Source organism: Cibotium barometz, chromosome 29 (assembly GCF_041138505.1).
Source record: "Cibotium barometz isolate CiBa-2024 chromosome 29, ASM4113850v1, whole genome shotgun sequence".
NCBI classification, from domain to species: Eukaryota; Viridiplantae; Streptophyta; class Polypodiopsida; order Cyatheales; family Cibotiaceae; genus Cibotium; species Cibotium barometz.
The window spans coordinates 19536746-19680924 of record NC_141074.1 but is presented as its reverse complement, the minus strand read 5'-3'; the positions used below and the strand labels follow the sequence as shown (position 1 = coordinate 19680924).

Below are 144179 nucleotides of genomic sequence, written 5' to 3'. Positions count from 1 at the left end.
GGACTCATGGAAAAATGTCGAAGAAAGCGAAAAAAGGAGTCAAGGAAAGCAGTGTGAAGGAGCAAAGAAGAAAGCAGAAACAGAAGAAAGTAGAGGGAAGGAGACTGGTGAAGGAGAGCATGTAAACATGCCAATACTATTTATGTCAACTGGTTCTTTAATCATTGGCCTTCTAGGTACATCTCAGGATAGGGGGCCATGGCAAGTGAAAACCTCACCCATGGTACATACGGCCCATCACCTTGATTGCTAGTGATCAGAATACCACTAAGTCAAGCACTCCATCACCACCCAAAAAACAAACTGTGCAAGATGCGCATACACGTCACATCTATGCACGTATGTTCACATCTGCACATGTACGTATCCACATTTTGTGCATGCATGTTCACATCTCAGCATACACATTCAAAGTTTCGGATGCATGTACGTCGTTCTCTATATGCACATTTCTAAGAATGGTTTGCGAACGTACGTACCTACTACATACGTATCTTCCCAAATTAAATACTATAAAAGCAGAGGTGCCCCCTCTCATTTTCCAACTATTCCCTTTCCAGCTAGCCAAACTCTTGCCAGCTTTATCTAGCATTCTCCCTACCTTCCAACCCTCTGCACCCTCCACCATTCTCATGGGGCGACTACTGTTGGGCCTCAGAGACTTCTTCAGACACACTATGCTCCTTACACCCACCAAGAAGAGGAAGGCCACCAAAGTCACCAAACTCTTGGAATACCAAGTAGTTGTTGCGATTGACTTCGCCCCACTAGGAGTGGAGCTGCTCCATGAAGCTGCCAGCCACATGATCCATAGTCGCATCCACTCTAACAAGAAGGTGGAGCACAAGCTCACTTACCACAACGAGGAGTGCTACCAGATTGCTAGGAAACCAGAGGTCATGGAGCACCTCCATAGGACTTGGCACGTTGGCCGCTCTTCCCATTTGGGGTGGCCCGGCCTCATCATCTATTTTTTATTCATTTTATCTTATGATATCCACCTCAACACGAGCATCGTCATTCGTGATGCCACAAGTGTCGACTTGACCCTGGCCTTCACTATCGTCGACGTGGTCCCTAGGTGAGGCTTTGCACCTGCCCCGAGCTATAGAACTTTACTAGAAGCTCAATGGAGAACATGGCATAGTCCTAGACATTATTAGGGGCCCCATCAAAACAAGGATGGAGCCAAATGGGAGAATATTACTAGCCAAAACTTGTCCACCCCTGCCTGAATGCTCACCATGCTAACCAATCTCTGCTGGATAAACAGGTATAATAGATTCAACATCTTCTTCCTCGCCTGCCACCTCAAGCAAGGTCTACCATCAAACTGGGCTTACCACTTCCACCATGAGCTCGATAGATTTTGCACAAATCAGACTAGCAAGTTCGGGGCCGCCATGGTCCTCACCAAAGTCATCTACTATGCCATGGGCTTGGAAGAGCTTCCTAAACCATATAGCTAACAAAGCACGGCAATCGCGAGCAGGCCTTCTTTGCACCTAGCCCTAGTCCCTCCCTCCCCCGTGCCGACTCTCCAAACCATAAGAAGAAAAGGTTGGACCAAGAGGCCATCACAACTAAAACCTTTGCATATTTTTTGGAAACTAACCTGATGGATACGTGCACATGGTCGGCAGCCAGGCAGTGCCAGGTAGTACCAAGTGCCAAAGCCAAGACTGTGTAGAGCTAGCTCAATTTAGTGGTCCCTCCCACAACTCAATCCCTTTCGCCGAGAATGTACACCGGAAGTGCCAGGAGGTCAGTCCACTTAAAAAGCGGCCCCATTTTACTTCTTACGAGATGCAAAACATCACTAAGACCCACTGCTAGATATCAGAAGACCACCTCCTTTACAGAAAGCTTCTTTTAAGCTACCTTCCATTCATAGAGCAAGGATGCCTTTTGGACTTCTTGGGGCTACCTTTTCCTCACTTCTCCAAAACCTTGCCAGAAACATAACTTCCTACATGGCTTGCCAAAAGGAGTAGATGGATGTGTGCAGCACAGTAAGCTCTTCGCTTGGTGCACATCACTTGGTGCACATCACCCACAATTGGAGACCAAGAAGAATGCTACCATCACCCTCAATAATAGGTTACAGGTCTAGGCCCTTTGAAACTAACTCCACGATCGGTAGTCTGCAATGCGAGCTAGAGGTCCCTTACATAGAGTTGGATAGGCCAGCGCACAAACCCAGGAGGAGCTCACTTGAGCTACTGTAGCACTCTAAAGAACCAAGACAATGACACACCATTGTCAAGAGCTCATGGGGACAACCAAATGTCCAAGCATCGTAAAGACTTTCAGAGGGCCATCAGAGGGCCATCGATGTAAAGGATGATACGACCATCACTTAGCTCGAACAACACTTATCAGAGCTCAAAGTTGGACCTCAACCAGAGCAGGTCACCTCTGCTACCAAGAAAAAGGTGGATAGCTTGATGGATGTAGCCACTGACATCCCAAACCTTGGTATCCCTCCCTAACCACCCCTTAGCCTCCTCGAGCTGCTACAATATTGGACCCTCCAACTCAACCTTCTCCAACACAACATGCCGATAATGTACATTTAGCAAAGGACATTAACCTAATTGGGTCCCCAGACAAATCCATACATTAGCATGAATGGACTAAAACCAGTCGCATAATGTTTAGATGGAAGATACTCATCCCAATTGTTTTGCTTATGATTAACATATGGTCAAAGCATATCTTCTAGGACTTGATTAACCATTTTTGTGTGTCCATCACTTTGTGGATGTTCAGGCGTACTCATACTAAGTTTGGTGTCTAATTTTTTGAACACTTCTTTCCAAAAATGGCTTGTAAACTTTGTATCTCGGTTGCTTACTATATCTGCTGGCAATCCATACAATGTGTATAGATTATGGATAAACATTCTGCCAATTCTGGTGTTTTAACTTCTTTTTTAGTTGATATAAATTGTACCAACTTGGTTAACCTATCCACTACTACCCACATTTAATCATGCCCTCTACTTGTTTGAGGTAGGTCCACTATGAAATCCATAGAAATACTTTTCCATTTACCCTCAAGTATTTGAAGTGGTTGTAACATTCCACCTACTTTTAGGCGCTCAGCTTTATTGACTTGGCACTTGGGGCATTTTATAACATAATTCTGGACGTCTTTCTTTAAATTTGCCCAATAAAATTTTCTTTTAACAAGTACATAGGTCTTAGAAATTCGCGGGTGCCCTGCACGTGGATTGTCTCATGACATTCTAGTAAAATATTTTCAGGGATATTTTCTTCTTTGGGTACACAAATGTGACCTTTATATAATAAATACCCATTATCGATGGATAAAATTTTTGAACGATCTTTTTCAATTATTGACCCTTCTTTAAGTGATTCCTTTAAATCACTATCTTTTTTAAGTGACTATTTTATCACTAGAAATTGCATTTTCTTTACTCGCTATTTGACCCTTCTTTTTCACTTATTGACCCTTCTTTAAGTGATTCCTTTGAACCACTATCTTTTTTAAGTGATACCTTTGAATCACTATCTTTTATCACTAGCAGCTGCATTTTCTTTACTCTCTATTTAAGAGTTACATTTTTTAATCAAGTAATTTCACACTACTTGATAGCTAGGGTCATTAGCACATTTTCCTTTTAAGTGATCCAGCAGCTCACTTTCTTGTTGAGTAAAACTCAAATGGGTGCTCGACTTAGAGCATCTTCCCCACGACATTAAATTTTCCTTTTCTATATCTGATTTGAAAATTAAACTCTTGTAGGATTTCAGTCCATCTAGCCTTCTGACCTTTTAACTCATTTTGAGTACTTAACCATTTACTTTCGTGGTCATACAATACTTCAAAATTAGCACCATATAAATAATGATGCCACTTTTTAAGAGCACATACAATTGCAAATAGTTCTTTTTTATAAGTTGAATAGTTACTTTGAGCTTTGTCCAACTTTTTACTTTCAAACGCAACTAGCCTTCCCTTTTGCAATAATACTACTTCTACAACAAAATTACTAGCATCTGTTTCCAATACAAATGGTTCATTTGGATTAGCTATTTGCAAAATAGGAGCAGTAGTTATTGTTGCTTTCAATTTTTTTAAACTAGTTTGTTGATCATGAGTCCAACTAAATTGTTTTTCTTTTCCTTTAAGCTAATTTGTCATTGGGACAGCTATCTCTTAGCATAATTCCTTATAAACTTTCAATAGAATACTACAAATCCTAAAAAGGTTTGTAACTCATCTATATTAGATGTGGGCCTTCTATCTCAATATAGATTCAACTTTATCAAGATCCATACAAATCCCTTCCTCGGACACTATGTGTCCAAGATAGTGCATTTCTTTTTTGAAGAAATCATATTTAGACCATTTTGACTAAAGACTAGTATATCATCAATAAAAACCACCACAAATTTCCCTAAATAAGGATGAAGTATAGTGTTCATCATGGTCTTAAAAGTAGTGGGAGCATTAACTAGACCAAAGACATAACTAAAAACTCATAGTGCCCAAAAGATGTTCTAAATGTTGTTTTTGGGCACATCTTCAATAATAATTCTTACTTGATGATATCCAGACCTTAAATCTGTTGAGAGAATGTGGTGCTCATGCTAGATTCAAACATGTGGAGGAGAGAGACCCCAAAAATACAAGAAGAGATCTTGCTTATTAAGTTGTTTAGACATACAACTTGGCCTTTGCACCATACCAAATGCCTTCTAGCTTTGCCTTTAAATAGGTGAGCCAGCGGACCATAAGTCCATTCACACACACACCCTTCTCCTACCCTTTTACATGACCTTAGTCTTTTAATACCCCCCTCTCAATACCAACTATGAAAGAATTGGAATAGGTGGTATTGGACATAGGTTGCCTTTATAACATTAGGCGTACAAGGTTAGGAATATAGGTGTTCTTACATTGAGATTTAAAACAAGTGCTCAGTGGAGTTAGAGGCTGATACAAAGTTAGCCTCTGACTCTTTGTTAGGATATTTAGAAGTGATATGTCCCGTTTGTTTACACTTGTTACATTTCATCTTGTTGGGATATTTGATCCAACAATTATTTGCCAAATGACCCACCTTTTTGCAATGGACACATCTTACTTTGATCACTTGATGTGACAAAGCTTGTTCGATATTCGATGAAGTTGTTGCACTTGAAGATTCAGCTCCTCCCTTTGGCCTCTTTTCTTCATCAAGACAAGATTGAATGACTCCTTCAAGGGTGGGATTAGGTATGTTCTTCAGGGTGGTGACTAAGGTGGGGTACACCTTCTTGACTGCTTTTAACAAAATACCTACTGCATCATCTTCATCCATTCTCGCATTCACTGATGCAAGTTGAGCCGTAAGGCCCTTCAAATGAGAGATAAAGGCTCCAATGCCCTCTCCCTCTTTGAGCTCCAAGCTGAAAAATTTAATTTTAAGAGAGATCTTGGAATTCTTACCACGAGCTCCATAGAGCTTGTCGAGCTCATCCCATTTCTCCTTTGCAGTCGAAAGCTAGTCCACATGATGAATAAGAGCCTCATCCTCAAGATGGAGCATGATGATGGCTTGTGCCCTCTCGTCATCTTCAATATCTTCAACCTTAGTTCGATCAATAACGTGAGTGTCGGAAATGAATGGCCAAAAACCTTTGGACATCATCTTATACTTGACAAGAACTTGCCAAAAGCGTGGAAGCCCTCTCCTGAGAACGTCTTAATTTGGGTGTTTTCCTTTGACATTGGTTATTGAAGGGACATTACAAGAGTGTTAATGGGTTGATTTATGAAGAAGAAAACCAAATTTTTTTTGAGATTTTGGCTTAAGTAGAAAAGGAATGGCTTATGAGAGTGCACCAACCCTTAATCAAGTCAAGGATGTTATATAAAAGATGATTATGTTGGTGAAGCTTATGGTGTAGCACTTATGGTGTGTGCCCATCCTCAAATTCTGATGAAGATGTGCTTCATTAGTGTCAAAGAACACTTTCTCTGGTGATTATGATCACCATTAGTGTTTAAGAAACACTATTAGTGCTTAAGAGCACCTTTTTTTAGTGTCAAATGACACTTTCATTGGTGATTAGGCACACCATTAGTGTTTAAGAACACTCTTAGTGCTTAGAAGAACTTCGTAATGTCAAGAGGCTCCCCTTTGCTAATGGCTATGCCCACCAGTGGTGTTTAGCAACACCTTTAGTGCTTATAAGCACACTTTGGAACCTTGTACACTTGATGAAGCTTGATGACAATGAGGCTTATGAACACCTCATGGTGTATGCCCACTGCTTCAAACTCAAAAGAAGATCTAGAACAAGCCCTCACAAGAGCACTTAAGATATTTATAGCCAAGAAGAGAAGATTAGTGCTAAAAAACACTTAATTTTGAAGCTTTAATGGAAGCTTCAATGGCTACCACATGGAGTGCAAGCTAGCCTGTAGTTCACGGCTGATAGTCAACTTGAAGATGTCTCCTCATCCCGACCTAAGACCTGCCACATTGCCTCATACCTGCTATGCTATGCCCATACCAAGGTCTTTGAGTAGAAGGTCCCTTGCTGCTCTGCTGCTTACAGATCTTCGAGCAGCACGATGTGTACGTCCTACCACCTCGATGAGATACAGCCGCTTAACTTCACCCACTCAGGAAGAAGGCTCAGAAGATGCGACTCAAAAAGAAAAAAGATTTGACTCACATCGAATAAGACTAGTCAGGGTTTAATGCACCCTTCTATCAAATGAGCTCCACCTCTTAGATTTGCTCAGCTCTGCTCCTTCACGAGACCAAGTGCTAAACCTTTCAGTTGAGGTGACAAAAGCCATGCTTGGAGACGGTGCTGTTGTAGGCGATGTTGGCTGGGGACTTAGGTGCATGACAACAAGCAAGTTCATAGGTAGTTGGCATCCAGCGTGAATGCTTGTTGGCAAGCAGAACAACACACGCATCTAAGCATAGCTTGCAAAGTAGTGCTTATGTGCTGGGCCAACAACAAGGCAAGGGGTTCAAATCCACAAAAAATGAGATGTAGGATAACCTAGTCTACACCACAAAAAGTGTGACCTAATCTACCCAAGCTCTAGATACCATGTTGAGAGAACGTGGTGCTCATGCTAGATTCAAACATGTGGAGGAGAGAGACCCCAAAAATACAAGAAGAGATCTTGCTTATTAAGTTGTTTAGACATACAACTTGGCCTTTGCACCATACCAAATGTCTTTTAGCTTTGCCTTTAAATAGGTGAGCTAGTGGACCATAAGTCCATTCACACACACACACACACACACACACACACACACACACACACACACACACACCCTTCTCCTACCCTTTTACATGACCTTAGTCTTTCAATAAAATCTATCTTACTAAAATATTTATCACCTTTGAGTTGATCAAACAACTCATCTATCCTGATTTATTTTTTATTGTGATTGAATTCAATCCACGATAATCTATGTAAGCACATAGATCCATGTTTTTTCTTCACCAATAATATTAGTGAAGCCTAGGGAGACTTACTTGGCCTAATAAAGCGCATAGATCCATGTTTTTTCTTCACCAATAATATTAGTGAAACCCAGGGAGACTTACTTGGCCTAATAAAGCCTTGTTTTTCAACTTCTTGTCTTTTACACAAACTTACTCTATAAGGTGGCTTACTAATTGGCTTTGAATCCTTTAAAACTTCTATGGGATGATTTATCCCTCTATCCGGAGGTAGATCTTTTGAGAATGTTTTTGGAAAAACATATTTGAATTCTTCTAATAAATTGTTCAATGAAGAATTAACTACTTCACAAATACTTGAATCAAGCTTTTCACAATGGGTTTTAAATTGAGGCATTACATATAATAGAAAAATATTTGTTCTATTTCATTATCTTGATGAAGCTTTTGGACCTCAATATTACAGATCAAAGGAGAAGATGGTACATTGTGCTCTCCTTACAATGTAATAATTTTTTCCTTTATGCTCAATTGTTAGTGTATTATGCAAATAGCTTCTTGAAAGTGTTTCCCTAAATGAAAATAACTGTTCTCTCCCAAGAATTACATCTACGGGGTCGACAGACATATCACTTGAAAATCTAAAAGTGCTTCATACGCTTGAATTTTTATCCCAACTTGGTTTACCATAGTATCCCACTTATCTTTATCATAGCCATTGGCTAATGATACTATATATTTATGAGAACTTCGGACTTGAGGCAACTTAAGTTTCTTAACCAAGTTGTAATTTAAAAAGTTATGTGTGGCCGTATTATTTATGAGGATTTTAACTTTTTTTATCTTTAATATTTTCATGTACTCGAATTAAATCATGTGGTCCAAATGATGGCTCCCACATAGATTTTTCCACCATACAACAATACTTTTCATCAGACGTCAGAGGAAGTAGAGTTAGATCTGTTGAAATATACAAGTGAATAGGGTGTGTGCGGGAACAAGCCCTTGGTCAGAGGCTGTAAAAGAGAATGTGTAAATGTGAAAGAACCTGTGAAAAGGTGAGAAGAATCTACTGGGCGAGAATAAAGGGTAGCATGAGAAGATTTAGGAAGTGTGGAGATATTCTGGGAAATGTGAAGAGGTGGAGAGAATCAAGCAAAAGAGGTGGAGATATTCTGGGAGAGGTGGAGTGAATCAAGGAGAAATCAGTGGGATTAGATGCTTTGATGTAAACTCTATAAATTGAGACATTGGCCTAATGAGAATTTTTTGGTTTTTGATTATCCATGCCTACATTAAGCTATTTGCTAATTACTCACTAATTACATCTTAATTATTTATTAATCACTTTGTTAATGATGTTGATTCTAGTGTTTGATCCACCATAGCTCATCACATTGCTCTAATTTCAACATGGTATCAGAGCCATGCCTAGAATCCATCAGGTTTATGAGCCCATTATCTAATTAATCAAGATTAGTAGATAATTAAAAATTAATCAATTTTTTTTAGTTATTTTTCAACTCACTTCTGTACCCCCAACTGGTGGAGGAGCTCTAGCTCCTTGCACACTCAACATTAGGCCAAACCCTTTTAACCCTAGCTAGCCATAACCCTTATGCTCCAGCCATACAAAACAACACAGCAAACCGCCGTCGGACGAAGGAGAAATTGCCATTTTAGCTAGCGCACTTTTTTCTAAGGAAATTATAGATCTTGTCTTCATCCAATCAAATTTCTCTAATTCCTCTTAGCCCCAAGTGTTTTCAAGCATGCTCTACAAGCTGGTGAAGTCAGAATTTAATTTGATCAAGTCTACAGTGAGATCCAAGCTCTTTATCAAATCTACATGTGACTTTGGTCAAACAGAGATTAAGCTTTCAATATTTGGTCAAATCTTGTGTTTATTGGCTTAATCCTCTACTAGACTCATTGCTATTGATGGCTTTGAAAGCATTTGAGCTTATTTGAAGTCTAAGGCACCAAATCTGGACTCCCCACATACTCTGTTTTTTGCACACACTTTCCAACAGATTAAGTGAAAGCCCTACGCTAGATAAATAGGTTCTTGGGCAACTTTATTCTAGAGAAGACTAGGCTAGCGACTGTGTCTTGCATGGATGAGGAAAAAAGCGTTGCCTCTAGAAATCAAGTCTAGTAGTTGCCCAATTTATGATCAATTACCCTATGGGTGATTCGATTTTTAGAAGATCACGCTCCCCCTGCGAGATAGGACTAGGTCTTACCTATGAATCGTATCCTTGGATCTCTACATGGTCAAGGTGTCAATAAATAGGAGATTTTCTCCAAGTTAAGACTTAGTGGACTATCTTAAGTGTTTCCCCTATTTTAGAAGGGGGAACCTTACATGTGAACCCCCGCCCCACCATCCAGGATAGCCAGTGCCTGGTACCCGTTATGATTGTAGCATTTATGTCATCACTTTCGTAATAACGTCCCAATTGATTAACTGGTGTCTTGACAACTCTGGTTTCCCTTGTGTGTTTTAGGGTTCTTTCTGCCAGAGGTGGCAGAACATCCTCTGTAGTGTCGGAGCCACCTTCTACCCATTCCTTTATGTGTGTCCATAGTGTTGGTGATTTGCGTACCAGTTGCCCCAACGTATTTGCACAGACGTGGGCAGTATAGCCACAAGGCTTCCTATGTCTCTGGGTTCTCTGGCAATTGAGGGTTTCCTCCATGTGTGTGTCTCGTATCCATTCCTAGGGGAGGAATGGATGGACTCACCCTACGCATTTTCCTCAAACATCCTAGACATTGTGTTTGCTTGAGATCCCTCTTCCATTTCTTCTAGAATTGGAGTAGGTACGTCCAATTCTCTTTTCCTTGTTGGCTCGTTTCTTGGATACATTGTATCCCTGACCTGGTTAGCCCTTAGCTTGGCTTCATGAAGCCGTTGACATTCTTCTACTAAGGTCATGGCATCTTCGAGCTTCCTTATCTCCTCCTCGGTATTTGGGTACTCATTGACTCCTTTAGGGGTTGATGGTCTTTCCCTTTGTTCCTTTAGGTCAAGCTCTTTTTGGTTGATCGTTTGATCCCCTTCTTCTCTTGATGATTGGGTGGATCCGGTGTGTCAATTGTATCTTCTTCGGATCTATCTTGGATATTGAAACCAAGTATTGATTGAAGAGCCTTGGTAGAACAGGTGGTGGTAGAGGTGAAGTGTCCTGTACTACACAACTCCGAATTACAATCTGAAGTTATAGGAATCTATATCAGATACATAATGGTTAATTTAAACCCTCAATTGTACCAAAATATAGTGATTAGCATTGATTAATCATTGGTTAGCTGATTAATCTTTGGAGCTGCATCGGGAGCATCTTCCCTAATCTCGTTGTTGTGCGCTCCTCTCGAGGCAATATTCTAGTAAGATCTCAATTTTGAGATCGTTTGCTCACCGCATGAGCAAAAGACCACAGCGTATGAACCCTCTCTTAAGGCTAAAACCTCTTATTAAAGTCCACGCAAATGGGGGGGATTGTGAGATGTCCTTAACACAAAAACGTTTTGCTGAAGGGGAGAAGGCTAATGTAAGTCTCTTCACAAGGGGGGAGAAGAGTTAAGGACACTGCCTCTTAGCAAGAAGGGGATAGAGGGAAATTGCCTTATTTGAAAAGTGGCAAATGAGGGGGTGTGGAGAGGGGTGGTTGTAAGAGGCGGCTGTACTATAGCAAGTACACTGCACAGGGATAGATGGCGGTACGGACGGTGGCACAGCAGAGCATAAGCTACGCAAAAATGTGTGTTGCCCATGGAGCACCCCTGGGGTTTATATAACTGTGGGGTTCGAGTACGGGCGGTGCGCAAAGCAAGGACAAAAGGATGGTGTACCAGAGTGGCCTGCATGGCTATGGGGGAAAGGTACGGTGTCGATTAACAGGGAAAGGAGTGGTACGCATGTACCTTATCTGGTCAGGGGTAGCATGGGTGTCCACGTAGCGGTACATGTGGGACCACATAGTGGGTGACCGTCCTTTGGTTCTTGTGCGGCCATTGTGTATACGGTCCAAATTTTGGGGGCAAGAAGAGTTGACACTGCCTCCTAGTAGCAAGAGGGGGATAGAGAAAAATTACCTTTTTATCTGAAAAGTGGCAAATGAGGGGGGTGTGGAGAGGGGTGGTTGTAAGGGGGCGGCTGTACTATAGCAAGTACACTGCACAGGGATAGACGGCGATACAGACAGCGGCACAGCAGAGTATAAGCTACGTAGAAATGCGTGTTGCCTCCATGGAGCACCTCGCGGGGGTTTATATAACTGCGGGGTACGAGTACGGGCGTTGCGCAAAGCAAGGACGAAAGGACGGTGTACCAACAAAGGTTGTAGATCAGTGGCCTGCATGGCTATGGGGGAAAGGTACGGTGTCGGTTAACAGGGAAAGGAGTGGTACGCATGTACCTTATCAGGTCAGGGACAGCATGGGTGTCCACGTAGCGGTATGTGTGGGACCACACAGTGGGTGACCATCCTTTGGTTCTTGTGCGGCCATCGTATGAGCACCCTGGTAAGTGTGTACGGTCTAAATTTTGGGCGGGGTCCCCAAATTTGGGACACCGACCTCGATTTGCGTGCTGGACCACCCCAAGGGGTGATTTTTTTTTTCGAGATGTTCTCCTGATCGTTGGGGTGCAGGCTGTTCGTCAATTGGACGCCTGGTCGTGCATTTATTAAGGTTTAAAGGTTGTCCCTTTTTAACTAAAAATGAATGAAATTTGCGTATAAGCTTAATTCGGTGTCCGTTTTGGATGCTATAAAATCCTATATTAGGGTAAAATTGCACGCAGATTCTAAATTTGGGCTCAAAATTTGAAGATTCTAAGTAAAAATGACTCATTTAATAAAATCATTGATTTTTATACCATAAAAACTCATAAATTTATCTATTACATGGACATTTCTTTATTAGTGAAGATGGGTATGTTACATCCTTCCCCCCTTAAAGAAATCAAGATGTCCTCATCTCATTATGAATTGGGGATAATCCTTTAAGAGTGTGGCTTCATCTTCCCAAGTTGCATCCTGTTCAGGGTAATCTTTCCATTGTACTAGATGTTCTACAAGAGTTCTATTTCGGAGTTGCCTTTCCCTAGAATCTATGATCCTACTGGGCTGTAATTCAAGGACTCCTTGAGTAGGGATTACAACTTGTTCATTATCAAGAATATGATCGAGCATGGGTACATAAGGTTTTAATAAACTTACATGAAATACATTGTGGACTTTGATATGGACTAGGAGTTGGAGTTTATAGGTACTTTTACCTAGACACTTGGGAACTGTATAGGGACCACAATACCTAGGGCTGAGCTTCTTATATTTCCCAAGTGATAGAGAACTTCGTTTGGGTCGCACTCGAAGAACTTTGTCTCCTTCCTTGAAGATCCTTTCAGACCTCTTGGTGTCAGCATAATGCTTTTGTCTATCTTGGGCAGCTTTAATATCTTTTTGGATTGCCTTGGTTTGTTCCTCCATCTCTTCGAGCATTTTCCTGGATGCCTCAACTCTTATGGTCGGATCGGAGAAATTTAGAGGAGACAAGCATTCTTGCCCATAGAGTGCTTTGAATGGTGACATTCCTATGCTCTGATGAGATGCATTGTAGGCAAATTCTACCAGAGGAAGGTATTGAATCCACCTTCTTGGTTCCCATCTACAATATGCTCTGAGAATGTCTTCAATTACTTGGTTGGCTCTCTCAGTCTGGCCATTGGTTTCTGGATGATAAGCTGTTCTAAAGCAAAGTTGAGTTCCCAGGGCGGCTTGAAATAAGGACTGCTAGAACTTTGAAGTGAAGTCAGAATCCCGGTCACGTACTATCCTTTTTGGGAGACCATGAAGTTTGAGGACTTCCTTGATGAATATTCGAGCAACATCAGAAGCTTTGAAGGTCTTCTTTGCTGGTATAAGGTGAGCTACTTTGGTAAGTAAGTACACTACTACCAAAATGGAGTCATATCCTCCTTGAACAGTGGGGAGACTTGTGACAAAATCCATACTAATGCACTCCCACTTCATTTGGGGAATATCCAAGGGTTGAAGTTTCCCAGGCATCTTGACCCTTTCAGCTTTGATCCTTTGGCATTAGAGAAATTTCTTCAAGTATCGAAGGACATCATTTTTCAAGCCTGCCCAATGAAAGCTCCTTCTTACGGCATTTAATGTTTTTGCATAGCCTGGGTGTCTTGCAGCAGGACTATCATGAGCTTCATGGAGGATTAGTTTCTTTAAAGCAGGATCCTTAGGGATACATAGCCTGTGATTGAAGTAGAGGCTTCCTTCATGAGTGGAGTATCCCTTGATTAGATTCTTCTCTTTCTCTAAATTTCCCCCTTCTTCTACTAACTTCATCATCCTCTGATAATATGGATCATGAGATGAGACTTCTTCCACCTTGACCAGTATGGGATTATTTGGCATTGAAATTACACTCAAGAAAGATTTGCAGCTAAGTGCATCTGCTACCACATTATCTTTCCCAAGGTGGAATTTAATGTTAGAGTAATATTCTTGTAGAATTTCAATCCATCTCCTTTGCCGCATGTTGAGGTTAGGCTAGGTGAAGATCCACTTCAGACTTTTGTGTGGTCAGTTACAAGCTGGAATTTGCCCCCAAGAGATAATGTCTCCATAATTTGAGGCAATGAACAACTGTTAAGAGATCCAAATCATGGGTGGCATAATTTGCTTCAGCTTGCGGGAAGCATAAACGACTGGTCTTTCTTGGCCTAAGACACCACCAAGTGCTAGACTACTAGCATCAGTAATAACCACTTCAAATTCCTTGGTAAAAACAGGAAGTTTCAGGACTAGGGCAAAAGTAATAATGACCTTGAGCTGATCAAAAGTGTTTTGATGGATTGGCAGCCACACTATTTTGCAATCCTTCTTAAGAAGATCCGTCAAAGGTGCAGCTACCAAGGCATAATCTTTGATAAAAATCCTATACCATCCCGTGATTCCCAAAAACCCACGAACTTCATGAACTGATTTAGGGGGTGGCCACTCCAGAATATCTTTGACCTTGGCGGGGTCTACTGAAATGCCATCTTTGGAGACGATGAACCCAAGATACTCAATTTGATGAGTAAAGAAGGTACATTTGCTCTTCTTTACATAGAGTGTCTGCATAATAATTGCAGAACTCTACGCACATGCTCCTCGTGCTCTTCCATTGATTTGGAGTAGATTAAGATGTCATAAAAAAAACAAGCACAAATTCATCCAAGTAAGGATGGAATATATCTTGCATTAGGTGGTTAAAGGTTGCAGGAGCATTGGTTAACCCGAATGACATTACAGTAAACTCATAGTGGCCATAACGAGTATTGAAGGTTGTCTTGGGTATATCCGCTTCCTTGACTTTGATCTGATAGTAACCAGACCTCAAATCTATTTTTGAGAAGACTTTGGCCCCATGAAGCCTGTCAAGAAGTTCGTCGATGCGAGGGATAGGATAGTTATTCTTGACAGTGTGACTTGATTTAGTCCTCGATAATCTATGCAGAGGCAGAGAGTTTCGTTCTTCTTTTTTTGGAAAAGAACAGGTGCCCCCCAAGGAGAGCTACTGGGGCGTATGAATCCTTGCTCAATGAGTTGGGTAAGTTGCACTTTAAGTTCAATGGCTTTAGGAAGGGACATTTTATAGGGCGTTTTTGAGATGGGTTGAGCTCCAGGGATCACCTCGATTTCATGATCAACTTCTCGAGGAGAGGCGGTAGCCCTGTAAGCTCATCAGGGAAGATGTTAGAGAATTCTTGGAGCCAAGAGGGTTCTGTCTCCTTACTAGGTTCAATGGTTTTGTTAAGTTTGACTAAGAAAACTTGATGACCCTTACGTGTTTCCTTGAGAAGATGTTTTGCCTTGACTACCCTAGATTTAGGTTTTTCTATTATCCCCTGAACGGATATTACTTGGCCAATGCTCATTTTCAAAAGTGATACTCCCCTGGTTACAATGAGTGCTAGCTCTGTTTGCAATTAACCAATCCATCCCAAGGATTCCATCATAAATTCCTAATGGCAAGACTCTAAAGTGGCCATGAGTTTGCTCATTACCCAGTTCAAAATCAAGGTTTCCTATAGAGTGGTTAGATACTACTTCTTTTCCACTGGCTACCTCTACAGTCATTCTTCTAGCTATTTTTTGACCCAAGTTTAATTTTTGCAAACACCTAGGAGAAAGAAATGAATGGGTACTGCCACAATCAATCAAAAGCTGGAATGGCTTACCATGATGAGTGGCTGGGGTTTGGATTACACCAAATTATTTATTCGGACCTTGGTGTTCTACTGCTACATGGACGGTGGCGCGCTCTTCTTCAGCCATTTCCAAGGTCGGTTCTTCACTTATAATACAGGCGGTCTTATAGGAACTGCTCCTCTGCGGCCTTTGCCATGCCCGCTGCCTCTTGCACCTTGGTGGATAGGGGTTCCACGGCCTTGATTTCCTCTGCCACCTTGGGGAAATGATGTTGCCATCTTGGGATAGTTGGCCCTAAAGTGTCCCGGCTCATTGCACTCAAAACACACAGGGCCTTCTTTGGAAGAAGCAGCATACGAGCGGGGGACAAAAGAGTTGCTTTGTCGCCCTCTGTTATAGTAGGGGAAATTTTGCTAGGTTTCTTGCAGGGTTGATCTTTAGGATTTGCCTCAGGGGGGTAAGATCTCTTTTGAGGCTTAGGTTTGTTAGTCCTCATTTCTTTCACAAGGGGCTTTGCTCGTATGAGAGCATCCTGTAATGTGCTTGGCCTCATTGCTTCAAGGCAAGAATCTAAGGGTTCATTTAACCCTTGGCATAAATGAGCCACTTGCTGCTGGGAAGTAGTCATAGCTGGGGCATACTTTCGAAGAGTGATAAATTTGGAATAGTAGTCCTCAAGAGTTAAGCTGCACTGCCTAAGACTAAAAAACTCATTCATCTTTATGGATTCATGGGAAGATATCTTTCCTTCACGGCCTGCTTGATGTCTTCCCACGTTTGAGAATGCTCGATGACTCCCTTGTCACGGCACCACTGTTTCCACCAGAGTTTAGCATCTCCGATGAGAGGGTGATCGTCCTAGCCATCATTGTAAAAACAATTTTAAGATTAAAAGATTCACACTTGCACAACACTTATTTTGGAGAGTAAAACATTGAATTTATTTTATGGTTACAATTATCTTGACAGTGGTGTTTCTATGTCAAACTCTCCATGAAACTCACAACATCAACCCGCTTAGCAAGATAATATGCTTCATTAGCATGAGTAGAGAGATAGCCATAACCCTAGCACTACACCCAATTGGTAATCTCCCAATAATATATCAGCTTGATGTAGTGCATATGTATATCACTATTAGAATAATCATACAAATACACGGTGCTTAAATGGGTGGTTTCGGTTAGGTGTATTTTTGGGGTGAGTGTGTGCGTGTGTGTATGAAAGTTCTATAGAAATTCACATATCAAGCTTTCATAACCTAGTGTCATGTCTTTGCTTTAGGTCGGTGGTAAGGTTCCCAATTCGATCTGCTCGGATGAAGAAATATCTCGGACCATGAATCTAGAAATCTCTACCCCATCCTCTTTCAATACGAGAGAAATGAGGGAGGGACATCTTCTCTAGTATCTGCACCATGGTGTTACGAAACTCGAAATTTGAGGAGTGACTAGCAGTCTCGAAGATGCATTGGAAAACTAGAAACTTCAAGCAGGCCTCTTTCTCTTCCTACAATCATTCAAACATCAATTCAACTTGTTTTTTTAGTAGGATGTTTTTATTAAATAGCATTATGTTAGGTAAAACATTCATTGCAAAATAATCCTTAAATGGCAATTCCTAGGAGCTAAGATCGGCTCTGATACCCAATTGTAAGGTTCCCCCCTTCTAAAATAGGGGAAACACTTAAGATAGTCCACTAAGTCTTAACTTGGAGAAAATCTCCTATTTATTGATACCTTGACCATGTAGAGATTCAAAGATACGATTCATAGGTAAGACCTAGTCCTATCCTGCAGCAGCAGGGGGAGCGTGATCTTCTAAAAATCAAATCACCCATATGGTAATTGATCATAAATTGGGCAACTACTAGACTTGATTTCTAGAGGCAACGCTTTTTTCCTCATCTATGCAAGGCACAGCCCCGCTGGCCTAGTCTTCTAGAATAGAGTTGCCCAAGAACCTATTTATCTAGCGTAGGGTTTTCACTTAATCTGTTGGAAAGCTACCCGACTAATCGGGTCCACCCGTCCGTAGGATGGTGCCGTCGGGGCATTCCATCCTCCCACTTTCCACCCTACTCACGCATCAATTTGTTTTCTAATTAATCCTACCACACTGTTTGAAATAAATAAACATGTTCCTTAATCAAGGCCCTTTTCACAAGGTTTGTTAAAACTATCTTTTTCCACAATACAATAATGCCAAAGACAAGATATATATAAAAAAATTATACATGAATCAATTCCATACAAGCCAAACCGGCTCCCTTATTCTTTTCCTTTATACTACCGATGATCTAGAATTCGCCCTTCTAGCCTCTACATGCTAGGCAAAACCCTACAGGACCATACACCTCATCGTCGGCCGGCTGGCGAGGACTCAAGCCGGCCTGTCGCCCTCTCAGGCTCCATCGCTCGATCCTCCCGTCCCTCAGAGGGATGTCTGCACACTAGGGTGATCACCGCACTAGCATGGGCCCTCAGAACTAGGCAGCTTCATAATCTCTCGCCTCAATCGGCGAACCTTATTCTCCCAATGGTATGAGGAATACCTTGGGCTATTCTCGGGCTTTGCTAACGACGTCGCTCGGCTGCACAAGCATGAAACAGAGTTAGCGTACGGAGTTAGCGTCGAAGCCAGGAAAAACTTACTCTTTAAAGATAACAATTTTAATGCAATTCATTGAATACATCATCACTCAATTCGTAACTTCATACAATTTTATGTCATTATTTTAAAAGAAAAATATACACATTTATTAACACTAATATTATTAAAAAAAACTCTTTTTCAAAAGACGACCAAGCTAACCTGGCCCATTTCCTTGAGGGGCTTGTAAAGGGAGGATTGGAGCCACATCGGGAGCATCTTCCCTAATCTTGTTATTGCGCGCTCCTCCCGAGGTGATATTCTGACGTTTTCGGGAAGGGGCCATCTTGGACGTCGTCTTGTAGGGCTCGCTATCGCGGTCGAAACGCTCCAGTAAGATCTCAATTCTGAGATCATTTGCTCACCATATGAGCAAAAGACCACAGCGTATGAACCCTCTCTTAAGGCAAAAACCTCTTATTAAAGTCCATGCAAATGGGGGGAAGGGGGGGATTGTGAGATGTCCTTAACACAAAAACGTTTTGCTGAAGGGGAGAAGGCTGATGTAAGTCTCTTCACACGTTGGGGAGGGGAGGAGGGGGAGAAGAGTTAAGGACACTGCCTCCTAGCAAGAGGGGGATAGAGGAAAATTGCCTTATCTAAAAAGTGGCAAATGAGGGGGTCCCCAAATTTGGGGCGCCGACCTTGATTTGCGTGCCGGACCGCCCCGGGAGGTGAATTTTTTTTTTTGGTCCGGGATGTTCTCCTAGTCGTTGGGGTGCAGACCGTTCCTCAATCGGACGCCCGGTCTGCATTTATTAAGGTTTAAAGGTCGTCGCTTTATAACTAAAAATGACTGAAATTTGCATATAAGCTTAATCCGGTGTTCGTTTTGGATGCTGTAAAATCCTATATTAGGGTAAAATCGTACGCAAATTCTAAATTTGGGCTCAGAATTTGAAGATTTTAAGTAGAAATGACTCATTTAATAAAATCATTGATTTTTATACTGTAAAAACTCATAAATTTATCTATTACATGGACATTTCTTTATTGGTGAAGATGGGTATGTTACATCACATCATCACAAAACCTTGCTGGAAAAATTGGGAAAAACTTGATATAAAAAGAGCAGATCTAATCATTAAAATGGCAGACGAAACATCTTCAAGACCCATTGGTGGGCTTTTGGAGAATGTGAAACTCAAACTCTTTACGTTTCGCTACCATCATACATTTGTGGTAATGGACTTACTAATGGACTTACTACGGCAACCAGACTCATATGACATAATATTAGGGAGACCCTTTATGAGGGAATCCAAAATGGTGCAAGAGCATGTGTATGTGCGTAGGGATTCACAAATTTTAAAGATAGATCTGAGAACATGGAGAGCACACCCCATGGAAGAGCAACTATTCAGTAATTATTCGGTCACAACTGAGCGGACCACATCCATACAAATATACCAACCCATAGTGGAAATTTCCAAAGAAGAAGAGGAAACGAAAATGTATGCATCACTTCCTCCTCCGGATTTTAGTGAAAACTATATGCATGTGCTAGCTACCATAGATGTGATGCAACCCAGAGGGACCCAATATGTGGAATAATCTGGAACTGTTCTCATGACCTCTGTCTGTATGCTTAATTGGCAAACCATTGATGAAGAATCAAAAGAGGAGGCCTCTAGCATAGAAGGGACTAGATCACAAGGCCGTACAAACACTCAACGCCTCAAAAGATGGTGAAAATAGAAACGATATATTACCCGACGAAATGCCCTATTATTACAAAGAAAACCCACAGATGCCCAGTGACTGAGATACCTCAAAGCCACTAAGATACCTGATGAGTTTTCTAAGGATTAGGGTGAGGAATTGAGTAAGATATCACTGGAGGGGAAACACAAGGAGAAAGTCATCCTTCAAGAGCCAGAAACACCTAAGTTTATGAAAGCTGGGCGTCTCAAACAGAATAAAGCTCTGGCAGAAGCCGAGCGAGAGACCAAAAAATTCATGACTAAAACAAAAAGTGAGAATGAGGAACCAAACTTGCTTTCAGTACCAGACCACTTCAAAACCGACACTGTTGAAACGATCGAAAAGTGGTCCGATTGACGACAAAAAGGGTTAAGGAAGATGGGCTATCCACATCATATGATAGCCCGACTGAAGTCAAGGAAGTTGATATTGTGGGACCAAGGGAGGAAGCCAAACCCATATGTATTGCTAAGGACTTGACTTCAGCTGAAGAAAATGAGCTCGTTACCCTCCTTAAGGAATTTAAGGATTGTTTCGCCTAGAATTACAAGGAGATGAAGAGTGTATCACATGAGGTGGTGCAACATATGATCCCAATCATGGAAGGATCAAGACCAACTAGGCAGAAACCATACTAGATGAATCCTAAGTATGCAAAAATTGTAAAGGAGGAAATAGATAAACTCATTGCTACGGATTTCATCTATGAGATAGAACATACACATTGGTTGTCAGCAAACGTAATAGTGCCAAAAAAGAATGGGAAACTTAGGGTATGTGTCGATATTAAAAAGGTCAATGTAGCTACTAGGAAAGACCATTATCCATTGCCCTATACAGAACACGTTTTGGAGAGAGTGGTTGGTGAAGAAGCTTACAACTTCTTGGATAGATTTTCAGGCTACAATCAGGTGTCGATAGCACCAGAGGACCAGCATAAGACAACTTTCAATACAATGTGGGGGACGTTTGCAGACAAAGTCATGCCCTTCGGGTTCACCAATGCCCCAGCAACATTCCAATGATTGATGTGAATAGTCTTCAAAGACTACTTGCAGAAGTGGTTGGAGGTATTCATTGATGATTTGTGTACACACTCTCGATGGGCAGACCATCTAGCTTGCTTAAGGAAGGTGTTTGAGCAATGTCGATTATATCGTATATCCCTAAACCCTTTAAAGTATAAATTTTGGGTCAAACACAGTGTGATATTGGGACACATTATCTCAAAGAATGGTATATCTATGGATGAGAGTAAGGTCAAGTTGATCTTGGAGCTACCACCACACCTACTAATTACAAAGGTGTGCAAAGATTTATGGGCCACGTTGGGTATTACTATCACTTCATAATCTTCTATGTTGAATCGCTAGGCCATTGTACAAGCTACTCAGTGTCTTTGAATGGACTGAGGAACGCCAAGAAGCATATGATCGATTAAAGCAGGCATTAGCTAGCACACCAATTCTACGACCCCCCAATTGGGATCTCATATTTCATGTGCATATTGATGCATCGAACTTTGCTATTGGATGCGTACTAGCACAGACCGACGAATTCAAATTAGACTATCCAGTCTGTTTTGCTAGTCGTCACTTGAATGATGCAGAGGTAAATTACACCACCATAGAACGAGAAGGGTTGGCCATGGTTTACGCTGTTAAGAAGCATCGACATTACCTATTGGCCAACAAATTTGTATTCGTCATGGATCATCAAGCCTTATTATACTTGGTGAACAAGCCTTGCACCACGGGAAGAATCACACGCTGGTTGCTATTACTATTGGAATTCAACTTCACAATTACGGTAAGAAAAGGGCACAGCATGTGTTAGCAGACCATATGTCAAGAATTCCAAATGGGGAACCAGCAAACTGGTGTTGATGATGACCTCCCTGATGCTTGTTTGTTCAAACTAAACATGGTACCTAAATGGAGCAAGGAGATATCGGATTATCTAGCTTATGGTTTTCTACAAGAAACACCCTTGAACAAAGATAAAATGTGGTGGCTTATCAAGTTTGCTGCACCTTAAAAAATTGCAGGAGAACTATATAAGCTAGGTAAAGACAATGTTCCAAGAAGATGTGTGAGAGAAGATGAGTTCGTCTACGATATTGGAGGAGGCTCATTCAGGGATAGCCGGCAGAGGGCATTTTGCTGGAGAGATTACGGCTTGCAAGGTACTTCAAGCAGGATTATGGTGGCCTACATTGTTCGAGGAGGCCATAGAATTGATCAAAAGGTGCGAGGAATGTCCCCGATTTGCTATCCCACAACAAAGGGACAAGATGCCGCTCACCCCTATTATTGTAAAACAACCCTTCAAGAAATGGGGGATAGATTTTGTTGGACCTATTAGTCCAGCGGCACATCAATCACAAGCCTGATATGTGATGTGGCCATGGACTATTTCACCAAATGGACAGAACCAAATCCTCAAAGCGAGTTGATGCACGAACAACAGCATAATTCTTATATGAGCAAATTATCTCGAGATTCAGCTATCCATTAAAATTAGTTAGTGATCGCGGCTCACATTTCATTAATGAGATGATTGATCATTTACTTGTTGGATTCTTAGTAGTCCATCGGAAATCATCACCTTATTATCCACAGGCTAATGGTCAAGTAGAGAGTACAAATAGAATTTTGTGTACTATCTTGACAAAAACCTTGGAAGCAAGTCGAACGGACTAGGAGCATAAGCTGATAACAGCCCTATGGGCATACGGAATATCATAAAAGGTAGCGATGGGATACACTCCCTTCGGTCTAACTTATAGTGTTGAGGCAGTAATGCTTATGGAATACCTAGTTTCGAGCTTAAGGATTGTAGTGCAAGAACGTTTGATGGAGAATGCATTAGCTGAAAGGCTAATTGATTTAGAGAAACTTGATGAGACCAAACTAATTGCATCGCATGGACACATGGTTGAGAAACTACGCAGAAAGCATTGGTTTGACAAAAACTTGAAACCATATCTCTACCCTTATGGAGACTGACAAACATAGGAAAGCAGGCCATGATTGAGGAGATAGCAACACCAAGCACGGTGACATCAACTCATGAAAAGCAAAAAAGGTAGCAATTCCGCAATCCCTACGCAAAAAGCATCCTAAGTCATAGGGTACACAACAATGGGTGCCCAAAGTTCAACTTAGAATCCATCCCCACAAGGAGGAGAAGGCGGTTCATAAGGAAACAATAAGAAGGGTTCAAAAGGGAGTCAAAAATAAAAAATGGCAGTACGCCAAACAAATCGACACTCCACAAGGCATTCACAAAGAAATGGGTCCAAAAAGATTTACTACTGGCACAAGGATACTACCAAGGCAATATGATAGTGTGGATGCCCAAACCCCACCCTATGGTGGCCGCCACTGCAAACACCTCCAAATACAAAGGAAGGGGAAGTAAAAGCATGCGAAACCAACTCCCAACTAAAACCAATGCTCAAACTGCACAAACATTGGTATGGAGGAAGAAGACAACTCAACAAGATGGGTTGAATATTGCCAAAATAATACAAATAACCACTTCGATCAAGGAGATGGACAAGGACCTTGAAGGGAGGAAAAAAAAGAAGTTCATCAAATAGACACAGATGAAAGCCCCAATCCATAGGACTCAGTAGTACAACTATTCAGCTGGGTGGAGGGAAGGATCAAACACTCCCACACATAACTAAAATGCCTGCGACAACACCTCCCTACTAGAAGTGCCAAGGTGTCACCATGGTTCCCATGGCAATAAAAGATGAAGGTATCCATTAGTCACAAAATGAATACAAGGTAAAATTGGGTATCATTCACTCCTTTATACGCATGTTTGAATGACTGAGCATGAAGAGAAATAGAAGGTATCAATCTTGCACACTCATGATCTGAAAAAGTTCACGTCGTGAGAACGGATACAAAAAGGTTCATGCCGTGAACCAATCTTAAAGGGTTCACACCGTGAACTAATCCAAAACAATTCACGCCATGCAACGGTCACTTCTCATCACGGGCTAATCGCAAGATGCCATGTGGCATTCTTCATTAAGGCAACCGCCCAATTTGATAACTGCGCCATAAATTCAAAAATCTTTCCTTTTTTTGGTCATTTTGCATCGTGTGCTCAACGCAATCAGTCTTCCATCGTGTGCTCAATGCAATCAGTCTTGCATCGCATCCCTCCATGTTTCTTTGAACTCTAATCGACATTCACGCATTGAGGTGGGAGCTTGGGCCCTTCTTTGTTTTTCTTTTCTTTTTTATCTTTTCAAACTTTGACCATGATCAATTGAATGTCTCGGGCACACAAAATCTTGCACATTAAACAATTGTCTGCATTTTCATATTAAACAATTTCTTGTGTTTTTCTCTGAGTTCACTCTAAACTCCGCTAGTAGGCGGTCTCATCGCACAACATGCACTAATTAAATCTTTGAGAAAAAACAAAACATAAATACGTAACTATCAAAACCTATAGGTTCATGGAACTACCCAAAACCTGCAATTTCACGGAACTGCTAAAACCTGCAGTTTCACTCTATTAAAACTCACGGATTTTCATCTCATGGAAATCCTTCTCACGCTTTTAACTTTCAAGCCTTTAACTTTCACGGAAATCCTTCTCATGGATTTCCCTCTCACGAAAATCCTTCTCATGCTTTTAACTTTCACATCTTTAACTTTCACGGAAATCCTTCTCACGGATTTTTGTCTCATGGAAATCCTTCTCACACTTTCAACTTTCACGGCGTCTCACAGAAATCCTGCTCACGCTTTCAACTTTCACAGAAATCCTTCTCACGCTTTCAACTTTCATGAAAATCCTTCTCCTGGATTTCTCCCCGACTCACGAGATTAGTCCTCATGACCTACACTTTCACGGTTTGAGCACTTGCACCTTCATGCTACATAATTGACCTCTTCCACTAACACACCTTATGTATTGCTCACACCACTAATACCCTTCTCATCTCTCGATTAACCTTCTTGCCATTCATTAAAAAAAAGGGAGTGGTACCTATCCCACCAGTCTAGAGACTGATCTTCTTTAAATGTACAGATGTTGACCTCAAACCCCGAAGCCGTAGAGACCCCCATGGTAACATAGGCCGGTGCTATGGGCTCCCCGGTTCGTCAAAAAAAAAAGAGAAAAGGCCAACACGGGGACCAAAGATGAATTACCTAGGCCGATATGCCCAAGCCTTCCTTCAACAAAAGGAGATCCATATGGCACATGGAAAGGTGACACTGCAGTACCACAGCTCGGAATGCCTGCAAATCTTAGAAGAGGCAGAAGTAAAGGACAAACTGGAGAAGGTGGGCCTCGGTAGAATGGCATAGATTCTTCCCAAGAATATCAACATTGGAGCTTTGTCGAGCACATCAAAACATATGACAAAGCTACCAAGCGGGGTACAGTAACGAAGGCGGATGGCACAACAGAGCAGGTCCTATCATGGAAGATCTAATCCATGAAGCTCTGTAGCTCCCACCACCAGTCTAGATACATGCCCATGCCTTTGACAAGATGCCCTTGGATGTTATGCTAAACAAGATCTCCTATAATTCCAATGGAGCTGAATATGAGAACATCAGAGATGAGGCCACAGAGAAGGCATGCAGGGCAATGTCTTTAATCATGCAGGTGAAGCTAGTGGACCACTACAACAGGGTACCGCTAAACATAATTGCGAAAGTCCATGAAGAGAAGGAGGACTGGGCATCCTACATACACTAGGAAATGGAGAACTACCTCAAAGCCCATCAATCCAAGATATGCAACCCATACCTCCTGACACAAGTCCTAAACCATGTGGCAAAGAGGACCCTTCCAGAAATTGAACTAGTAGAGCAGATGCAATTGTTGGCACTCCTTCCAGAGCAACCAGTGCTATGACAGCTGCTGGATGCAAGAAGGGCTAGCTTTCCTCATGGAAACACAAGCCATAATGAAGGAAATCAAGAAAGGGAGGAAAAAGAAGACGAAAAGAAAGATGAGGGGCATCATTCCAGACGTGGCTGAGGAAACACAACGGATTGAGGCTGAGCTCACACAAGAGATTAAATCATATCAGGAAGTACTGGAACTGCAAGAAGCCACTATCAATGAGGCCACACAAGAACAAACACAGCAGATGACTCCTCTTCAGAGCCCAACTCAGCTTATATTCAAAAACCTATCTCCGCTCAAGGATTCTACTATGACAGACACACCTATGGGGAAATGGAGCCTGAGACAGCCAGAGAAGCAGTGCCGCGGTTGAAGAATCACGAGAGCTTGAAACAGTAACATCAATCCCCGTGCAAGATAAGTGGATGGCCAATATCTCATAATGTACAACTTTTATAGTGCTATTTCTCATCATGACACTTATTAATGTCCTCAATTGGAGGATCATGTCTGTTAATCCAAAATGGGATTAACATCCCCCCCTTCCTAATGTCGGTACTATCTGCCGCACAGAACCTGTTTTACTGAGGTCTAAAGACCTGGTCACTGAACTCATGTCTCTTTCAATATTTTGTTTAATTAGGGTTAGTTCTCCTAGGCCTATATCTTTAGATAGATTTATGTTTAATTAGGGTTAGTTCTCCTAGGCCTATATCTTTAGATAGATTTATGTTATACTGAAGTAAAGAGAGTGTTAGTGTAGAAAAAAACAAGGTGAGAGTTTGAGGAGGGGCTCGAGGAGTTACTGGCAACAACTGATCCAAATCGAAGGCACGCTCAAGGAGGAGGTGGAGATCATCGTTAGGCTCTGGGTGCTGAATTATATCTTGGATCGCCAGCCAATGCTCTAACTCTTGTAAGCGAGAGTCAGTGTTGCTGATGAGGAGGTTTGAAATTGCAGTTTCCCAAACCATCCTTACAGCATCTAGCTCCTCAAATCTTCTGGTTGCATCCTCTTGGGCATGCCTAGCCGTTGCTTCTCTTTCTTGAGCTTTGGTGATTTGTTGGAGCCTTTGGGTAGCCAGCCTCTGAATGTCGTGTAGTTGTTGTGTAAGATGTGCCATTGCCTCTTGCTGGGCAAACTCTTTCCTTTGTACTTTGACCTGGCTTGCACTTATTGTGTCGTTAAGTGTTCTAATCTTTTCTGCATGGGCCTTGTTTGTTTGTTTCCTCTCTTGCTGTAAAAAGTGAGTTGCCCTCTCCTCCGCTACGGTTAGCTACTATGAGGTTAGCTACTGCTGGATTTGGATTTGCAATTCTTCTTCTTTTTCCCTGGCATTGGTTTGGAGCTCCTGTACTTGGTGGGCATGAAGTGTAGTGATCTCATTGGTGTGGGGGTGACCTCTTTCTAAAGTTGCTCCTTAGCTTGTTCTAATTTTTCCTTGAGGTCCACATTTTCCTTAATCTTTGAACAATTGTTTGGCTGAGGACCATGTTATTACTTTCAAGGGCTTTACAGTGTTCTCTTGCTCCTCCATGGCCTTCAAGCTCTTCATGATTACATCCTTATGGATAGCTTCACCTGCTGCCACAAGTGGTCTTTTAATGTTTGCACTTCTGTGCATGCATCATTAACCTGCTTCCAACAAAGAGCGACGTTACGGTCATGGAGCATGTGCATTGTGAGGAGGTGGCACCGCCAGACCTTTTGTTCTTGCTCCCATATTACACTTATGCTTGCATCTTCTTCAAGCCCAGCTTGAAGAAGACGCAAGCATGTGCATTGTGAGGAGGTGGCACTGCCAGACCTTTTGTTCTTGCTCCCATATTACACTTATGCTTGCGTCTTCTTCAAGCCCAGCTTGTGGTTGGTTTAGCAACTCATCTAGCCCTTCCATGGTCTCTTGCAAGAATTGTTGATAGTCCATTTTCTGCTCGATTCTTTCTTCATTTTCCAACCGCCTTCTTTTGCTTGGACTGGATGGTTCTGCACTTCTTTGTCTTTTGCTTGCTTCATTTGGGGCCTCTGTTTCTTGTACTTGAGCTATGGCTGCCTCAATGCCTTGTTTTTCCTCAGCTTGTACTAGTGCTTCTTGTTCAGACGTTGTCTCTATTGGAGTGTCTGCCCCAGGGCTGATTCTTTAAGTGGGGATAGATCCGTGAATATCAGTTGAGTCGGGCTTGTCAGAGGAGTAACTTGTTGTTGCAGAGGCTCCTATGTGGCTTGGCTGATAGTGGTCTCTTGTAATGCCTCTTGGTATGTTCAGATTTCCTGGGCCACTTCCGCCTCTAATCTTTGCGATTCGGCAGCTATATCTGGAATTACTCCCCTCATCTTCTTATTTGTCTTCTTCTTTCTCCCCTTCTTGATTTCCTTCATTATTTCCTGGGTCTCCATCAAGACAGCCTACCCCTCTTGCATATCTTCACCTGGTTAGTGTTGGTTGTTTTGGCAGCAGTGCTACCCCTGCAAGTGCTCCGCTCGTTCGGGCTCTAGGAGAGGCCTTTTTGCTACGTGATTAAGAACTTGTGTGAGTAGGTATGGGTTACAAATCTTGGATTGGTAGGCCTTCAAGTAGTTCTCCATCTCTCTATGGGCATAGTAGGCCTATTCCTCCTCTTTCTCCTCATGTACCTTTGCAATTCTGTTCAAGGGCACCCTGTTATATCTGTCCATGGGCTTCACATCAATAATAACATGGCCCTACAAGCTTTTTCCATAGCCTCATTATGGATGTTTTCGTACTCGGCCCCATTTGAGTTGTAAGAACTTTTCTCTTAAGCATTCAATCTAGAGGCATTTTGTTGATTGCATGGGCGTGGACCTTGACTGTAGGTGGGACCTGCAAAGCATCCTGTATAAGCTCTTCTGTGATGAGGAGTTGCTCTGTAGTGCCATCAGCCTTGGTGATAGTTCCCCTTTTGGTGCCCTTGTCGTAGGTCTTGAGGTATTCGGTGGCACGCAGAGTTCTGTGTCGATACTTCTTGTTGGGAGTATTTGTGCCATTTTCCCCAAGCCAACCTTGTCCAGACTTCGGCCTCTTCCAAGAATTTGGAGGCATTTTGGGCTGTGGTAATGTAGGGCTACCTTTCCATGGGCCATGAGTGAGCGCTTCTTGTTGCTCTGATGATGGCCCCATGAAAGGCTTGGGCATAAGGGCCCAAAAAATTAAACTTCTAGGCCCACACTAGCCTTTTTTTCTGACTTTCTCTGGGGATCCAGTGGTGCTGGCTTGAGTTACAGTTGGGGTCTCGAGAGCTTCCGACTCTAAGGTCGACATCTGTACATGAACAGCACATTAGTCTTTCGACTGGTGGGGTTGATTCCATCTTTTCTTTTCTTTTATTTTTTTTGATTAATGGGTAATTCATTAGTTGAATTGATTAGTGTGTTAGTGTAGGAGTAATCATAGGGTGTGTTAATAGACAGGTGAAGGCTGTGGCATGAAGGTGCAAGGTCAAAGTGGTTTTGTGAACCTACAGGCCATGAAGTTAGGTTCTGTGATGCAGTGAGGTTCTGTGATCTGGTTAGGTTTCGTGAAATAATGAGGTTCTGTGAACTGGTTAGGTTTTGTGAAACACTGAGGTTCCGTGAAGTAGTTAGGTTTTGTGAAACGGTGAGGTTCTATGAAACGGTGAGGTTCCGTGAACCGTTGAGGTTTCGTGAAGTGGTTAGGTTATGTGAAACACTAAGGTTCCATGAAACAGTGAGGTTTCGTGAACCATTAAGGTTTCGTGAAGTGGTTAGGTTTCGTGAAACACTAAGGTTCCGTGTGTGAAACACTGAGGTTCCATGAAGTGGTTAGGTTTCGTGAAACACTGAGGTTCCATGAAGTGGTTAGGTTTTGTGAAACACTGAAGTTCTGTGAAACAGTGAGGTTCTGTGAAGTGGTTAGGTTTCGTGAAACACTGAAGTTCTGTGAAACAGTGAGGTTGCGTGAAGTGGTTAGGTTTCGTGAAACACTGAGGTTCCGTGAAATAGTGAGGTTTCGTGAAGTGGTTAGGTTTCGTGAAACATTGAGGTTCCGTGAAGTGGTTAGGTTTCGTGAAACATTGAGGTTCCATGAAGTGGTTAGGTTTCGTGAAACATTGAGGTTCCATGAAGTGGTTAGGTTCCATGAAACAGTGAGGTTCCGTGAAGTGGTTAGGTTTCGTGAAACACTGAGGTTCAATGAACCGATTAGGTTTCGTGAAACAGTAAGGTTCCGTGAACTGGTTAGGTTTCATGAAAACACTGAGGTTCTGTGAAACAATGAGGTTTTGTAAAGTGGTTAGGTTTCGTAAAACACTGAGGTTTTGTGAAACGGTGAGGTTCTGTGAAACCGGTTAGATTTCGTAAAACCACAAAGGGTGATAATATCATGAATCTTTAGTGAAGGTGCCGTTTGTTTATGAGGGTTTTCATTTTTGCTTTCGTTGTCAAGATGTCGACTATGCTTAATGCATGTGAGGTGCCGTTTGTTTATGAGGGTTTTCATTTTTGCTTTCGTTGTCAAGACGTCGACTATGCTTAATGCATGTGAGGACACCATGAAGAAATTTTTAGAATAATTATGATGTATGTACAATAAGCATTGTCGATAAGATATTGATCAATCATGAAGATCAAAAAATACAAGAAGAAAAAGAAAACAAAAAGGGAAAGGATCAAGCTCCCACCTCAAAAGGAGACAGTCGATTATAGCCCAAAATCCGAGATGGAAGATGCACAGTGATTAGTTAGCGAAAGCGACGCGCAATCGAAAAGCAAAGGTCACACGATGCAAAATGACGGAAGAGGAAAGAAATTTGATTTTACAATGCAACCATCGAATAGGGCAGTTGCCTTAATGAAGAAAACCACGTGGCGTTGCTTGATTGGCCCATGAGAAATGACCATTTCACGGTGTGACAATTTTTTTGAATTGGTTCACGGTGTGAACCTTTGCGAATTAGTTCATGGCATGAACGTTTTTGGATTGGTTCAAAGCGTGAACCTTTTTGAATTGGTTCACAGTGTGAACCTTTTTGAAATTGGTTCATAGCGTGAACCTTTTTAAATCATGAATGCATAAGATCGATACCTTTTTGGTTTTCTTTTTTCATGCTCAAGTAGTTAAACATGCACATAATGAGTGAATGATACCCTGCTTACCTTGTACCCATTGTGCAACCATTGGACACTTTTCTGTTTTACTACCCACGAGAACCAAGGGGTCATCTGGGCACTTTTGGGTATTTGTTGATGTAGTCCTTTTAGGTCTATGTGGGAGTTTTTCATTGCTCCTTCCACCCAACTAAATAATGTTGTTATTGTGTCTTGTGGTGGAGGGCTTCTATCTATGTCCCTTTGATGAACTTCTTTGTTTTTACCTTTAGGTTCCTCCTTGTTTAGTTCTGTGATTGGAGTGGCTGTTGTCATTGCTTTGGCAATTCCCAACCCATTTTGCTGAGTTGTCTTATTCCTCCACACAAAGGTTGGCGAGGTTCCTGCTTGGGTTGGGAGTTGATGCTGTATGCTTTTACTACTCTCTTTTTTATGACTTGAATTGCTTGTGGTGTTGGTCACTGAGTGGGGTTTGTTGAAATATACAAGTGAATAGGGTGTGTGTGGGAACAAGCCCTTGGTTAGAGGCTGTAAAAGAGAATGTGTAAATGTGAAAGAACCTGTGAAAAGGTGAGAAGAATATACTGGGAGAGAATAAAGGGTAGCATGAGAAGATTTAGGAAGTGTGGAGATATTCTGGGAGAAGTGAAGAGGTGGAGAGAATCAAGCAAAAGAGGTGGAGATATTTTGGGAGAGGTGGAGTGAATCAAGGAGAAATCGGTGGGATTTGATGCTTGGATGTAAACTCTATAAATTGAGGCATTAGCTAATGAGAATTTACTGGTTTTTTATTATCCATGCCTACATTAAGCTATTTGTTAATTACTCACTAATCACATCTTAATTATTTGCTAATCACTTTGTTAATGATGTTGATTCTAGTATTTGATCACCATAGCTCATCACATTGCTATAATTTCAACATGGTATCAGAGCCATGCCTAGAATCCATCAGGTTTATAAGCCCATTATCTAAATAATTAGGATTAGTAGATAATTAGAAATTCATCAAATTTTTAGTTATTTTTCAACTCACCTCTATACCCCCAGCCAGTGGTGGAGGAGCTCCCTCTCCTTGCACACTCAACCATTGCCCAAACCCTTCTAGCCCAAGATAGCTAACCCATAGGAGCTCCAGCGAAGCCAATCACAAGCTCAAACCGCCGCGGCGCATCTAGAAGGATTTACGTTTTTTTCCAGCGCAAGTTTTTCTGAGAAAAATTGAGATCTTCACTTCATCAAATCAAATCAACATAATTCCTCTTAGCCCCCCACTAGGGGTTTTCAAGCATGCTCTACAAGCTGGTGAAGTCAGAATTGAATTTGATCAAGTCTAGAGTGAGATCCAAGCTCTTCATCAAATCTGCAGGTGACTTTGGTAAAACAGAGATTAAGCATTCAATATTTGGTCAAATCTTGTGTTTATTGACTTAATCCTCTACTAGACTCATTGCTATTGATGGCCTTGAAAGCATTTGAGCTCATTTGAAGTCTAAGACATCAGATCTGGACTCCCTGCATACTCTGTTTTTTACACACAAAACAATGGATTAATTTGCTAATCAATGATTAATCAGAGCTAATCACTATATTTTGGTGCAATTGAGGGTTCAAATTAACTAGTATCTGATACAAATCCCTATAACTTTTGATTGCAATTCGGAGTTGGTTTGATACTCTAACCATTCCGTACAAATTGGTTACCCTTGATTTAATGCAATTTTTGGTAAAATTATGCTGATAAAATTGTGATAATCATCATTTTACATTTAACCTTTGGTTAATGCCTATAAATCTCACTCAAATTCAAGATTATTCACAGCCAGAGTTGCATTTGGGAATGTGCATAAGAATGAATGCTATATGCATTATGTATTGGGCACATTACATCAGTGTAAATATGGGATCAGACACTGCCCTTGTCCAGAATAAGGCAAGAGGTAAGACCTCCCGCATGGATTTGGGTTTACATTGCATAATGATACAAGATAAACATCAAAAGCCTAAAAGAACTCTCAACAAAATGTTTAAACATGTTGCTCACATGGAGCAAGAAGACCTGACGGACAAGCTCATGGCCCCAGCCATGAAAGAAGAAGAACATCTCCTTCCAAAAGGAAGATCCACACCAAGAAGAAAAGCTAAAGGAAGACATGGACACGAGAAGAGAAGCTGCCCCAAGAAGACTGAAAGAAGAGACAGACGCGTGAAGAGAAGAGACGGACTGAAAGAAGAGACGGATGCGTGAAGAGAAGCTGCCATGACAAGAAGACTAAAGACAAGAGAAGATGTGAGGCTCCAAAGAGTGAGGAGCCATCTGAAAATCTTTGAGAGAGAGAGAGAGAGAGATGCCACAACCCAATGTTACCTACCCCAACAAAGTAAAACCACCTCTGAGCCACCGATGATGTAGGCCACGTGGTAGATGTATGTGTGAGCACTTTAGTCAAGGTCGCGGGCACTAATAGTAAGCCTTGGACACATAGAGAGAGAGAGTGTGTCAAGGACTATGAGATTAGGGACTTGAGGCACTAGTTGCGGGCTATCAAGTAAGAGAGAAACTTGGTACAGGGTCCAGGTGTGCTAAGTTAACTTGAGGGGAGGTGTGCTAGGCACTAGTCGCAGAGTATAAAGTAAGAGAGAAACTTGGTATAGGGTCTAGGTGTTCTAGGAGTATTCACTTGAGGGGAGGTGTTGAAATATACAAGTGAATAGGGTGTGTGCGGGGGAACAAGCCCTTGGTTAGAGGCTATAAAAGAGAATGTGTAAATGTGAAAGAACCTGTGAAAAGGTGAGAAGAATCTACTGGGAGAGAATAAAGGGTAGCATGAGAAGATTTAGGAAGTGTGGAGATATTATGGAAGATATTCTGGGAAAAGTGAAGAGGTGGAGAGAATCAAGCAAAAGAGGTGGAGATATTTTGGGAGAGGTGGAGTGAATCAAGGAGAAATCTGTGGGATTTGATGCTTGGATATAAACTCTATAAATTGAGGCATTAGCCTAATGAGAATTTGCTGGTTTTTGATTATCCATGCCTACATTAAGCTATTTGTTAATTACTCACTAATCACATCTTAATTATTTACTAATCACTTTGTTAATGATGTTGATTCTAGTATTTGATCCACCATAACTCATCACATTGCTGTAATTTCAACAGGGTTTGGGTACACATATTGCCGTATTGCCGTATTGCCTTGGTGCTCGCAGTAAGTCTTTTCGGACCCATTTCTTATGGAACCCTTGAGGTCTCTTGGGATGCTTGGAGTCCTGCCCATCTGTTTGTGCAGCAAGGTCTGACTTTTGATTTTTTTGCAGATTCTTCTTGTGGTCCCATATTATTCATGGTGTCCTTTTTGTCAGGTTGATTTTTAAGTTGAATCTTGGGCACCCACTTCTGTGTACCCTTAGATTTTTGTGGGTACGGTTTGTGTGAGTTTCGTGTAGGACTAATGCTTGTTCTATTTTATGAGGTGTTGCCACTGTATTCGGTGTTGTTTGTTCATCATTTATGATCTGTTTCCCTTTGTTTGTCAAGCTCCATAAGGGTATGGACATGACCTTGTCGCTCACGCTCAACGCTCAACAACGTTGTCCTCTTCCCATTGGATATTGCATTTTTACTAGTGGCAGATCTAGGATCGTCTTAGAATCATTTCCTCTTCCATGGAACCTGCAAGTATGACAAACGAATTATTTCTTATGAAAATGTTAACATCTAAAAATCCCTCAGCTCTCATAGTTATCAAGTGAACACTACGTACTTGCGCATCAGTGGGTTCGAGGCGTTGTCTATCTAATGCTACCCAGGTTTCATACAAGAGCAAGTTATGACTTGACCCCATATCTATTAATGTAATTCTCATTGCATGGCTTTTAGTTGTAGTAAGTCCCACCTTGAGTCGTGCTATCTCAATGTTTAGTTCCTCTTCATCCCAAGAGAGTCACGAAAGCCATGTTGACATGTATTAGTCTCTTCTACAGTAATTGTTTAGCTTTGGCCTCCCTGGCCTTAGCTTCTTCTTGAGCTTGCTGGATTTTTTCCTTTGCGAGCTATTTCTATTGTTTTAAGAGATGTTATTGCAAGAGCATCTCTTGGGTCAGTGGTCCAAAATATTTTTTTAATTTACTTCCATTGATGTAACCCTCCATCTGTATGTCATCAATTGTCTCAATTCGAATAGACCCTTGAGGCGTGATCTTAGATACTCGGAATGGTCCCAGGTCTCGGTATTGAGTTTCTTTTTCCAAGTGCTTCCTACACCATACATGAGGACGAGGTCCCCCGTTTCCAATTCCTTTTATTTTAGATTTTTGTCAAACCATTGTTTCTTGTGTAGTTTTTTGACCATGAGTCCATGTGATGCTATTAGCCTGGTCTCATCAAGCTTCTCTAAGTCAATTAGCCTTTTAGCTAATGCATTCTCCGTCAGACGTTCTTGTAATGCAATCCTTAAGCTTGGGACTAGGTATTCCATAGGCATAACTACTTCAACACCATAAGCTAAATGGAAGGGAGTGTACCCTGTCTCGCTACCTTATATGATGTTCGATATGTCCATAGGGCTGTGTTCAGCTTATGTTCCCAGTCTGTTCAACTTGCTTCCAAGGTTTTTGTCAAGATAGTACACAAAATTTTGTTTGTACTCTCTGGTTGACCATTAGCCCCTGTGGATAATAAGGTGATGATTTCTGATGGACCACTAAGAATCCCGCAAGCAAATGATCAATCACCTCATTAATAAAATGTGAGCCGCGTACTAACTAATTCTAATGGGCAGCCGAACCTCGAGATAATTTGCTTGTATAAGAATTTTGCCGTTGTTTGTGCATCAGCTCTCTTTGAGGCTTTGGCTTCTGCCCATTTTGTGACATAGTTTGTGGTGGCCACGATCACGTATCAGGCTTGGGATTGATGTGCCACTGGACTAATAGGTCCAACAAAACCTACTCCCCATTTCTCGAATGGTTGTCTTACAATAATAGGGGTGAGCAGCATCTTGTCCTTTTGTTGTGGGATAGCAAAACACTGACATTCTTCGCACTTTTTGATAAATTCTATGGTGTCTCCGAATAACGTAGGCCACCATAGTCATGCTTGAAGAACTTTTTGAGCTGTGATCTCTCCAGCAAAATGCCTGCCTGCTATCCCTGAATGAGCTTCATCTAATATTGCGACAAACTCATCTTCTCTAATGCATCTTCTTATCACATTATCTTTTCCTAGCTTATATAGTTCTCCCACAATCAGTTGATAAGGTGCAGCAAGTTTGATAAGCCGCTGCATTTTATCTTTGTTCAAAGGTATTTCCTACGGAAAACCATGAGCTAGATAATCTGAGATTTCCTCGCTCCATTCGGATACCATGTCCAATTTGAACAAACAAGCATCAGGGAGATCATCATTAACACCAATTGCTGGTTTCCCATTTAGAATTCTTGACATATGATCGGCTAACACATGATGTGTTTCTTTTCTTATCGTGACTGTAAAGTCGAATTCCAACAATAATAGCAACCATCGTGTGATTCTCCCCGTGGTGCAAGGCTTATTCACCAAGTATAATAAGGCTTGATGGTCCACGAAGAATACGAATTTGTTGGCCAAGAGGTAATGTCGATATGACGACGTAAACCATGGCCAATCCTTCTCTTTATGGTGTAGTTCACGTCTGCATCGTTTAACTAACGACTAGCGAAGCGCAGACTGGATAGTCCAATTTGAACTCTTGACCTTGCTATCATCCGTGGATGTCCCATTCTTTGAGACAATGTATCCTAATATCACACCATGTTTGACCCAAAACTGACACTTTAAAGGGTTTAGGGATATACGATATAATCGACATCACTCGAACACTTTCCTCAAGCAGGCCAGATGGTCTGCCCATCGAGAGTGTGCACACAGATCATCAATGAATACCTCCAATCACTTTTGTAAGTAGTCCTTGAAGGCTGTGCACATCAATTGAAATGTTGCTGGGACATTGCTGAAATCGAAGGGCATAACCTTATATGCAAATGTCCCCCACATTGTATTGAAAGTTGTCTTATGCTGATCCTCTAGTGCTATGGACACTTGATTGTAATCGGAGAATCCATCCAAGAAGCTGTAAGCTTCTTCCCCAGCCATTCTTTCCAAAACATGTTTCGTATATAGGGTAGTGGATAATGGTCTTTCCTAGTAGCTGCGTTGACCTTTTTCAGATCAACATATATCCTAAGTTTTCCATTCTTTTTTGGCACTATTATGATTGGTGACAACCAATCCGTGTGTTCGATTTCATAGATGAAATCCGCAACAATGAGCTTGTCTATTTCCTCCTTTACAATTGCCACATAATTATTTTAGGATTGATCTAGTATGGTTTCTGCCTGGTTGGCCTTGACCCTTCTATGATTGGAATCGTATGTTGTACCACCTCCGGCGGTACCCCCTTCATCTCCTTGTAATTCCTAGCGAAATAGTCCTTAAATTCCTTAAGGAGAGCGACGAGCTCATCTTCAGCTGAAGTCAAGTCCTTAGCAATGTATACACGTTGAGCTTCCTCCACCCTGGTCCCGTAATATCCACTTTCTTGACTTTCGGTCGCGGGCCATTATATGATGTGGACAACCCATCCTCCTTAACCCTTGTTTGTTGCTGTCAGTCAGACCACTTTTCGTTCATCTCAACAGTATAGGTTTTGAAGTGGTCAGTGTTGCTTGCAAATGAAGATCAATACCAGGATGCAACAAAAACGATACTTAGGGCTCTTGAAAAGAGTTCCACTTTGTAGATGAATGTGGGAGAGGGTTTGATAATAATCCCACATGGGGACTTATGGGAGTCCTAGAATTTTTGTATAAAAGGTGGCTCATTTGAGAGCTTAGACACACTTTTGGGCTTAGTTCATGCAAGAGCTCCTTTGAGAGACCTACTCTCCCTCTTCTCCATAGAGGTGAAGACTCTTCTCTCACCCCATCTACATCATTGTATGAGGTTAATCTCTTCATTGAATCATTAGCAATGTCATGAGTCTTTCTCATCCTCTTCTCTAATCATTTTACTCTTATGCATGCTTTTAGTATTTCATTTTTGAGTACATGGATTGATTTGAAGCTTTCATGGAAGCTTGATGCTTGAATGTATGCATGCTTGTAGGAAGATAGGAGTGGAGTGAGGTCTTTCTCTTTGCTTGAGTGCATAGTGATTGTATTCCTCTTGCTTGTATTTGTGAATGAATGGGTGTGTAGGAATGAGGACAAGTTGAGCTTGTGTGTATGCTTAGTCTAGTGTCAAGTGATGGTAGCCATGAGCATTCTCTCCATTTGTGGATAAGCTCTTGTGCACCGGTACGGGTCGAATCCCTAGCTCCGAAAGGGATGCAAATCCCATTGGATTGAGCTACACGTGGATCGTACTCCTCTTACTACAAGAGAGAGGGTTTTTCGTCTCTCCATTGGCGCCGCTGCCGGGGAGAAGACTCAAAACCGGTTGAGAAGCTTGCATTACTACCACTATTTCTTTTTATTTTGAGGTTTAGGGCATTGAGTGTGTGATCTCAAAGGCGCCTTGTGTGTTTTTATTTTTTTTATGAGAAGCAAGAAAAAATTTTTAACCCCATTGCGGTAGAGAAATCCCGCCATTATTCAGATTTAAGTACTTTCAGTTTTTTCATCTTTGACGAGGTTTGCGAGAGGTTGGTAGAAAGTAGTGAAGCGGCTGTTTTTCCTTTATCGTTTTGTTGTTTTGTAGTTTTGTGGGGAGTCTTCGCAACAAAGAAAAATAAATAAATAAATAGACATATATACATATATATATATCTATTTAGATACATATATATATGTATGTGTGCGCCGCTGCTGATTAGCCGGTTGAAGGAAGAGCAAAGGCCGTTTTAAGAGTATATATATATATATATATATATATATATATATATATATATATTCTTTGCATTGATGTGGGCCGCTGTTAATGGGCAGAGGCAAAAAAAACGAAGAGTAGGCGGCCAAAATAGTTTATATATATATATATATATATATATATATATATATATATATAACATTTACGCAGAAGGCTTGCAGCAGGGGGCGTAGCCTGCAAACGATTTTTTTTAACAAAAACAAAAAAACAAAAAAAAAACATTATTGTATATATAAGTGTTTTTTTTTTAAACGATTTGTGTGGCTGTCGGCGGCTGCGGCTGGCTACGCAAGCAGTGGGCGGCTGGCTCTGCAGCTAAAGAGCAGACGTTGCAGCAGAGGCGGTGACTTGACAGTCGTCAAGGCAGTTTAAAGAGTATATATATATATATATATATATATATATATATATTCTATGCAAAGAGGTGGCCGAAGGCTGGGCTGCAAGGAGTGTTCACAGTCGAAGTGGCGAAGAGAAGAGGGCTGCAAAGGACTGTGACTGGCAAGGAGGTGACTGAAGCAGCAAAAGGCATAAAGCGCAGTGCACAGCTGGCTGCAAGGAGGTGAAAGCATCGCTGGCTAGCAAGGAGCGAAGGCGCAAGCAGCGGCTGGCGAGAGGCGCTGGCGAGAGGCGAAGGTGGTGGCCGTCGGCACTGCGCACAGCCGAAGAGAAGCAGCAAACGCGAAGGCTGTGGTGGAGGAAGCGAGTAGCAGAGCAGAGAGGTGGCTGAGGCGAAGCGGACGTGAAGGTGTCGGCAGAGCAGTAGGAGTGGAGTAGCAGGCGAGAGGCGGCCGGCGGCCTTGGCATAGGCGGGCGCTGCAGAGCAGACGACAGCAAAGCGGTGGTGAAGGAAAGGAAGATGAGCAGAGCGCAAGGTGGTGAAGTGGTTGCAGCAAGGCTGGTGCGAAGCAGTGGTGGTCGGCTCTACAGCTGTGAAGGACTGCTGGCTGTAGGCGGCAGCAGTGCAGGCGAGGAGATGAAGGTGCATTGAGGTGGCCACGTGAAGCCAGCGTCGAATCCGGGAGCGGTGCGGCGAGCGGCGTGCGAGCGAAAGGATAAGGTAGGTGGAAAATTTTCTTTTTTTTTATTTTTTTTATTTTTTTTATTTTTTATTTATTTTTTAAGTTTTTTTTTGTATTTTTAAATACAAAAACAAAAAAAAAAGAAAAAGAAAAAGGCATTAAAAAAAAAGGACAAAAAAAAAAAGAAAAGAGATTAAAAAAGAAAAGAAAAGAATTTAAAAAAAAGAGAATAGTGGAAAATCTTTTATAAAAAAAAATAGAGAGAAGAAAGAAAGAAATTAAAAAAATAATAATAAATAAAATAAAATAAAATAAAAATTCTTTTTATTTGTTTTTAGGAGTCCATATTGTGTGCATATTTTTTATTTTTTCATTTCTGTAATTTTTAGCATATTTAGTGTAATTTGCATTGTTTTAAATTTTTGTAATATATTTAAAATATATATATATATATATATATATATATATATATATATATATATATATATATATATATATATATATATATAACAAAAACCAACAAAAGGAAAAAAAAAAGAAAAAGAAAAAGAAGAAAAAAACAATTTTTTGAATCCATTGTTCATTATTTGTGTACAAAATTTTGCATAATTTATGTAGCTTGCATTTTTTATTTTTGTAATTACGTGCATAATTAGTAGATTTATAATTTTTAGATTTGGCACGAAATTCATTCATTTTATTAAATTAAAAAAAAACAAACAAACAAACAAACAATAAAAACCAACAAAAGAAGGAAAAAACAAACAAAAGAAAATTTTTGATTTTTTTTAGGAGTCTATTATTTTTTGCATATTTTGTAGTTCTTCATTTTTTTAATTTTTTGCATAATTAGTGTAACCTGCATTTTTTCATTTTTGTAACTTTGTGCATAGTTAGTATTCATAATTTTGTGTATATTATTAAAAGAGAAAAAAAGTAAAAAAAAATTATAAAATCATTAAAAAATATATATATATATAATAATAAAAAACAATAAAAAACTTAGGATAGATAGTTACACCATACATATTCTTTTAAGTTGCCTTTAGTGATTAGGTAGGGAAAAATATATATATATATATACATATATATATATATTTTTATCAAAAAAACAAAACACAAAAACCAAAACCAAGACAAAACAAAAACACATAAAAAAACCAAAAAAATTTGACCTTATGCACTTACGGTCGGGACGTCGTGTAGATTCTGCCATAGGACCTAGGGCACCTTCTAGAGTACCTACTCAGGAAAGTGGGACCCAATCGGTAGGCAATTTGGCAGATATTGCTGAAACCCTTTCTGAATCCCAATCCAATACCCATTCCTCTAGAACAACTAGTTCATTGTCCATGGACAATCTAGAGCCGACAAATAGTCATCCCGTAGCCCAAAATAGGACACCCACACGATCCTTTAATCCATTTGAAGCGGATACCATGGGGTTAACATTCAATGTGCGACTCCAATATGTCTACACTAATGCTCAAGGAGCTGAGATCTTTAGGGATCCACAACAACGGTATCTTGTTAAGATAGCCGACATATTCTCAGAACTTGATAGAGCACCTCTAGTCAATGACCAGGGTAACATGTACATGGGTGGAGATGGTGTTCGCTATGAAGTCACCTACCATCCGGAAAAGGTAGACAAATTAGGGGAGCTCTCTAAAACTGAGTTGTTAGACTATTCACAACTTTCCAGAGCAAAAGAGTCTAGAGATGACTGGCTTATCGAGCCGGACATGCCTGGACCATCCAATGCCCAATCCTCAAAGCCATCCACCAGAGATGATTTACTTCTTGTAGATCTCAATTTGGACAAGGATAGGAAAGGCAAGTGCAAATTGGATCAGGGGGCTGAAAGTCAATGGGAGTTTGTACGACAAATTCCTGTGACAAAGGTTTTACAGGATGACCAACTTCACGAGGTCTATAAGGATTCGTTAGAGGGATACTATGCCACAACAAAATCGCCAGAGCTGGATCTTCCTCTAGCTTATGTAGTGGTAGTTGAGAAGTGTGCAGGACACATGAACAGAATAGTTGATAAACGGGCCAATGAATACCGAACGTTAGATTGGAAAGAGATTAGGGAACTCACGTGGAAAGGACAACCATTATTCATGGAAGTGTTCTCAACACATACAGCCAAACCAGGAGAGACAGCCTTTCTTGGAGAAACTGTTGCTCCTCCCCTACGAGAGTTCACTAGAGAGGGACCTTCAACATCTCAGTGGACCACTGCTAGTAGCCCAACTCTAGCACCACGATATCGTCCTACACCAAATGTGCGACCACAGGTCACACCACCACAACAACATCTTTCCCACTATGACAATCGGATGAGAAGAGAGCCAACTCGGCCTCCTATAAGTGCACCTCCTGAAATGAGGGTGACAAGATCTTTGGAGGGGTTTGGTGAGGCTGGTAATAGGGTACCCACACCAATTTTGGAAACATGTGGACCATCTCTCCAAAGGGAGGAACAATTCCCACTAAGGGTAAGAGGCCGTAGACCCTATGATGAGTATTCACGACAAGTAAGACCATCAACTCTTCAGAAATTGGTAAAGAAATATGAAGGGTCGGGAGATCCATACGACCATGTAGCAGCTTTTAGGCAAGCAGTTCGAGCTGAGCAAGTTGCTGATAAGCATACTCAAATAGAAGGGTTTGGACTCACTCTTGAAGGAAAAGCCCTTGCTTGGTTTCAGGCATTAGAGGCTTCAGACAAAACTTCTTTACGAGTTTTGGAAGAGAGATTCATTGCAGCTTTTTCCTTGATGGGAATTCAACATGACACGGTAGCACACATCTACTCTTTCAAGCAGGGTGAGAATGAGAGTGTTAGAGACTGTGTAAATAGAATGAAGCAGTACATTAATCGTTGCCCAGAAGATGAGAAGCCCGCCCAAAGTCGATTAATTTCTCTCTTCTTAAAAGGCCTCAAAAATTCGACACTGCATACACATCTCTATGCAAAGAAGCATACAAGTTTCAATGAGTGTTGCCATGATGCTATGGATTTCACCGATAACTTCAAGTTCCAAGATGGTTCTGGCCCTGAGGTGAAACCTAGAAATCAGTGGGGTGATGACCAAAGTTCAGGGTCTAGCGCGCTAGTAAATCCAGATCAGATAGCTAACCTAGTACTACGGAGATTGGGACAGACCTATCGTTCACCCATGCAGCCACAACAACAGCAGCAGTGAATGAGGAGTATACCTCCTACAGGTCCTCATCTTTGTGGAGCATGTGGCGGTGACCATAAAACAGAGGACTGTAATACCTTTTCTCCTCTAGTCACAAACCAACCCACAAAAAAGTGGTGCCAAGCCTGTGCTTGGAACTTTACTCATACCACACAGGAATGTACTCGCATTGCGAGAATGAGACAGGAACGTGAGCAACCGAGGGGTGGAGTGGCTCCACAAATGTATCAACAATATACAAATTTTGAACGTAAGCCACCGATGGCACAAGAACAAGCACGACCTGTTCTTGGTGCTCAACCTCCTGCTCCAGGGACTGCTCCTGTGAGGGTTGTCGACTATGACAATTCAAATATGTGTAGAGAATTGGTAAACCCAGGCTATGTGGAGGAAGAATATGTATCATATTCATCCAAGGATAATATCTTTGAAAGTCCCACATACCCAAACCAAGCACTGGTGGAGATTCAACCAGGGGAACAAAACTCTTTAATGTTGCTAGGCGGCTACCAACCTAGGACTCCAGGCCCCTCAGGTCAATGGCAGCCAAGGAAAGTAGAGGCCAAACCAATGGGCCCCTGTTATGAGTGTGGAGAACCCCATTGGGCTCGTGATTGTCCACATCGCTCAAGGCAAGCATCTAGGTCCAATACAACAGTGCAACAGTTTCCACCAATAGAAAGATATTGTCTGGGGTGTTGTGTCGAACATTTCCCGAAGGATTGTCTGTTGAAACCACATGAGGAAGGCACCTCTCAACCAAAGGTTTCACTCAACCTTGTAGGTACAGTTCCATCCCCACCTTCATCTGAGAATGAGGATGTCGTGCCACTTAGAGTCATGACTCGATCACAGACACGAAACGCTGAAATACAAACTGATGAGACACCTCGAACTAGGGATGCAAAGACAAATCTAGTGGACAAGACCCTACAGTCCAGTAGAAAAAAAACCACTAGGAGAAAGAAGAACCGAAACAAACAAACTAAAAGTGCATCCACTTCTAGTTCTCAGGAGAACTCTAAACAAAACATACGGGATAAAACTTTTACATCCCAAGAAGTGCATGAGGAACATCAACCTCAACCTGAGCCTAGTGCTAAACAAAATGAGGCTAGTACGACTGAGGATAGTTCTGGGGATTCTGTCTTTGTGGATAAAGTGAATGAGACTCTAGAGGCCATCATTGATGCTCATAGAAGTCGCATTGCAGCTTTATCTGAGCTACCCAAAAAGCTTCAAGAATACCCAAACCCTCGTGAGGAGAAGATCAATCTAGCTGTACATCAGCAAATCATTAGGGAAGCTCAGTCAATACTTGAGGGACCACCACCACCTATTCCTCGTGGCCCAACCTCTCTTAAGCCAACATTAGAAACTATACCGGAAGTGTCATCAAGTAGGGAAATGAAAAGTGAGTTCATTTCACAAGCTCAAAGCGAAAGATCGACACCAATTGACACTCCATTGAAAGACGAAAATCTGCCACCACCCAGCCTTGTCTTCCCATGCAATGATGAAATTATTGATGCTAATGAGGACATGGCAAATGACATGTGGGCCCAGTAAATGAGAAAATTAATGAGAACATGTCTTCTGTTAGTTCGCCTCCATTCTCTGAGGTGGATTTTACCAAAGATTCGGAAAACAATTTTGGACGCCCAAGCATCCAGGAGGAAGGTCAAACAATGGTTTCTCCTAGAAGTAAGCATACAATGAAAACCTTACCATCATATCTGGGAGAATATGAGAACTGTTCTCAAACCTTGAGGATACCCTCAATGCATAAAAGGTTGACAAAGGAAAAAGATATGAGTATGGTGCAAGCTATTTTGTCTGCACCAGTGGCTTGTAACTTACCTTTGCTTGAATTGATAAAGCTTAAACCTGAGTTGTGGAATGATATTGCCACATGTTTGTCAGAGCAGGTATTGCTATAAAAAGGTCACCATGAGTGTACTATACACCCTGAGACAAAGCATGTAATGCCAGTTCCTATCAACAAAGTGGGAAAATTTTGTGAAGACGATCAGGGAAATGCTACCCTCCCATTGGAAGTGCGAAAAGTATCTTCAACTGCAATACTTGATAGTGGTGCAGGAGTGGGCATTGTGACAAGGTCCATTTGGGAGAAATGGGGCAAACCAGCTATTAGGAGTACCAGGATGCGCTTGCAGCTAGCAGATGGAAGCTTAGAACATCCCCTTGGGCTGCTTGAGAACATATTGGTCACCACATGTGGGATTGAATATGAGCATACCTTTGCAGTGGTGGATTTTGGAAAGCATCCAAACTATGAAGTAATATTGGGTAGACCATTCATGCGACAATTTCAAATGATTCAAGATTGGGGATACAACTACTTGTACCTCAGACATGATTCTGTCATCACAAGGGTCAACCTAAGGAATCACTCGTATCTTGATGTAACAAGGTCTCCAATAGATGAGTTTGATTCTGCTTCATCTGAGGGCTCAAAAATTACATTGTCAGATGGGCGGGAAGATCTATGGATGTGTGGAGCCTCCTGTAGGGATTTCAACACTGAGAGACTTAAGGGTAATCGAAGTGTATCAGACGAGGCATACATTCCACAACCCTTCCCTGAGCATTTAATTGATCCATTAGAATGGAGTCATGTCCTTGCAACATTATCAACATGTGCTCTACCAAAGCCAATTCAATTCTGTGACTCAGATGGATATGACATTATACCTATACGAATGGTACAACCACATAACCTTCGAGATGATTTGTACTATAGGAATGCATCCACAACAGCTATGCATGTCGAGGAAGTCTCAGTTGAGAATTTAACACTCAAATCTGTTAATGATGCTGATAAGAAAGAGACACAATCTCCAAAACAAATGATGTGGATAATTGATGAGTACTCAAGTGAGGGCCATGGCTGGTATGTTCCAACTACTCTAGTTGCTGCTCAAAGAAGGCCAGGCAAGAAGGATTCATCAATGTGGCTACCCAAAGCTGCGTACAAACTGGTACCATCTAGTCCAGTTGCTAAGACTCTTAAGAAGCACATCATTTCCAAGCCCAAACCTCGGATTGTTAATCGATGGGTCCCAAAACATGTGCTCAAAGCACAAGGCTATTATGAGGGTGCAACAGCAATTTGGCTTCCAAAATGCCATGCCTTGCTAGGGGTAAAAGAGTGTGTCGGAAAGAATCCAAAAGCCACCCTGGATTTTCCATATCAGTGGGTGCAAAAGAATTCAATACAAACTCTTCAAGAAAGGAAAGGTGGCTGTGATAGCACCTACAAAACAACTTGTGTTGATCTTCCTAAAACATGTATTGAAACACCGGTTGTCCCTATTTCTCCTTGTTTCACAATTCAACCATCAACTGGTGTACCTAAGACAAGTCCAAAGGAGTCTCATTTGAGCATAGATTCTGGTGCTTCACTGCCTAAATCCTCTTATCTTGCTCAAATTCCAAGACAATTGCTAAAGTCTACACCTCTTAAAAAGGATATACCAAAAGCTAAAGATAAGGCGTTAACACTACAAATGAAGCTCTTTGGTAGATCAATGTTTGAATAGTGTGGTGCCTTACGCCTTTAGAGAATTATGTTCTTTTTGAGATGATCTCCACCACCAGCGCAAGAGTAACTCAGTGACTCCACAATAAGAACGACAAGCCAGGGCACTTTTCTCCCATTGGGTTTTTTCCCCTCGGCTATATTTGGTGATTGGCACCACTAAACAATTTTATTCTTTTGTTTCTTTGTTTGTTAATAAAACTTTGTGCAGAGATCTCAGCTTAAGAAGAGTATCAGATACGCCCCTACAGTCCACCTATCGTGCACACAAATTAGGAAGGGGGGAGACATGCTACGCCTACAAAGATCAAGGAGGAGCAATCTGCACCAAAATTAGCAATTAATCAAGGCAAACGAACAACATCAACAGGGCACTACAACAGGTGTATGCAAATCTTAATCTTTATTTCTTTAAGTGCTCTTATCTTTCGAATATATGGTTTGCATGTACACAATATTGGCTGGTTTGAGTTTTTGATTTGTAGTTAAAATAGGGTGAGTGCATTCTAGACTCTTAGAAGACTTAGTAAAAGATATGTCTATCCAAAGACAGTGTAGGATATATACCAAGGGAGTATGCCAAGTACTTATGTCTTCAAGGTATATTAGTTATCCCTAGTGGTAGTTATCTCTTAGATATGAGCTAGGTGCTACGAGTAATAAAAATTTATGAAAATATACCCTACAAAAATATATATATACAAAGTGAATTGCGACATGAAGTGTCTACCGCCATGCGAAGTGCTTGGTAGGACCTGGGGATGTCTCAGCATCTTGGGGCCGATGCCTTGGTTTCCATGGGGTGAACACTGATGTCTAAAAACTTCAGAAGAAGAACTTTGAGGAATCTATCGCCTTGATAGATGTTGGTAGGACTCGGGGGTACACTATGGGCCCTCAAGACCGATGCCCTCATCTTCAAGGGGTACTCCTTAGGTCATAAAAGAAAGAAAAAGGGTCTGTCGCCCTTGAGATACTTAGCGGTCTTTAGATTCTCTTGGCGGAGGTCTCTTGGCCATTGCTCGGGTCTCATGGGGATAGAAACTTAATCTTTATCACCTTCTACATACATATCAAAAAAGAAAAAAAAAAAAAACCAAGAGAAAGCTCCAATCACCTTTGCTCATATTTAGGAGTAGGTATGCCACTTAGGAGTCACTTATATACTGGTAGGACATTGAGACTGCGGTCATAACCGGAGGTGTACAAAGACACTTGCCTTTGCATAGCATTATCTACTACCTAAGTCTCACTTTGACTAGTTTTTACTCACCTCTTTTAGTACTCATTAAAACTTTAATCAGCCTTGCACTTGTATGCTCACGTGTGTAATTATTATTGCTGATTTTGCTTTTCTTTTCTTTTTATCAATAAAGGACTTTACTCGTATCAATTGTTTTTTGTTGCAGCTCTTGCTACTACCGCGCTCGAGGACGTGCGCAAAATAGGAAGGGGGGAGTGTTGCTTGCAAATGAAGATCAATACCAGGATGCAACAAAAACGATACTTAGGGCTCTTGAAAAGAGTTCCACTTTGTAGATGAATGTGGGAGAGGGTTTGATAATAATCCCACATGGGGACTTATGGGAGTCCTAGAATTTTTGTATAAAAGGTGGCTCATTTGAGAGCTTAGACACACTTTTGGGCTTAGTTCATGCAAGAGCTCCTTTGAGAGACCTACTCTCCCTCTTCTCCATAGAGGTGAAGACTCTTCTCTCACCCCATCTACATCATTGTATGAGGTTAATCTCTTCATTGAATCATTAGCAATGTCATGAGTCTTTCTCATCCTCTTCTCTAATCATTTTTGTTAGATAACCGTAACGCCGCTACGGGCGTTACCACGAGAGGGGACGGCCTCTGGCTCACCACCCAGCCATAGAGGAAGAATGAGGATTGCCCCTCATCCCCCAAGCTATATAGTGTGTGGTACCAGTGTTAGATAACCGTAACGCCGCTACGGGCGTTACCACGAGAGGGGACGGCCTCTGGCTCACCACCCAGCCATAGAGGAAGAATGAGGATTGCCCCTCATCCCCCAAGCTATATAGTGTGTGGCCTGCCGTCCACACTAGCCTGGCCGCCCATGACTCCGCATGGGCGTCCTCTCCCACTGAACCCCGGATATGGCCATCCGGTCTGCCGTCGGTCACAGGCATTACAGCCTACGTGACATTACCCCCCCCTTAAGAAGAGTTTTCGTCCTTGAAAACAAACTGGGGAAACCTTTGGGAAATTGCACTACGGCGTTCCCAGGTAGCTACCTCCTCATCCCTATCTGTCCATTTAACAAGTACCTCCTGGTACACTTTATGTCGGGTCTGTCTATCACGATACTGTAGAATCTTTTCAGGTTCATGTGGTATCTTTGGTGGCTCTATCAAGTCCACCAAAATCTCTGGAGAAACTGCGTTCTCTAACCCGTGAACTGATTTCTTCAGTTTACTGACATGGAAGACAGGATGGACTTGAGAACTCTCCGGTAACTCAAGTTTATATGCTACGTCCCCAATCTTCTTAAGGATTTTAAAAGGACCACAATATCTCGGAGAAAGTTTATTACACTTTCCCGTTTTCATGGTTTCTGACTGCGCAGGAACCTTGAGAAATACAAAGTCACCTTCTGCAAAGGTCACCTTTCTTCGTCCTTTATCCGCATAAGTCTTAGCGCGATCCTGAGCGCTACGAATGCTCTCACGTGCGGCTCTGAGCATATCATTCATATCTTCAAGGAAATCCTTGATAGATTGAATCTTCTCCTTTTCTAGGCCTACAGCCATTGGAGATCTCGGCTGGAATCCATACATTAACATGAATGGTGTAAATCCAGTCGCTGAGTGTTTGGAGTTGTTATAGGCAAACTCCAATAAGGGCAAGTACTCTTCCCAATTAGATTGCTTCTTACTAACATAAGAACGCAACATATCCTCTAGAATTTGGTTAACTCTTTCAGTTTGACCATCAGACTCCGGATGATCTGCCGTACTCATACTCAGAGTAGTATCCAGCTTTTTGAAGACTTCCCTCCAAAAATGACTGTTGAATTTTCTATCTCTATCCGACACTATATCTGCGGGCAGGCCATATAGCTTGTAGAGATGTTCAATAAAGAGTTTTGCCAACTCTGGCGTTTTAACAGTTTTCTTCGTGGCAATAAACTTTGCCATTTTAGTTAACCTGTCCACTACCACCCACACCGAGTCATTCCCTCGACTCGTCTTGGGTAAACCGGTAATGAAATCCATGGAAATGCTTTCCCATTTCCCTTGAGGAATCTCCAGCGGATGGAGTAGTCCTCCAACCTTAAGACGTTCATGTTTATTGACCTGGCACTTATTGCATTTCAGCACATAAGTCTGGACGTCCTTAAACAAACTAGGCCAATAAAACTGTCTTTTTACTAGTGCATAGGTCTTCTGAATCCCGGGATGACCCGCACTTGGACTATCATGACTTTCTTTAAGAATTTGGGCCCGAAAGTCACCAATAGTTGGTACACATATTCTACCCTTGTAGAGTAAGTACCCGTCGTCAATGGAGTAATTAGCATATTTCTCCCCCCGACGAAGTTTATCACTCCCCTTTGAAGCCGTGGCAGTCAAAGGTGATGAAGGGCCTACGTCAGAACTCTCCGGTTCCAAACTATACCCAGAAGACACGGCTTGTCTCTCCGGACTAACTCTCGCTTCCCTTCCCGTTGCACCTTCGGCCAGTCTCTCCGGACTAGCAATACGTGCCAACGAGGGAGGTGGTCGCGTCTGTGAAGAAGTGCGTACGCGTACAGCGCGCCAGACCTCTGTAAAAGATGGATCGTGCTCACATAAACCACGTAGGGACTCCAAGAAATCATTCTTGAAGACTGTGAAACTAAGTTCATTAATCTGTGGCATGCGACTAAGTGCATCTGCCACCACGTTATACTTACCTTTCTGGTAACGTATCTGAAGGTCAAACTCTTGTAGAATCTCCGCCCACCGAGCTTTTCTACCCTTCAGTTCATTTTGACTTGAAAGCCATTTCAGACTTTCATGGTCCGTCCGGACCTCAAAAGTGGCACCATATAAATAGTGTCTCCACTTTTTCAGTGCATGAACTATCGCTAGTAACTCTCGCTCGTAAGCCGAGTAGTTACGCTGCGCATGATCTAACTTTTTACTTTCAAATGCAATTGGGCGTCCCCTTTGCATAAGTACGGCCCCAATGGCCTCATTACTAGCGTCTGTTTCCAAAACAAACGGCTCATTTGGATCGACAATTGTCAAAACAGGTGCAGCTGCTACGGTCACCTTGAGCTTGTCAAAGCTCTTCTGTTGGGCGTCCCCCCAACTAATGTTTTTTGTTTTTGACCGTAACTGGTCAGTCAACGGGACTGCGATCTTCGCGTAGTCCTTCACATACTGTCGGTAGAACCCCGACATGCCAAGAAAAATCTGCAGTTCCTCGAGATTCTTCGGCGCTGGCCATTTAAGAATAGCTTCTACTTTTTCTGGCTCCATCCGCGTACCATCGGCGGATATAATATGGCCAAGGTAGTGAATTTCTGTTTCAAAAAATTCACATTTGCTTTTCTTTGCAAATAATTTGTGCTCTCGCAACAACTTGAACACTAGACGCAAATGCTCTATGTGTTCTTTCTGTGTCTTACTGTACACAAGAATATCATCTAGGAAAACTACTACGAATTTTCCCAGATATGGACGTAAAATACTATCCATCAGCGTCATAAACGTCGCTGGAGCATTGGTTAGCCCAAATGGCATAACCAAAAACTCAAAATGCCCGAAACGGGTCCTAAATGCTGTCTTCGCAACATCTTCTTGTTTAATTCTAACCTGATGATACCCAGATCTCAGGTCTATTTTTGTGAAGTATCTCGATCCATAGAGTTGATCAAACAACTCATCCATGCGTGGCATCGGATACTTGTTCTTAATCGTTATCTGATTAAGAGCCCTATAGTCTATGCACAGCCGCATAGATCCGTCTTTCTTCTTTACCAGAAGAATAGGCGATGCCCACGGACTTGAACTAGGCCGAATAAAGCCTTTGTTCAAATATTCCGTTAATTGTTTTTCCACCTCCTGTGCCTCGGAGTGGCTTAATCTATAAGCAGGTTTGCTTATAGGTTTTGATCCTGGCATAACTTCGATGCCATGGTCTACTTCCCTAGATGGTGGTAAACCATCTGGTAAATCATCAGGAAAAACATCCTGAAATTCCTCTAATAAATTCGTTAAAGTATCTACGTACTTTTTCTTTAATGTCTCATTCACCTTGGATTTTTTCTTGTTTGAATCACATGCATGCCAAACAGGGTTTTCAAACAGTGGGTCTCGTCCAAGGTTATTTTGTTTTTCTTGTTTGTCTGCGCAAACATCATTTATCGTTTCATCTACGGAAACAGAATTCAAAAGAGGGTAACAAGCATATACCTCCGCTATCTGGTCTCTGCGGACCGCTGTACACAATTCCATGGAGGAAATAAGTGGTGTGGCAGGGACAGTACGGTCGCCCTGCAGGGTGATGACTCTACCTCCATGCTCAAAACATAGCGTGTTATGTAAGTAATTCCGAACTAGACTAGGGCCCAAGCTATACAGCCACTCCCTGCCTAGATATACGTCTGCTCTGGCTAAGTGCATGACTTGAAAGTCAAGCGGAGCCTTGTAGTCCTGCATAGATAATGGGACCCCCAATACTACGGTATTCCATACCGTTTTGTCATATCCGTTGGCTAGGCCAACAGTATATTCATGATCACTCCAGGTCTCAGTCAACCCCAACTTCTTGACTAACGAATAGTTCAAGAAGTTGTGGCTAGCTCCATCATCAATAAAAACTGTGACTCTACGGCCACTTATGGTGCCATACATGCGCACCATGTCATGCGGACCTACAGTAGGCTGCCACATCGCTGGTGTCACTGAACAAGCGTGATGCTCATCACTATGACACACTGTCACCTCTCTGAACTCTGCGGAACTGAGAGGGAGTCTTTGCACTGTATGCAACTGCCTAGAAGATTTACCATCTTTCTTGGGCTCGTTGCCACTCGTGCTGGCTTTAGGCTTTGGACACTCAGCCTTCGTGTGTCCTACTTCATTGCAATTAAAGCAGCGATTTTCTTTTCGCGCTTTAATATATTGTTCTTTCTTTTGGTTTTCGGTGTCTCTTTTTTTTCTGGATGGTCGCGGTTTTTTAGACCAATGACCACCCTGTCCTTCCTGGTCCGTCCTATCCCCTTGTTTCTCACTGCGGAACCCTTTTCTTTTGAGGCTTGACCTCCTCTTTTCACTACCCTCGGCCCTGCTAAAACCACCACGCGCACTACGGCGCTTGATGTCATCGAATATCTGTGCATATTGAATTGCCTCTGCTAAGTCCTTAGGCTGTAGGGGTTCTACGTACTCAAGGTAATCATCTTTGAGGCCTCTCTTAAAGCCCCGCAATGTTTGGAATGCATCGATTCCTTTTAACTTGAGTACTATCTCCCTGTAGTTTGAGATGTACTGAGTTAGGGATTTGTTCTCCATCGAGCACTTGTCCCATAACTCCCAGCTTCTCTCTGCCTCATTAACAGGCAAAAATTCTTTTCGAAACATTGTTTCAAATTCCGTCCAAGTGGCAGGGCGAGTTGTCAGACTCATCCACCACTTGTACGCTTTGCCGGTTAAAGAGAGGCTAGCCTCTACGGGCTGTATACGGCTAGGCTGCTGTCGCAGCGCGTGCAAATCTGACCACTTCGCTAGAAACATATTGACTGAGTCCTTGTTTCTCTCCTTTTCCTCGCCACCAAAACTAGGCGGCTTTAAGTCTTTTAACAACGACGAAGCTGTCGCTACGGACGGCCCCGCAGGCGCATCGGCCTGTACTCCTACAACCACTGGCGAGGCTACGCTCACCCGTGCTGTAGGAGCTCGGCTACTACGAGGAGTCGGAGTACTAGCCGAGGCGGCTGTCAGTGCATCTAACCGTGTGGAGATGCTCTGTAACATCGTGACTAAATCAGCCTGGACTTTATTCATAGTGTTCAATTTGGCATTAAGATATTTAAACAGTCCACTAGAGAGCTCCGTCTCTGTCAGGACATCAGCAGGGTCTAGTAGGTCATAGTCATCGTCGTCATAATCCAAGAGGTCCTCCTCGGTCCCCTCGGCGACGTCAGTGTTCATGTCCTCTGGCTCATCGGCCAGAAAGGGGTCATCAGCCAATGCGGCCGCTGCGGGCTCGCTGGGTCCTAAGGCAGGGTCGATAAACGAGGAGGGCGCTGGCGGATCACGAGTGATCGATAAGCGCGCTCCGGACCGAACAACGGTCGGGCGTGTACGGCCTGACAATTCGGTCGGGGTCAAACCCGCGACCGAGGACAAGAGACTAGAAAAACCTAGAGAAGTAGAAGGCGGTGGGGACACACTACGCCTAGCAGACATTTTAAATTCTTGCAAAAAATAATGCGAGAACTCGGAAATTACTAAAAAAAAACGCTAATAAAAATGAGCAATGGTGGAGAGAGAATAATAGTCACCCCCCTTTACAGTCGCCTGTCGAATCTGCGTTGCGAGCCTGTACAAGGACGTTTCCGGGATGCTCCGATCCGCGAGAAAATGTGCCTGCAACTCATAACAAAAATTAATGTTCGGAAATACTTATCCCTTGCCGGGATTCTCCTCCCCAGCCGAGAGAGAGGGTTCCTTGAATTTTTCATTTTTAATTTTTTCAAATTGAATAATGAAAAATATATATAATATATAAAAAGAAATGGTTTTTCTTTTTTTCTCTTTTGTTTTTGGCGCTGGGGTTGGCTAGCGTTTTGGTCGTTGTGGTCCTTGGCCGGCACCGCCGCCTGTGGCCGCCCATGGCTGGCCTCTCTGGCTGGCCGCTGCCGCCACTGGCCGGCCTGGCTGGCTGGCTGGCTGGCCGTGGCTCTGACTTGGCTGGCCGCCGGTTGGCCGTAGGCCATTGTGTGGAGGGGGGGTCTGCAGCCAATGCGAAGCTACTGCAGTATGCATTCAACTCCACACGCCCGCCGCCTGGCCTTGCTGGTGGCGTTTGTTTTCTTTCAAACAGTAATCACCACAATTTCTTTTTTGCTTAACGCAATCTGTGTTCGGCCAGCCACAGCAGCTCTTCAACGCAAGTCGGGCTCGGCCGTTTCACACAGATTCTTCGCCTCCCCCTCTGCACACGTCCTGTGGCTGACTTCTTCGTTGCCAGGCAAGCCTTCGATAAACTTCGTTGCCAGGCAAGCCTTCCCCCCTTCGCAAAACAACGCCACGCACACGGGCTGCTGGTCGTGGGGGTGGTCTGCTCATTCAACACACAGCGTGTGTTTGCAAGGCTTTCGTGGGGCTGGTCTGCGCCTTCCCCCACCTCGACACACAGGCCGTTTGCTAGGCAAGCCCCCCACGCAGCCTAAGCTGCTGGGTTTTGCCGCCTCTCACACACACACGGGTGGTAGTGGGGGTGGTCTGCGCCCCCCCTTTCCCATACGGTGTATTTCGTGGGGGGTTGGTCTGCGCCCCCCCTAGCCCAGCTCGACACACAAGGTTTTTCTTTTCAAAACCTTCAACGCAGAGAGAGTATTTCGACGAAATTCAACGCAGAAAAACAAATGAAAAACAAAGTTGTTTCGCTTACCTGCGATTGTGTGTGTCGGGGAGAGAGAATGAGAGAGAGAGAGAAAGAGTTCTTCCCTTCAAGAGATTTTGGTCCTCCTTCCTCCACACATTCCCTTGTGGAGATAAGGGTGAGGAGCTTGTGGATGAAAACCACCGAGTGGGCTCCGGTCCCCTGTTCGCGCGCGGACTCTCACGATCCCTTCGAACCATGCTCTGATACCAGTGTTAGATAACCGTAACGCCGCTACGGGCGTTACCACGAGAGGGGACGGCCTCTGGCTCACCACCCAGCCATAGAGGAAGAATGAGGATTGCCCCTCATCCCCCAAGCTATATAGTGTGTGGCCTGCCGTCCACACTAGCCTGGCCGCCCATGACTCCGCATGGGCGTCCTCTCCCACTGAACCCCGGATATGGCCATCCGGTCTGCCGTCGGTCACAGGCATTACAGCCTACGTGACAATTTTACTCTTATGCATGCTTTTAGTATTTCATTTTTGAGTACATGGATTGATTTGAAGCTTTCATGGAAGCTTGATGCTTGAATGTATGCATGCTTGTAGGAAGATAGGAGTGGAGTGAGGTCTTTCTCTTTGCTTGAGTGCATAGTGATTGTATTCCTCTTGCTTGTATTTGTGAATGAATGGGTGTGTAGGAATGAGGACAAGTTGAGCTTGTGTGTATGCTTAGTCTAGTGTCAAGTGATGGTAGCCATGAGCATTCTCTCCATTTGTGGATAAGCTCTTGTGCACCGGTACGGGTCGAATCCCTAGCTCCGAAAGGGATGCAAATCCCATTGGATTGAGCTTAGTGTGGATCGTACTCCTCTTGCTACAAGAGAGAGGGTTTTCCGTCTCTCCAGTCAGGTACTGAGAGCAAGTTTGGTTTGTCCTCATTTTCACTTTTGGTTTTAGTCATGATCTTTCTAGCCTCACGTTCTGCTTCTACCAAGGCTTTATTGCGTTTTCGGCGCCCAGCTTTTGTAAGCTTAGGTGTTTCTAGCTCTTGAAGGGTGACTTTCTGCTTGTGTCTTCCCTTAGCGATATCTTACTCAACTCCTCACCCCAATCCTTAGAGAACTCATCTTGTACCTTGGTGGCCTCAAGGTATCTCAGCCCACTGGGCATTCGTGGGTTTTCTTCGTAATAGGGCATTTTGTCAGGCAATATATCGTTTATGTTTTCGCCACCTTCTGAGGAGTTGAGCATTGGTACGGCCTTGTGCTATGGTCCCTTTTGTACTCAATGTCTCCTCTTCTGATGCTTCATTAATGTTCTGCCAATTAACCATACAGATAGAGGTCATGGGGACAGTTCTAGATTCCACATACTGGGTCCCTCTGGGTTACATCACATCTATGGTAGCCAACACAAGCATCTAGTTTTTACTTAAGTCCGGAGGAGGAAGTGACGCATACATTTCCGTATCCTCTTCTTCCTTGGGATTTCCCACCGAGGGCAGGCATATTTGTACAAAGGTGGTCCATTCCGTTGTGACCGAATCATTACCAAACAATTGCCCTTCCATGGGGTGTGCTTTTCATGTTCTGAGATCTATCTTTAAAATTTGTGAATCCCTACGTACATACACATGATCTAAGGCCCAATCATGCACCAATTTGGATTCCCTCATGAAGGGTCTCCCCAATTTTATGTCATATGAATCAGGTTGGTGTAGGAAGTCCATGACCACAAATGTATGATGGTAGCGAAATGTAGAGTTTGAATTACACATTCTCCAGAAGTCCAATGGGACTTGAAGATGTTTTGTCAGCCATTTTATCCATTAGATCTACTTTTTTTAGATCAGGTTTTCCCCAATTTTCCCAGCAACATTTTGTGATGATGCTAAACCCCACCACACCATCCAGGATATCCAGTGCCTAGTACCCATTATGATGAATCGGGATTGTAGCATTTGTGTCTCGCTTTCGTAATAACGCCCCAGTTGATTTACTAGTATCTTAATGACTTAGGTTTTCCTTGTGTGTCTCAAGGTTCTTTGAGAGGTGGAAGAGCCTCATCTATAGTCGCCTTCTACTCATTCTTTTATGTATGTCCATAGGGTTGGTGAATTGCGTAACAGTTGCCCTAATGGCATTTGTACAGGAGTGGACAGTACACCTGCGAGACTTCCTATGTCTCTGGGTTCTTTGGATATTGAGGGTTCTCCCCAAGCATACGACTTGCATTCATCCAAAGGGAAGGAATGTATGGACCCCCCCAACGTATTTTCCTCAAATATTCTGGACATTGTGTTTGCTTGGGATCCCTCTTCTGTTTCTTTTGGAATTGGAGTAGGCACGTCCAATTCCCTTTCCCTGGTTGGCTCGTTTCGTGGATAAATTGTATCCCTGGCCCAGTTATCCCTTAACTTGGCTTCATGAAACCGTTGTTGGCACTCTTCAACTAAGGCCCTGGCATCTTCAAGCTTTCTTATTTCCTCGTCGACATTGGGGTATTCACTGACTCCTTTAGGAGTTGTTGGTTGCTCCCTTTGCTCTTCTAGGTTTGGCCCCTTGTGATTGATCCTTTGATCCCCCTCTTCTCTCGATTGGGTGGATCCAGTGTCGATTGTATCTTCTTCAGATGATCCATCTTGGATTGTGACCCTTGTGTCACCCTTCCCCACTGTTTGCACTCTTCTCCTATGGCCAATTCTGGAAATAGTTGCATATGCTTGGTTCTTTCCCTTGTCTCATAATTGAGCTTGAGCTTTAGTCTCAGGATATTGAGTGGTGTGATATTTCCAAGTTGCATACTAATGGTTCGGATGGTGGCCTGATTGGCAGCAGAAGTCGAACCACTTGCGCGGTATGGACAATCCTTGATCAAATGATCAATCTCACATTTAGTACAAGTGAGTACTGGCATGTCATTGGGCATAGCAGCCACTTGTTGGGGTTGGTGCGTATGAACCATATTCTTGTTTGGGCACTCGGCGACTCAATGCAGCCCTCCGCACAGCTAAAACATTGTAGCAGTCCTCTTCTCAGGTTTGAGTTCATGTCCTTGCTCTTCCATTGTACCGTGGTTTGAAACACAGGTATTGGCATGTTATTCTATAGGATGTAGAATTCGGGCATGACCTCCGCCGTTTCCTCGTAGTACTCTCTGCTAAGTTCTACTTCATGCACCATATTAACATCTTCTGACGGCTCTTCAATCAATACTTGATTGATTTTAGCCTACGGTGGTTGTGGTGGTAGAGGTGAAGCGTCTTGTACACGGAACATCCCCCTAGGAAAGTAGGAAGAGTTGGTTTGTCATGTAGTAGCAGTGATCTGTACATGTGGCGCAAGTAAAGCCAATGGAGCTCTAAGTGTGCTCGTAGCTGTGCAACATTTTGGAATATCTTGGATATCTACACATTAAAGTGTCATGATTCCCTGATTTTACACAGTGGGCACAATAGAGTAATGGCCTTGCTCTTAATTGTGGACATTCGGTGGTAGTGTGATTCGATTTGCACATAGAGCATGTAACATACCCATCTTCACTAATAAAGAAATGTCCATGTAATAGATAAATTTATGAGTTTTTATGGTATAAAAATCAATGATTTTATTATTTGAGTCATTTCTACTTAGAATCTTCAAATTTTGAGCCCAAATTTAGAATTTGCGTGCAATTTTACCCTATTATAGGATTTTACAGCATCCAAAACGGACACCGGATCAAGCTTATACATAAATTTCAGTCATTTTAGTTAAAAAGCGACGACCTTTAAACCTTAATAAATGCATGACCGGGCGTCCGATTGACGAACGGTCTGAACCCCAACGACCAGGAGAACCTCCCGGACCAAAAAAAAAATCGTCCCCCGGGACGGTCCGGCACGCAAATCGAGGTGGACGTCCCAAATTTGGGTACCCCGCCCCAAAATTTTAGACCGTACACACTTACTAGGGTGCCCGTACGACCCAAGAACCAAAGGATGACCACCCACTGCTATCTGTTTCAACAAATCTTGCTATTTTATTAGGAATTTTATCTTTTTAGGCCAAATCTGTAAAGTCCTTTGTGGTATCTTATCCAAGATTGTAGAAGTTAGTCGTCGTAAATGATTGGGAGCATAAATTAACAGGAGCAATGTGGGCCTATAGGACTTTCTATAAGGTAACTATAAAATAAAATCGTTTTTCGCTCGTCTATGGGATCAAGATAGTGATGCCTAAGGAATATTTAGTGCCCATCTTAAGGATAGCCCGGAAAAACGCTTTGGATAAGAGATTGATTGAGTTCAAAAATATCAATGAAACTAGAGTGGTTACTCTTCATGGGAAGCTCGGGCACAAATGATGGTTTGATTAAAACCTGAAATCAAAAGAGTTACAAGAAGGAGACTTGGTACCTATGTACAGAGTCAGTTTCCCCAAAAGGAAAAAATGAAATATCGAGGGCTAGGGTCATTTAGAGTGGCAGAACTCACCTCCCAAGGTGCAACTCGCATCAAAACCATTGATGGTGTCGAGATGCAAGGCTATATAAATGGCATCAAACTAAAAAAGTACTATGGACCCTTAACCCAAGACATGTTGGAATTGTCGCGCAAAAAGAAACAAGAAAATCTGAAACAAGAGAGGCACAAGAAGAGGCTAAGGCAAGGGCAACCAAATCCAAAGCAAAACAAAATGGGCTAATACTACAAATAAACATGGCTACTCTAACCTTGATCAAAGAAAAGGACCTTGAGATGGAGCTCTCTCATCTCAAAGTTGGATAAACTCTCTATGGAGGGAAAACAAATCTTCTTGCGATGATGGACTCAAGGGCAAGTCACAACTTACTCTTGTATGAAACATGGGTGAAGCTAAATAAACTAAAGTTAGAGTCAACATCAGCCAAAGTTAAAAGTGTGCATGCAGGAACAATAAAGGCCTTGGGAAGTTTAATAAACTAAAGTTAGAGTCAACATCAGCCAAAGTTAAAAGTGTGCATGCAGGAACAATAAGGACCTTGGGAAGTTTAAGACTAAATATTTTCACCAAAATTAACCCTTGGCTGTGTAAGGTTTTTGTAATGCCTTTAGGTTCCTTGGAAGAGGAAATGCCTATAGAGGTGGAAGGTTTTTGTAAGGCATGCAGGTGCCTTGGATGAAGTTGGATCTCAGCTATGGACTACAAAGTGGATTGGGAGCAAAGGACAACAAACCTAGAAACACTCTTTCTAGCCCTTAATATCAATATATCTTTTGCAAAACTGTTATTATGTAGTGTACAAAATCATGCTCCTCCATCATCGTGACTGTAAAATCACAACCCCCAAAACCATACCAACTCAAAAATTACCCCTACATTGCCATTCTAGGTGCTAACTCAAAAATTACCCCTACAAAATCAGCAAAAGCAATTACTACGTCATCAATCACACGCCTACATAATCACCGTTGTGTATCCCACACAAATTCAACAAACTCAAGGGTAACAAATTTTTACAATGCCTCTAGTGCCTAAAGGCTGTAGAATCCCACTATATTTTACATCGTTAATTTAGTCTACATAATCTTGACAGTGTGATTACCATATCATCTCCAATCACTGAAGTAGAACTCCTCTCCACCTTAACATTTAACAACTATAAGGGTCCAAGAACAGTCTAGGGAGGTTTTTTAAGAAAAATATCCACAATACTTTTGTCGTGATTCTACAATCTGCAGAATCATGACCATGATACCATGTCACTAATCACGATTGTAGAACAAGTCGTGTTACCACGTCATCTCTATAGAATCATGTCGCCAATCATTTATACACAATTACGAAGAAATATCTATCATGCATAGATTCAATTCTTAAACCTTATTACTTCTCCAGTGTTCTATTATCCAAAGGGTTGAAGACCATAAGGTTTGTTAGACCGTGGCTCTATAGTTTCATGAATCATAACCGCGACTATCTTTCCAAAGAACTGCAACTCATCCTCTAATACCCTGAATAGTTATGTGCTAACATTCATAGTCTAGCCTAACACAAAATTCTAACAAGAAAACTCTTAATAGTTTTGCCAGTCAGTGGACTAATAAAGCTTCATATGTTTCAGTATCATGGCAGGTAAGGTGACCCCTTGTATGAAGACCCGGGGTCACCACTATCCTCAGGAGGGAGATGATAGAACCCCAAAGAAGAAGGCCAAGGGAAAAGCAGCAAAACTGGTCCACCAGAAGACTAGCTACCTCAGGCCTCTTATGGATCAATGTCATGGCTCCATACTGAGCCTTAGCGAGATAGTGGAGAATAAAAAGGACTAATTTTAGTACCACTCTCTCAAGTGTATGCAACTAGTGAATGACATGGAGGTCAAAGAGAAGCTTAACCAAATAGGGCTTCGAAGTCTGGCAGAGTTGCAATACAATGCAAGGTTAACACCAAGCGCTACACCAAATTCTTGGCTCCTTACCAGCAGGGATCTAAAAGAGGCACGATCATCGCACGACATGGATGGGTCAAAGAAGGCAAACTTGATTGTAGAAAATCTCATTTGGGAAGCTCTCTACCTACCCTTTGGTACTAACCCCACACCCCTCAAAGAAGCTAGATTTCTCAGATATTTGGTCAGCCAACAAATTAACAACAATGGCGCCAAATTTTCTTTGCTCTCAAAGCCAGAGAAAGCATGTCGGGTGGCATCGATTATATGTAGACAGCCATAAAACAGGTACAACAGAGTCGATATACACAAGGTTTACAAGTTGCACAAGGGTGTTAGGCTAGCATGCTTAGGGACTTCACCCATCACCTAAGCAAGCATGGAAACAAAGTGGTCAACCCGTATATCCTCACATAGGTGCTTAGCCATAGTGTTGGGATTCCCTTGCCAGAGAGCCATCCCTAAGAACCCGAAGAGCTTCCCCTGGATAAAGAAGTATTGTAGAAGAGATTGGAATAACATTTGACAGTAATAGTGGGAGACAAAGGATTTGATGGCAAAGCTTGGGTTGGGATCCCTAGAACAGGCAAAGAAGAAGACAGTCAAGACCACACCCATGATGGCACCCAATCTCTATTTCCCCAACACCCTCAACTCCAACTCATGTAGAGGGGCAGGAAAGTACTGCAGGCAAGGTCCTCAATACTACTCCACCACCTTCTCCATCTCTGCAACCCACAACCATGGAAGTACATGAAGAGGCCCCTCTCCGCATTATGCCCATCCTAGATCTTGAGGTGTTGAGCACCATACTGAGCCAAAAGGAAAGCCTACCTTTGCCACAACAACATGACTAAGCAGCACCTCCTCGAGATTCAAATGACCCATTCAAGCTGGAGGAACTAATTTCTCGATTCTGCACCCGAGTCGGTATTGAACCCTATTCCTCCAAGAAGCATGAACGGGTAGAAAGTATTCAAGTAAGATCTGGAGATGAGGTGGAAATGGCAGCAAAGCGCAACAAAGCGAAAGCAACAAAGGTGGGAAGAGGAGTAGAAGGAAGATGATTTTTTCAAGCCACCTCTCATCTAGCTACAAGACATGGAAGCAACATCCAGGAGGGTAGCTGCACATGAGCTCGAGAAGGGACTCCTTCACTCTCTGCACCCAAAGTACAATAGGGTGGAAGAGTACTTAAAACAGGAAAAAAGAGAAGATTATGAGATGGAGGCCTATGTCTTGGACCTCTGCATCTTATCATCCTAGATGATGGAATAAAATTTCCACATGCAAGCCTCTTCCAACCACGCACTCAAAAGACATGCTAGTACCATGACAAAGGTCAACGCACAAGTAATGGCACAGGTGGATTAGGTTAACAGAGAAGCCGAGATTAAGCATAAGGAGTTGGTTGATGCTAACTAGGTCCTCACCACACAAATACAAGCATTCCTGGAGATCTGGCTTGAAGGCATAAATAAGATAAGCTGTGAGAATTATGAAATCCAGGTAAAAGATCTCAAAGAATTCCTATAGGGTTTGAAATCTAAAAGGTAAACATGCAGTGCTCATTTTTGTTTGCAAATTCTTCTGTATGGGGCCATAAAATGAATTTGTTCATAAGACTTGTGTCATCTTAATATTTATAAGTTTTGTACATCACCAAGAATCATTACATCCAAAAGGCCTTTTACGTATTTTACACTCGTAACACGTGTTTAAGTATGTATGGGTCTAGTGTGTTTCACACTTGATTATTTGAGCTTCTTGGTATTGGTCTCGTGTGGACATTTGAGTTTTGCAAGTGCGCATCTACGTAAGCATGCATGTATGGGTCATGAATGAGATTAAAGTTTAATATGATGTGCTTTTAGCATGCAATTAGAAGCAAAGATATGTTTAATTTTTTCATGCTTGCATCAAGTGTATGAAGGATGATTGGTCACATGTTCCAATACAGTTGACTATTGGGTGTAAGAACACCAATTAAGTTTGTTTACTAGTAAAGTGCTAGTGATAATCAATAGTTAATGTTTTTTTATGGAGTTAAGGGTGCACTACTCACAGGACTGGAAAATTATGGACAAGAAATTTTTCCCTACTCTATTTATGTATTGTGTTAACAAAGTTTGAACTATATGAGAGTTCAGTTGAGGACTTATTTTATTTATGTCCAAGCAACTCATTTGAGTCATAGAGTCTACATGTCTTAGTGTAGTATCCTTGATTGCACAAGCTTTTACATGGTTGAGAAACCAATGCAATTGGGTTTTTCTCATAAGTTTTAGTTCCACGTAGATACAAAGAGACATAGAGTTGTTGGCCCTAAAGTTTAACTATTTTTATGCATATCACATGTATGTTTGTGTTATGTTATGTTATGTTGAGTTCACATCAAACAAGTTGGTTTGTGAATTTGTATCATAAGATCCTATTGTGTCGATCATATTCCTTTGGAATTTTATGGGTCAAGGGTCTTTCATAATATTATGTGGTTAACCTATTGAGCGAACACAGTTTATGTTTGTTGTTAAAAGTTAGTAAAAGACTTCAATATCAAAAGTTATGTATCATGTGCTGCTCAGTATGAACATATTCCAATGAAGTCTTACCTTTCCAAAGAAGTTTGTTACTTGAGGGGATATTCCTTCAATCATTGATTTTTTATTAAGATCAAAAGGTTATCTGAAGATAAATGTTGATGTTTATGTATTGCACATACAAGCACTTTAAGGTTAAATTCTTTTAGTGTTTATGTTGTGTACAAGCGCTTAAAGGTAGGTAATAATTGTAGCGTTTAATCTTGATTTATGTGAGTTGGATCATACTGGAGAACAATTCACATCTATTATTAGGTAACTTCATTTATGAAGTTTAACCTTAATGAATGGTCACTGAGCCTCAAACATAATCTTTTTAGATTCGTTTAAAGGTATGACTCATCAAAAAGTACGACTTTGGGTCATGAACAAAACATGTTACCAATGTTGATTCGAGACGATAAAGATAGTTAATGGCTGGTAAAATCAGCCTGCCTATCTATAAATAAAAGTCTAAATCCTTGGAAAATTGGAAATACTATAAATTCTATTAATCGCATTTCCAATGTCGGTTGGCTTAGGTAGGTCCACCAATATATTTTTCAAAGCCCGTCTAAGCAAAGCAAGTGGCCGTCATTCATCAAGTTATTTCAAAAGGGTCACTTGTAATTTTTGAACCACCCGAGCGAGGTTTTTTAGCACTTTATATAACATTTACATATTTTTTCCCACTCAAGTGAGCGCATCACGATGTAAACAAGGGATGTTTGAGCTAAGTGTAATGCCGCTCAAGTGAGCGCATCACAATGTAAACAAGGGATGTCCGAGCTACGTGTAATGTCGGCTTCACATGCACATGTACACTAGTAGGTGTAGAGACACATAGTTCTCATTTTTACACAATGGCCGCCTAAGTTTGGGTGCATGGCCACTTATAAGTTTTGTATAAATAACAATGTAAGGAATGTACACTAGTAGGTGTAGAGACACATAGTTCTCATTTTTACACAATGGCCGCCTAAGTTTGGGTGCCTGGCCACTTATAAGTTTTGTATAAATAACAATGTAAGGAATGAGAACACACGCTTCCCTTGTGCAATCTTAGAGCTCTTGTGTGTCTCTTGTTCTCTTATACTCTTGTTAGTGTGTGTGTGACAGAGAGTGTGTGAGTGTGTCTTGCAAGTAATTCGATTGCATTGCCATATGTCCGAGGAGTCAACATCAAACATCGTTTGGTGACAAGTGATGGAGAGTGCATCCACAACTAGCTACTACAAGTGGTCGGAGAGCTTCCTTGGAGAGCTCTAAACGGGTTAGCACAAGCATCCCCACGATAAGTAAGTATTTTTTTCCTTAATCCTAAGATTAATCTCTTGTTAGTGTGGGAATAGCACTTCTGTGAGCATTTCCTTGGTGAGTGGGAGGATAAGCTTAATATTGGCGCCGTTGCTATCGGGGAAGCACGGTGTCTAGCCTTATTTGTGTGGCATTCTTTGAGTTTCTCCTTACATTTTCTTTCAATCTAGTCCATTCTGTGTGGATAATAGAGTGGAATAAGCTAAGGAAAGAGAGGAAAAGAAGGAGATAAGGTTATGGAGATTTGTTAAAAATTTTTACATTTTTGTGTTTGATATATATTTTTAGAGTAATAGGAGTGTGGATTTGTGTTATTGTGTGTGATTTTTTATTTGTGTGAGAATTTTGGTGTGTCGAATGAGTTTTTGTAAAGAAAAAAATGAAAAAATTATTTTCATTTTTTTTCAAAAATTTGCTAATTAAACCCTAATATATCAAATAGCCTCTGATTTTCATCAATCTAGATGCATTTAACCTTGTATTTCATGCATTTTTCATAGGATTAGTGCATTTCTTAATCGCTCTACAAGAGTGATTAGTGAAGCTTAATTGCTCATAGCTCTCTCATTTGGACTTTAATACAAAATCTAAGCATATATTTGGAATCAAGGCATTGAGATTGAGCTATTACAAGCCTCAAAACCCTCTTTATTCACACTTGAATTTTCAATGTTTTGATTTAGGATTAATTAATTTTAATCATTAATGAAGGATTTTGGGACTTTCTATGGTTGGAGATGGAGTTTATGATTGTTTACATTTATGTTTTTATCCATTCCAATCATGTTTGAGGAGATTTGGGAGTATTTGCAAGTATTAGCTCACTCTGTTATGCACAACAGTGAGTAGAAAGAGAGCATCAGGAGCTTCTATCTCCAACCCCTCAAAGATTCTAGGGGTTCTATCTCTAAAGAGAGTAACCGTGCTTCCAACGGAGATTTCAGCTTCATATTTGGAATCAGGACATCAAAATCTATAACCCCCTAATCACATTTTAGCCACATTCTACCATAAAAATTTCACTTAATTTTGGTCATGGTGGCTAAAAATCAAGTGTATGTTATGTCTTTTGGCTTGCTTGTAGCTTAATTAGGAGAGGGTTGCGGGAGTAAGGGAGCTGTGGGAAACAATTGCTAGGACCTTTCATAGTTCAAAAAACACATTGGTAAGTTTAAGTAAGTGTCTAGGGCTACTCTCTTTGTGGGAAAAGTATTTAGTTTGAAGGCATTCCAACCCCTCAAACACCACGTCTTCGTTGCAAAGAGAGCAGACTCTAGGCCGTCTCATCTATCAATGAGCATAGTGGTGCAATCTAGGCAATAAGGGCTCTCATTTATGCACCGACACAAAGACTCGGGGATGTTATTCTAGGCATCTACAAGTGCCCGGGGAAATGATAAGTTTTGGTAATCATCTTGAACCTCCCTATCACATGTGATGTTTAGCAACATACTCTTTCAGATCATTGTTGCAAGTCCATTAAGTCTCTAGGCACCCACATAGTATCGAAATGTTGTCAAAATTTTAAACTTTTATCTTAAGGATTAATATTTCGAAAGAGTGGAGACTTGCCAGGGCTTGTAAGCAAGTGGGAAGGAGTGGACAAGCAACACTTGAAGCTTGGAGTACACCCTTCAAGATCAACATTTGGGACATGCTAAAGAGCTTTAAGAGGAGGTCAAACCCCACAAGTAAGATCTAGACCTTCACTTATGCATGTTTGTGCTTATTTCTATCATCTCTAGGCTTATATTTATCAAAAGGAATAACTTATTGAAAGGGGGTAGAGATAGGGTCAAGGGGAAATTTGTAAAAACCCTTTGGAAAGTTACAGTTCCATGAATTGCAATAACTTTTGACAGAGAATCCAAAATTGCATAATTGTTGCAAATTTGGATTCTTTGTTTTCTGTAGATAACTTTTTGACTGCTTAAATACCCTAGTCGGAGTTCGAGAACAAAAGTTATGGCACGTCGAAGTTAACCTTGTCCGGGAAGGTGTAGTTCCAGGGGGCTTCAAGAGCCTCCACGTTTGGCTCCTGCAGGCACACAAGGTATCCAAATTTATTTTTGACTTTTGCTATATGCTATGGATAACTAGGGCTACCTCCCTACCAAGTTTGACCCCATTTGGCTAAATTTGGAAAATTGTTATTTCTAGCGTACTGGCTGGAAGCAATTTAAGGTTGGCTATAAATTGTAGCGTATTGACTGGAAGCAGTTTGAGGTGTAGTTCCAGGGGGCTTCAAGAGCCTCCACGTTTGGCTTGTGTAGGCACACAAGGTATCCAAATTTATTTCTGACTTTTGCTATATTAGGACTACCTCCCTACCAAGTTTGACCCCATTTGGCTAAATTTGGAAAATTGTTATTTCTAGCATACTGGCTATAAATAGCAGTTGGGGATCTCTAACCTTAGCCTCAAATACTAGGCTTGTAGGCCTCATAAGGTACTATAACCGTATTAAACCTTGAAGTCATTTGACTTTTCTAGATCCATATTTGGAAAGCTCCAAAATCGCAAGTTTTCTTGCTAGAATTTTTAAAGGAAGCAAATCTTGAAAGCCCTCTTCTAGGAGAAGTTGAAGTTTGGCTCTTTGGGCCAACCTACTCAACCAAGCCAGACAAGACCTAGTACATGGGTAGATACTTATAGGGACTACGTGTCTAGCACATCAACCCTATGAAAAGTTGTCTAGAGACTCTTTAAAGAAAGTATTCATTGGGCGAGGGCTTATCAACACTCATTGGGGTTGCACTACAACCTAGAAAAGCATACTTTCTCTCCAACGCTAGTGTAATGCTGTTTGCTGATGATTAAGGCAATATATTTTCCTTTCCATAGCTTGTGAGAAGATACAATTTGGGTATGCATCACGAGTATGTATGACATGAAGTAATTTCTATATTGCAAGACTTTTAGTTGGTGCCTCCACTTTAGGAGGACGAAAGATTGAGAGCCTATAAATTTGATAGACAGCTTCTAGGTTTCTCTCCTTTCTCTTTCCATCACCTCATGGAAGCTAGAGCTTATTAAATTATGCTCCCTCCACCTTGGATATAGACACATGCAAATCAATTGTAAACAAACCTCTTCACTGGTGGAAGGCCTCTTTGACCACAGTTTGGAAGAGTAAATTGCCTCTCAAACTACGACTTTTCTTGTGGAGATGCATTGTGGGTGACCTCCCGGTTGACACCTTCTTAGCTAAGAGAAACATTGCACCTGCCTCTTGCAAGAGGTGTTCCCATCACCAAGAGACAATTGTTTGTTTGTTATAGGGATGCCCCTTTTCTCGTGCTCTCCTAGACAAAATGTCAGGGCACTTGAGAGTGCAATTTCCCGACAACAACTTCGGGAAATTCTTTTGGATGTTCGAGCATCTTTCTTTGCCTTTGCCAGATTACACAATTTACCTTTCCTAGGCTAGATACTAGGCTTTGTGAATGATATACCATGCACTAAATCACTTGATTTTCTGCCAAAAGGAGATCATATGCTTCGCTTTTTATAGGAGGTCTCTTTACCTGACAAGTGTGACCCTTGGTCACTCAATTTCCAAAATCTAGAAATCAGAGATTCTTAAATCTCTTGGAGATCTTTCTTGGAGATCTTCTTTTCAACCGTGGATTTTCTAGTGTTTCTGATAGCTGAGTAGTAGCACGTATGTATGTACCATACATTCCTTGTGGTTTCCAAAAACCAAAAAAAGGAAAAAAGAAAAAAAAGTGTGAGAGGTTTGTGAGAGCTTGTGAGAGAGCGAGCGAGGCTGTTGACTGTTGGGTTTATCTCTTCCTAGTTGGGTTTGGGTTTATCTCTCGCTAGGAAGCGTTGCTTGCGTTTGATTTTGTGTGTGTGCTGTTGGGTTGAAAGACATGCGCAAGCCCACAGCAGCAGTTCGTTGTTTCATCTCTTTGCTTGAGGGCACTACCACGGTGTACGGCAAGCCCTCCTACTCCACTGCCCACGTTTCACATTTGGCTGCTGCCCATGTCCTTTCGCAGTGGGCCGGCATGCCAAGAAGCTTCAGCGCACAGACAGACGCCTTCCCACACTTGGAAGAGATTCTCAGAGTCTTTGACACGGAAAACAGCACTATGGATTACCAGCAGCTGAACTCAGCATTCCAGACTGTGCCCTCAAACTGGGACTCCAAATGCTTCTTCCAGAAAGTCTTCAAGCACATCAAAGATCCCCAAACTGCCCTCAATTTCTTCTTTTGGGTCACCAATGAGAAGCAGCTGAGGCCATCCACAGCTGAGTACAATGCAGTCCTTGAAACCCTCGGGGCGGCGAAGATGTTCACATCAATGCACATGGTGATGAAGCATATGGACATGAAGAAATGCAGAATGCTGCCATCGACATTCACAATTTTGATCAAATACTATGGCAAAGCAGGCCTCATAGATGATGCCACCAGAACCCTAGCTGAAATGAAGAGATGTGGTGTTGAGCCCAATGTGCAGACATACAACAACCTCATCAATGCCTTTCTTAGAGAGGGTAAATTAGAGCTCATCCTTGGAATGTATCAGCAAATGCTATCTGATGGCGTTCACCCTAACGCGTACACCTTAAACTTTTTGGTAGATGGGTTTTGTGGCTCTGGACAGCTCGATGAGGCCCGGAAGCTTGTGAGGGAATCTGCTGTGTCCAACATTTTTGTCTATAATGTCCTCTTGAAGGGGTTTTGTAGGGCTGGCAAGGTGGAGGAGGGTTACCAGATTTTAGAAGAGATGATTGGAAGGGGGTTCTTGCCAGATGAGTACACATACAATACCCTTGTTGTTGGTTCTTGCAAAGCTGGGAAACTCGATTTTGCCCTCAAAATGCGTGAGGAGATGATTGAAAAGAAGATCTTTCCCACTTTGATAACCTATGGGACCCTGATCATGTTTCTCTGCAGACATAAAAGGGCAGAGGAAGCTTTCCAATTGTTGGCCAACATGAAGTCAGAAGGAATTGTCTTGACTCAAGAAGATCAATCTTCTCTCAAGACGGCTTTCATGAGGACAAAGAGGAAAGCATCAGCTGCATTACTCATAAGAGAGATAGGTAGTGGACCGTAAAATTTTCTGTCAGTGTAGTGCTGTTGATGCTTTTTCCCATCGACTGTATATACAAAGGTTGATAACATGCAGCATGTTTGTCATTGACACACATTATCCCATCATTGTTTTCGTTGTGTACCTCTCATATATATTTTTGTGCATGCTTCTTCTTTCTCCTTTTTGTTTTTCTTATTTAAGTGTCAAGGTGTAGCATTTTGTGGTGCCATACAGAGAAGATGACCTGCTAGACAGATAATATCTCTCTAATCCAAGGAAAGGCACCAGTTTGTGCGAAGCATGCCGCAAAGCTGTGGTTTGATGTGACAACTATAGTCAATATTCAAACATAATCTTTTCAGGTTTGTCGATTACTTGTTTCTCTTCAATAAATCATATATTATGTGAACTGCACTGAATACATCATTTTTTCAGCTCAATGGGGGACATCACCCCTAAAACAAGTTTTTTGTTTAAAACAAGCAAAGCAAAAGGGGGCTTTCAATAACCTTAAAACTCAACCATAGAGAGAGAAATGGCAATATACTCTTTTTTTTTTTTCCGAGAAAAGATCCTTTCATTAGTTATGTAAAAAACGCCCGTAGGGCTACAAAAGAGATCTCTCCTACTCCTAACAGAGAGAAGAGCAGTGAATACATCATGGCAGCCCGGGAGACTCTCCCTAGGTGCTGCAAAATACAAGCATCAGTCTAAAGAACTGAGCGGCTAAATCATACAATAGGGGGGGGGAAGAGCCAAACAGGTGGCCTGTAGTGCCAACGGGGGGATCCCGTGTGTAGGGTGTAGAACGGGCCGCAGCGCCAAGTGGTGTGAAAGGCCTGGCGCCGTAAGATCGCCTCATCCGAGTCTCCCCGGATGCGGTCGTACTGTCCTCGCAGGGTGTGGATCAACTCCTGCCAAATCCCCCGAACAGTCTCTGCTGGTGGCTCTAATCTCCCCTCAAAGGCCGTAAAGCACCGGGCCCTCCAGGTGAACCAGATGGTGAGGCTGCTGAGGAGCTCCCATCGTAAATCCCTCTCCTGTGTCCAGCTGGCGGACGAGAAATCCGGTGCCGGAACCAGGCGAGGCTGGCCCCTAATAAATCTGATGGCCTGATTGCCCTGCTCCATCTCATAGCCCATAGCAGGCCCTGACGAAGTCGACCAAGCAGCGGCACCCCACGTAAACATACCCTCTGGAGAGAGGGGGGCCAGAATACGCAGCATCCGCAGCCAAATCTGCTGTGCCTGAGGGCAGTCCCAAAGGCAATGTCTCTGTGTCTCCATAGGGTGGCCGCATCGGACGCAGGCCGCCGGAAGACCGCTGTAAACAAGCCAAGTGCTAACTGCTGAGCCCCTGTGGGCAACCAGCCACTGAAAAGCCGAGATCCTGCGGGCCTGTCGACTAGCCCAGAGCCGAGCCCAGAAATCCTCTAGGAACTCCTGTGATAGTCCCTGCAATCGCCAATGCCCCGCTGCCGCTGGAGAAACCGTCCTCCTCGCCGTCAAAATATGCCGTCCCAGCCGAACAGTATACTGGAAAAAGGTGATCTCTGTGGCCTCAAGGGATGCATAAGGATCATGCCACTCGTACTCCCCGGGGTCCCACTGAAACCGGCCTCTGATAGAAACCAGAGTGCGGTAGAAGCAATCACCCGTCCACTTGTAGTCTAGATGAGAAACAAAACACAGATTGGGGCTAGAGTGCCCAAATCCGAAAACACAGCGACACCTGTTGGCCCCAAAGCTTGGCGCCCCTTGCGGTATTTCTTTATTCAATTAAAATAATATGTATGGCTGAGTACAACACAAAGACCAGCCAAGAGTTTACACCTGTAAGTCCAATCTGACGGCCCACAAATCCTTCTCAGCACAGAGGATCTATGCACACAGATCTGTGTCCTCAAGCAACACACTGTGCCTCCCTCTGATCAGCCAAGATCACAAAGCAGGCCAGCCATGGGCATACATCTGGCATAACTCAAGAGCATGATACATCTTCTCAGCTCAAACATACATGTGCTGTCCAATCTCTGTCTTAATCCTTGTCAATCTGCCATACCCCTCCTCTCACAAGAAGCCAGATAACAGATAACACATACCTGCAGCAGACATCAAGCAGTAGAAAGAGAGATGGATGAACAGAAACAGAGCTTACCAAGTTCAGCTCGTGAAACAACACTGGAGGAAGCAACAGCACCAATCTGTGCCTGCAGGCACTTGAATCCACAACCCTGCTTCACACGTGTGCTTGCACTTGCCTGTATCCTCCTCCTGATGCTCACTCCTATGCTGTCCTTGAAAATACAGATCTGAAAATCAGCACTGTACCCGTCTGTACCGCCTCGGGATACGTGCCAGGAGTTGTACTTGCATAAACAGCCTGCTGTCCACTTCTGTACCAACCTGAATCAGAGTATTCAGGTCTGTCCAGCACCTGTTTGCACCACCTGCAGCAGCCTGCAGCAGATGTACTTGCTGTACCTGGCTGTCCGTACACTGTACGGCAGCCGTACAGTGTTGTACTGGCTGTTGTACCTGCTGGTACAGTCTATTCAGACCTGTGCGCAGAGTATTCCAGCAGCAGTACCTGTGCGCAGCCAGCAACAGAGGAGAAAGAGAGAAAGAGCTTGCACAGTTCTGGCCGTACAGTGCTGTACGGCTGATTCCCTCAGAAAAACAGCAACAATCCACAGCAAAACAGCCGCCTTCTCCTTTCTCTTGAGCTTTTCCACGCTAGGATAACATGCGCATGAAGGAACTCCCCTTTTGCTACACGATTCCCCAAAAAGGGAAGAGAGAGAGAGGAGAGAGAGAAAACTCCTCCCCAAATTAATCCCTAGGGCCCCAACTTTAATAAGTTCCTAGGGCCACTAAGGCCTAGGGGCAAACTCCAAAAAACATTAAAACTTAATGTTTTTAGTTCCCCCCTTCACACCTAGGGATGTCCACACATCTTAAACACTGTCCGGGCACCCCCCATGTGAATCATAAAATATTCTGACTGTGCAACCACCATGCCCACACTTGTCCTGCTCCATTTTCACAGGGCCATGACATACCCCCCTCTTGAAAGATGGCAAGCGTCCTCGATTGCATTCTGGTGATGCATCAAAATATCCAAAGTGAAATATACAATATGGCAAGATCAGCGTCCCAATCTCTCTGAGCCATACACATGTATCAAGATTCACTGCAAACCAATGGCATAGTAATAGTCCAAGTTGTATACCACTGTGAACCATACATATCCACAAAAATCTCCATGTGACTAGTACACATATATCATAGAAGTCCCATAAACAGATGTACTGTCAGCCGCAGTACCTTCGGATGAGATAAAATCTGCACCAAGCGACCTCTAGATGTCATCTGAGCCTGTCTGTATCAAGGGAGTGGAGGTGCTACCCCCCTCTTGAGCATCAGGTAATGCTCCAGACCCATGCTCTGCTGAACCTGAATGAGCCACAATAAGAGTCGGCTCTAACTCAAAGGCATCGAGATAAAGCTGCAAAACCTGAGGTGAATCTGTTAAGTCACCTTCCTCCATCCACTTCGCATCCATCGGTGAATAGTTCTTGAACTTCACAAGATAGCGACGGGAAACTTTACCTCGTACCTTCCTTTCTTTATGTGCCAGTATCTGCTCTGGAATCAGAACCTCATCAAGTTCCTCAACTTCCGGCTGAGCCTCATCTGATACATCCTCAGGCACATCCCCACGGAAAGGTCTAAGAAGACTCACGTGAAAAGCATTGTGAATCCTCCAGTGATCTGGTAACTTCAAACGATAGGTTACCTCACCAATCTTGTTCAAAACCTGAAAAGGCCCATAATATCGCATGCTCAACTTAGGGAATAAGCGCTCTTTACCCTTCATCTTCTTGAGTCTAGCCTTTTCAAAACGCAAAAGAACCCAATCACCCAATGCAAACTGCAAATCACGTCTGTGACGGTCTGCGGCTTTCTTTTGCTTCTGCTGAGTTTTCTGGAGGGCCAACTTAACTCTCCGATAAGCTTCATCCAAGCTCTCCACATACTGATCAGCCTCAAAGATCTTATCCTTTGTATGCAAAATGGGTGGAACCTTCTTCCCTCCTTCTACAATCTCAAAAGGTGCCTTGCCTGTCGAGCTATGTACAGTGTTGTTATATGCAAACTCCACCAAAGGAAGAAACTTTTCCCATTGTTGCTTGTGCTCTGACACATAACACTTGAGAAGATCCAACACTGTAGAGTTAGCCTCTTCTGACTGACCATCTGTCTGTGGATGAAATGACGATGAAAACTTGAGAGTTGTACCCATGTTGTCAAACAACCCTCTCCAAAACAAACTCGTCATCCGTGGATCACGGTCACTAATGATAGACGTAGGCAAGCCATGATACTTGAAGATGTTCGCCATGAACAACTTCACCATATGATCCACTTTAATTGTCTTCCGCACGGGAATGAAATGTGCCTGCTTACTGAACCTGCATATGATAGTCCAGATGCCATCATTTCCCGTTTGTGTCCGTGGAAGATCAAATACAAAATCCATGGCAATGCTCTCCCAAGGTCTATCCGGAATAGGTAAAGGCTGTAATAACCCTGGTGTCTTCTGACGGTCAAACTTTACCTTCTGACATACGATGCATTGCCTCACAAAGGCATCAACATCTCTTCTCAAGGTTGGCCAATAAAAGAAAGTCTCCACTGCTTTGACCGTGGCGTCAATACCTCTATGACCTGCATACGGTGGAGCATGACTTTCAAGCATAACCTTGAGTCGCAATGGCCTGGTAACACACAGTCTGCCATGCATCAATAAAAACCCATCTCTGAGAGTGTAATGCTCATGCCGCTGACCCTCAGACATCTGATCATACAACCTTTCAAAGTCCTCATCATGGGCATACTGCTCTTTCATTTCATCAAGCTCATGATGATAAGCAAGTGAAACTGCAGAGACCTGTGGCTTGCGTGACAAAGCATCTGCCACGACATTTTTTTTGCCTTCCACATGCACAATCTGGAAGTGAAACATTGACAAAAAGTTTGCCCAACGCATATGCTTCTCTGAAAGCTTAGTCTGCGTGAGGAAATAACGCAAGGTCTGATGATCTGTCTGTACAGTAAAATCAGCCCCAAGCAAGTAGTGTTTCCATGTAGAAAGAGCGTGAATTACAGCCAACATCTCTTTCTCATACACCTGTAAATGCTTCTCGGCATCTTGCAAAGCTCTACTCTCATAGGCTATGACATGTCCCTCTTGCATGAGAACTGCACCAATGCTACTTCCACATGCATCACACTGGACAACAAAAGCCTTTCGGAGGTCCGGTAACACCAATACTGGGTCCGAAGTAAGCTTTTCTTTGAGCTTTTTGAATGCTGTAATTTCCCGATTAGCCCATCTAAACGGAGTTGCTTTCTTCGTCAAAGCATGAAGAGGCGAAGCAATTTCAGCAAAGTGCCGTATGTAACGCCTGTAATAGGAACACAATCCTAGAAAGCTGCGTACATCATGCACGGTCCTCAAAGCTGGCCAATTAAGTATTGCTTCCACCTTTGCTGGATCCATACGGACTCCATGACCAGACACAATATGCCCCAAGAAATGTATATCCTGCAAGAAAAACTCACTCTTCTTGCCATTAACCACCAATCTATGGTTTCTGAGTTCTGCAAATACAATGGCCAAATGCCTTCTATGCTCTTCCTCATTTTGTGAATGCACAATCATATCATCAAAGAATGTGCCCACAAACTCTCTATGAGGCCTGAAAATCTTGTCCATCATTCTGTTAAATGTGGCAGGCGCATTCGTCAAACCAAAGGGCATAACCAAGAACTCATACAACCCAAACGTGGTTCGGAATGCTGTCTTATGCACATCCTCGGGTCTAATGCGTATCTGATGATACCCGCTTTTCAAGTCAATACGACTAAAAACTGTGGAGCCCTGTAAGCGGTCCAAGATGTCATCGATCCTCGGTATGGGGAATCGATTCTTGATGGTATTCTTATTCAGCGCCCTGTAATCTATACACATGCGCCAAGAACCATCCTTCTTCTGCACTAAGAGCACAGGTGAGCAAAAGGGTGATGAGCTAGGCTGTATCAACCCTTTATTCAAAAGCTCCTGCACCTGACTCATAATCTCTTCCTGTTGGGCTGCACTAACACGATACGGCGGTCTATTCGGTGGAGTACTACCAGGAATCAGATCTATGGCATGATCTTCTGGCCTCTCAGGAGGTAATTCTCCTGGCAATGACTCGGAAAAACAGTCTTGAAACCCACTTAAGAAATCAGCCCTGTCCTTATCTAACATTGACAAATTAGACTTAGACTCATCATCCTGTGCATCCTTTACATAAATCAAGTACGCGGAAAGATGCTTTTTCATTACTGATGAAATCGCCGAAGCGGATACAATAGGAACAGATTCCCCTTTGAGTTTTACATCCAATACATGCTCTTTCCCTCTATGAGTCAGAGTAATTTTCCTATTGTAAGTATCCACCACCGCATGTACCCTGTGGCACCATGGCATCCCCAACAAAACATCACAGCCATCCAAAGGCATGATGAAGAACTCCTCGCTGTCCACATAACCCTGCAAATGAAGCCGAAGCTTCCCAATGATAGGAGTAACGGGTTCTGCATACCCTGGACAAGCCATATTTGCCTCATGTAACGGCCCCATCTCCTCTGCGCGAATCCCCAATCAGCCAGCCAAATCTGGTGAAATGAAGTTGGTTCTAGCACCTGTGTCAAAAAAGATCAAAGCATTCTGATCTCTCACTTTGCCCCATGCCCTGCACAACTCTGTAGCTTCACCACTTAGCTGCTCCCCCACAAGATCAGGAACTAAGCCTGCAGAAGGCTTTGGTTTCTTTGGCTTGGGCTCTCCTTTATTGTCAGGGTCCTTTTTGGACGTTCTTTTGGGACAATTGAATGACATATGCCCCTCTTCAGTACAGTAAAAACACTTTTGAGCATCTCTCAAAGCCTGTCTTTCCTCAGAGGTCCTTTTGGGCATTGGCAACTTCTTATACTTTGTCTCTGTAGACCCTTTAGCATCACGAGAAGCATGCCCAAATTTTTCAGCTTTCTTGCTCAATTTTTTACTGCCTTTAAACCCAGATGAACCACCTGTGAGTAACGCATTAGCTGTCATAGCATTTTCAATCATCTGTGACATGTTCGTTACTCTTGTCTTTATGCAATAATCTCGTACTTCTTTGGGCAGCCCACAACAATACTTCTCTACCTGCTCAGATAATGGCACGGCACGATAAGAAGTCACTGGGAGTAGAGCTTCCCAAAACTTCTTGTTATAATCCTCCAAACTATCACACTTTGAAGCATCCAGCTTGTGCCATGCGGTCATAACATCCACCTCAAATGTAGATGTGAGCCATACGGAAGAGAAAACCTGTTTGAATTGGACCCATGTGGTGGGTGCTATGCCCTGCAAAAGAAGAGTAGACCACCACTGCAAAGCATTGCCCTTGAGAAAAGTGGCAGCTTTCCTCACCTTCGAGGACTCTGTGTAATTCCCACCAGAAAAAGCAGCATCAAACTGCTGTAAAAAGGTAAGTGCCTTCAATTTATCCTTGGCCCCACTGAAAGTGTCAAACTTCACTGCAGCTCCCCCTTCCTTGTAATCCTTCGCCTTGCCCATAGGCGTTAGATTATCATATGGAAGTGGTTTCGTGAGATTGCTGCCCCCAACATTCATACCCATCATTGGGTCAACATTTCCCATTCCAACACCAGGCATACCATACATCCCAGCCATGTTTCCAAACATTCCATGCTGCATACCTGGCTGCATGCCACCAAACATATTGCCTTGCATCCCAGGTTGCATGCTTCCAAACACATTTCCTTGCATACCGGACTGCATACCACCATACATATTCCCTTGCATGCCAGGCTGAAAATTGGCTCCAAAAGGCCCATACATACCCATGCCTCCCTGAGGATAACCCCCAGTCATGGATTGAAACACCGAGCCACCACCAAAGTACCGTGGATGCATGTTCTGCTGAGGAATAGGTGGCTGTCCATAGAAGGAACTCTGTGGGTTAGCACCAAAAGCATGCTGCATGTTCGGAAACTGTGCAGGAGATGGATCCTGTGGAGTGGTACCACTATGACCTTGAGAAAGATTCTTCGAACGAACCTTCTTCTTCTTTTTCTGGGGCTCTGTGCGGGGCTCAGAGCGAGATCTCAAAAATTCAGCAAATCTCTCACTCTGTGTGAGCTGCATAAAAGTATCCATAACACTAGCCAAGCGATCTTTGAACCGAGCATCATCATCCTCTTTACCATGCACATCTTCTGGCTGTGTTACATCCTCATAAGGCTCAACATCTGCAGCCTGTTCTCCTGCAAAAATATCCTCAGATACATCTCTTTCAGGAGAAGTCTCTTGCTCTTCTTCTTCATGATAGAAGTACTCATCCTCTGTATCAGACATGATTGCTGAATTTTCAGCGATGGCTTTCTCCAAAGCAACCACGAGCTCACCCCCTTCAGAAAGTTGACGATTGGTCCCGGCAACGGAACCTTGAAACCGGCCTCTGATAGAAACCAGAGTGCGGTAGAAGCAATCACCCGTCCACTTGTAGTCTAGATGAGAAACAAAACACAGATTGGGGCTAGAGTGCCCAAATCCGAAAACACAGCGACACCTGTTGGCCCCAAAGCTTGGCGCCCCTTGCGGTATTTCTTTATTCAATTAAAATAATATGTATGGCTGAGTACAACACAAAGACCAGCCAAGAGTTTACACCTGTAAGTCCAATCTGACGGCCCACAAATCCTTCTCAACACAGAGGATCTATGCACACAGATCTGTGTCCTCAAGCAACACACTGTGCCTCCCTCTGATCAGCCAAGATCACAAAGCAGGCCAGCCATGGGCATACATCTGGCATAACTCAAGAGCATGATACATCTTCTCAGCTCAAACATACATGTGCTGTCCAATCTCTGTCTTAATCCTTGTCAATCTGCCATACCCCTCCTCTCACAAGAAGCCAGATAACAGATAACACATACCTGCAGCAGACATCAAGCAGTAGAAAGAGAGATGGATGAACAGAAACAGAGCTTACCAAGTTCAGCTCGTGAAACAACACTGGAGGAAGCAACAGCACCAATCTGTGCCTGCAGGCACTTGAATCCACAACCCTGCTTCACACGTGTGCTTGCACTTGCCTGTATCCTCCTCCTGATGCTCACTCCTATGCTGTCCTTGAAAATACAGATCTGAAAATCAGCACTGTACCCGTCTGTACCGCCTCGGGATACGTGCCAGGAGTTGTACTTGCATAAACAGCCTGCTGTCCACTTCTGTACCAACCTGAATCAGAGTATTCAGGTCTGTCCAGCACCTGTTTGCACCACCTGCAGCAGCCTGCAGCAGATGTACTTGCTGTACCTGGCTGTCCGTACACTGTACGGCAGCCGTACAGTGTTGTACTGGCTGTTGTACCTGCTGGTACAGTCTATTCAGACCTGTGCGCAGAGTATTCCAGCAGCAGTACCTGTGCGCAGCCAGCAACAGAGGAGAAAGAGAGAAAGAGCTTGCACAGTTCTGGCCGTACAGTGCTGTACGGCTGATTCCCTCAGAAAAACAGCAACAATCCACAGCAAAACAGCCGCCTTCTCCTTTCTCTTGAGCTTTTCCACGCTAGGATAACATGCGCATGAAGGAACTCCCCTTTTGCTACACGATTCCCCAAAAAGGGAAGAGAGAGAGAGGAGAGAGAGAAAACTCCTCCCCAAATTAATCCCTAGGGCCCCAACTTTAATAAGTTCCTAGGGCCACTAAGGCCTAGGGGCAAACTCCAAAAAACATTAAAACTTAATGTTTTTAGTTCCCCCCTTCACACCTAGGGATGTCCACACATCTTAAACACTGTCCGGGCACCCCCCATGTGAATCATAAAATATTCTGACTCTGCAACCACCATGCCCACACTTGTCCTGCTCCATTTTCACAGGGCCATGACACCCACTGTAGCCGGGCCAAGGGCCGCGCTGCATATGCCCATATGCGCCAATCCGGGAGCACGTCAGCAGGGTCGGGGTCAATATGCCACTTCCGAGAAGCGGCAGCCACTACCCGAATCCTCTGAAAGGTGCACTCTGCAACCAAAGGCGACTCCACCTCCACTCTCTGGAGTCTGCCCTCATCCTGAATCTCATAATAGAGGCAACTGCCATCCTCAGTGCTAGCTCTGGCAGCAATCAGGATCTCCAACTGTGTAAAGGCTCCCATCCACCGTGGGGCCACTGACTCGAGAGGTGTGAACCACTCCTCTGTAAGTGCCTCCTGAATATCATCCCTCATAATCAACCCCCCTCTGAAGTGACTCAGCCTCTCCACCTGGGTCTCCTCTGGTAGACTGCAAAAAGCCTGCCAGTCTCCAAAACTACGAGCTGGGCCTGCCGCTAAAGGTCCCCAGGCTAGACGAGGCCGAGAACCCAGCATATGACCCTGCTCTGTACGAACCGCTGGGCTCCAGATGAGCGGCTGCCTGGCCCGCTCCTCAACACAAGAAGGAGGCCGCTGAGAGAGCCCCGGTCTCAGCAGCTCCCAAGCTCTCAGGATACTCAAAGCAAATCTGTCCTCCCATTCTCTACTGAGGCTTGTCCTCCTCATCTCTATGAAGATCCAGCGAATCTCTGGTGCCCAAGTACCCCCTGCAGGAGGCGCCCGGGCCTGCAGTCGCTGCAAGAGGAGCTCTTTCCAAGGCTCAGCGCCTGGAAGCAACCCCCGAACAATAAGCTTTCCCAATAAGGCTCTACTCTGATCGACTGGATCTATAATGCCCAAACTGCCCTGAGCCAGCGGAAGTGTAATAACTGCCCATGCAACCTTTGCCCGAGCTGGCTGACCGTCCCGCCCAGACCACAGAAAGTTCCTGATCAGCCTCTGTACCTGGCTGATGCAAGAGCTCGAGAAAATCCAGCAAGACGTAATGTACCACATAGTCGCTAACAGCACCTGATTTGCCACCACCACCCTCCAAGCCAAGGATAGTCGAGCTGTACTCCAATACAATAGCTTCTTCCGAATGCTCAGAAGAAGCGGGGCAATCTGCTGCTCAGGTGACAAATCGAGGCCAATCTGGCATCCCAAATACCGCACTGCTGTGCCTGGAGGAATCCATCTAAAACCGAGGTCCGGGCTCCATGCCGGAGTGGGAGCACTATTGATCCAAAAGGCCACTGTCTTGCGCCAATTGATCAATGCTCCCGAAGCTGCACTAAAAACCTGGAGCGACTGCTCTGCCCGAATAAGATTGGCCTCTTGGCCATGCAAAAATAAGCCCGTGTCGTCTGCAAACTCAGCATCAAGCAAATCCTCCCCCCGGACTGGGAGCTGAAGTCCTCTCAAACCAACCTCCTCTGCCGTCAAATACATACTCATAGCCTCCGCAAAGAAGAGAAAAAGGAAAGGGGCGAGAGGACACCCCTGACGGACTGATCTGGTCAGCTCAAAACTCGGCCCCCGACCTCCTGCAATCAGCACCTGGCTGCGAGCTGTGGAATACAAAGCGGCCACCCCTCTGATCCATCTTGGCTCAAAGCCCAGGCGTAGCATAGTGCCCTCTAAGAATCCCCAATCAACTCTATCGTATGCCTTCTCAAAATCGAGAAGCATCACGACCAAGTCCTCGCCAAGAAACCTAGCTCGGGCCGTCGCCTCCCAGAAAGTAAAGATGTTGTCAAGGATACTGCGCTCCTTGACAAATCCTGTCTGAGTAGCATGAATCAACTCCCCCAGGAAGGGCTGGATCCTCAAACTCAAGGCCTTTGCTAAGACCTTGTAGACAGTATTGAGGATCGTAATAGGCCTCCAATGCCGAATGTCATCCGATACTCCCTCCCCCTTGGGGATAAGATAGATCAAGCCCTCTGAAAAGCTCTGCGGCATCACCCCAGTGTCCAAAACATGCTGAAAGCCCCTGCGGAGGCCTGGCCCCAAAAGGTCCCAATAGCGCATAAAAAAGGCCGGCGTCAGTCCGTCCTCCCCTGGGCAACTATGTCGCGGCAGGACCCTCAAGGCCTCGGCAAGCTCAATCTCTGACAGAGGCGCACCTAGAACTGTGCGCATATGGTCTGTGACCCTCCTCTGCACATGGGCCCACACAGTCTGTCTGCACACATCTCGATCCTCAGTGGCTGGCTCCGCTGAAAGCAGGTCACTATAAAAAGCAGTGGCAATGGCTCTGATCTCCCCGAGCTCAGTAGCTATCGATCCATCCGGTCTACCAAGCTGGCGAACTCTTGCTCGTGCATGACGGGGTCCAGTGATCTCAAAAAACTCCCCAGTCACTCTATCACCAAGCTGCGTCCACTGAGAGGCCTGACGACGATAGTAAAACTCATGTCTCTGCTCCTCTACCTCTCTAACCTCCTGGCGTGCCTGGCTCAGTTGGGACGCCACCCACTCACATGCAGGTTCCTGAAGGCGCTGTAGCGAAGCAAGGCTGCGTCTCAGCCGTTGCTCCCGCTCGCGAATCTCTCCCAGTCGTGTCAAAGCTGCAGCATGTAGAAAAGAGCTAAGATCAATGAGTCCCTGGGCACACTGGCCCGCTGCATCCTGGTCAGAGCACTGACTATCATGCCAGATCCTCTCGATGTCCTCAGCGAGACTGGGATCTGCAAGTACCCTCTGGGATCCTCAACTGCAAGCTGGGCTCCCGTGTCCCCTCCTCCAATGTCAATATAACTGGCGCATGATCTGAAAATGAGGTGCCAGCAAGAATGCCGACGGAGCCCCCTCGCTCCCCTAACCAATCGCCCACATAAAAGCGATCAATCCGAGATAGATTAGTCCCTCCCTGCCGGCGATCCGACCGAGAGAAACTAAGACTGTCCTGAGACCGGGAGAAAGCCCCATGCTGCCATGCATCAGTGATCCTCAGTGACATGCAAAACCGGTCCCAAGCTGCAAGCTCCGTGCCATGCACTGTAACATGACTGCCTCCCACCCTATCTGCCGGGTCCTCTAGCATGTTGAAGTCTCCCCCAACACACCACTGTGCGGCCTCTGGCAATGCATCTGTAACCTGAGTCCAAAACTCTGCTCTGGCACTAGCATGATTGGGCGCATAGATGTTGAGCACACCCAATAGCTCATCATGCATCCTCAGAATGACATACTGTGCTCTACCAGGCACAATGATCCCTCGATCCACAATGGCCTGCCGCCATACATCTGCAATAACCATGCATACTCCTCCCTGTCCACCCAAAGGACCAAACCCTGCAGACCAAAAAGTGTCCCATCTACCAGGCATCACCGAACCATATCTCCGGATCCTGCTCTCACCCAAGTGGTGCTCCTGCATCATCAAAATGTCAATGCTGCCACCAACCAGGCATCGCTGAAGCTCCTGCCTCAAGCAACCTCGATAGCGTATAAAGTGTGCTCCGCCAAGGCCCTGTACATTCCATGAGATGATCCTCATGGATGCCCTGCTGAGGTGGATGCTGTCTCAGCCGTACGGCGGGCCTTCGCAAGCGGCTTGGATGGAGAGTAGTCCCCATCCGAACGGCTGCGAATCTGCCCACCCGGTGTACTGCAAGAATCCCGGATCAGGCGCCAGTGGCTGTGGCCCATGGCGACTGCCTCCTGCTCTGACAGAGAAACCTCGTGTATACTCACATATCCAGGGTCGCGCGCCAAGTCTGCCACTATGCGCACGACCAAATGCCGAATCCCTGAGGTATCCACACTCCCGGGATCCAAGAAAAAATGAGCCAACTCCCAAAGTCGGCCTATCACATCAGTCACCTCCAGATCGCTCATGTGGTGAGAAAACTCAACTGCTTGAGTCTTCAAAGTGCTGAGAGCGAGCTCTAGAGTCCACTCCCGATCACAAGGTCCACATAGAGGGAACGAGAAGGCCACCGCTGAGTCTAGTGCCTCCTTCCATGCGGGCCGGAGGTATCACTACATGAACTCGAATGGGTGCTGGCTCATGGTATAATCAAAGGCCTCCGAGCGCTGTCTAATGCCAAGGCGACTCAGCCGACTGCGGATAGATGAAATCCGTGAGGCCCTAATCGGCATAGGTCTCCTCTGTGATGCTCGAGCGAGGTCAGTGCTCAGCGCTCTCCGGACTGCAGGTGAGCGCCAGGGAACTGCCAGGGTCTCCCGGGAAGGTGAGGCGGGCGGAGGGGGAGGAGGGGGAGGCGAGGGAGGTGGAGAGGGAGCCGCTGCCGAAACCGGAGCGGAGGCGGGAGGAGGCGAAGGTGGAGACGAGGCGGTGGGAGGGGACGGGGGTGGGGGGGGTGAAGAAGGGGGAGCTGGCATCTCCTGGTCCTCAGTCGCTGCAGGGGTCTCCTCCTGAAGGGGAGCAAAGCTGTTCCTCACGGGAACCCAGTGAGGCTGAGACTGTGGCTGCTGCTGCAGCGGTCGCTGTGCGTGCTGCTGTGGCTGTCTCCCTCGGCGGTGCCCCTGTCCAGGCTGCCACTCCGAGGTCTCTGTGGCCTGAGCATGTGTCCCTGAGGCAGCCTGCCGAGCCGAATCTGTGGGCGGGCCATCAGTAGCCTGCTGCTGTGGTGAGGGTCGAGGTCTCCTGCGAGGGCAGGCCTTGGCCAGATGACCGACCTGCCTGCAAATGAAGCACTGGTTCGGGAGCCCCGAGAACTCCACTCTCTGATCTATCCACCCCCCCCCTATCCTAGGTAGCTGAATGACCTTAGGAAGGGAGGAGATGTCAGACACCAACACTCTGACTGAAGGTAGCCCCGCTGCTCTGGCCACCACTGAAGCTGCTGAGGGGCCCGTCTCTAGTACCGAGCCCACCAAAGCTCCGAGCCTGGGGAGGAGCGGAAGATACTCCCGGCGGAGACCAGGGAAACAAACTGTAATATGGAAGAGGCGCTCTCCCTGCTCCGCCGCTGCTGGGTCAAATCCATGCTGCCAAGGTCTGAAGAAAGCCCGAGCACCCCTGATGTCCAGAGGACTCATGGCAAGGACCTTGGCAACGCTCTGGGCGGCCTCGAACTCGATCTGATAATGGCCCTGGCCCAGGAGCTGTACATCCAGGATCTTGCCCACATCTGCAAGAAGGCGAGCCTGAAGAAGATCCCTGATCTCCCCTCTGCTAGGGCGAGTGCCGACTATACGGCAGATGGTGGAATGAGCCTGGAGGCGTTCCACCTCTGCAGTGAGGCTCGCTTCCTCTTCCGGCGAAAGAGAAAGCCTGATGGGGATGACCTCGGGGGGCGGGCGAGGGGGCTGCGGGTGAGTCCCTCTGAGGCGAGGCGGGAGGAGTCTCCATCAGAGTCTGAAGCTGAGGCGAAGGCGAGGCGAATGCGGAAAACCTGCAAGAAACGGGCTGCACCCAAAAGGCGGAAGACCGGATGAAAATGAAGAAAAAACAAAACCCCCTGGGGGTGAACAACACGAAAGAGGAGGGAGAGGGGGAAAGCGAAGGAGAAGCCCTGGGGGGGGGGGGGGTGGCAACAAAGCGAATGGGAGGGGAGGCGGGGTGCTGCTGAATGGGGGGGGCTGGCGCGAATAGGCGGAAAGGAGGGGGGGCGAATAGGTGACAGAGGGGATGGGGGGGCGAACAGGCGAAGAGGGGGTTGGGGGCGAAAAAACGAAGAGGCGGGGGGCGAATGGCGAGGAGGGGGGAGGCGCAGCAGCGAGGCAGGAGGGGGGGGCGCAAAAGCGAGCAGAGGGGAGCGAAGGCAGGCGGGGGGTGAAAAAGCGCAACAGGCGGAGAGGTGGGAGGCGCACAGGCGATAGAGAGAGGGGGGGCGTGCAGACGGGCGCACAATGCAGGGCGGAGGCGGAGCTTCAGCGAGCTACGTTATGGCAATATACTCTTTAAGCAGGTTATTTGCTCTTTTGTACCACTCGGCTTCAAAAAGACCTATGACAGAGTTGATTGGGCTTTCCTCAGGCATGAGGTTTCGGATGGGCTTCTCAATAGCTTGGGTATTACTCTATACTCCCACATTGAGCCTTGTCCTTACCCAGGGTGTGTGAGGGGAGTGCTTTTTCAAATCCATCTTGCCCCTTACCTCTTGTTGTTTTTGGCAGAAGCCATGGTCAACTTTCTTTCAGACCAGGATATGGGCTGGCACCTTCCAATTTGCACTCTTGAGGAGTCAAGAGTTTTGCAGATGATGCAGCAGTTTAATTAGGAGGGACAGAGGAAAACCTGAGGCGGCAGCAGCCAGCCAGCTAGGTCTTTTGCCTACCTTTTGGGGGAGAGCCATTGGAACAAATCCTTTGTTTCTGGGTGAGCAAGATTCTTCCTCCAATTTGGGGACTTCCAGTGGATCACTAAATGTCACATGCATCCTGCATTTCGATTCCATGTGGACATGCTGTGCAAACAAGTGCAAGGACCCAAGGCTGGCCATTGCATTTTGTGAGCCCTTATCCACGGAGGACAAGCCGCCGGTGTACAGCCAGGGTTCCAAATCACGTTGTGCTAGTCCCACACAGTCCTGTCATTCTTGTCCCACACAGTCCCGTCATGCTAGTCTCACACAGTAATTGTAACTCAGTTGTAAGATGTAAGGATATAATAGGTGTCTGGGCACTGGACAATCCAGATAGAGTCAAGACAGTATCCATCTAGGTCCAGTTGGGTGTGAATGCTTTTTGGGAGCCACTAATGCCAACAAGGAATAATGCGTGAAGCCAAGGCAGGGCTGTGAGCAGCTCATTGGGCAGCCAATTTGGATGCCCAGGTGCCTAGCACATGACCCAAGGTGGACCATCCATAGTGGGAACCTGTTATGTGGGTTTAGAGGCTGGTCGACCCCCCCCAACCTTAGCCAGCTGGTTTGACCAGTAGGCTGATCAGCCGACCAGGCCTATGCAGCCATATATAAGGGGTGTTTAGCCCGTTGACTCCCCATCTTATGCATTAAGGCTGAAGCGACTCTCAAGCAAGCAAATGCAAGCAGCAAAGGTAATGTATTTGCTTTATTGCTACAGGTGGATGAGCACAACGAATTGATTTCTGCCCTGGACTGAACTGGTGATTTCCCTTTGAGGAGGACGCTGACTAAGACTCACCCTGGCTGCCCAAAAAATGCTGTCAAACTGGCAGCTTCTCCTTGGCTGCCCTGCGCTGCTCGGTGCTTGCACTTGCCGCTTCAGTGGGTTATTGGGACCGTCTAGTGCAATGTGCAGTCTCTCTCTCTCTCTCTCTCCCTCTCCCTAGTGCAGTGGTTATTGGGACCATCTAGTGCACTGTGCAGTCTCTCTCTCTCTCTCTCTCTCTCTCTCTCCCATGCAAGTGATTAAGTGTTCTATATGCAAACTAACAAGAAGTTTCGAGCAAAACTTCCGCCCGTGTAACCTTGGTATCAGAGCTTTGTTCTTGTGAGGTGTGCAAAGAAGAATAGAGCCCTTGTCTAGGGACCCGAGGCGGACACTGCATTTTGTGAGCCCTTGTCTAGGGATGAGTTGCCGGTGTACCACTAGGGTGGTCAAGTCATGGCATGAAAGTCCTGCACAGTCATATTGTGCTAGTCTTGAATAGTGTCTGTAGTTCATTTGCAAGATGTAATGATGTTTAGTGTGCAGGCACTTATTAGACATGTGTTGGGTACCAGACAGTCCAGATAGAGTCAAGTCAGTATTGGCTAGGTCCAGATGGGTGTGAACACTTTCCAGGAGCCACTAAAGCTAGCAAGGACAGATGCATGGAGTCAAGGCGCATGCAGCCAGTTTGGATGTCTTGGCGCCTGACACATGGCCCAAGGGGGACCCATCGTGGGAATACATTATGTGGGTTTATGGGCTGGTCAATCCCCGCAACCTTAGTTGGCTGGTCTGACCAAGTAGGCTAACCAGCCGGCCAGGCCCATTCAGCCCTATATAAGGGATGTTTAGCCCATTGACTCCCATCTTATGCATGAAGGCTGAAGCAATGCTCAAGCAAGCATACAGGAGGAAACACAGCAGCAGCACAGAAGGTCAATGCAGGGAGCCAAGGAGAAGCTGCCAGTTCTGCAGCATGATTGGGCAGCCAGTGCGAGTCTCAGGTGGCGTCTTCATCCAAGGGAAATTGTTGGCCCAGTTTGGTTGAGCTGAAGCAGCTGCTATGGAGGCTTGAAAATATTCATGGTGGTGTGTATAGAAGAGAGAGAGTGAGAGAAAAATGTAACAAACACAAAGAGAGACAATGATTGCACGACTCAATGATACTTTATGACACATGGATAAACATATGACATCACAATCACACATCTCACACAAAAGCGGCTAGAAGAGGTGGTTCACACATAAACACACTAAGCTATCTAAGGGCTGGTTCACACATACGTGGACAACATAAGCGCATACAAGGGCCTGTTCACACACACAAGGCTCCGAATACCCAACAAATTTAGAGTTAGTGATACGATTACCAAAGAGTGCTTTGAGCTTCTCCCAGATCTTCTGTGCAGAAGCTTTACTGCCGAATCCACAGCCCTAAGCTTGATTAAGAACAAGATGCTGAATGAACATGATTAAGACAGAGAAGAGAAGAAAAATGAACCACAAGATGTCCATATCTCCAACCCAATCTGTATCACACCAGTCCACACAATGTGCTCCCTCTTCAGCCTAAGAAAGGATGTCGCCTGACTCTCTACCTCCAAGAAAAAATCTGCTCCTTAGAGAACACCGCCAAACTGTCTCCCTGTTGGCACCCACTCTAGACACCCTAAAGGCCCACAATGTCTACATCAGCTTTGGTACTCAAGCCTCCAACTTTGAGCTTGTTGAGCACCAATCTCCGGATATAAGGTTTTTGGATCTCCATGTATCCCTCAGTCCAAGAATGCCTCTCTGTCCTACTAACACTCCAAGTGGAAGAAACATACCTCCAGCACTGTAGCTGACAATCTACTGGCAAGTGACCTTTAAAACCTGTATCCATAACTCGCCGTCGCGTGATGGGACTAGTACTCACACACGCCTATGAGTCACCCAATCACATGGCAACACCCCCTGAGCTCTTTGGTGTTGACTATGGCACTGAGCTCAAGAAAGCTCTCTCCTGCCAAAACCTGACACCCCCAGCTGGCAAGCTTCCAACCAACTAGTCACGTGTCCATGTGGAACCAACCATCCACAACTCATCATCCCAAAGCACAATCTGATGTCAATCATTTGCTCCACTGGTACCTACCTGTACCCAATGAACCTGTACACCTGCCATGCATCCTGTTCCCATCTTGCAACTGAGCAAGTACCTGTGAACCTCGACAACAGCTCTCGTCACCAAGTGACCTAGCCTGCCTCTGCATGAATGCTTAGATCAACCTGCACACCAAGCTCCCAAATCAATGCTCATCCTAGGGATGAAGACTCCTGTGCTTGTACCCTGTAATCCAGAAGGCCATCTGCCTGGGGAATAGGAGTGGCTCACCTTGCCAAGTAACCACATCCCCCTCTCAAAGTGAACACCCTGAGGACCTAAAGGAAACACCTGTACACCAGCAAAACTATGCTGAATTGGCACAAACTCATAAACCCCCTCTGCTATCAAGAAAGGACTAACTGTCTTCCACACACACCTCGAGGATGTGAATCCAAGTGTGCACCCATGAGTCTGAAAGCTCTGACAAAGCAAAGATTGGCCGAGCAAGGGCTCAAGGCCATGTGGGAAGGCACCATTCCTGGAAAAGAACACCTGCCTCCACTGCCTCCAAAAACACAGATGAGATAATGCAAAAAATGCTGCTGTAACCAGCCGGCAGCACGTGTACCAAGAAGAAGAGAGGGAAGAGGAAAACACAGCACCTTCAGCACCTCCTCTGGCTGCCCCAGATCTGCAGAAAACGCAGCACGTGTATCTTCCATACTCGCTGCCCCATATCTGCAGAAAAATGCAGCACATGTATCTTCCATACTCGCTGCCCCATATCTGCAGAAAAAGCAGCCATAGGGGGCTGCCCTCCACCTCTTCACAAGGTCATAACACTTAACTTTAGGGGCTGCCGACAGCACCTTCTCAAGAGAAAAATGCAGCCATGCTGCCCAGCACCTCCTTCAGGAAAGAAACGCAGCCATGCTGCCCAGCACCTCCTCCTCTGGAAGAAAATGCAGCCTTGCTGCCCAGCACCCCCTCTGGAGAAAAAACACAGAAATCCTTCTCTCTCAGAAAAACGTCAGAACACCCTCCGTAGAAGAGCCTCAACCCGGTGCTCTAATACCATTCAAAAGTGCGTAGCGGAAAGCGTAAGACACAGGCACAGAGAGAAAGAAAACAAATCTGCATAATGAAGAAGAAGCAATGATACAATCAGCCCTATGCAAGGGGTGGTCCCCATAAGTGAGGGCATGATGAGCTACTCCCTTGAGGGAGGACCCGGGCTTGGAAGCTGGCTATCTCCACACCTCACTTGGTGTACCTTGCTTTGAGAAGCATATTGGATGCTCGGGCTCGTCTTATCATCATCCATTGCATGACTCCATCCATACAGGCACAGTTTGTCTCCTCCCGGAGTAATGTTCATGAGATGTGGACAAAGATCCAAAGGAGGTATGGGAGAGTTTCGACATTGAAGATTGCCAAATTGGAGTCAGATCTGGAGAAGCATACCATCACTGAGTCAGATAACTTGATTGAGAAGATTGGAGAGTTCTCCCATATCAAGCTGCGACTGGAGGAGTACGGGAGCACCATCAACAATCCCATCCATAAACTTCTTAGTAGGTTGCCTGCTTCCTTTGATTTTTTCAGGGATAATATTTATTTCCGTGATCCTCTCCTCCCTTTTGAGGAAGTCGTGAGTTATCTTCACGACAAGTGCATGCTTCGCAGAAAAGGCAAGTCGGAGTTTGCTTTTGTTGCCTATGACAAGGGCAAAGGCAAAGGCGGAAAAGAGAACAACAACAACAACAACAACAAAAACAAAGGCAAAGGCAAGGGTAAACAGGATTCTAAGGAATCCAAGGACAAAAGCAATGAATGTGATTATTTTGGCAGGATAGGTCATACTGAGGCTCGTTGCTTTGCTCGTTGTGATGATTCTCGAGCAGCAAAAGCCAAGTATAAAGCCCAGGATGCTTCTAAAGCATCTGATAAGGACAACACCAAAGATAAAGGCGAAGTTTCAGAGGAGGGATCTGCCAAAGTTGCATACATGAGATTCATCCACTTCTTCAAAGGATTCATTCCTCGTGACCACAGATATGACTTCTCCTGGAGAGGTTAGCGTCACACCTGAAGTAGTGGAATGGGTTGGTGATATTGATTCCCATATTCATCAGCTTTTCTTACTCGTGTTGGCTTTGGTTTTCGAGGCACATACTTCTTTGTGGCATTCTCGCTTCGGTCATGTACCCATTGCTGCCTTACAGAAGTTCTATTCTAAGGAGGTTGTTAGCGGACTACTGCAGCTCAGGTCTCTTTCACACATCTGCTCATCCTGCATGATGGGCAAGCATCATGGAGATACATTTCCAGAGGAGGCCACTCATCGAGCAACCCAAAGACTGGAACTTATACATGCAGATCTTGCAGGACCTATGGAGGTTGAGTCTCTTGGCGGGGCTCGATATTTTCTTCTTCTTGTGGATGATTTTACTCGCAAAGTTTGGGTATGTTTTCTGGCTAGCAAGTCAGATGCTTTTGCCAGTTTTAGGACTTAGATCGCGATGGTGGAAAATCAGTCTGGGGGTAGAGTTTCATTCCTCCGGATTGATAATGGTGGTGAGTTTGTACCATTTGATGACTTCCTTGCTTCGAAGGGCATTCACCGACATACTACAGTTCCTTACACTCCTTAGCAGTATGGAGTTGTGGAACAAAAGAACCAGACCGTCAAAGAGATGGCTCATGCGTTGTTGCATCATGCAGGTCTCCCTCCTGCTTTCTGGGGTGAAGCTATGGCTAGGTGTCCTGTCCCTAAATCACAAAACCAGGATGCTGCTCAACAGAAACTTCCTCCTCTAAATCTCCATTCAGAAAGCGGATTTGACATCCATCTGGAACAGAAGCATCTGAAGTGTGCAGCCAGAGCCAAAACAATCCTGATGGTGGCATACCTGGCTGTAGGAGCAAATGTCTCATCAAAATCTTCACCTACCTTCTAAGCATATCCTCGTGCAATAAGGCGGGCGTTGTACTTGTCCAAAATACCATATGCATGAAACTTGACTTTGAAAATCCATTTCACACCAATAACACAACGATGGAAAGGCCGTGGTACCAAAGACCAAGTGTTATTCCTCTCAATAGAGGCCATCTCTGCTTCCATGGCTTGCCGCCACTGCAGCTGTGAAAGAGCCTCCTCTGGACTCTCAGGCTCACCAATCTCCTGGAGAGAACTCATGAGAGCATAATTCACTGTGTGATGAGATGTGGAAGCCCGAGATGAACGGCGAGGTCCAGGGGTGGTGGTAGAGATTTGGTTATGGAGCTGTGCATCAGTGAGACCAGAATCTCTGAAGAGTTGCTGAACCCACCGAGGTAGGCCAACCTTCCTCTCAAAGCATGAAGAAGAAGATCCAGCTGCAGTAGAGGACTCATCCGATGCTGCTAGAAGTGGTGACGAGGTAAGCACTGGTGAGGGAAATCTCGGAGTCAAAGCAGGACTCGTAGAGGGACTAGGAGCTGCAAAAGGTGATGCAACGGGAACAGGTGACTGTAAAGGAGCAACTAGCACCGAGATCGCAGCAGGGGGAGGAGGAGGAGCTGGACGTGGAAGAGGTAAAAGATCACTAGCATCTGCTGGGAATGGATTATTCAGAAAGTCGGAAGATGCATCAGGTGGAGAGGAATCAATACCAAACAAGCTCTCATCAAGCCGCGGGAAATGATGATGTCGTCAACCTCCGGATCCCAGAAGCGGTACCCTTTGGATCTATGCTCTCATGAGTTCCACGTCCAGCTCCTCCTCCTCCCCCTGCTGCAACCCCGGTGCCAGCTGCTCCTTTACAGTCACCTGTTCCCGTTTCATTAGCTTTTGCAGCTCCCAGTCCCTCTACGAGTCCTGCTTTGACTCTGGGATTACCCTCACCAATGCTTACCTCATCACCACTTTAAACAGCATCGGATGAGTCCTATACTGTAGCTGGATCTTCTTCTTCACGCTTTGAGAGGAAGGCTGGCCTACCTTGGTGGGTTCAACAACTCTTCAGAGATTCTGGTCTCACTCATGCACAGCTCCATAACTAGATCTCTATCACCACCCTTGGACCTCGCCGTTCATCTCGGGCTGCCACATCTCATCACACGCTGAGTTATGCTCTTATGGGTTCTCTTTAGGAGATTGATGAGCCTGAGAGTCCAGAGGAGGCTCTTTCACAGTCGCAGTGGCGGCAAGCCATGGAAGCAAAGATGGCCTCTATTGAGAGGAATAACACTTGGTCTTTGGTACCACGACCTTTACATCGTCGTGTTATTGGTGTGAAATGGATTTGTCATGTGCAAGCATTGCCATGAACATTCTCAGTAGCTAATCCAGAAGGGGCAGCCAGAGAAAGAGCATTAGCTCCAGTACTTGGAGCATAAGGTGCTGTTTTGGCCAGTGTGGACTAGGAGAAGGGGACAAGGATGTCCTGTCGGCTGCAAGAGGGGTACTGTCGGCTGCAAGAAGGGCTGTCAGCTGTACCAGAGCAAAGCAGGAGCTGTCGGCTGAAACAAAAGGCTGTTGGCTGAACCAAAACAAAGGCGGCTGCAGGCGCATAAATGATAATGCTTTCAAAGACCAGTCGGCCGGCCTACTGCTGCATACCAAGTGTCCAAGAGAGTATAAATAGCACATGAGCTCACTGAGTAGATCATTCAACTCCTTATGAGTTGGGTCCAGTATGACAGATTTTGGTGTGTTACACCTTTTTTGCAAGGCAGCCTAGGGCTGTAGACTGAGTACCTTTTTGTACCATATGAATATACTGAATTTCCTGCATATATCTCTCCCTCTACTCTCCCTTTTGTCTGCGTTTTGCATCAGCATGTTCTCAGTAGTGTTTAGGGCTGAAAAAAGACTCCCAGAGCTTCCGCGTGTTACATTGGTATCAGAGCATCAGGCTCAGCAAGGCTAAACATTGTTTCAGTCCCATATGATGGTGTATAGGTCCAAGGTACAGGAAAGTACACGGATATGAAGCCCAAGGCAAGGAAACACAAGATCGGGAAGAGCTCCCACGAGGTTTGTTGGTGGTGTTCCACAAAGCCAGAGGGGATGGCAGTCTTGTGAGCTAGATAGGTTCTAACTTCTTGGGCAACGGTCCCAAGGGAGGATTATCCTCCAAGGGGTGGAGTGAGAGTGCCAGACTCATTTCTCAGGAATGAAGACCAAGACAGTGTTTAGAGTCAAGGCAAGAATGGATTGGGGACTGGAAGGAACAGATGCATAGATATTATTCAGAGTCAGAGTGGTTTTGGAGACCGGGCCTGGTTTTCAGAGAAAAGGCTTGCAAGAGATGGATGGATGACAAAGGGACTTCGGGAAAAGAATGGGATGATGACAGTCATCCAAGAATAGGTTGGAATCCCGTCATCAGGTTTAGCAGAGGGGGATGTCATGTGCAAGCATTGCCATGAACATTCTCAGTAGCTACTCCAGAAGGGGTAGCCAGCAAAAGAGCATTAGAACCAGTACTTGGAGCATAAGGTGCTGTTTTGGCCAGTGTGGACTAGGAGAAGGGGACAAGGATGTCCTGTCGGCTGCAAGAGGGGTACTGTCGGCTGCAAGAAGGGCTGTCGGCTGAACCAAAAAAAAGGCGGCTGTAGACGCATAAATGATTATGCTTTCAAAGACCAGTCGGCTGGCCGACTGCTGCATACCAAGTGTCCAAGAGAGTATAAATAGCACATGAGCTCATTGAGTAGATCATTCAACTCCTTATGAGTTGGGTCCTTAGAGTAGGACAGATTTTGGTGTGTTACACCTTTTTTACAAGGCAACCTAAGGCTGTAGACTGAGTACCTTTTTGTACCATATGAATATATTGAATTTCCAGCATATATCTCTCTCTCTACTCTCCCTTCTGTTTGCGTGTTGCATCAGCATGTTCTCAGTAGTGTTTAGGGCTGAAAAAAGACTCCCAGAGCTTCCGCGTGTTACAGGATTTTCAAAGTCAAGTTTCATGCAGATGGTACTTTGGACAAGTACAAAGCTCGCCTTGTTGCACGAGGATATGCTCAGACGGCAGGTGAAGACTTTGATGAGACATTTGCTCCTACAGCCAGGTATACCACCATTAGGATTGTTTTGGCTTTGGCTGCACACTTCAGATGGCCCGTGTTCCAGATGGATGTCAAATCTGCCTTTCTGAATGGAGATTTAGAGGAGGAAGTTTATGTTGAGCAGCCTCCTGGTTTTGTGATCCAGGGACAGGACACCTATGTTTATCTTCTGCAGAAGGCTCTTTATGGTCTCAAACAAGCACCCCGTGCGTGGTATCAGAAGATTGATGTCTTCTTGTTATCTCTTGGCTTTGAGAGGGCATATGCTGAACAACAATCTCTATGTGCTTCTTTTCGATGGAGATATTTATGTCATTGTTTTGTATGTTGATGACCTCATTCTTTCTGGTTCAGATATTGGGTTGGTCACACAGGTTTAGTCCAAGCTTTCAGAGACATTTGAGATGACTAATCTTGGCCTTCTACATTATTTTCTTGGGCTCGAGGTTTGGCAGAAAGATGACTGTATCTTCATTTCTCACTAGAAGTATGTGAGGAAGCTGCTCACACTTTATGGGTTGTCAGATTGTACACCTCTCTCTTGTCCCATGGATCCCAATGCCAAGTTATCCAAGGAGGATGATACACGCTTGGTGGATTGCACAGAGTACCAGTAGATTGTTGGCTCATTGCTTTACCTTGCCAACACCCATCTCCTATGCTATGAGTGTCCTCAGCCAGTTCTCATCAGCCACTCGAAGGTCTCATTGGATAGGCAGCTTTGAGAGTTCTTCGTTATCTTCAAGGTACTTTAGATTATGGCATCACCTACTCCAGTGGTGGTGATTTGGTTGGCTTCATAGATTCTGATTGGGCAGGTTGCATTGATACTCGGAGGTCTATATCTGGATATTGCTTCATGCTTGGTATTGGATTGGTTTCTTGGAAGTCTCAAAAGCAGAGGACTGTTTCTGCTTCTTCCACCGAGGCTGAGTATAAATCCTACCTTCTCTCCTCTACTGAGGCACTTTGGATTCATCAGATTCTGGAGCATTTGTGCTGTGCTGACACTTCCCCGGTTACTATTTTCTTGGATTCGCAGAGTGCTATTTCTCTAGCACAGAATCCTGTGATACAAGGACGATGCAAGCATATTGAAGTGTATTATCATTTTGTACGCGATTGGATCGAGTTGGGTCTTCTTCGATTGGCCTACTGTTCTACCAAGGACAATGTGACTAATCTATCACCAAACTACTTCCGAGAGCTACTATGGAGGTGTTACTTCAACGTGCTGGTATTGGACCACCCCTCTGGCGCTGAAGAGAAGGTGTTGGATTATATCATCTCCAGAGGGTCTACATCACCTTTTTTCATGGTTGTATTGGCCATTTATGAGGCCTTGCATTGGCATATCTTGCCGGAGATTATTCAGCATTTTCTACCATTTTTTGGTATTTTTAGGCATTTTTGAAGCATTTTATGCTACTGTCTTGCTGTCGGCTTGCTACAGCTGGCCGACCAGCACTCTAGGGGAATATATAAGGGCTGACTCCCTTTTCCCTAGGTCATCTCATTCTTTTGCATCCAGTTGAGGTCATTAGCAAGTGCTTCTACTTCTTACCATTGTATAGCACCTATGGGTTTCCCTTGTGCTTAGTTTTCAGCAATAAACATCAGTTTCCAGCATTTATATGTCTAGTACCTGGACCTACATCTGTGTTTTCTATTTGCTTCACTTTCTTTCAGTCTACCTCGTAGGGGTAACCTATAGCCTTCTACATGTTTCTACTGACTACCATGCTTCTTCAAAAGGGTTCATGATGAATGCAAATGATGGCTTCTACTTAAGTATGGCAGGAAGGTGCTGGTCGGCCTATATTGTTGCTGTGGGCCTGTTGTGGACTAAATATTACATAAAATGTTATTATAAATGCTACGTTGAATCCCTTTTTGATCCACATTGCTGGCGGCACGGTTAGTTAGTACGAAAGGTACGATACGGTATGGTACGATAAAATATGGTACTAATTGGTACCTTAAAATTTTTTAAGGTATGGTACGATATTAGTACGTTTTTAAAAAAAAAATACTTCTTCCTATGTCATGTGCATCATAGATGCCATGGACATTCTCAGGGCTAGATCCAGAAAAGGCAACCAGATAAAGAGTATGAACCCAGTAGAAGAACCAGGATGATGGAGCACAGAGCACAGAGCAGTGATGGCAGTGTAAACTGGAGTAGGACATTGGAGCAAGGATTTGAGAAGGACCAAAAGGATGCTCACAGAACCAGGCGGCTGAAACGCATCATAAGATGGTAAAAGCATCAGTCGGCTGCAGGCGCTAGAGTGTGTGGACTGGAGTCCAGTCGGGCAGCAGCATGCGCATCAGGAGCCAGGAGTAGATCTGGTCGGATTTGCTAAAAAAAGCATTAAAGGAATTCTGAACTGGCCGACCAGCAGTCGGCCAGCTCCTACATTGTCCAAGACCCATATAAAAGGGCTCAAGTGTACATCACTTATCTCATTCAAACCCACTAGGGGTTGGGATCACTAGAGGTCCCATAGGGGACAGGTTTTAGTGTTTTACCACCTTTTTATGAAGGCAGCCAAGGGCTGCAAGATATGTACCTTTTTGTACCATAGTATATACTGAATTTCCAGCACTTCTCTCTCTCTCTCTCTACTCTCTCTCTACCTGCGTTTTTGCATCAGATGGTGCGTTTTTGCATCAGAAGGTTTCCAAGAGTGTTTAGGGTTGAAAGAAGACTCCCAGAGCTTCCGCGTGTTACATCCTAAACTTAAAAATTGTAGACAAGAAGTTACAAAATAGTAGAACCATGAACATAATGTCATCATGCCATCAGAGTACAAAATTGCTACAAAAGGATAGGCCAAAAACTCATGGCATGGGCGACCGCCAACATGCGTACATACATGATACTACATACTACAATACATCATCGATGGGCTAGAAGGAGATAGATGCCCAATGCCTAGAGAGCTATAACATATCAAAAGTCTACATCATCACCAACATCTGTATGATCATCAACATGATCACTACTAGAGTGTCCATCAAGAGAGTTCTCTGAAGAGGACTCTTCGAAGGTGGACGAGACACTCTGGGGATCATTCTCGCTAAGTAGGTTGCCATCATCATCAAACAAGGGCTCTCTAGGCAGTGGGGTATCATCATGAGGGGGCAATGGAATATCATCATGAAGGCGGGGATTGGAGCTCGAGGATCCCCGCCTCACATATGTGCGAAGGCCACCCTTTGCCGATGTCGAAGGCAGAGGCCTGTGAACTCCAACTACTCGGCCCCGTCTATGCTGACTCCTGGTGCTGCGAGTATCTGCTGCCACAAGCTCACTATAGAGCTCCATGAAGATTGCCTCCTCCTCCTCCTCAGGTTGTTGATTGACACTTACAAAGTTTTCACTCGTCAACGTGAAAGTGTCAACATTGACCTACACATTAAGGCACAAAAGTTAGAGTCTGTACAGTGTACACAAAACTTAAAAGTTATGAGTCATGACAAGTTAGAGTCTAGACATGTCACTTACCTGCTTGGGACTACCCATACTAAGAATGCCCTGCATCATGCGCAAATTAGTGCGGCAGTATACCAACCGCTCCAACTGTCGTGTGCTCAGTCGATTGCGTATCTTCGTGTGTATGAGAGAATAGGAACTCCAGTTCCTCTCACATGCACCCGTAGAACAATCCTGGGCTAGGACCCTTAAGGCTATGGGTTGGAGATGCTCTAGTCCATACCCAAAATTGTCCCACCAAAAAAGGGGCTTCACAAGTGACTCCCTCCTCCAGCAAGTGGGAGACGAAAAGGAGGTTTGACCTCTCTGATCAACATAGCAGCCCAACTCCTCTAGAAAGGCATTGTGCTCATCAACTGGCATAGCTCGAAGCATATATGCATCCCGATCTTGTCGAAACTCCCTATCGGTGCAAACTACTGGAGACTTGTAGGCTGGATGTACCAATGCTGCAAACCCGTGGATTGGTTTGTGCATACCTAATATGGTGGTAGATGAAACTCCCGGTAGTCTTTCTCCCCCTTCTCCCGGTGTCAACCGCACGCAAGAAGTATGTGCCAAGCGGGCAAGACACAAGGATGTTGATAATGCCACGCTTCCTTTGATCACTCCATCCATCTGTGAGAATAGAACATCCATACTTCGTCCATGCGGCTCGAATCGGGTCAAGGGCTCGATCAATTCTCTCCTTCTCTTCATCAATCTTCCTCGTGCGCATAGCCGTGTAAGAGACCCCCGTCCACCCCTCACATGGGCCCACATTCGCAATCGCCGTCACCATCTTCTTCCATTGCTCTGGAGTACATTGAAGGCAAGATTACATTCAATAATGGTGCGAGCAATCTCTATCTCCGCAAGGCGTTGCCGCTCCTTAAGGAATGCAACCGAACCTCTCACACTACCCGTGACTTGGTGGAGACAGGGTTGCACCCCTTCACGCTCCACCACCCTTTGCCTTTTGCCCGGTGCGGAGGCGGACCGTGCATCCGTGGAAGTGGCAGTGGAGGATACACCAATGAAAGAGCCGGTGGCCGCTTCATCATGTGCCGATGGTGGTGCTGGCGGTGGTGCCGGTGCGTGTGTTGATGATGCTCCTCTACTTGAATTTGAGCCGCCGCTCATCTTCCACGAAATGTCATCGGCAATGCTTTGCGGAATCTCCTTGCATGGGGCAACTTGTCCCCCAATCTTTGAAAGGTGCTGGAGAAGCCTTGTTGTTCCACTGGTGTATGACTTGCCACAATATCGGCATGTCCAATGATGGGAGTTGGACTTCTTGGTGTCCTTCTCCACATTGAGGCAATGCAAATCAAAAGCCTCATGCTTCTCCTGAGGCATGATGGATAAGAGAAGGGCTAAAGCGTGGAGTAGAGGAGAGAGCGTAGAGAAGATGAAGTATGGGAAGAGCTTGGAGGAAGAGAACTTGGAGTAGAGGCTCAAGTGGGATGGAAGGAGCTTGGAGGAGGGTGGAGGAGGGTGGAGGAGAGGCTTGGAGTAGAGGCTTGGTCCTTGAGGCTTGGAGTAGATGGAGGGTGGTGGAGGAGAGGCTTGGAGTAGATGGAGGAGAGGCTTGGTCCTTGAGGCTTTTATAGAAGGACTCAAGAGAGATAAAAGGAAAACAACCAAAAAAACGGGCAGAAAACGGCCAAAAAAACGGGCAGAAAATGGCTACTTCCAACGGGCAGAAACAGGCAAATTTCGTACCTGATCGTACGGTACCGTACGGAACGATTCGTACGTACGGCCAGATCCGTACGACGTACGGAACTAAGCATGCTATCATGTCAGGCTACACCAGCCATACATATACTGTCATGTCATGCTCCATATACCACATAGACACACCATGTCAAGCTACACCAGCCATACATGTATGTCATGTCAGGCTCCAGATGCCACACATGAACAGTAGAAAAAATAGAAGCTGTAAGGGATTTTGTGACATTCTATGCAGGAGAACCCTTGGAAAGTACTGGGCATTCTCCTAAGGTTGATTTTCAGCCATTAGGTGGTTGATTTTATTGAAGTTAAGCTACATTTGTAGAAACCGGGATTGCTGGGCAATCTTGGTGAAAGGTGCTGGGCACCATATTGTTAACTTGTAGCTGGGCTACTTGTAGGCAAGTATAGTGTTTGTAAGTTGTTTTCATATTCAATCATTTTGGAAGAAACGGTGGTGTATGGCTGGGCCAATTGACCTGTTTTATGTACTTGTAAAATTCTTACTTCCTTAAGGCAATACATATCCTTCAAAGGGGGGGGGGGGGGGGGGGGGGGCGGGGGCGGGGGTGGTGGGAAGCCAGCCCATCTTCTAGTCCCTAGTGCAGTATCATTTCTTTTCAGTACTTCCACATTGTATAATCAATTGTTATGGCTATGTATGTGGGATATGGCAGTGATCAAAGGATGATAAATCTTGTGATTTTAGTATTAAATTTTGTATAACCACGCACCCAGAGCTTCGGTTCTCTTACTTTGCATAAATCTTTTTATGATACTGGATAAGATCGTGGAGGAGTCATTATCCATGAGGGAAGGTTAGGATTCTAAGGTAGCCCTCGTCTTATTGTCACATTCCGAAAGGAGGTACCAACGGTTTTGGTGACAGTGAACGTGTTGGAAAGACCTTGTGGCCCTCCTGTCCGTGTAGGGGCACTATTGTACCCTTGCGGTCTATTCCGTATCATATTTAGACGCAAGTAGAGACTAGTCTTTGTGGGTATACAGAATTGAGTTGCAAGCAAAGCATTGTTTTGGACAGCTTTGACAGTATTTTTGAGTTGTGTTCCCTTGCTGTGCTGACGGAAAGGCAACTCCAACAGCCATCATGCGTAGTTCTCCACATCATAGTGAGGTTATGTTGCAGCAATTACAGTCCGAAGTGGCTGAATTGAAGTCTATTTTGGCCATCCCAGAAATTCAGCATACTCTTGAGTCTCTGAAGAAGAGGCATAGAGAGCCAACACTTCATGCCTCTCAAGAAGCCTCTTCAAGATCCCATACCCGCTCTCAATTTCATGCCCGTAACCGTTCTCCTTCACCTAGCCACAGCTCTTCTCCTCGTAAAAGCCATTCTCGCCATCACAAAAGCCATGCTAAACCCAAAGCCCGTTCTCCTTATCCCATTGAAATACCCTCAAAGAGATTGAAGACTTTCAAGGCTAGGGATAAAGATGTTAAGTTTGAATCTTATAATGGGAAACGGGATATTACTAAAGCTCTTTCTTTTATTAGACAGTTTGAGGTTGCATTTGTGAATGGCAATTTTATTGAAAAGTCTAAACTTCGTCATGTGGGCATGTATTTGAAGGATACGGCTAGCAATTGGTGGCTAGCCAAGAGTCTTGAGAACAAGGATCCAAAGTCTTGGGAAGACTTAAAATTTAGTTTTATGAGCAATTTCTTCCACCTGACTTTGAGAAAGATGTAAAGAAAGAGTGGGGTTGGTTGTCACAAAAAGAGCATGAAAGTGTGCATATGCAGATAAGTTTTGGGTTGTTTTGCTTAAAGTAACCCCCTTTATGAAGATTACTAATGATGAGAAGATGCGGAAGTTTGAAAGTGGTCTCCAACCTATTATTAGGATGAGCCTAAAACTCTATCCTAATAGTACTTTACAACACATGATGGAGTCGGCAATTATTGCCGAAAGTTTGCATTCAAAAGGCACCACCAGAAAGCAAGAGTTTAGCTCGTACAAAGCTAAACAAAGGTCAAATCAAGAGCTGTCCAAGGGTGGACAGCAAGCTAGAAGTGGAGAAAGAGAGCAAAAGAAGAAGGGGTTTGACAAAAAGAAGCCGGGAGGTAAAAACAGATCAAACCGCCTTAGTTCTGAACAACTTAAGGAGTACCGGGAGCAAGGTAAATGTTTTCAAAAGACCATATGAAGAGGGAATGTCCTCAACTTGTTAATGATGAAGGCATCCATGCAACCCCACCCTCTTTTAATGCAATACCAGAAGTTCAAGGCAATACCTCAACGATCCAAATAGCCACACGTTGTTTAAGGCTTGCGATAAATTGCAAGATAAAAATGCTTTGTTTTTGTTTGATCTGGGTTCTACTGACAATTTCATTTCTATTGAGATGGCAGAAGCACTTAAATTGCATCCTGAGTAAATGGGATTGAGTATGCATACAGAGTCTGCTTTTGAAGGATTGAATGCACATGTAACGCCAGTGGTTGGCAAGCTTGGCATTCAAATTGGCAACTATGGTGATCATGAGGAGTTCCTCATAGGTCCTACTTCTTCGATATTGACGTTTTACTTGGCATGCCTTGGCATTTTCACATGCTTCCAGTTCCAAACCTTAAAAAGAAGACGCTTACCTTTACTTATAAGAGCAAGCAGTATTGTATTCATGCAGGCACTACTGGTGCAACTATTCCCGTTGTAGGTCATATTCCCATTAAAAAGCAAATAAAGAAGTCTATTTGTTCGTACTTGGTTTTTGTCAAAGAGCAAATTAGGTCTAAAGATGAAAGCATGTCACATCTAGATAAGTCTAGGGCAGATTTTTTATATCATTATGAAGATTGTTTTGCAGTAGCCTTGCCTAGGCAACTTCCCCGCAGCGTCCAAAGGATCATCGCATTGATTTGATTCCTGGGAGCCCACCTCCAAATCAGCCCCCTTATAGAGTGAGTGCAAGCCAACAAGAAGAAATCATGACACAAGTCAATGATCTTCTTCAGAAGGATTTGGTACAACCTAGCTCATCACCTTATTGCTCACCCGTTTTGCTGGTACAAAAGAAAGATGGTTCATATAGAATGTGCATTGACTACAGGGCCTTGAATATGATAACCATCAAGAACCGGTTTTCAATACCGAGAATTGATGATATCTTGGATAAACTCCAAGGGGCTTCTGTTTTCAGCCGCATTGATTTGAAAAGTGGTTATCACCAAATAAGAGTAGCTCCTCAAGATGTACATAAGAAAGCTTTCAAGACTACATTTGGATTGTATGAGTACTTAGTGATGCCTTTTGGTCTTACTAATGCTCCTGCTACTTTCAATCGCATGATGGATCGTATTTTTAGAAATTACATAATGTTTATAGGAGTTTTCTTTGATGATGTGCTAGTTTTCTCCATTTGGCTATTGTTTTTGAAGAGCTCCGCAAGCATAAACTTTATGTCAATCCCAAAAAGAGTGATTTTTTCTTGGCTGATATTGTTTCTAAGGACAGTGTACACATGGACCCTAGCAAGATTCAAGCTATTGTTGGTTGGTCTGACTTGACTTCTATGCATGAAGTCAGAAACTTTCTTGGTTTATGTTCATATTATCGCAGGTTCATTAAGCATTTTACTTTTTTGGCTGGTCCATTGCATGTCAGAATACGCAACGGAGATGATGATTAAATATGGGAACACGAGCAAACGCAATGCAGAAAAATAGCACGAGAGAGAGAGAGAGAGAGAGAGAGAGAGAGAGAGAGAGAGAGAGGCGTGTAACTCTGCTCTATATACACAAAGAAGATCCCGAATACAAGACACTACAAGACACTACAATGGCAAGGGGTTGTGGGGCCATTTTATATGGCCCCAATGATGCAGTCGGCCGGCCTGTAGAAGGGCAGCCGACAGGCCCTGATCCTCCACGACCAGCCACGACAGCAAGTCGGCCAGCACATGTGAGAGGTCGTGTACCTGAAGCATCAGTCGGCCAGCTCATGGGCCCTCCCACCAACACTAGGCATCCACCCAAGCCAAGAAAAATAGGGAAAAATAGGGGAAAAATACGGGGAGTGAGGAGGGCGGGCACATCCACAATAGAGGCCCAGGCTGCAAAATTAGTCCATCCTTTCTCCATTAAGGATGATTATTTATATCACCATCAAGCCATTTGTGTAGTCAACAAGCAGCTTCGTCAAAAGGTCATGGATGAAGCACATGCACCTCCCTATGCAGGTCATAGAGATATTTTACCCACTACTCAAGCTTTGGAAAGATATTTCTATTGGCCTTCTATGCGGGCTGATATAGAAAAATATGTTCGTGAGTGTGCGGTATGCCAGAAAGTTAAGTATGATAGGCATAAGTTGCCTGTTTTACTTCAACCTTTGCCTATCTCTCAAGCACCTTGGGATAGCATAGCAATGAATTTTATCACAGATCTTCCTCGATCTGCTTATGGTAATAATGCTATTTGGACTATTATTGATCGCTTTAGTAAGCAAGCTCATTTTATTCCCGTAAGAGAGACTATCAAGCCCAATCATATGGCTTGACTCTTTCTTTTTCACGTTTTTAAACATCATGGAATGCCTAAGTCCATCGTGGGAGACAGAGATCTAAGGACTACGAGCTTATTTTGCAGAGCTCTCTTTGACAATATGGGTACTAAGCTCAATTTCTCTTCTGCCTATCATCCCCAAACTGATGGGCAAAGTGAAATAGCAAATTCAGTGGTCCTCGATCTACTCATGCTATGTTTCTGATCAAAAGGCAGCATGGGAAAAGTATTTACCCTTGGTTGAGTTTGCATACAACAATACAGTCCATTCCTCCACTAGCAAAGCTCCATTTGAGGTTATATATAGCAAGGTAATACTTCCATCCATCCTTCGCACTAAGGATAAGATTTTTACTGCTGCTGATGAATACGTTAGAGATCTGGATACCGCCTGTGCACAAGTTCGAGCAGCCATACAACGTTCTCAAGCAAAGCACAAGAAAGCTACCGATCGGCATCGGCACCATATGGACATCAAAGAGTAGGATTAGATTCTTCTCAAGTTTGAAAAGACGCGTCTCCACAAGAGGCCAGGACAAGAAGGCAAGGCTCTCAAACTTGCCAACAGGTATTATGGTCCATTTCAAGTTATTCAAAAGATTAATGATGGGGCTTTTAGGTTGGCTTTGCCCGATCATTGGAAGATACATAATGCTTTCCACATCAACCTGTTGAAACCATATATTGGAACTCCACCTTCTCAACTAGTTACAGAAGATCCACCAGAAGTGGATGATTTGAAGAGGTGCTTCAACCAGAACAGATTGTATTCCATCAAGAGCGCAAGCTTAAGGGAGGCAAGGTCGTATGCAAATATTTGGTTAAATTCAAGAACTATTCCCCTATGGATTCAAGGTGGATGCAAGAACAAGATCTTAAAGGATACCCCGATCTCCTCAACAACTGTTTATTAGCCTTTCTTTGATTTATAAGTCTTGCACAAACCTCTCCCTACCACATCTTTTCTTGAGCAATAACCTCCACCCCTTCTCTTCTTGTAGGCGCCTCCTTCTAGGCTGAATAGAAGTCTATAAATTCAGATTTCCAGCCTCATTCAAGAGTACTTCTTGGCCTTTGTTTATTGCTTGATCTAATGCACTTATTGTATAGTATTTTTCCAGCCATACCATAGTGTTTTTATTTCCCCAAAACACTTAGAAGCTGGCTGAATTCTGATTTTCAGAATTGAAAGTCTCCATTCAAGCTAGAAGAAGAAGAAGAAGAAGAAGAAGACTATTCCCAAGATTGAAGCTGTGGGAGAATCATCTTGGATCCGGTTGCATATTCTATGTGGGAGAACCCTTGGGAAGTGCTAGGCATGCTCCTAAGGCTGATTTTCAGCCCCATTAGGTGGTTGATTTTATTGAAGTTAAGCTACATTTGTAGAAACCGGGATTGCTGGGCAATCTTGGTGAAAGGGTGCTGGGCACCATATTGCTAACTTGTAGATAGGCTACTTATAGGCAAGTATAGTGTTTGTAAGTAATTTTCATATTCAATCATTTTAGAAGAAACGGTGGTGTGTGGTTGAGCCAATCCACCCGTTTTATGAACTTGTAAAATTCTTACTCCCTTAAGGCAATACATATCCTTCAAGGGAGGAGGGGGGGGGGGGGGAGACCAGCCCATCTTCTTGTCCCTGGTGCAGTATCATTTCTTTCCAGTACTTCCACATTGTATAATCAATTGTTATGGCTATGTATGTGGGATATGGGAGTGATCAAAGGATGATAAATCTTGTGATTTCAATATTAAATTATGTTTAACCACGCACCCATTTGTGACAACGTGTACAGCAATGCCATGGCATAATCTCAACATATTTCAACATGATCCCTCTTTAGGACAGCATCATAAGCTGTAACCGCTCCCTACAGGGGCCCTACAAATCGGAAGACAAAATACACATTTTTAGATCACTTAACTTATTCCAACAATGGACATTATTAACAACATTAAAATTGTAAATGACCAAGAACACTTGACCCCAACACTAGGGCTGGAAAGGACCGGCCCCCCCTCAATACATTGTATTTCTTGGAGTATTTATATGTACAAGTGTCACGAGCCAATAGGCCAGATTTCTCCTCACATGGAGTGAATACAACTCAAACAATTGGATACTTGTTGATGAAGTCTGGACAGTTGAAGAAGTCCCAACTCACAAGCACACTCCCACCTTCACTGGGTGCACACCTGCCTTTCACTACCGTGCACCAACAGGCACACCTGTACTAGCACAAGCAAAGGGATACACTGCGAAGGGAGCATTGCCTGGTTCTCCCAGATAAGCTTTGCTCCCAGAATTCCTAGTGTTTCTAACCTTCACTAGCTCTCAAAATTCTAAGGGCTCGGTTAGCACTACCACTCAGGGAAAAACAAACCAAACTAGGAAAGTTTCCTGAGTATGGTTAGCATAAACATGCTTTGATCGTGCTTTGCACAAAACTTAAAGAAATCTTTGAACTTAATTTAGAAAATTTTATTTTTACACAAATAAAAAATACAAGGCACCTGGTATAGCTTGTGGCAGGAGTCCATGGAGATGCATTCCTTTTACCATGCAGTCAGGTCCACTTGGTACAGCCATGGGTGCAGCAGGTACAACACGGGCAGCAGTAGGTACAATCCACGAGGTATAGTAGATACAGGTTTGGTACAGTAAGTACAAGCCCTGGTACAATAAGTACAAGTCTTGGTACAACAAGTATAAGTCCTAGTACAGTATGTACAAGCTTGGTACAGCAAGTATAAGGCCTGGTACAGCAAGTACATGCCTGGTATAGCAACAACAAATCGGGTACAACAGGTACAATCTTCTGGTTTAGCACGTGCAGTCACTGGTTATAATAGGTGTAGCCAGCAGGTACAGTAGGCACGTACAACACACGAAGAAGAAGTGCAGGCGGGTATAGCACACGAAGAAGTGGTGCAAGCGGGTACAGGCGTGTAGGTTGAGCTGATGAAGGCAATGGGAGGAGCAGAGTCGGCTGCCAAAAAAAAAACGTAGATTTCTTCTTCCCTCCACCACCCACGTGGGGGGTGGTTTTACCTTCCATGCAAACCTTGATTAAAAGGTTATATAAGTTACAACACCTTAATAATTATTAAAAATGCTTATGGGCACCCTTGAAAATAAATGTCCAGTCCTGTTTTTTTAATGTGTGAACACATTTACTTATAAACATTAAAGTTAACTAATGTTTATGAATTTTACACTTTAGAAGGGCCAAAATGGTAATACTTATTACCACCTGTTCACACGCAACACCAATCTGTCAGCAAGCAGCACTCCCACGGTACACTGGGAGCATCCCCGTCTAGTGTACTAGCACGGCAAAACAGGCAAACACACGCAAACAAATCATGCAAAAACAAGTTTACGTATGCAGTCATAAATGCATGTGCACATGTAATGGACAAAATCTCCCTTACATGAAACTTGTACAAAAAGTTCCTGTCGGGCACAAAACTGGCGCGACAAAAATATGAATGTATGTCCTGGTCTTCCTATGGAGTGACAATCCCATAGGTAAGACGCCATCCTGGCCATACACAGGTGGCACCAACAGGCTCCCGTCCATACAGCACACGAAGCAGGTCACACACGGGTGGCGAAAAACTGGTTCCCGTCCATGTGACGCAGTACTGGTCACACACGGGTGGCACGAATCTGGCTCCCATCCATGTGACACCAAAAGACTGGCCCTTTCACATGGGACACTGACCTGGCCCCATGTGAACATGGCACAGATCTGCCCACTCTATGGAGTAACAATCCCAGAAGAGTGGCTCCAGACATGGAGATGGACCAAATGGTGACGTCCCCCCGGGCTTCTAAACAATTGTCCTCAACTGAAAAGCCTCAAGATATGCCTGCAAAAGCCGAGGGTAGTCAACAAAATAATCCTCGTCTACCCACTTTGCATCAATTGGCAAATAATTTTTAAATTTTACAAGGTATCTCCTGGAAAGCTTCCCATGTGGTAACTCTCTCCTTGTGAAATACAATCTGCTCTAGCTAGAGGATTTCCTCTAGCTCATCAACTTCTGGGGGATCTTCTGTGATGACAGGCTCCTCTGGATCTGGCTCCACATACTTCCGCAAAAGACTCACATGAAAAGCATTATGAATCTTCCAATGGCTGGGTAAAGCAAGCCTATAGGATACTTCATTGATCTTGTTAACCACTTTGAAGGGTCCATAATATCGAGTAGAAAGCTTTGGATATACTCCCTCTCGTCCTGCCCTCTTCCGAAGCCTAGCTTTCTCAAAGTTTAGCAATACCCAATCACTTTTATCCTTGACTCGCATGTCCCTTCTATGCTTGTCAACAACCCTCTTATGCTTGTCTTTGTGACCTTGCAATGGCTGTCCGCACCTGAGCAAAGGTTACATCCAAGTCACGCACATACTCATTGCCTGCAAAAATTTCATCCTTTGTACGAAGGATGGGTAGCAAGACCACTCTGCCATATTTTATCTCAAATGGGGCCTTTCCCGTGGAGGCATATACTGTGTTGTTGTAGGCAAACTCTACAAGTGGAAGATACTTCTGAAAAAAAGTGAAGCAAATACAAAACCCAGATGTAGGACCAGGTACAAGACCTGTAAATGTTGGAAACTGATGTTTATTGCTTAAATCTGAGCACGAGGAAAGCCCGTAGGTGCTGTACAATGGTGAGAAGCAGTAGCAGCTGCTAATGACCTCAACTGAATGCTGAAAATGAGATAGACAAAGGGAAAGGCACCCAGCCCTTATATACTTCTTGACGATGCTGGTCGGCCAGCTGTAGCAAGCCGACAGCATGGCTGTAGCATTAAATGCTACATAAAATGACAAAAAACCCAAAAATGGTAGAAAAAATGTTGAATAATCTCTGCAAAGATATGTCAATGCAGAGCCTCATAAATAGCCAATACAAGCATGAAAAAGATGATGTAGACCCTCTGTAGATGATATAATCCAACGCCTCCTCTTCAGTGCTAGAGGGGCGGTCCAATACCAGTACACTAAAGGAACACCTCCATAGTAGCTCTCGGAAGTGGTTTGGTGAAGAGATCAGCCACATTGTCCTTGGTAGAACAATAGGCCAGTCAAAGAAGGCCCAACTCGATCCGGTCGCGTACAAAATGATAATGCAATTCAATATGCTCGGATCGTCCCCGTATCACAGGATTCTGTGCTAGAGCAATAGCACTTTGAGAATCCGAGAAAATAGTAACCGGGGAGGTGTCGGCACAGCACAAATGCTCTAGAATCTTGATGAATCCAAACACGTGCCATCTGAAGTGTGCAACCAAAGCCAAAACAATCCTAATGATGGTATACCTCGCTGTAGGAGCAAATGTCTCGTCAAAGTCTTCACCTGCCTTCTGAGCATATCCTCGTGCAACAAGGCGGGCGTTCTACTTGTCCAAAGTTGACTTTGAAAATCCATCACACCAATAACACGACGATGTAAAGGCCGTGGTACCAAAGACCAAGTGTTATTCCTCTCAATAGAGACCATCTTTGCTTCCATGGCTTGCCGCCACTGCAGCTGTGAAAGAGCCTCCTCTGGACTCTCAGGCTCATCAATCTCCTAAAGAAAACTCATGAGAGCATAATTCAGTGTGTGATGAGATGTGGCAACCCGAGATGAACGGCGAGGTCCAAGGGTGGTGGTAGAGATCTGGTTATGGAGCTGTGCATCAGTGAGACCAGAATCTCTAAAGAGTTGTTGAACCCACCGAGGTAGCCCAGCCTTCCTCTAAAAGCGTGAAGAAGAAGATCCAGCTACAGTAGAGGACTCATCCGATGCTGTTTGAAGTGGTGATGAGGTAAGCACTGGTGAGGGTGATCCTGGAGTCAAAGTAGGACTCGTAGAGGGACCGGGAGCTGCAGAAGCTGATGAAACGGGAACGGGTTACTGTAAAGGAGCAGCTGGCACCGGGGTTGCAGCAAGGGGAGGAGGAGGAGTTGGACGTGGAAGAGGTAAAAGATCACTAGCATTTGCCAGAAATGGATCATCTAGAAAGTCGAAAGATGCATTAGGTGGAGAGGAATCAATGCCAAACAAGCTCTCATCAAATCAAGCATCACGGGAAATGATGATGTCATCAACCTCCAGATCCCAGAAGCGGTACCCTTTGGATCTCAGACTCTCGCCTGTGAAGATAATCCTCTTTGACTTTGGGGCAAGTGTGGTCCTTTTCTTATCTGGGACATGCACATAAGCAACACAACCGAAAACACGAAGATGAGATACAGAAGGCTTGTGTCCTGTAAAGGCCTCCTCCGGAGTCATCCCCTCAACCACTTTTGTGAGAGAGCGGTTAATGAGATAAACTGAGATAGCCATAGCTTCACCACAGAAAGCAGGAGGGAGACTTGCATGATGCAACAAAGCACGAGCCATCTCTTTGACGGTCTGGTTTTTTCGTTCCACAACTCCATTCTGTTGAGGAGTGTAAGGAACTTAAGTCTGTCGGTCAATGCCCTTTGAAGCAAGGAAGTCATCAAATGGTACAAGCTCGCCACCATTATCAATCCGGAGGAATGAAACTCTACCCCCAGACTGATTTTCCACCATCGCGATCCAAGTCCTGAAACTGGCAAAAGCATCTGACTTGCGAGCCAGAAAACATACTTAAACTTTGCGAGTGAAATCATCCACAAGAAGAAGAAAATATCGAGCCCCGCCAAGAGACTCAACCTCCATAGGTCCTGCAAGATCTACATGTATAAGCTCCAATCTTCGGGTTGCTCGATGAGTGGCCTCCTCTGGAAATGCATCTTGATGATGCTTGCCCCCATCATGCAAGATGAGCAGATGTGTGAGAGAGACGTGAGCTGAGGTAGTTCGCTAACAACCTCCTTTTAGAATGGAACTTCTGTAAGGCAGCAATGGGTACATGATCGAAGCGAGAATGCCACAAAGAAGTATCTGCCTCAGAAACCAAAGCCAACACGGGTGAGAAAAGCTGATGAATATGGGAATCAGTGTGAGGGATCTGGGAAGAAAAATTGGTGATCTTGTAGAGAGACCCCCATCATGGACTCCATTGGCAACAACCGAGAGAGTCTTCCTGTCAATTACTTCGATGATCTCATCATCCAAGTACACACCAGTCCCTTCTGAGAAGCTTTGTATACTGAAAACAGATTTTTGGAAATTCGTAGTACATGCATAACATCATGTAAGGTGGCAGAGAAACCCAAAGAAACATTACCAACACCGGTGAGAAAAAGCGAAGAGTTATCGCCGATAGGAACTGAAGAAGAGATAGTCTGGTAGTCCTCCAAGATATGGGCCTGATTGGTCATGTGGGCAGAAGCACCACTATCACCAACCCATTCCAGCGCTTCAGGTGTGACACTAACCTCTTCAGGAGAAGTCATATCTGTGATCACGAGGAATGAATCCTTTGAAGAAGTGGATGAATCTGTGACTGCCATGTATGCAACTTTGGCAGACCCTCCTCTGAAACTTCGCCTTTATCTTTGGTGTTGTCCTTGTCATATCCTTTATAGGCATCATGGGCTTTATACTTGGCTTTTGCTGCTCGAGAATCATCACAACGAGCAAAGCATCGAGCCTCGGTATGACCTGTCCTGCCACAATAATCACATTCATTGCTTTTGTCCTTGGATTCCTTAGAATCATGTTTACCCTTGCCTTTGCCTTTGCTTTTGTTGTTGTTGATGTTGTTGTTGGAGTTCCCTTTTCCGCCTTTGCCTTTGCCTTTGCCCTTGTCAGAGGCAACAAAAGCAGATTTTGACTTGCCTTTTCCGTGAAGCATGCACTTGTCATGGAAATAACTCACGACTTCCTCAAAAGGGGGGAGAGGATCACGGAAATAAATATTATCCCTGAAAGAATCAAAGGAAGCAGGCAACTTACCAAGAAGTTTACGGATCCGTACGATCAGGTACGAAATTTGCCTGTTTCTGCCCGTTGGAAGTAGCCGTTTTCTGCCCGTTGGAAGTAGCCGTTTTCTGCCCGTTTTTCTGGCCGTTTTCTGCCCGTTTTTTTGGTTGTTTTCCTTTCATCTCTCTTGAGTCCTTCTATAAAAGCCTCAAGGACCAAGCCTCTCCTCCATCTATTCCAAGCCTCTCCTCCACCACCCTCCATCTACTCCAAGCCTCAAGGACCAAGCCTCTACTCCAAGCCTCTCCTCCACCCTCCTCCACCCTCCTCCAAGCTCCTTCCATCCCACTTGAGCCTCTACTCCAAGTTCTCTTCCTCCAAGCTCTTCCCATACTTCATCTTCTCTACGCTCTCTCCTCTACTCTACGCTTTAGCCCTTCTCTTATCCATCATGCCTCGGGAGAAGCATGAGGCTTTTGATTTGCATTGCCTCAATGTGGAGAAGGACACCAAGAAGTCCAACTCCCATCATTGGACATGCCGATATTGCGGCAAGTCATACACCAATGGAACAACAAGGCTTCTCCAGCACCTTTCAAAGATTGGGGGAAAGTTGCCCCATGCAAGGAGATTCCGCAAAGCATTGCCGATGACATTGGTGCAACCCTCTCTCCACCAAGTCACGGGTAGTGTGAGAGGTTCGGTTTCATTCCTTAAGGAGCGGCAACGCCTTGCGGAGATAGAGATTACTCGCACCATTATTGAATGCAATCTTGCCTTCAATGTACTCCAAAAGGAGCAATGGAAGAAGATGGTGACGACGATTGCGAATGTGGGCCCATGTGAGGGGTGGACAGGGGTCTCTTACACGGCTATGCGCACGAGGAAGATTGATGAAGAGAAGGAGAGAATTGATCGAGCCCTTGACCCGATTCGAGCCGCATGGACGAAGTATGGATGTTCTATTCTCACAGATGGATGGAGTGATCAAAGGAAGCGTGGCATTATCAACATCCTTGTGTCTTGCCCGCTTGGCACATACTTCTTGCGTGTGGTTGACACCGGGAGAAGGGGGAGAAAGACTACCGGGAGTTTCATCTACCGCCATATTAGGCAAGCGATCATAGAGGTAAGCATTATTTTACTTAAGTGTGGCTGATTTTGTCATTTGTGCAAAGCCCTCAACTCATATGATTTATCTACCGTGTAGGTTGGGGCTCAAAACGTGGTGCAAGTCATCACCGACAATGCATCAAATTGTCGACGCATGGGCCGCTTGCTTGAGGAGGAATTCCCCACCATTGTGTGGACTCCATGTGCGAGTCATTGCATTGACTTACTCATGGAGGATGTGGCGAAGCTCGGGTGGGTGAAGAGGATTGTGCAACAAGCTACATCTATTGTCAACTTCTTCATGCTAATGAGCACACGACAGTTGGAGCGGTTGGTCTACTGCCGCACTAACTTGCGCATGATTCAGGGCATTCTTAGTATGGGTAGTCCCAAGCAGGTAAGTGACAAGTCTAGACTCTAACTTGTCATGACTCATAACTTTTAAGTTTTGTGTACACTGTACAGATTCTAACTTTTGTGCCTTAATGTGTAGGTCAATGTTGACACTTTCACGTTGACGAGTGAAAACTTTGCAAGTGTCAGTCAACAACCTGATGAGGAGGAGGAGGCAATCTTCATGGAGCTCTATAGTGAGCTTGTGGCAGCAGATACTCGCAGCACCAGGAGTCAGCATAGACGGGCCGAGCAGTTGGAGTTCATAGGCCTCCGCCTTCGACATCGGCAAAGGGTGGCCTTCGCACATATGTGAGGCGGGGATCCTCGAGCTCCAATCCCCGCCTTCATGATGACATTCCATTGCCCCCTCATGATGATACCCCACTGCCTAGAGAGCCCTTGTTTGATGATGATGGCAACCTACTTAGCGAGAATGATCCCCAGAGTGTCTCGTCCACCTTCGAAGAGTCCTCTTCAGAGAACTCTCTTGATGGACACTCTGGTAGTGATCATGTTGATGATCATGCAGATGTTGGTGATGATGTAGACTTTTGATATGTTATAGCTCTCTAGGCATTGGGCATCTATCTCCTTCTAGCCCATCGATGATGTATTGTAGTATGTAGTATCATGTATGTACGCATGTTGGCGGTCGCCCATGCCATGAGTTTTTGGCCTATCCTTTTGTAGCAATTTTGTACTCTAATGGCATGATGACATTATGTTCATGGTTCTACTATTTTGTAACTTCTTGTCTACAATTTTTAAGTTTAGGAAGTATTTAAAAAAAAAAAACGTACTAATATCGTACCATATCTCAAAAAATTTTAAGGTACCAATCAGTACCGTATTTTATCGTACCGTACCGTATCGTACCTTTCATACTAACTGACCGTGCATGATAGTACATGTGTGGCTTGTGGGGCCTGACATGGTGTACATGTATGGCCCATGGAGCCTGACATGATGAAATTCTCTGGGACTAGCTATCTTGGAGATCTTTTGTGTTTATGTTCTGGGAAGGTTCCGGAAGGATCATGAGCCTTGGACATTTTATCAGATACAACTGAGCAGATGGGTGTTTCTTCCAATCTAGCTGCACTCATGCGTGTGCATGACTTTGATTTTATCTTTGGATGACTTGTCTTGTGTGCCTAGACAATGCCTGAGATTTCTGCCATGTGTTGTCCATGGGGTTAGGGATGCTTGGGCACCCTGTGGACGTGTATGTGCACACCTATGGACTAATAGGTGGTCTACATGTGTTTTGCAGGTGGTAAAGTATTCCCAAGAACTCAATTTACAGCTTTATGAGTTCACATGCTAATAATTATTGATGTAGGTTCACACTCACTTATAAGTGGCTGGACAACTTATAAGTGAGTACACATTGAGCAGGACTTATCTATTACATGTGGCGGCCAAAAGCTAGGCAGTGGACATTATTTAGACCTCCTTCAAGTAGGTGCCCCTCCCTTCTGGACCTAAAAGGCACACATGGGAGCTAAAATTGACAGAGGAACTCTAATCCTGAGTAAGACTCCAGTTTTATGTGAGGCGCCTGCTTTTTCGGGTGATGGGAGCTGGTCGACTGCTTCTACAGGCTGTTTATAGCCTTTTTACTGCAGCAAAAACCTAACAGGTGCATGGGAAGTGCTGGCCGACCCCTTCTGCATGTTCTCCACTGTTGGCCGGCTGATTTTCCAGCTTGAACAGAGGCTGGACAGAGGATAAAAACAGGGAGGAAGAGCTAGTCGTGGGCATCTAGAAAGTTTTCCACCTGACTGGGGGCTTGCAGGCTTGTGTACAGTTGATGTGGACGATTTCTTCTGAGGCTACTGAGGGCTGGTTGACTGTTGAAAAACAGCCTTTGAGGACTGGTCGACTTGCTCTATGAGCCAGACAGGAAGAAGACGATGATGTTGAGTTGCCCCGGGCTGATGTGGGAGTGCTATGGGCTGTCCATAGTTGTCCTGCATGTGCTTGATGCCGGGAATGCTCACTTGTGCTGAGAATTATCAGCAAGTTCAGTTTATGTTATGATTTCTTGTTTTCATAATGTATTGGAAGAAACACGTGTAGCCAGTGGTGAACCTTGGGCACCCGCAAAGTTGTAACGGAAGCAGACTCCTTTTTGTTGGTAATCTAACCATAAAAGGGGGGGGGGGGGGGGGCGGGGGGGTCAGCCCATCTTTTGGCCCCTACTGTGGTGTACTGTGTAGATTTGTCATCTTGTTTTATCTGGCATGCTTATGTGTATTTTCAGATTTCTTGATTGATTAGATTTTCCGTGTTAAGTTGCCCTTCCGTTTACATTGGTATCAGAGCCTGGCTTTCTACACAGTTGTGCCTAATATGATACTGGATATGGCTGTAAGGAGTCATTATCCGTGAGAGAAGGTTGGGATTCTGAGGTAACCCTCGTCTTATTGTCGCGCCTCGAAAGGGGTTACCTTTGGTTTAAGCGGCAGTGAGCATGTGGAAAGACTTCGTGGCCCTCGTGTTTGTGTAGGGGCACTGTTGCACCCTTGCAGTCTATTCGGTATCATACTTGGGAAACTGGTAGAGAGCGATTCCGGGGCACGGAAAATTCTTCTTTCTGAAAAACTGAAAGAAACATTATGGCCAGCCAGTCAGATCATTCTGTGGAGGACTCTATCACCCGTACTCGCCGCATGCAGGAAGAAGATAGAGACAGGGATCATGTTGGGGCTTTGGCAGATAATGATCCACCGTTGTTTGCCAAGGATAAGGATCAGCAGGATATTGATGCCTTGATGAATAAGCTTGAAGAGCTCCGTGCTTTGCAACGAGATCTTGATGTACATAGGGTCATTGAATCAAAGTCTCATGTCAAGGTTGATGTGGTCACTTTTGATGCAATTGCCCAACAGATGGGAATCGACAAACCTTGAGAGTTGGCTGTTGCTTATTTAAAAAGCCATGGCGATGTTGTTTCCGATGATGAGGGCAAGTGGGTCTTCACATGGCAGCCTCGCAGGCTATCCCGTGAAGGGAATTTCGATGATGTTGTGAGAGGGCATGCAGCCCGCACTAGTGATGTGAGAGGACATGCAAACTGCACCAGTGATATAAGAGGGCATGTAGCCTGAGCAAGTGATGTAAGTGGACATGCAGCCCGCACTAGTGATGTGAGAGGGCATGCAAATCGCACCAGTGATGTAAGAGGGCATGTAGCTTGAGCAAATATGAGGGGCATGCAGCGCGAGGAGATGATGTACATCGACATGCCGCTCATGGGTGTCACGATTGTGACGTATGTATACATATAAGATTCTATCTCCAATAATGATAACCCTTGCAGATGCAAAGAATGACCAGCCAAGGGACCTCTGCCCTTGAGTGGTTGCGACCCTTCGCCAAAGGACACCTCTTCAGCGAATAGCCACATCCCTTCGACGAATGGTTGTATCCCTTTGCGAATGGTCATGCCTCTACATCGAAGCAACACATCCCTTAGCCTAAAAGTTGTACCCTTTGATCTAAGAGTCATGTCTCTTCATGATAAGACATGCCTCTTGGCTGTGTCTCTTCGCTACCCATAAAGGAGCGCCTTGTACATTGTTTCAGACACTTCAATCAATTCAATTCAAGTCAATTCAATCTTCTCTCAAGTGTTCTTTTGAAGGTTCTTGTTCTCTAACTCATACTGTCATGACCAGCAGTCCAAATGGGAGCACTATCTTCCGTTGGTCCAAGCTATCTTGAACGACACGCATTCATCCAGTGTCGGACGGACTCCATATGAAGCAGCCTTTGGTCGCCGTTTTTCTTCTCTTTTGACGAGAATGGTGTCTCCATCTTTAGAGGCTAATAAAACCACGGAAGCATTTTCCGAGATCATTGAGTCAGTCAAAGACCGCTTGACCAAAGCTCAGGAAGCATATAGCAGACAGGCAAATAAATCTAGACGAGATGTCCACTTCAAGGAAGGGGATTGGGTCTATTTGCGTATCATGAAGCAGAGATTGAAACAAGTGGGCAAACGTTGTCCCAAGCTTTCATTCCGTAGTTTTGGCCCTTTTCCAATAGTTAAGAAGATAAGTGATGTCTCAATGAAGTTAAAGTTGCCTGCCAGTTGGACAATGCATGATGTTTTCCATGTTTCTTGGCTAAAACCATATGTTGGTCCAGAAGTGTTTGATGTTTCAGATGAACAGCAGCCAGACGTGGTAGACGAGGCAGAAGTTATTGAGCCTGAGCAGATCCTTCTTCATCGATGGAAGCATGGTTCCGGTCGACGGATTCGTCAGTTCTATACGAAGTTCCGAGATCGAGGCACCCACAAAGCCGTATGGCTCGACGAGGAGTTCTTCCAGGAGTACCCCCAGTTATTGGCGGACTACATTGGCGGACTACTTGGAAGCCATGAACCTGCCGCCAAGCTAATCAGGAGGGAATGTCACATGCACTCTGCACTCAGTGCATGGTGACAAGATGGCTCATCATCAGAAGTGCAGCAGTTGTACAGTTTTAGAACCCAATAGGATGATATTTGTCGTACGCCGTGACCCCATTGTACATCCTCAGTCCAGGATAAGTCAGGCACGAGCTACGTAGATCATTCCTCAGCCTTAGCGGGTCAGTCAGTCAGTCAAGTCCCTTAACCCACTTGGAGAGAATCATTCATGCATGTAGAGTCAGTAGAAGCCTTAGGGTTTGCATCAGAAAGCACTCTGCATCTTGCATAATATGCATACATATGCCTGTGCATCATTTAGAACATCCCCAAAGCCTTAGGGAATTTACTGGGATTTATCTGGTATTTTTTCCATATTTATTAGTATTTATTTATCATTATTTGCATTATTGGGCATTTATAAATATTAACTTTATTGAATGACCAACCTCCAGTTAGTATAAATAGGCTTGCCTAGAGCCTCTTTTGCTCATTCAGTCTTCATTGTGCTAAGAGCTCTCCTCTCTCTTGCTTTCAGCCCAAGACTAATCCAACCCTAGAGCTCGTAAGCTTGCTTCTCCAGCCCTTGAGAAACCCTAGCTTCATTCAGCCCTAGGTGCTTGCATTCAGCCCTGAATTCAGCACTCAGTTCAGGCCCAGATTCAGCATACCCTTCACTCTCAGTTCAACGCCAGTTTGCAGCCTGTATACACCTGCGTTTTCTGATCCAGCAGCAGCAGTGCTGCGTTTCTGTCCCAGCCATACAGCAGCAGCTCCTGCAGTCCCAGATTCACATGCGTTTCAGTCCTCAGCCCTCTCCACACCTCAGCGTTTCTGTCCACAGCAGATTCCAGCCCTGAAGCAACAGTCTACAGTAGTTTCCAGCCCTGAAACTGTTGTTTGCATCAGTGTCCAGCCTTCTGTGCATCATCAACACATTCAGCAGTCATCTGGTGAAGGTAACACAACATTCATTTGTGTTTTCAGCATTCTAACAGTGTGTAGAACAGTCCACCTTCTTCTTCTTTGAGCCTCAGGTGTGCAGCCCTTCCTCATGCCCTTGGGAAGAGTGCATAGGCTCGAGATCAAGTCATCGAGGTGTTTCTACAGCAGTGTACAGATCAGCCACTCTCCGATCCTCCGAGATCTTGTGTTTGGCTTATCTACAGTCCAAAGTCATTCTCTCTAAAGTAATAAAGCAAATACTATCTCGTTATCGGGATAGGGGGCCCTTCAGTGGGTAATTCGGGACCCAATCTGGTGTACAGTTCTCATATCTCTCTCTCTCATCTCTTTAAAGTTTGAAGTATTAAAGTGGATTGCTAAACTCACGAAACTCAGGATACAGAAGACGGTGTGAGCATATTGTGTGACAGGATCTCCCAATACAAAGACTTCCGCTGCATATCACACCTGGCCGCCCTACAGGCGAGTTCCACCCGTGGCGGTACACCTATGGGCACTCATTTAATGTCTTGGAGGTTCGGCGTGGCAGTGTTGGCAGAGCCCTGTCTTGCGTGGCGTGTGGAAGTTCTCAAATCAGCCCCCCCATGTCCCTTTTCCCCTCCCAGAGCCTCTTGCACCTCTTCGAAAGGACACATCTTTTAAAACATGCCCTTTCACATTGAAATGACCTTTTTCTTTTAAAAAAAAAAAAGTGATCGTGGACTTAAAAAAAAAAACCTAACCATTGGGTGCCCTCTCCTTCATCAATTTTTTTTTTCAGCCCCCCTCTTTGACGCGCAAGCATATCAGCCTCCCTCTTCTCCTCGCGCGAAATTCAGCCCTGTCCTCCATGGTGATGGCGCTCCTTTTGTATGCCTTCTTGGGCCTTCTCTTCGTGCTCGTTGGCATCCAAAAACCCTAAAAATCAGAATACTCCATTGCTGTCCAGAAAATTCAGCGGTGAAGAAAAAAAAGAAGAAGAAATCAATTTTCAGCATCGGAAAGGCCTCTACTACGCCCCTCTTGTCTCCGGCAATGGCTTTCTTGGCATGCATGTTGACTACCTTTCACACTTCTCCGGCTACCTTGTCTATTTCCAAGGTTTCTTTGGCGCGTATGCTCGTGGTAGCACATGTTCCATTGAATGGTTCTTACTAGCGCAATCAAAATGAAGGCATTTCAACTACTCTTGAAGCCTTCTCTGGCTACCTTTTCGTCACACTTGATCCATGGTGAGCCAAAGCCTCCTCAAGCTCCCGGCAAGCAACTTCTCGGCGTACAACACCCACAACAGGTTTCTTGTCCTCAGCGCAGTTTTGTAGAGACCACCAGACATGAAATACCTTCGTTCGAGCCTCTGCATGCTCGTCGCAAACATTCTCAGCATTACAACAGTTATGAGAAAGATCCATCTTTGAATCACTATCAGCAGAAGCCAAAGCAGCAATATGAAGCTTTCAGAAGATCTCCCCTTGAAGAGTCATCAATCTCTTCGAAGTGGGCTCACATAGTGGCACATATTTCCGACCCTGGTTGAGTACTCCGTCGTGAATGCCGCAACGCTGGACAAGTTCCCCCTTGCGAGCCATGCCATACTCCTCCTACTCTGGAAGCCTTAATACCCGCTGAGAAAGCTGAAGATTCAGAAGATTCTGGTACATGTGTGACAAATACAATGTCCACAACTCCTTTTCTTTCCGTGACCCAGGCAGAAGCGATACCCTCGTCACCGCCCGTGCAAAACAGAGTTTGTCTCTGACCAGATACCTGACGCCGTGGTGAATGATGATTCTTCAAGTCTGAAGGCTCCAGTTCCTACCTTGAATGGTACAAAGGATAATTCTCATATAGACTCTTGCAGAATGACTTCAGTCACTGCACATGACTCTTTGGACAATACTTGTCCTAGTCTCAATGCACTATCTTTGCAGATGGAAGAGCCTTTAAACAATACATCTTCTTCATCTGCGACAACCCTTGAAGACATCCGTGTTCCAGACAAGCCAATGGAATCCCTTTTAGATTTCCAAATGATGGTCACTAACCAAATGCAAAGTTTCGTGACACAATCCTTGATATTGGAGATTCAAGACAGTTTGCTTATGGTTTCTCTAAAGGCAAATGAAGATTCAGTCTTTTCTTGGACAAGGCTCGAAGTTACCAATGATGTTAACAAAAGTTCTACTCAAGTTACAGACATGATTCTCATGCTTTTGGTAAAGATGAGACAAGTTGCAGATGCAGTTAATATTTAGTTTGGTATATGCAAGATTGTTATGGTCAACAATAATGCCATGACATGGCACCTAGCAGCTTTTGCTTTGGATGCAGAAGCAATTCAATCATTTCTTTTCTTCCAGAGTCTCAACAACTACCCCGGGTTTTATTTTAAATGGGAGGGAATGTCACGATTGTGACGTATGTATACATATAAGATTCTATCTCCAATAATGATAACCCTTGTAGATGCAAAGAATGACCAGCCAAGGGACCTCTGCCCTCGAGTGGTTGCGACCCTTCGCCAAAGGACACCCCTCTTCAGCGAATAGCCACATCCCTTCGCGAATGGTCATGCCTCTATATCGAAGCGACACATCCCTTAGCCTAAAAGTTGTACCCTTTGATCTAAGAGTCATGTCTCTTCATGATAAGACATGCCTCTTGGCTGTGTCTCTTCCCTACCCATAAATGAGCGCCTTGTACATTGTTTCAGACACTTCAATCAATTCAATTCAAGTCAATTCAATCTTCTCTCAAGTGTTCTCCTGAAGGTTCTTGTTCTCTAAGTTAAGTACTTTAGTAATTAGTACACAATATGAGGGATTAACAACATAATCCTCACAATGGGGATGATGAGGGGTTTTCAGCCCATTTGAGAGATGTAGAAGATCTTCATGCATTATCGGCGGTGTCTCCACCTTCTAGGTATGTTCTTGCTCCTAAAGTTCCATCCAGAGTGGCAGGTGTTACACGAGAAATCAGCCCTAGATCTGGGCACCATTTCCATTGTAGACATGATGAGGAGGATGATGTATTAGAGCGTCGGGATGCTTGTCATAGCAAGAAGGCCAAAGAGTTCAAGCCAGGGGACAAGGACGTCAAATTTGAGATCTATAATGGAAAGTTGGATACTACCAAGGCACGTGCTTTCATAAGACAATTTGAAATAGCCTTTTGCACTGAGGAATTTACCGAGAAATCTATGCTCAGGCATGTGGGTATGCATCTTAAAGAGACTGCAAGGGATTGGTTGATGGCAAAGCTTTTGGATAGGACAGTTGTCGTACATGGAGTGCTTTCAAAGAGCAATTTTATGATGAGTTCCTTCCTCCTCATTTTGAGAAGGATGTACGAAAGGAATGGGATTGGCTAACATAAGATGAAGGAGAATCCATTTCCTCTTATGTTTCAAAGTTTTGGCGGATTCTTCTCAAAGTCACACCTTTCATGATGATTAGTGAAGACGAGAAGAAAAAAAAGTTTGAATCAGGGCTGCATCCAACGAATCATTCAAAAGAGCCTTGCAGTGTATTCCCACAACACCTTACAGGAGCTCATATACTCGGCAACTATTTTTGAGGAGTTGCATGGCAAGGGAGCGTCAAAAAGACAAGAATTCAGCTCATACAAGGGAAAATTCAGAGCTGGAAATGAACAGAAAAAGGGTGGACAGTCACCTAAGTTTATGCATCATGAGTCCAAGGATGCAAAAGGGGGCTCAAAAAAGAAGCTGGGGGGTAAAAAGGATGATCCTAAGCTGTCCAGATAGCATATCTTTGATTGCATGAGAGAGGGGAAGTGCTTCACATGTGGGAGCAAAGATCACATGAAAGCTCAATGCCCCCAGAATCTCATTCAGCAAACTTAGATGCTTGATTTCTAACCACTATTCTTTTTGTAGTAGCAATGCTGTGACGTGCTCTACATGTGACATCCAAATGATCAAATATATATTGATTTAGATCAACTACTTTGACTCTCATTGTAAAAGTTTGTATTGGCACATTCTGGGTTTGAACTTTGATTAATTCACTCATGTTGCTTCCTACATTCACATACTCCCCTCCTAATAGTTTCCACCCTTCCTTCTGTAAACCTAGATGCTTGATTTTTAAGCACCATTCTTTCTCTAGCAATGTTGCGAGCTACCATCTTGCACTGGAGAACAAAACTAAGTCAATAACCCTCTATTCTCACACACTCATAGCTACACAAATATATTATCCAAAAAGAATAATGTGCAGGATTCCAAACCGAGTGTGAATGTTATACTCGATGTTCAGGGTAACACTGCACATGAATCAAAGAGCAGAATCTTATGCAAAGCTTGGGGCAAGTTAAAGGACCAAACAGCTTTATTTCTTTTTGATAATGCCTCAATAGACAACTTCATATCCATACAGATGGATGCTTCTCTTGGGTTAAAGCCCGAGGAATTGGGCATGGACTTTCATGCAGATGCTGTCTTTGAGTGCAAGGAAGTTAAGGTCACTCCTATCATTGGGAAGTTTCGCATACAAATACAGGGATATTTGGATCATGAAGACTTCCTCATGGCACCACTTACAGGATGTGATGTGATACTTGGGATGCCTTGGCATTATTGTTTCCTATTGGTCCATTGCCAATAGATGTCCAAAGGTTTCCTAATGAGAAATGGAACTATACACATGAGGAGGGAGATTGCACCCAATAGTGTCTTGTTGGCGATGTTGTTCTATTTCTCTTGTTTTATGCTATGCTATGATCTATCATATCAATTTGATTTAAGTACATGTTTTAATATTTTATGTATTTGTGAGTTTTCGATTATTTCTTCAAGAAGTACATAAGGTCAAGTGATAATTCTCATAGAACATGTTCTATATCTTATCTGCTCTCTACATCTCCAGTGCTACCCTGCTCCTCTATTTTCCTCTACATATCCTCCCGGTCTATTTTGTTGCGCTTCATCAATTTTCTCTACTCAAAATCTTCTCTGCTTGGCTTGGCTAGGCTCGCCTCAGAAATTTGCTTGCCTCAAAAATCTACTCGCCTCTATTTTCCCTAGCTCTGTGCAAACTCTCTTCATCAATTCCACATGCTCGAGGTAAGGCAATCACAATGCGATTACAATATTTTAAAGAATCCTTATTGATGTATTTGCATTGTAAAGCACATCTATATTTACCTCACAAGAGATTAGTCAATTATGGTGCTGTTGACTAGTGGTTAATGGTGTTATAATGCATTTAAGAATAGTCAACTATGGTGTTGTTGTCTAACGTTTCTATGTAGCTAGTTTCCCACAATGTAATACACATATTGAAATGCTAAGCTTTTGTCTCATCATGGTGTATTGCACTAGACCGTTGTCTGTGGGTGTATGGATCAGATGGCACTTCTTTACTTACCTTAAAAGAGTGTTGTCAACTATGGTGCTGTTGTCTAGTGGTTGGTGTGACACTGTAGTAAAGAATAATAAAAACACATTTATAAGTATTAAGTTCCTCATAATGCAAAATACATATTGGTATGCTCATTTCATTTTTTATTGCATTGTATTGCATTAGACGGTAGACCATTGTTATGGTGTTCCTTAATCCACAGTTACCACAATGCAAAAATACATATTGTCATGCTCATATTTTGTTTTATTGTGCAGTGTATTGCATTAGATCGTTCACCCCAATGTGAGTACACTGAGTGATGGGTAAAGTTCACTGAGTTTGTGAAGGAGGGAAGGAAATAAAGATTCAAGCAGTATGCTTATGTACTAATGGAAATTAGAAGAGCCCAGAAGTGCACAAGCATGGCAGTGCCAATGATTCCATTCCAACGTGTTGTCACAGAGATATACGAGGAGTTTAAACTTGGTATGAGGTGGCAATCTTCAGCCTTATTATGCTTGCAGGAGGTGGCCAAAGATTTGCTTGTTGAATTTTTCCAAGATACTTACATTTTGGGAGTCCATGCCCACAAAGTAACCCTCATGGACAGGGACATTCATTCTTTATGCCATATTAGATGCCACTCGGGTCGCTGGCTTGAGCTTGTCTACATAAGAGGCATAGAGATGCAAAACATTTTAGAAGTTCCCCCCAGCTAGAAAACAAAAAAAAAAGACTCTATCAAGATAGAAGAAGTTACACATGAGAGTCTACACCACCACAACAAGGCAAGAAGGAGGGAAAAAATCAAAGAAAGTATAAAACACTAGAAGGCAAGAAGGATGGAAAAAGGCAAGAGGATCAACCCACCAGAGACAATAGGAGGAGATCCCTTATTGATGAAGCGGCCTCAGTAAACAATGAGGCTTTGCAACGACTAAGGCCTTTGTTTCATGTCAAGGAATGGTTTGATGGGCCTTATTTAGTGGAGAACAATGAAATTGATATATTTCAAAATGAATTGAGAGAAATGAATGATCAAATCAAGGGTATAATCTTGAAGTAAGTGGTTTATCTAGGTTTTTAATAATAGTTGTTATTGAACATCTGTAATGTATTGTAACTTCTTTATTTGGTTGCAATATGATTGTAGGTGCATATCTTGTGGATATGCAATGCAAGATATTTATTCTTGATTCTTCCATCTCATAAATCTTGTAAAATGACTCAAGAAGCTTCCTTGATACCTTTAATTAGTTTTTAAGAGTGAACTTTGAAGAAGTAGAAATGTTCGTCATGGCATATAACGAAGAGTAAGTCGCATTTTCCCATGTACTCATTGTTAGAAGTTAGTCCCTTAAATTGTTTTTAATCTATTTTGCAATTTGTAGTGGACATTGGAGCTTGGTGATTATCCATTTGATGCAAAGAACTTTTTATTGGGCCAATTCGATTAGAGCTATAAGTCTTTCTCTTATCGGTTGATTCTTTGTTATGTTGATAGTGAATTGAATATTCAATCTTTGTTTGTTATGTTCAATGTAGGTAGGTTCATTCTTTATTATGTTGACAGTGAATTGAATATTTATTCTTTGTTATGTTTCCCATGTTCAATATAGGTCTATGCGGAAAATTTTGAGTGCCAGAGGCTCTAACTCAAGAGCTAACTTTAATGACCAAATGAGATATGTTGGATGTCAGGTTGGGCTAAAACATGATTCTCATTCTTGTGGTATCGGGTTTGATTCAAAGCAAGGTTGATGATAACGCTGTTTCTAAATTCGAGATCTGATGAGGAGGTAAATATCTATACCAAATCCCAACTAACACAGCCATACATTGTTTCATTTGTCTTAAATTTCTAATCTAAGAAGGCATGGGACTATTTAAAGAGATAGATCTTATCATCGTACACTCCACTTGACTTGCTAGAATTTCGTAATGAAATGATCACAACAGCCCTACAATTAGAGGATGCACCTCTAGCTCCAATAGGTGTGCCCCACCACCTCCAGCCCCACCAAGTGAGCCTCCACCACCTCCAACCATATACCCATAGATCCATTCGACGACAATCAAGCATGTATTGTACTGAAATTTAATATTTTGCACAAAATCTTGGAACCCTCAAGTGTATGTATGTATTTTGAATACGAATACAAAAAATGAAATTTAATATATTTTACAAATTTTTGGAATACTCAAGTGTATGTAGTTCAAATACGAATACAAAAAATGGTTGTTGTAATAAGTTTGAAAAACTCCATGAGTTGTAGGATATGATTAAGAAAGTTGTTTTTACTACATTGCAAGTGATAAACACTTTAACATTACAAAAGCCATGCTTCTTGATTACTATGTCACTGAGATGAAGATTTCATCTGCTAGTTTGGTACAAACATAATTTGAATAACACCGTCGAACGAGATGCATGCACTTGATTATTCGTTCTTCCCTTATGGAGACTTGTTACATATAAGATAGAAACTTTAATATTCGATACTGCAGTTTGTTAGTATATGCATAAAATAAAGTATTTTACCATGCGGTTATGGATTTTGAACTTGAAGCGGTTTGGCAGATCCAACTCATCTTTGTTTTGTAGGTCATTCTGTATTTTCTCTAAAGTATCATTCTTTCTCATTTGCAACATTGTGAGTTTATCGTTAAACCAAACATCTATGTCTTGCAAAGGATTATCTCGGATGTCATTCAAAGGGACTCTTTGGCCCCTTACTATGTACCACCTTATATAGGAAAAGCTCATGATGAAATTCTGAGTGCCTTAAAATATTTGCATGAGATAGAGTCAGTTTTCATAGTGCTTTCTAGCCCATTTATTATGTTTTTATCCTAGCCTTTATCTAAGAATTTTAGAATATTGTCTAAATCTATAAACTTGCAAATAAACAAAGATTTGGTTCTTCTTCACAATTGGAGAAGAAGTCAACAAACACATTTGCAGGCATGCAAATCTTTAACATGTCTACTTGCTATTTTGGGTTTAAGACATTTCTGAACTTATGAAAACAACTTGCATTTGAAACTTTCGATGGTATCTGTTGAGTTCGAAAGTGGCTACTCTCCACTTTGGAAATCGGGAAGAGGAAGATACTTTAAAGTACCGAAAATAGAGTTCCCCTTTGAAGCCTAGTAAAAATGATCATAAAAAAAGATACCATGCTCTACAAGCTACCTTGAACTTCTCCCCTTTTATTGTTTCTCACTAATGCAAGCATGAATCACATCAGAGATCCCAACATTTGGTTAGATCAAAGAAAAATAAGGATGAAATAAACATTTGAACATACGAAAAAATGATTAGAAGTTAAATATTGAAGCTTGATACTCATAAAATGTTGAATACTTATAGCTAGGCTTGTTAAATGGTACACCTGCAGGGCATTCTTCTAAAATGAGTTCTTTGTGTATAAACACTTGTTGAACCATAACTTTCTTTATTGTTCTCTTGTTCTCGCGAAGCCTAAAATCTTTAATACATCCCTTTCGAGAAGAAATGAACTCATATCTTGAAGATGGCTACTTTCTTTGCCTTTGTTGAAGAAGAACTGAGCTATCACGATTTATTATGATGAGCATATTTTTTTTCATCCACCAATGTATTTGACACATAGATGGATTCAATTGTAGAGGAAGGAAACCTAGAGCGTTCTTACATAGACATGGTTGAAACAAAGAGAAAAACCTTGATGTTGTACATGAAAATATGTTTAGGTTCTGTTTTTCCTTTGTCTATCCGTATGGTTAGTTTGGAGGGAAATCCAAAACATGATAACATGGAGAATCATTGGAGTGGCACTTTTTGGATCGTGGGTGTATTTTCTATTGTTTATTTTTGTATAGAATGCATTTTTATCATGTATATAGTGAGGTAAAATTATTATACAGATCTGAATCAAAGGGAATAACTCCATAACAAAGCACCTCATCTTATTGGTCTAGGGCCTTTCTCTGACTAGAACTAAATAACCAAAACATGACCCCAAAATTTTCCTAATGCAATAGTTTATTGACGTTGTAGAGATGTAGTATATTGATGTTGTAGAACTATTAGTGTTAATGTGTATCCCTTCTCAAAAAGAAACAATTGTCATACATGCATTGCCTTTGCAAATTTGATATGAATATACCTTGCACTTGAACATGCATGCATGGAGATGTTACCTCAAGCACTATATAGTGCGCTCATGCTTGTGCTAGAAAAGTTGGGTTTGATTCCCAACAAGGATGTTAAATTTTTTAAATATAGCTGTTAGGATTTAGCTTTCTGATTCTAACTTGTTATTTGCACTAAAATTTATCAATTTAGTTCACTTGCACAAGGATTTCTTTGAAACACTTCAGCATAACAATGTCTGGCACAAACCTATACTAAAATTGCATAATCTACACCTTTCTTGATAGAGAGCATGTACCAAATCTCTGTTGTCCCCACTGTTTTCTCCCTTGTTGAAAATTTCTTACAAACTTTACTTATTGGGCAAGCTTTCTTACACAATATTCAAGAAAAAGCAAAACTAAGAAGATTAGGGTAAAAGTTATCTTACTATTATAAAATTTTCACCAAATTTGATAAATCTTGAATACAATACCAAGATCTTGAACTTTTGCAACTTTACAAATCTACACCAAGAATCTTGTAAACTTGACTTTGTACTCAGTACACCTTGCATAAATTTTGCAACAGAACTGTAAACTGCACATAAATCTACTCCAATCTACAATAGAATTGTAAATTGCACACAAATCTGCTCCAATGTACAACATAACTGTAACCTTTGTCCACCAAGACCAAGTGACTTACTATAGCCATTTACCCTAAAATATGTCCACACTAGCCCATGCCCAAAGCCTATGTGCTTGACCCCAATGTGTACATGTGCTAGTGGAAAATAGTTGTTAATCACATTTCTAATGTCGATTAACTGGGCAATTCGTTTAGGCGGTCCCACCAAGCTATTTTTTAAAGGCTGTCTGAGCAAAGCAAGTGGTCATCATTCATCAAGTTATTTCAAAACTTGTCACTTGTAATTTTTGAACTGCTTGAATGGGTTTTTTAGCACTTCATATAACATTTCACAGATTTTTCCTGCTCAAATGAGCACATCACGATGTAAACAAGGGATGTTTGAGCTAAATGTAATGCCGACATCACAGACATATGTACAATAGTAGGTGTAGAGACACATAGTTCTCATTTTTACACAATGGCCACCCAAGTTTGGGTGCCCATCCACTCATAAGTTTTGTATAAATAACAATGTAAGGAATGAGAGCACACACTTCCATTGTGCAATTTTAGAGCTCGTGTACTTTATGTGTTCTTGCCCTCTTGCTAATGTGTGAGAGAGAGTGTATGTGATAGTGTGTCTTGTAGGTTACTGAGTTACACCACCATGGATATGGAGCTATGAGAGGAGTTGTCCAAGAGAATCAACATATACACCATTTGGTGACAAGCGATGGAAGGTAAGATGTCACTAGCCTCTTCTCAAAGTGGTTTGAGAGCCTCCCTTTGGAAGTTCTAAACGGATTTACTTTGCATCCCCAACGACAAGCAATTGGTTTCATCTCTTTCTCTCTTGTTGAGCCTTCATTCCTGTGTGCATAATGCCTTTTGCTAGTGTTTTCTTGAGAGTGGTGAGAACAGCTTAACATTGGTGCTGCCTATTGGCCAGGGAGGCAAGAGCCAAATCTTAGTGCTTTCTTTCCTTTAGTGCTTTCTCTTGCATTATCTTCCATTTTTACCTACACTATGTGCATAACGGTGTGGATAAGGTGAAGGAAGGAAGGTGAAAAGGAGAAGGAAAGGTTGGTTGGATTTGTTTTTTGTTTTAATTTTTATTTTATATGTTGTTTTCTAGGATAAGGTTGGTTTAAGGATGTTGGATTTAGTAGATTAAGGTGTGGAGTGTGGTTTCTGTAAGGAAAAAAAGAATTTGTTTTTGCTTTTGCAAGCCAATAACAAAAAGAGCTTAATTAGTCCAAATCAAGTTTTTAGGCTTAAATCTTGCTTCTAATTAATATATTAGTGATTAGCTTTGCATTTGCATCATTATAGATGTATTTTAACCTGCATTTGCATTAGCTTTGGGCAAGATACGATTTTTCATTTTTTGGCTTCACAACCATTTACGAGAGTTTAATCAGCCCAAAATAGAGGTTTAGGGATTAAAACTAACTAATTAAACCATATACTATCAAATAGCTTTGCATTTTCAGTATATTAGATGCATTAAAACTTGAATTTCATGCATTTTTGAAGGGATTAATGCATTTGCTAATTACTCTGTAAAAAGAAATTAGTGAGCTTAATCCATTCATAACTCCAATCCAAAATTTGAGCTTAGATTTGGAATCAGGATGCCAAAATGGTTGAAACAAGTCTCAAAACATTGTTTTAACACACTTTATTTTTTGAAAAAATTAACAAAATGATTGAGATAACTGAGGCTAAATTAAATTTTAAGCATGTTTGAGGCTTGGGATAGATGAATAAGGTGTGTTTCATTGCGTCTAATGTTTATTTGCATCATTACAGATGTATTTTAACGTGAATTTGCATTAGTTTTGGGAAAGATAAGATTTTCATTTTTTGGCTTCCTAGTCATTTAGAGAGCTTAATCAACTAAAAATTGAGGTTTAAGGATTAAAACTAACTAATTAAACCATATACTATCAAATAGCTTTTCATTTTCAACATATTAGATGCATTAAAACTTGAATTTCATGCATTTTTGAAGGGATTAATGCATTTGCTAATTACTACGCAAAGAGAGATTAGTGAGCTTAATCCATTCATAACTCAAATCTTAGGCCTCTAATCCAAAATCTGAGCTTAGATTTGAAATTAGGATGTTAAAATCAGGTTAAAACAAGTCTCAAAACATTGTTTTAACACACTTTAATTTTTACAAAATTTAACAAGATGATTAAGAGGTAATTAAGGATAAATTGATTTTTAAGCATGTTTGAGGCTTGGGATAGATGAATAAGGTGTGCTTCATTTCCTCTAATATGAATGTCATTCGTCTTGCTTCAAGTGGATAGGATTTTGGGTGTTTTACAGGTATTTGGCTTCTCTGTTATGCATACAGGTAGTAGAAGGTGCTAGAAAGTGAACTATAAAGGCTCATATCTCATCCACCGAGTATCAATTTAGGGATTTGGAAACATATTTTGAAGCATCTCAACATTTTTCACAATCCCCTAATCCATTTGAGCTATTTTAAAGTTTCTAAAATTCACTTAATTTTATGCTATGGCTAAAATTTCTTGTGGTAAGTGATGTTGTTGGCTTGATTTTGGGCTACTTTCAGGGATAACTAGAGGGACCAATCACATTCTTTATAAGACCTACATTTAACAACCACTTAGGTAAGTAAAGGTAAGTGCCAAAGCTCATACTCCTTAGGGAGAACACATTTAGTTTGAGGGTATGCAAACCCCCTCAAACACCGCAATCCTCTTGCAAAGGGCATAAGCTTTTGGCTGTCTCACTCTTTGGGTAAGCAAGTGGTGCTATCCGGGTGTGTGTGGGGCTCTACCATAAGTAATAAAATAATCAAGAGGACTTCAACCAAAGCATATTTGCAAGCATAGAGGTATAATAAGCATTGGTATGTTCTCGTAAGCCCTTCACTTACACACACACAATTTAACAACATACTCTTTCGGGTCACCGTTGCATAGTCTCAAGCTTCCACGTTCACATTTAGTACTGAAATGCTGCCAAATTTTCTAACTTTTATCCAAGATTCCATAAACTAGGTTGGATTGGAGCCTTGGATCTTGTGGAGAATAAGTGAGGGAAACATTTGTTGGAGCTAGAAGATAGAGGACAAAGCACTTTGGGAAGCTCCTTTACATGTTAGGATCGAGCTCCTACAATGAAAAGGACCCTCCAAGTTAGCTCTAGAATTTAATCCATGCTTTATTTTATCCAAGTCAACATGTATAAGCTTACTTAAGGGCAGCATCATCGACTCAAATAATGAAGGAATCATTTAAATCAAGAAAAGCGCTTAAGAATACGTCAAAAAATTACTATTCCCTGAATTATAATAACTTATGGGCAGAGGACCCAATTCTGCACAGTCTTTCCATATTTGGATTCCTTACTTTTTGTAGATAACTTTTGACTACTTGAACACCCTAATTGGAGTTCGGAGTCAAACGTTACAGCCCGATCAAGTTGGCCATGTCTGAAATGTAATGTTAAAAAGCTGTAGTTCCCTGAACTGTAATAACTTCTGGTAGAGGATCCAGTTTTGCATAGTCTTTCTTAGATAACTTTTGACTACTTGAACATCCTACTCGGAGAAGTTACGGCCCGATCAAGTTGACTTTGTCTGAGAGGGTGCAATTCTAAAGGGCTTCAAGAGCTTACAAGATTGGCTATCACAATCACACCAGGCATCCAAATTCAGTTTTGACTTTTGCCTAGTGTTACTAACCCTAAGGAATATGACCCTACCAAGTTTGGTCTTAAACTGCCAAAAATATAAATTTGTCATTTTGGGCTTTCTAGGCCAATTGGGCAGAATAGAGCTGCTATAAATAGTAAGAGGGAATCCCAATTAGGCATTTAGGGTGCCAAGCCTTTTGACAATAGGATGGAATATAGCCATACCTAACCACGCACAGATTGGACTTTTTATGTCCTTTGTTTTGCGCGCTCCAAAAATGGACTTTACACGCTCACTTGGTTGAAATTTAGTTCATTTTGGAACCAGTTTCCACCCATGTTCCCTTGATTGTAGTTCCTAGATTAAATGAGGGCTTGGGGTAAGCATTGGTAGTAGCCCTTACCTGGCCCAACAATCCTGCTTAGGCAAAGTTGGCATCTTGCTCTGACAATAAGAGAATACGGGCTAGTCATAAACCGTTCCACAAAAGGGTTGAAAGGTTCTTGTTTGATTCCTGTGTGCCAACCAGGCATCTTTCTAAGGAATAGAGTTTACCTAGTCCCTAGTTGCATTTCAAACTTGGTACCTCCCAAATTTGGTTTAGTCCCGACATCATTAGTCTAATTACTATTTTTAGTAAATTAGAGGGAAGATACAAGATTTATATGAAAGCATTCAGTATAGGATCGTACAACTAATTCTTGGCTCTTATTCAGTTGAGATAAAGGGTGACACCCTGCTAGTGAATTGCTATCAGCAGACCACCTGGGACCAAGTTTGGGATGAAAATCTCATGTACATCCAATTGTGTTGTATTCTTGGACTTGTGGATTGAGTTCAATTCAATACACTTAGTAGTTATTATTCTCAAGATTGGTATACACCCGTGCATACGTTCCTAAGTTCCATAGCACTCCTTTTGAGGATTTTTGACCATTCTTAAATTTAATGAATCGGTTACCCTTCATTTTTGACGAGATTGACATAAGAGATATAGGAAACACCGAAGAGATAGTTGAAAACAAAATTAGTGAGGATTGAATTTTGCCTTCTATTGGCACGAAGGAAAATTATCATTTGTTGAAGAAAGGCCCATCTGAGTTGTGACTCATAGTGGACACTAACCTATGCACCTGAGAAGTGGTAGGATCGTTGACTCTTTGAGAAGCGCATCGGACAAAGGTTCAATGCTCCTACAGCAACAAGTAGTAGCGCAAGAAAAAATCAATTAAAAGAAGTTTTATTAAGACCATGACTAACCTTGGGAGATCTTAGTGAGTCGGATCACTTTTCCTTCTCAAGTGATGATTCTTGGTTCTAGGAACTCATTCCTAACCAAGAAATTGAGACTTCCAAAAAAGGAAATAAAATGTTGAAGGAATGCTTGAATCCCTTCCTTGATATCCCTGGCGAGCCTGCTCAAAAAAACTTGAGCGAGCCAATGCCACAAGATTTGGGCAAGAGTCCTAGAGGACACGAAAATATTGAAGACACTAGATGGCTTACTTAAGCAAGCATGTGTATATGGATGAAGCCTACAAGGTCTTTAATCTAGTACCTGGTGAAGGATCTTGCAATGTAAACTCTTTGAATCCCATAGTTATCAGGATTGAAAATCTAGATTTGGGATTCTATTTTTACAAAGATGTTTGGGAGAACATGTATCTTCCTTGTGAAGAACCTAAAATCGAGCAAGTCACAGTTGAGCTTATTGCCAAATCCCAAATCCCATGAATTCTTAGTTGTACCTAACTCCGTTCCAATGAAATCAGGATTTGGTGAATCATTACCTGGAACTAGTAAAGGTAAAGAAGTTGTGCAAGAGGCACAACTTCCAAATCCCAAATCCCATGAATTCTTAGTTATACCTAACGTCGTTCCAACGAAACCAGGATTTGGTGAATCATTACCTGGAACTAGTAAAGGTAAAGAAGTTGTGCAAGAGGCGGGGGTATTGGTGCAACTAGTGGATTTCTAGAGTTTACATATACTCCAGGACGCATCAACCCCCTGAGTATGCATCTGCACCGCCAGTTAGCAAGATGGTAAGAGAAGAGGGAATTCACATCAAGGGAGAGAAGGGACTTGTTCCATACTCTTCACACAACGGTACCTCCTTTCTCTTATGGTGAGTTTAGCTTTTCCCCTACCTTTGCCCCTACCTTTGCAGCTAGCACGGGACTACCTATGGACCAATCCATATGGCTAAACATATTGGGAGTGGGAATGTAGACCCATTATACGCTCGAATAGGTGGTTTTCAAAATGTGGATGTACATGCACGAGAGGGACTAGATGCACCGGTTCCTAAGGGCACTATAGCTCCTCCGCGGATGCTAGCAAAAAAATGATGTTATAAGGATGGCCAAAGCTGTTGCTAGGGCAGTATAGCAGGCAGTAGAGAATCTACTGTGCCAAACTTCACTTACGCACTCCTTTACCTCGAGAACGTGAGTGAGAACAGGACAACATCCAAGGTTTGGAGTGTGTCAAAGGCAATGACCAAGTTTAGTGGTATGGGTGATGCCCATGGTCATATTGAAACTTTCAAGAGAAGGTAGGTGAAGCATTGAGTGTAAAAGACGATCCTACAAAGATCAGAGCGTTTGGCTTCACACTTGAACAAGGTGCAATTAAATAGTTTCGTGCCCTGGAACCAGAAAGAAAGGCGACATATGAGGACTTGAAACAATCTTTCTTTATAGCCTATGCAAAAAATAGAGCCAAATGGAGTTCCGTTAATCAATTAAACACCCTGACACAAAAAGATAGTGAATCTATAAGAGAATACATCAACCAAGAAAATTACTTGTATGATCGTTTGTGAGCGTGAGGAAACGCCCAGCTAGACATGGTTGATCTCTCTATTCTTAGATGGTTTATAGAGCGAGAAGCTTCATGATGCCCTCTACGCTCAAAGACATAGGACGTTCAATAAATGTGCCTTAGATGCTATTGATTATGATGATAATCTACAGGGACCTCCAAAGGAGATTAATGGTTTTGAAACATCTGAATTTAAAACTCCTTCTAAAAGTGGATCTAAAACAATTGATGAAAAGAAGGAGGGTACAGAGTTGGTGGGACGACGGATGAAGTAGCTCAAGGATGAGTTTAAACTAGAGATGGGCAATCCCCATCTCTATCCATGTAGGGATATGGTTTAGTGTGCATACTGTAAGGAAACTCATATGACTACGGAATGCCCGCATCTCAAACCAAGACCTAATCTGTGGTGTGGATATTGTGCTCGCATGGGTAACCATGACACCAACTGGTGTTACTGACTCATTCCCACTTTAAGGATGAATAAAGCACTTGAAGCTCCTGCTATACCAGCTCCACAACAACATTGGCATTACCTGCACCACAAGTGCACTCCCAGAGTCCACTATAGGCAGGGGGAGATACAAACCCTTTACCACCTCTAGTCTTGCCACAACCAGTCCCTCCTAGGGTGACCCCAATGTATCAAATTGTGGAAGAGCCTAAAAGTGACATGAGAACATTACCATGGAACTCAACTGAAATTTTGGAAAATAGGGAATACCTAGTCACGCCTCCAGGATATACCATGGTTAACTTTGAGGAGTATACCACCTTGTTAAATATGATTGTGGCCAACAAAAGCAAGGACATAAACTCCTTGACTCGGAGAGCCCTACTCTCTTGCTATGATTGCCGAGGTCCACATTTAAAAGTCGAGTGCCCTAACAAAGGATATAAGGATGCTCCTACGGTTGTTACTCCTACGCCTTTGGAGAGGTGGTGTTTAGGGTGCAGAGTAGATCACCTACTAAAAGATTTCCCATACAAAACATAATAGTTTGTTGGTACTAGTAATCCTTTGGGGCAAACCACGAGATTGAATATGATGTGCATGCTCCAAAATCAAGACGCTGAATAATTTATTCTAAGTCCTGTTTATGCCGTGACTATGAGGGCTCAATCCCAAAAGGCTAAAACTAGGGATGTGGAAGCTTCAACCTCCAAGAGTGCCAAGAGAAGAATGGCAAAGAAAAAGAAATCTACGACGCTCGGTAATGGAAAGGACAAAGTAAAAATTATAGATGGAACAAGTTCATCATCCAGTGAGTCTCTTCCTCTAATTCCGGAGGATGATGACCTATTTGTGACAAAATTAGTAGAGAATAGCTTTGAGGCTCACCCCCTCAAAAGCTTTCTAAGAAGATTGAGTAGTACTTGAATCTTATTAAGGAAAAGGAAAAAATTGCTGAAGCCATTGAGTTGGTTCAAAAGACTCAATAAGAGCTAGAAAGTGTTTATGGACCAATTAAGTCTCCAAAACCAATTCTGCTACCTCCACTATCAGTCATTCCTAAGTCAGGAAGTGAAGTCTTGCACAAGGAGGAGGAGGACTATGCAACGTTGTGATAGTTCTTGACTTTGAAGAGTTAGACCTCTTTGAATTGCCTGGTGATATAAGGCCGAGGAAATGCCATTGGGAAGGACATGAGGACAAGTTGAAAACTTGATAAAACCTATTCAAGATCATCAAGATCAGCCAGAGTCTCATGATTGCTTAGAAATAGATATCCTCCAAGATCTAGGATTCCCTCTATTATCAATGCCACTAAACCTCTCGAAGAGAAAATAAAAGAATCCATTCCCACGCTTCCTAATTACCTGGAGAGTAATTTAAACCTCTCGAAGAGAAAATAAAAGAATCCATTCCCACGCTTCCTAATTACCTGGAGAGTAATTTAAACTCTAAGGATAAGTGTGGAAAAGAAAGAGGATTCCCTCCCGTAACAGTGAGATCTATGATATTCCCAAGGCTTGCTAGAAAATTGAGAAACACAAAGCAACCTAGGATATTGAATATGTTGCAATCCCTCTTATTTACACCTATCACAATGACATTGGGGGAATTTTTACAGGAAAATCCTACCTTGTGGGAATCTATAAAACAATGGTTAAAAACCAAATGCCAATTGAGTCCTTGGACATGGAGTCTGAGGAGGGAGAATTTGATATCGATAGGGATGATAATTTCGACAACCAGAGCATTCTTGAGGTACCCATCAACAAACTTGGGCAATATCAGTAATGCAACCATTCCTATTTTCTATAAAGAAATTCGAGTATCTGCCATTTTTTATGGTGAAGTTGGTGTTAGTATCGTGACGACTAAAGCCTACTGGATGTGATGGGGTGAACCTCCTTTAGAACCTACAGGTGTATCAGTCAAGATGGCTGATGGCTCTATTAACAGGCCCCTGAGTAAGATTAGTCACATGACTATGGATACCTATGGGATGCACTTTTCCCATACATTCATAATCATGGATTTCCAACATCCTACTAATTACAGCATAATATTGGGAAGGCCATTTATGAGGCAATTACAAATGATACATGACTGGGGTATAAACCACATTTACCTTCGGAAGAATGAACAAATCATTGTGGTAGATTTGGTGAGTAATAAATCCCATCCAGTGAGTCAAACTCCTTTGGAGCTCCATTCAGATACCACATCTCACACAGGAAAGTCTACTGAAAGAAACGTATGTATGGTGTGCAGGCATAAGGCTACAACCTTAGAAAGCAGGGTCTTCGTTGAAAGAAAAAGCTCCTTGATGAGGAAATAGACATTAGTCTAAGAAAAGTTGAAGCAAAAGTCTCTGAAGAATAGAAAGAGATTGCATCTATTCTAGACCCCACTTACTGTGAGAACTGGATGCAATTGTTGGCTACGATAGACGTAGTTTCAAACTCGATAGGAAAAAAATTCATGAATGCCAATAATGAGAAGATATCTCTTTACATGTTGAATGCGTCTTTGCAAAGTGACGACCCTATTGCTTTCTACCTTGCTGGGAAAAGTTTTGCTGAAGAAATTTCTAAATGTATTCTCAAAGCCAAAAAGAAAATTAGAAAAATATGAAAAAGGCCAGTCAGTATAAACCCTATACCCCATCTTGAGCTAGAAAATGAAAAACATTTCCTTCAGCATGTTGGGGCAATGGCATCATTTGATGAGTTGACTCAAACCTTGGGTGATGACCTTAACCAAGTCACTTCAATTCATAAAATGGAGGCAGAACCTCTAAGTCTGAAAGATAGCCTTGAGTCTGAGGACCAAACTTCACAAAAATTGTCAAGGTTTTAAGGATTTTAAGGACTACCTAGGGGAATTTCTCGAAATCTTCATGGATGACCTTGGGGTGCACTCATCTTGGAAGGAGCATTTAAATTTTTTACGTAAAGTTTTCCTTAGGTGCAGACTTTATAGAATCTCTCTCAACCCTAAAAAGTGTTAGTTTATGGTCAAACATGGCATAATCCTGGGACATATTGTGTCCAAGAGAGGGATCTCCACTAACCTCCGCAAGGTCAAAGTAATTCTAGAATTACCTCCTCCTACAAATGCTAAGGGAGTACAAAGGTTATGGGTCATGTTGGCTATAACCCATTATTCATATACATGTATGCTGATATAGCAGGACTATTGTACAAACTATTGATAATTTTTATCTAGACCAAAGAATGCCAAGAATCCTATGAGAAATTAAAAAAGGCCCTAGCTTCAGCCCCAATTCTTTGCACTCCTTGTTGGGATGTGATTTTTCATGTCCACATTGATGCTTCCACCTATGCAATAGGATTTATACTTGCCCAACAAGGTGAACACAAAATGGATTTTTATATAAGCTTTGTAGGTAGATGATTAAACGAGGTTGAACAGAACTATACGACCATAGAAAGGGAAGGCTTAGGCTTGGTTTATGCTATCGAGAAGTTTAGACACTATTTGTTGGTAAATAAATTTGTGTTCTTTGTAGACCATCAAGCCCTTCTCTATTTGGTTAACAGACCTTGTACCATAGGAAGGATCACTAGGTGGCTATTGATCCTCATGGAATTTGACTTCTCTATCACTACGAGGAAAGGATCATCACATGTGCTTCCATATCATCTATCTAGAGTAACCAATGGAGAACCTCCGATAGACATTGATGATGATTTGCCCAATGCTTGTCTATTTTAAATAGACATAGTTTCTGAATGGAGCTTTAACATTGTGCACTTTTTAACGAATGGACTACCTATGAACCCTGAATTGTCTAAAGAATAGGCATGATGATTAATTAAGTTGGCGGCACTATATCAGCTAATTGCGGGGTAATTATATTGGCTAGGCAGGGATAGAGTTCTTCAGATATGTGTGCTTGAGTCGGACTATGTAGTTGTCCTTGTTGAAGAAGCTCATAGCGGACTAGGTGGTGGAAATTTTGCCATGGAAACCAGTGCATGAAAAGTGCTTCAATCAGGCCTATGGTGACCACCAACACTCTTTGGTGATGCCTCAAAATTTTTTAAAAGGTGTGAAGAATGCCAAAGATTCGCTACTATAACACATAACAAGAATCTTATGCCCTTGGCTGTAGTCTACTCTCTACAAGTCTTCCAAAAGTGGTGGATGGAATTTGTTAGACCTATCAGTCCTTCTGTAAAATCATCTTGGGCAAGGTACATTATAGTGGCAGCATGCTATTTTTTGAAACGTGAAAAAGCCCATGCCACTATGAAAGCTGACGCTCAAAGTATTGCCAAATTCTTGTACAAAAATATCATAACTCGATATGGCTATCCACTGGACTTGTAAGTGATAAAGGAACTCATTTCCATTAGGTGAAATATGGACTCTCATTTTTGCCCCTTAAGGATTTCCACACCTTCTCTCTCTAGAAAAATGGGCTCATGGTGAAATTTTTGCAAATCAACTCAAAAGTGAGCAGAGTTTGGACATTTGGAATCTACTCTTTGAGACCTTTCCAATGATATATAGCATGATAAGCAATTTTGAATATTCAAGAAGTCCCCAAATTGGTTGAATTTGGGGACGTCTTGAATATTCAAAATTGCTTATCATGCTATATATAATTGGAAAGGTCTTGAAGAGTAGATTCCAAATGTCCAAACTCCGCTCACTTTTGAGTTAATTTGTAAAAATTTCACCATGAGCCCATTTTTCTAGAGAGAGGAGGTGTGGAAATCCTTAAGGGGCAAAAATGAGAGTCCATATTTTACCTAATGATCAATGAGGTGATCACTTTTCTCTTGGCTGACTTCATGGTGGTTAATAGAAAATCTTCGTCATACTATTCTTAAGCCAATGGGCAAGCAGAAAGTACTAACAAGACTTATACACCATATTGACCAAAATAGTAAATGAACGAAGAAATGATTGGGAACAAAAGCTTCTTGTTGCTGCTCTTTGGGCCTATAAGATTTCTACTGGAATGACTCCCTTTCAAATGGTGTATGGGTTGGAGGCGGTTATGCCTATGGAATATATTGTGACCTCTTTAACAGTGGCAATTTTAGAAAAACTTGAGGGAAATGAGATATCCGAGAGGTTATTCCAATTAGAATGGCTTGATGAGACTAGACTTCTTGCAGCCTATGGATTACATGTTGAAAAGCTTTAAAGAAAGAAATGGTTTTTGTTTTTCAATTTTGTACATATTTTAATGGTTTCTCAATGGTAATAAGGTGGAAACTTGTCCAAGAAGATTGCGGCGCCTACAATGGAATAACGGCGTGGTAATGCGGCGGCTTGGCGGCTACCTTGATAACAGCATTCTATCTTCAAATATAATGGTTTTACTTGATTTAGGGTGCACACATTGTAAATGCCACAAGTGTACTTGATAAATACTTTGGTATGGTAGATAGGCTAGTGATGTGGAAAATAAAAGTGGGCCTTCATACTCACATGGATTTTAATTGTCTTATTAATATAGTATTCACCATAAGGCTACAAGTTGGGGAGTGTGGAAGGCATGTGGAGGAGTGTGTGTAGGTGCATAATTGGGAAAGATTCTTCTTGAATTCCTACATGGAAGAGGAGAATTATGCCATGTGTAAATGGGATCTCCACCTACATGCCACTTAGACTTGGCAATTATCTCATCACACTTTCAAAGTCAAAAAGTCTTCAATTTAATAATAAATAGAAGACTTAGCCTAAGAGGACAATTGATGGTGACATCTACCCTTATGTCACTGAAGGGTTGAAGATTTTTATGTTGTAATTTGTAACAATGGAAGAGAGGGTGATTCTCCACCTATAAAAGGAGCCCTCCTCTCCCTTTCAAAAAAATGAATGAAGCCTCCTCAATTGAGCATTTTGTGTCATTGCCATTCTCTTATCTTCAAACCCTTATTCAAACACTCTCTTTACATGTGAATGTCTCATTTAGCATTAGCTTCTCATGCTTAACCCAATTTTGGACCTCTTTGATGATTCATGATAAGTGGGATAAGGAGTTATTATCTTGGTGGGCCTGTGACTTCTCAAGGTAGCCCTTGCCTTGTTGTCGCCCTCCTTTGGATGTACCAATGGTTTTAGCAGTAATGAGCATGTGAAAAGACTTTGGGGACCATAGGTAAATCTTTACGATTGTCTGCCCCGCTGAGCAATGTTAACCCTTACTCTCTAGCTTGAATCATGAAGGAGATAAAGGCAAGCATTACCCATTGATATTGGGTAGGCCATGGCTTCGCCAAGTGAAGGCAATTCAAAAGTGGGAGACAGGTGATCTTATTCTACAAGGTGAGAATAAGAAGGTCCACTACAACATCAAGAGTCGTCGGTAAGAAAGTGGTAAGAGGTGAACCTTCAACTTCTAAAAGTTCAGAGTCAGAGTCATCCAATGAAGAGGAGACAAGGGGTAGCTCTGAGGATTCCATCTCAGAAGGGGAGATGGAGGGAGTTGCATTTGGTATTTCCCTAGGAAGGGATCGAGGGGATGCTGAAGACAATGGAGCCTTGGAAGGGAAAGCTTCTTCAACCATGTTCAAGAAAGGAGATGTGGCCTCACTAGTCTTCACCCCCAATAGAATGAAATTCTTCTTGATGCGTCCATAGCAGGTACTGAAAGGGAGAATTACTTAAAAATGTTGGATGGATTTCCTAACCTTTTTGCAAAGAGCTACTCACAAGTATGCCAAGTTACCCTAGTAGAGCACAAGATTGATCTCAAGCCCCAAAGTAATCCAATGGTACAGCGGCTAAGGCATTTGGAAGTAGTGCAAGCGGAGGTGCTTAA

At 43.3% G+C, this 144179-nt stretch overlaps 1 protein-coding gene across 3 annotated transcripts; it reads left to right on the top strand.

Moving 5' to 3' along the window:
- Nucleotides 1-69286: 69286 nt before the first annotated feature.
- On the top strand, nt 69287-126838 carry LOC147621941 (uncharacterized). Of its 3 annotated transcripts, XR_015269620.1 has the most exons (3): nt 69288-70652; nt 70880-71007; nt 125944-126838. XR_015269620.1 is itself a non-coding variant. In XM_086822951.1 (2 exons), the coding sequence occupies exons 1-2, from the start codon at nt 69470-69472 to the stop codon at nt 125973-125975; spliced, it is 1215 nt and encodes a 404-aa protein (XP_086679077.1). In that variant the 5' UTR covers nt 69287-69469; the 3' UTR covers nt 125976-126837. The 3 variants fall into 3 exon arrangements, 1 of the variants encoding a protein (XP_086679077.1); XM_086822951.1 differs by lacking the exon at nt 70880-71007 and having other exon boundaries at nt 69287-70652; nt 125944-126837; XR_015269621.1 differs by lacking the exon at nt 125944-126838 and having other exon boundaries at nt 69289-70723; nt 70880-70973.
- The last annotated feature ends 17341 nt before the right edge of the window (nt 126839-144179 follow it).

What these genes read in the sequence shown, in the direction of transcription:
- LOC147621941 (XM_086822951.1), top strand. Translation starts at nt 69,470, where the DNA reads ATGCGCAAGCCCACAGCAGCAGTTCGTTGTTTCATCTCTTTGCTTGAG. An exon ending in ATTACTCATAAGAGAGATAG is followed by an intron (nt 70,653 to 125,943) that starts GTAGTGGACCGT and finishes TTTATTGTGCAG; the next exon opens with TGTATTGCATTAGATCGTTC.